General features: G+C 41.1%; 9 protein-coding genes across 16 annotated transcripts in view; 6 read left to right on the top strand and 3 right to left on the bottom strand.

The window, feature by feature from the left end:
• The window catches only part of apln (apelin), a 22747-nt gene extending 7861 nt beyond the window's left edge, over positions 1–14886 (bottom strand). The window contains exon 1 of the mRNA XM_068592606.1: positions 14639–14886. Coding sequence (XP_068448707.1) covers positions 14639–14705 — 67 coding nt within the window. The 5' untranslated portion in view covers positions 14706–14886. The remainder of the gene's footprint in view (positions 1–14638) is intronic.
• A 46527-nt stretch (positions 14887–61413) lies between these two features.
• On the top strand, positions 61414–73133 carry xpnpep2 (X-prolyl aminopeptidase (aminopeptidase P) 2, membrane-bound). Its single transcript, XM_068591740.1, has 21 exons — positions 61414–61553; positions 62201–62262; positions 62565–62675; positions 62772–62835; positions 63537–63641; positions 64439–64525; positions 64693–64836; positions 65844–65945; positions 67004–67085; positions 67200–67401; positions 67932–68021; positions 68333–68442; positions 68601–68678; positions 69664–69735; positions 69817–69877; positions 70100–70169; positions 70365–70469; positions 71114–71173; positions 71321–71397; positions 71512–71601; positions 72771–73133. Exons 1-21 carry the CDS (start codon positions 61502–61504, stop codon positions 72969–72971), a joined length of 2025 nt encoding a protein of 674 aa, XP_068447841.1. The 5' UTR covers positions 61414–61501; the 3' UTR covers positions 72972–73133.
• Positions 73134–76013: 2880 nt separating this feature from the next.
• On the top strand, positions 76014–83630 carry sash3 (SAM and SH3 domain containing 3). Of its 2 annotated transcripts, XM_068591456.1 has the most exons (8): positions 76014–76150; positions 77712–77807; positions 79417–79551; positions 80129–80264; positions 80633–80790; positions 81226–81438; positions 81537–81681; positions 82561–83630. In XM_068591456.1, the coding sequence occupies exons 1-8, from the start codon at positions 76094–76096 to the stop codon at positions 82812–82814; spliced, it is 1194 nt and encodes a 397-aa protein (XP_068447557.1). In that variant the 5' UTR covers positions 76014–76093; the 3' UTR covers positions 82815–83630. The 2 variants fall into 2 exon arrangements, with proteins under 2 accessions (XP_068447557.1, XP_068447565.1); XM_068591464.1 differs by lacking the exons at positions 76014–76150; positions 77712–77807 and adding an exon at positions 79250–79270.
• zdhhc9 (zinc finger DHHC-type palmitoyltransferase 9) lies at positions 83184–107268 on the bottom strand. Of its 3 annotated transcripts, none has more exons than XM_068591477.1 (10): positions 106735–107268; positions 106448–106647; positions 98049–98209; positions 94743–94901; positions 92518–92655; positions 92116–92162; positions 91069–91173; positions 88310–88413; positions 88077–88179; positions 83184–87289 (listed from the first exon to the last, which is right to left on the bottom strand). In XM_068591477.1, the coding sequence occupies exons 2-10, from the start codon at positions 106609–106611 to the stop codon at positions 87107–87109; spliced, it is 1164 nt and encodes a 387-aa protein (XP_068447578.1). In that variant the 5' UTR covers positions 106612–106647; positions 106735–107268; the 3' UTR covers positions 83184–87106. The 3 variants fall into 3 exon arrangements, with proteins under 3 accessions (XP_068447578.1, XP_068447586.1, XP_068447594.1); XM_068591485.1 differs by having other exon boundaries at positions 106448–106644; XM_068591493.1 differs by having other exon boundaries at positions 106448–106690; positions 106978–107268.
• A 1495-nt stretch (positions 107269–108763) lies between these two features.
• Positions 108764–113067, top strand: trmt12 (tRNA methyltransferase 12 homolog). Its single transcript, XM_068591505.1, is given in 8 exon segments — positions 108764–108837; positions 111095–111245; positions 111360–111415; positions 111418–111456; positions 111726–111766; positions 111768–111810; positions 111813–111886; positions 112582–113067. Coding segments are annotated over 8 exon segments (909 nt in total). The 5' UTR covers positions 108764–108818.
• Positions 113068–114525: 1458 nt separating this feature from the next.
• sytl4 (synaptotagmin-like 4) lies at positions 114526–125301 on the top strand. 4 transcript variants are annotated; one of them, XM_068595352.1, is made up of 18 exons: positions 114527–114717; positions 114802–114863; positions 116420–116605; positions 117970–118185; positions 118422–118531; positions 118731–118836; positions 118930–119097; positions 119590–119704; positions 119792–119882; positions 119989–120077; positions 120695–120787; positions 121290–121468; positions 121858–121960; positions 122463–122624; positions 123331–123436; positions 123512–123617; positions 123699–123907; positions 124591–125301. In XM_068595352.1, the coding sequence occupies exons 3-18, from the start codon at positions 116487–116489 to the stop codon at positions 124731–124733; spliced, it is 2115 nt and encodes a 704-aa protein (XP_068451453.1). In that variant the 5' UTR covers positions 114527–114717; positions 114802–114863; positions 116420–116486; the 3' UTR covers positions 124734–125301. The 4 variants fall into 4 exon arrangements, with proteins under 4 accessions (XP_068451451.1, XP_068451452.1, XP_068451453.1 ...); XM_068595350.1 differs by having other exon boundaries at positions 114526–114717; positions 123331–123617; XM_068595351.1 differs by having other exon boundaries at positions 114526–114717; positions 114786–114863; positions 123331–123617.
• On the bottom strand, positions 124598–131804 carry srpx2 (sushi-repeat containing protein X-linked 2). The gene is made up of 10 exons (XM_068595355.1): positions 131574–131804; positions 129287–129364; positions 128930–129121; positions 128402–128578; positions 127975–128098; positions 127765–127886; positions 127488–127667; positions 127249–127382; positions 127036–127157; positions 124598–125901 (listed from the first exon to the last, which is right to left on the bottom strand). Exons 1-10 carry the CDS (start codon positions 131617–131619, stop codon positions 125721–125723), a joined length of 1356 nt encoding a protein of 451 aa, XP_068451456.1. The 5' UTR covers positions 131620–131804; the 3' UTR covers positions 124598–125720.
• A 1290-nt stretch (positions 131805–133094) lies between these two features.
• On the top strand, positions 133095–139016 carry tspan6 (tetraspanin 6). Of its 2 annotated transcripts, XM_068595441.1 has the most exons (9): positions 133095–133345; positions 135821–136009; positions 136097–136171; positions 136258–136362; positions 136661–136816; positions 136946–137029; positions 138020–138103; positions 138319–138350; positions 138844–139016. In XM_068595441.1, the coding sequence occupies exons 1-7, from the start codon at positions 133259–133261 to the stop codon at positions 138086–138088; spliced, it is 765 nt and encodes a 254-aa protein (XP_068451542.1). In that variant the 5' UTR covers positions 133095–133258; the 3' UTR covers positions 138089–138103; positions 138319–138350; positions 138844–139016. The 2 variants fall into 2 exon arrangements, with proteins under 2 accessions (XP_068451542.1, XP_068451541.1); XM_068595440.1 differs by having other exon boundaries at positions 133097–133345; positions 138319–139016.
• A 1532-nt stretch (positions 139017–140548) lies between these two features.
• mid1ip1l (MID1 interacting protein 1, like) lies at positions 140549–142387 on the top strand. Its single transcript, XM_068595511.1, has 2 exons — positions 140549–140678; positions 141101–142387. The coding sequence occupies exon 2, from the start codon at positions 141188–141190 to the stop codon at positions 141689–141691; it is 504 nt and encodes a 167-aa protein (XP_068451612.1). The 5' UTR covers positions 140549–140678; positions 141101–141187; the 3' UTR covers positions 141692–142387.
• The last annotated feature ends 1314 nt before the right edge of the window (positions 142388–143701 follow it).

Genomic DNA, 143701 nt, shown 5'->3' with positions numbered 1-143701 from the left:
ATTACAAATACTGCGCAGCACCAGATCTCATGGAGGTGCTTCCTGTCGCAGTGTTTGATCCGAGATTAGAGATGAGTTTATTAGCGCCGTGTTTGTGTGATAATGTGTGTGAATGTCCTGGGTGTGTGTGACTACATGTGTGTTTGAGAGCAATCCCAGATGTTCTCAGTCACCTCTCAATAAGTGTGGCCTGATCCCCTTAAGCCCCTCTTTTCCAAATGGTTTGGTCCACTTTAAGAGTCTCTATGACCTTTTAACCTATTACAAACTGAAAGACCTCGTCTTGGAGATTCAGAGATTTTTCAGAATGTTTTGCAGTAATATATTTATTTGTAATGGGATATTTAACGTGGGTGATCTTTCACACTTCTGCCAGTTATTAGATCCAATAAAATGTGAGTAAAAGCAGAGCAGGAGTTTTTATTTGGACATGTTAAAATGTTTAAATATCTTAGCGGCATAGTATGCAGTACTTATACAGTGATGCATTTTTGTGAACAATTAAATATACATACACCATTGTTTAAGTTAATTGAGCCTGACAGATTAGTGATTTAGCAGTTGATTTCTTTTGGAGGACTCAACAGAAGCTGAGAGATCCTGATCTGATCCTGATCCACTTCTTCCAAATGCTGGAGTTTGTAATGTAGACTTTCTGTGAAACATATTAAGACCAACCGGGATATCCCTGATGACATTATCAGGGTTCTTTTTTCATGTAGCTTAACAGGTAAAATCGTTGGTGAACCCCGGTGCACCCTTAAAATTAATGTTACGTCCCATAAAGCCTTTTACATGAGTTCTTCAGAACTACACAAACACTACACAAACACTTTCTCAAAAGAAACTCAAAATCCCCATTGGGTATTTCCGGTCAAAAAGCTGATTGACATCACTCACATAGGGTCATGACATTCCTGTCACTTCTCCTCAGAGACACTGGTCCCAATTTTAGAATTCCCAAGAGAATGACCTTCCTCTGGTTCACGAGGGCTCGGGTGAGGACACAGCTTGAGATAAGTCAGCCAGTCGACTGCAGGGGTTTTAGAAAAGCAGAAAGTATACTGAGGACAGCAGTTGAGCAGCTTACAAAAACCATGATGATGTGAGCTTCCCCGGCTCCTTAAGATTGTTTTTCGTCAGTCAGTGTCTAAGTTGTGACAGAGTGGCAATACTTCAGACTGTTATATGAACAGGGCAAAGAGTTCAAAACTGTCTTAAAAACCTGTCGTCTGCCTTAAAAACACTCAGACTTCTCTAGTAGCCAAGATCAACTTGTTTGAATGGAAGACAGCTTTCTTCAAGAGCAGATTTCAAAGCACCGTGAGGAGGAAGGCCGAGTGTCTCTGCCGCATCTCTTAATTAGTGACCCTTCAGCTGTGGCATATTGAAGACCTTTTTAAAAGAACAACTCTCCACAGAAAAAAAAGGGAAAGTGTTTCGAGCCTTCGGTCTTAAATAGTGGAGACCTCACGTCTGAGCTCGACAGCTTGCTGAATGTTTTCAAAGTATATCCCTGAAAGGCCAGACATCTCAAGTTCCACATCCATGTTAATCTTCTTCCACAAGCACGTTACACACTATATTTGTCGGTGAACAGTGGGATAATTCATTTGCAGCGGGGAAAGTCTCTGTTGCATATTTCCTCATCTAAAGCCCATCTTTGCCCCCTGGAGCACTAATCTGCGCATTATCCTTTTGTTATTGTTCCAGATACACTGTGAATGAGGGACGTTGACACATTCTGAAGGCTTTCAGCTCATTTCTTTTAAATCCAGGGGGTTGAATGTGAATACACTCGGTGCTTGAGTATTCTGGGGGGCCTGGCTTCTTTTCGCCCCTTGAAACACTGTCAGCATTTAGACACAGAACACACAGAAACACGGTCTTTGCTATTTGAGGTGTCAATATGCTATATGACTAGTATGTACATTGTTTCATAGGAACACGTCTGAAGTTATTTCAGCTTTAATATGGTCACATCTTAATAAAGTGGAATAAAAAATCTGATATTGATCAAATCGAGGTAACTGACAATTAGGTTGTTGCACTCAGTTGTACCCATGAGAAAGTGCCTAAAGTAGTTTGTGAGAGAAATTAAAATTCCAACTTCTGCATGAGGTGAGCTCGATTATCAAATTGGTGGCTATGGTAAGTTGCATAAGCTGTCAGATGCAAACCCTGAAAAGGTGTGTGGGTTTCAGACAGTTTGACCGTTTAACAAGCACTTTGGTTAGAGCATAGTGACATCTTCAATGTCTCACAGCGATACCTGAAGTAAATACATTGCTATGCCCAACTGCAGCTGGTGTTTGAGCAATGGCTCATTTAAGAGGTGCAGCAAACACATGCATGGAGTCACACTCAGTTGCTATGCACACAACAAACACACACACACACCCTGCAACACACGCACACACATACACACACAAACACACACACACACACAAACACACACACTGCAATGCAAAATGGTAAAGTAATTATACCTCGGCTCACACAACTCATCCGCTGTTTCTCTCACAGGGTGGCTCAGCCTGTCATAACCCGGGTCCGTAATGAGACAATGTAGATGTCTCCTGCCATACCAAGCTGTCAGCCACTGCTCGACACTGTGGTTTGAAGGGAGAACATCTTGTGATTCTCCTGACAAATCTCAACCCATGCAATCTGGCTACAGGATAGAAAAGTGTAATGAAAGCTGCTAAAAATAAGCCGGGCCCCAGTGATAACACTGGCAGTATAGATTAACTCTTGCAGCCTGTAGGGAAAGCGTCTCTGTGTGACAGATATGACATACAGCAAGAGCTAGCTTTGTATCTCCACCCATCTGTAGAGGAACTCTTATAGATTGAATGTGGCAGCATCTATTGCTTCTGGGTAAGAGCTTTTGATTGTTTTCATGGCAGGTTTATCATTGGTTAATGCACACTTCATATGTACAAACAAAGATATCTCTGCTATCTTATTGCTCTGAAATTGGTTCAAGTCTCTCTAGTATCCCATTTGATCTTTTCTCATCAGAGATTCACATGTTTATGTTCAGCTGGTAAAACAGTAAAATGGCTGGATAACATATGTCTTAGAAAAATAAAGTGTCTTATCTCTGCTCCTTGTGACCTTGGAGCCCTGCTTTTGCCATCTGTCCAACAAATCTCAACACTTCTCCCCCCACTTGGTAATTCCCCAATTAAAGTTTAATAAAAAGGGAATTTCAAGAATGCCTGGTTATTGCTACTTGTGCTACCGCATCCACAAAAAGAAGAGGGTAGAAGAGAAGAGATAGAAAGAAGTGGTCAGGCAGAGAAGAGAATAGTTGACAGTGTCACAAACTGGCCAGTCTCCAGACTAATGATGAATAGCTTGTTGGCTGCCCCCTGATTCCCCGCCCTAGTTTCACCACCACCACCGGAGATCTGTTACGTTGTGTTTTTCAAATGGCCGACAGCTTATCCCTATTGATGATGCAAAGAGTCCATCAGTGGAGCCTGGAGAGATGTACATCTTCCAGCACTTGTCCATCCAGTCAAAGAAGAGAAATGACTGTCCTCTGGTTTAGTGCCAAGTTCATTAACTGCCCTCATGGCTGGCAAGAGCAAACTGTACATCACAGCGCCGTTTGTCAATGCAGAAATCCAGACAGCATGGCAAATGGGCTAGAGCTGCTTATTAATAGTTGTAAAGATGATTTGTGTATATCGACTGCCAAAACAACCACATCATAAATGTCTGCACTTGTGAATGCAGCCACAGCATAATGTTTTTCCTGCAATTATGACACGAGAGATTAAACTACAACAGCCAGTGAATCTTAACTGGAGCAACAAGTGTTTATGGCTTAGGAACTGTTGCATCAAATGTAAACATGCACAGTCAACCATGGCCACCAAAATGTAGTCTTTGTGTCACGGCAAATTGTTTTTGCTGTCCTCTTGAATCTTGTCTCTGTGTTTACTCGTCTTGCTCATCACTCAGAGTCACGCTCATTATGAATCAGTTGCGTGCAATCTCATTGATCCGTTTACTCGGTTGACTGAACGACTGCCTTAAAAACATTTAATCTCTCCTCTGTATGAATCTTGCTCACTGTAGTTTGTACAGATGTATCTTGATGTGTAACATATGGGAGAATGGGAACAGGACGGTAATCAAATGAAGTGAGAGGGGTTAACCCAAAGTGCCCACAGTGTGATTTAACTTCATATTTTGGCATCACAAAACTTCATAAAGCTGGATGAGAAGTTTCTTTCACAGGTGACTGGGATGTGTTTAGTCGTGCTAGCAGCATTGTTCGACAGTTCAGCACTTTGGTGGAGACTGAAATATATATATTTGTTTTATAAAAGACTCTATGGATTTACATAAGATTTTCTTCCGACATTCATGTTCCCCAAAGGATTTACTGACCTTGATTACGACCTGACCTTTCCTGTAGCACCACTGTTTACTTTTAGCATGACTAAACTGTTGTATTTATTACCGTGACATTTAGCACAGATCGACATGCTCTGCTAATGATACCACTTCACCCTCAGCTGTACGTTGTGTTCAGTGCCAATTTGCAAACGTTAGCATGTAGGGATGCCGATTTAAAATCTTCTGTCAGACCAACGACTTTAACCAAACGTTAACCGTTCCCCTCCATCCAGTGGGGTGTGGTTGAAGTGCTAACAAGCCGCCCAGCTGCAACGTACTTGTTTGAGAGTTAGCAGCCACAATGTTGCGTGCATTGTGCTTGACGCATGCAGCTACTTTCCCAGTAAGTCTCCAACCCGTCAATTTGTTTAGTTGCAAGGGGGTCAGCTGTGTGTCTGCCTGGCAGACTCTGTCAGGGTTTCCTTCAGTGTATTACAAGCCCCGTCTAACTGTTAGTGTGTGGTCAAGAAACAAAACTGTGTTTGTTACAGTTGGAAGTTAACAGTAAAGTTATATCTGTAAACTCAGCAGTGCAGTGTTTGGACAGGTTATTTGAATATATGCTACGATCCCTTAAGACCCAAACCAGGTTCATGTGTTCAACTGTTTAACTGATCCTATTATTCAGTTTGTAATGTAGGTTGAAGGTAATTATTAACATTCCTATTTGCATGCCTTACGAAGATGGTGAATGTGAAGAATTTTACACCTGTTAAACATCCGCATGTTGGCATTCTCATCGTGAGCTTGTTAGCATGCTGATGTTAGCGTTTATCTCAAAGAATGGCGGTAGACTTCTCTATCTAAACTTCCTTTTAGCACGATGAATGGACTGAATCTGAGATCCAATTAAAGCTTGCCCTCTTTTCATGGTTACATGTCATATTGCCATACCACACATTAATAATACTACAGCCTACTCTGACAAAATTTCCATTGTAATTGGGTTTCTATTGCAAAAATCGAACAAAGGACTTGCACAGTGTGATAAAGACAACAGCATTATTTTTGTCAATATCGGAAGTAGTTGTAGCTCATTATGTGTGTGTGTAATCCTTATGGGTAACAGAGCAATATTTGTTTTAGTGGGAGAGAAGAAGAATAAATACCCTGGTGTGTGTAGCCATGGTTATTACCATGACGTTGGAGGAGCAGGCCCGCTCTCTCCATCGCGTGTCTCCCTCCTTCATTCACTAAAAGTAGCTTTACCTAATGAATCCCTCTATAGCATGCCATTGCCACAGACATTCAAACCCACACAGCCAGACACAGACCTGTCATGGGAAGAAACGCTTCCCACTGCATAAGCACATTAGGGGATCAGGATTATTTAGCCATGGATGAGATGTGTTAATTGTGCCACATTCAAGCCAAACATTCCCTTAACCTCGAATAAGCCCCAGCGTTGCTCCTGCATCAGACTAGGGATTTGCTCGTTGCCTGATAGCCTCCCCACACATTCATCCCGCACATATGGAATGGTGCCTAACCAAGGAGGCAGTCCCTTGTTGTTCTGCTTTCACAATCCAACATTTAGTGTCGGAAATGCTGCTTATCGCATGCCTAACAGTAAGTCTGGTCCTTGGCAGAAACTGGTACCAATTGCTTGCCGACTTTCAGACCACGTTACCATGGCAGCCACCATGAAAGGCGCTCAGTTTGGAGCAAAAAGAATGACATTGTCAGCTGAAATCGACCAGCTTCTCAATTTACAGATTTCACTGCACACAGTCTGAATCCCTGATTAGCCCTCTGACTGTGACTGTGATGTTTTTAACCTCCTCTGTGGCCCAGCGCACTCGGCCTCTGAGTGTTCTCCTCAGGGGGTGAGGGGGGGCGGGGGGGTTTGTTTTGGTCGTGAGCACTTTCTTTTATTTCTGTCGGGGCCTGTTTGATATGCAGCATTGTTGTATTGTGATAATGCTTGGCTTGTGGCTGAGTTGAAGGCTGGCTTTGTCTATACAAACTCCAGTGAGGAAACCAAAGTGCATGAAAAGTTGCTCCCATTACTGCAGCTTTTAAACTTAACCCCTCGTCCACCCTGCTTTGAAAACAACCCCCACTCTCTCTGCAGGGACAAATTAAAAACAAACTGTGCAGCCCTCTTGCTTCTGGCTTCCTGCAGATGGGCCTTTCAGTCAGTTATATATACTCCTGAATTAGAGTGTATGAAATGATGAGGTGTGAGACTGCGTGCTCTGCTATGATCAGAGCGCTGTGAGTTCAAAGGGCCGACAGCAGCATAGGGCCAGCTAATAAAGCCACTGACTCCCCTTACCACTTGACTGCCTGATGTTTTATTCACAATCCCACTTCAGTAGAAGGGGTGAATTTGTGGCTACCAGGTTATTGCAGGTTGGAGCAGACTGAACATGAGCAATCAGAGAAGCAAATATAAAATAACTCCAAGGGGACATTTCTCATCACAACTTTCCTCGAAGAGTGGAAAAACTGAGGACAAGAGAAGGAGAGATGCTGGTGTAGCTGTTTCCGTTCACAGGGTGAATCCTTTGCGCATGGCAGGTACAGTAGGTAGGTAAGGATACCAACCGTTTCCGTAATCTCTAGAGATTGCATGTCAAGGGCAAAGGGATCCTCCAACCATCCGTTTCCATGGGCACGCTAATCAGATGTGAAACACAGCCCCCTTCCTCTCTCGTGTCATCACTCCCCCCATGCTGTGAACCTGCGTGCCATCTCCCATTTTTAATGTGGGAGAAAGAGAGAAACAGAAATAGGGAGAGAAACGTCACTGTGCTGGGTTCACTGCAGCTCTTAAAGCCTGAGGGGGCCACCGGTGCTCCCCATAGCATATACGGTGCTATTAAAGGGAAATAGCGGCAACATTGCATCAGACTGCGTTACCTCTCAACTAAAGTAAAAAATAAAAATAAATGGCTCTGACACTTAAACCTTCACAGGATAGATAACCTCAACAAAAGATATCTTGATTTGACATACTAATATATTTTTCGATTGGTAAAAAAAAAAAAAAAAAATTACATGTCAGAGCACAATTGAAGGTTTGTGCTCTAAGATGTATTCCACTGTTATGCATCTCCTCACCAGGAACTTATTTTCTCAGTAGATACCGAATTTACTGAAAATTATTAATTTTGACAGCAGAAGTTTTGAAAAATAATACCACATCTACAAAATACCACATCAACATAAGACCTCTAAATGTAGTGCTTTAGTTCAACTATAGAATAAATGAATGATACAATAAGTAGTAAGATCAAATTAAACTTTTTTGTAGCACAAACAACACTCGCATTAAGATAAATAAACATGTCCATAATAATAATTTAATTTGAAAATACTCATTCATTCTTGCTGTTTGGATGGTAAGCTTATTTTACTTTAACGTACAGCATGTTCAGATGGATGAAAGTTGTCAGCTAAAACAAAATTGTATTATTAACTGTGCACATGGTGTGTAGGAAAGAAGCACCTTTGCCTAAAAGGTTGTGCAATAAAAGATAGTTGCAAAGTCTGTCACACATATTAAGTGATTAAGTGAGGAAATAAAATTTATGAGGATTTTCACTGGCGGACAGGTTCAGCTGATCTGTGCTGCAGAAGAACTTAAGTGTTTATTGGCCCTCTGTGGTTACAAGGTTTTCATCAACTGCTAGGATGATGCGGTTGCATATTTATGAATTCTTTATATTGTTTTGCTCTTCAGTTTTTACAAACATCTGTTCATGTTCAAGGGGCCCTGAGAGAACGACAGCCTTCCCTGAACAGTGTTTGAGACAGAGGGACACAGCGAGGGGCCCTGTTCGTCTGTGGGGAGATCCACACTATCAGTCAGTGGCAGATCATTGAATTGACCAATAATTATACATGGACCTGTATGTAAAATAATCTCACAGGAAAAGTAACATTTGTGATCAAAGACAGAGCGATTGTGATGGATGAATAATGCATGATTTCATAAATGAATGATTTCTGTGTTGTCACAGAAGGGCCCCAGTTCAATGGAAGATGGAAGAGATCTTACATTTGCAAGCATTTAATTTGGAGGCAAGAACATGAGGTGCATGACAGTTTGAAACCACATGAGGTGCCCCACAACATCCTATAATTCTCTAAGAATAAAGTGACACGCACATTCTGTTGCCTAAGGCTTGGCGTTTACACAGATCCCAGTGGGGGCTTCACTAAATGAACTCACAATCTACTAAGTCCCTCTACACCATCCATTGCCCCAATCTGCTCAGCCATCTTCACAGCAATGGGATCTCTTGTCTGACTTATAGATCTGCCTAACAACAGCCAGCTGGGCAGCACCTTTAGCCGTATGAAATCTTTCTGATCCATGATGGCGCCTGTAGAGGTCTGACGTTAATGGTGTCAATACCCATAACCATATTTATTTAATTCTCCAAAGTAATTCCTTCTACTCGTAGCTGCAGGAAGTATGACTTCTTACCAATAATGACATATCTAAAGCAATACACAGAAGTCATATTTTTCCCTTCTGGGTTCCTACAAATTGAGCATGAAAGTAATTAAAGCACCTGCATTCCTAAACACCGCAACATTTATTCTGCGGCCTGGCAGCCCGTTAATAAAAATGTCCACTCGGTTCTTGATCAGGAATCTGATCTGCCGGGACTACGGCTATAAATGTAACACTTAATGTTCAAAAAGAGAGTCATAAATCACTTTAATATTGGTCACTGGTGGAAAACAGAGCAGATTTTGGAAATATCTGGCTCTAATTAAGTTGTAAGGAGTGCCTCGGGCCTGAGGATAAGGTCTGGTGATCACATGAGGCCTGGTTAACACAGGACCCCCATCCACACCCCCCCAACCCCAAACCTCCAGGTTGTGCCCTCCAAACTCGAAGGGGGGTCTGGACTGCAACAAACGTGGACATAAGGAATCAGAATGGAGTCAGAATTTAATTTTAAAGTAAATTAGCATATTTAGCTAAACAGACATTTTATTCACAGCCAAAAACAGGACTTAATAATAAGGATTGCCGTGGGCAAGTAAAAATCAGGTTGCACGTGTAAATCTAGCAACTCTCTTGACTCAAACACATGTTTTTTTCTGGAGCTGATGATGGAAGTAGCCAAGGAGTGAGCCTTCTCACTTCCTTCTCATCTCTGTTGACAGTTGCACATGCACAGTACAGATCGAGCAGATACAGGCGGGTAAAGACAAAGTTCATGAGCTGAAGAGCATGCAGACGTTTAAATGATCCTGGAAACAGGGGTTTAGTTCGGTGGCGTTAGAGGATGTGGGTCAAATGATCTAAATCTATACTAAACATGACAATAAACTTTGTTCTTTGTTGTTATTTGATAACTGCTAATAAGTAGAACAATTTGAATAGGGGCAAGTAAAAATTGACTTTGGATCAATAGATAAAAAATATTTATATAATAATGTTGGATCCGGCAATAAGTGTCATTATTCTACATATGAATTGGAAAGATTGACTCGATCACCAGCTGTGAGTTTTTAGATGTAGCCATGACTTCCTGCACCATGGAAGCTGACATAACCTCTCAGTTCCCAGATAGCCTCTCTTCCTGTCTGCCCTTTTATTTTTCTGTCCCTTGGCCTGTCTTTTAACTCCCTTTTTTTGCTTTTTTTCCCCCTTCACTGCCTTTGCTCTCAAGGGAAGATCTAAGTGAGTAGATTTATTCATTCAAAGGGTTCTGAATTACATTACAGCAGCCCAGCAGTCACATATGCCAAAGTCTTCAACAGCTAAACTCTCCAGGGAGTGTTAGCCCAAAGGTTAGCCTTATATCCCTACCAAATGAGTTATGATTTTTCGCTAAATCTCTTCCTTAACTCCCACTCGCTTCAGAGCAATTGTGAGTGTCATTCACTAAGCGCATGTTGGTGATATTATACAGATGTATAGCGGTTTATCACAGAGACGCTTTAAAAAAGAAATCTTGTCATTGAAACGTACAAACGGCTTCACTGAGTTGCATTTTATGAGCCCTATAGGGGTGTGCACTATGGATACAGTCTTTTATCTCTGTTCGTATATCATAAAATCAAAATGTTTTCTTGAAAAATTGTTAATAGATAGAATTACCCCACCATCCAACGTTTTGGGCTAATCAGACTAAATACCTGATAAATCAAAGTACGTCATCACAAAAGGTCCAACAGTGATAGCCGTGGTTTAATGCCAGCAGAATGGAAAGCACTAGAAAACCTTGTCGAGCGTTGATACATTATCCCTGGACAGCTTCCCCCACTGCTAACCTTTTGTTGTGTTACACATGTGTTCGTCAACAAGTGAATCAAAATACAAACATAGTAGAATTTGTACTCCTTTTCAATTAGCAAAATAGATCGTATTAGTGTTGATATTGAAAATGATTTAAATGTAGTAATTTCTGTAGATCTTTTCACCAACTGGGATATTCCCGATATAATTCCTCCCTGGCAAAACAATATGATCTGAAAATGGCATATATCCAAAAATATAAAAGGGTTAGCTACCACGGCATAGCAAGCTGAGACATTTTGATCATCTCACATTATATATTTTAAATGCCCACCGTTAAATCCAAGCAACATGGATATTACTGTGTGCATACTGTGTCATAACAATACTCTGTAATGCTACTACTTGGAACAGCGTACAGTATGAACGTGCATTGTGTTTGGCGTCCTGAATGGTGAAGGGAGAATTAAGAGGCCAAACAAGAGACAAAGTAACAAAAAGATAACAAATCCCTCTTTACTCACATCCGAATATGACTCATGGAATGTTTACAGCCTGTGTCCGCATCTGTGTGTGTGAAAGTGTGTGTGTGTGTGAGAGAGTGTGTGTGTGTGTGTGTGTGTGTGTGTGTGTGTGTGTCTGTGTGTGTGTGCGCACGCGCTGTCTGCAGCAAATAAGGCTCTATTTCCACATAATACTGCATGAAGAGGAAATCCAGGTTCCTTATGTAGTGGATTTCATCTAACACTGTGTGTGTGTGTGTGTGTGTGTGTGTGTGTGTGTGTGTGTGTGTGTGTGTGTGTGTGTGTGTGTGTGTGTGTGTGTGTGTGTGTGTGTGCGCGCGTGTGTCTCTGTGTGTCTGTGGAACATAAACCCAGCTGGTGCTTACAAGCTCCTGTGCCTCTACAAAGAAAAAGAAAAGGCTCGGTGATTCTCCATAATCCCATAATAACCTTTCTACCGTTCCCCTATTGACACAAATGTTTGCCCACTGTTATTATGTTATTCCTGGACATCTGGAAAGGTTTAGCTGCTTGTGCTCTCTCCACGACCACCATAATCACGTCCACAGGCACAAACACCTTCTTTACATTAGATGACCTGGGATTATGATTTAAAACTTCCTGGTTTCAGTTGGTTAAAATCTATGTTTGTTGTCAACTAAATGGTCACGTTTGGTGGTGTTTTACTCTCTCAATGAGTGGCTGCATGCAAAAACACTGCTCTTTGGGCTGTACTTTGACCCGTAGCACTTGGTTGAGCATGTGAGTGAAGGCGGGCTACAGTACAGTATGCATGCCACAGAGCAGCCAGCCCCAACAATACATCAAAGTTTAATATGGAATAATAGCACTGTTGACAGCTCTCATAAAATTGCCCCCACTCCCCCAAGCAACCGATTTCTCTGCCAGATAATGGCTCTGATCTAGGCCTAGTGCCCTGCTCACACTCACAACTGGTTTACCTGTTCAAACCAGGTTTCACAATTACCTTTATCTGTGTGTGTGTGTGTGTGTGTGTGTGTGTGTGTGTGTGTGTGTGTGTGTGTGTGTGTGTGTGTGTGTGTGTATGTGTATGTGTGCAAGTGCGTATGCATGTGCGTGTGCATGTGTGTGTCTGAGCCAGCTGCTATTGTTTTTATCCTGTGCATCCCTAGGTGAATATTGGCAGGGTGTTTCCATGGCAGAGAAAACTTAAGCTTTGATATCTTTTAAGAGGCTGTGACAGACACAAGAATGTTTTGCGACTGTTTATAAACCAGTTTTAAGAGTTACACAGGGAGGTAGAGTGATCGACCTCAGGATGAATTATGGATACCACATTTCTAAAGCTGGAGCCCACTCTTGAGCCAGAGTGCTTTTCAAGGATGGGTAATTGAAGTGCGCCGCTAAAGGATGCTAATATTACATAGAGAAGGCCACAGCAGCTCTTTTAGTGTACTGAATGAATATTGTAAGTAGCATTAGATTGTTGAGTTGAATTGCCTGTTGCACTAGGACTTCTTGCTAATATGCAAATACCCCATAAATACAATCATGCACACTTCCCCAACGTGTAGCAGTCAGATTCTCTTCTATATTCATTGTTTCCTGCACACACATGCTGTCTCTGTCTCACTTTCTGTGCATCCCTCTCCTCTTTCTCAGACACACATGTCCACACACAGATGCCTGAGAGAGAGAGAGAGAGAGAGAGAGAGAGAGAGAGAGAGAGAGAGAGAGAGAGAGAGAGAGAGAGAGAGGGAGAGAAAGAGAAAGCCCACTGAACTGGAAAAGCGTTTGTCTCAAGATGAAAGGCTTCACACCCACAGCCTACATGCAGAGCCTCTTCCGACACCTTCCCGCGACAGCGCATACTGTAGCAGAGGCTTGTGCTACGCAGACACACTCCAGCTAGCATCCCTCCCCACACCCATCAACGCCGCAACACACTTGCATCCCCTCCTCTCCTTCAGTCCCTTTCTCTCTCTTCCTCTATGTCAATGGAGCTCTGATACTACAGTAGCAGCCAGGGAACAGAGAGGCACATAAGCGGCATAGTTGAACAACGTTGAGATGGATAAGCTCCCATGAAAGCCACAGGCACAGCAGCATTGTTTTCCCCGTCGCTGGTGTAGCACGGTGGGCTCTCAGGCGTGGAACATGCTTAGCCACATGCAGGGCGTGAAAAACGACACTGACCATGATGCTAGATAATTGCTTCCCATTTACTCATGTGCTGAGAGCTTCAGACAAAAATAGCATGTCGCTGTAACAAATGTGCTGGGAAGCATGGGAACCGTGAGTGCTGTGGCCATGGATCGATACACAAAGTGGACAGCATCTAACAAGCATGAAGTCTACAAAGCATCTTTCTACTGGTGTATACGGCACCTAGCAACATAGAGCCGATACAGCATTGTACAGTACTATTCTGACGCCAATATCTTCTCAAGATGTAGTGTATACAGCATTTTATAATTGTAACCTATGCTACATCTTCTCTTTATTGCATTCAGCATCTTCCACAGAGATTACATATAAACAGTGTATCTGGTTGTCTCCTAAGCCACTGTAGTTGGTAGGTAGGTGATAACCCGAAGAATTGTCTAGACATTTACACAGGCCTAACTGTTGTTTTTTCACACCACAATGTTACCTGCATCACATCTGCAGGCTCTCCATCGGTCACCAAACTAAAACCTCCCGGACACATTTCTTAGAACTCATTTGGACCCCATGAACAATCAGAGATGCATATGCTCTGCCAGTCTATAACTGTCTCAAGTCAGTGTTTTTGTTCCAAATATTAGACATTTTAGATCCATAGTGGAATTGATATTTAGTCCAACAATGGCTCCAGAGACACAGCAGCACTTTATGGAAATTTACTGTGACAAGGCATCAAGACTGAGCTCCTCAGGAGACGATCCATGCATCTGGGATCTGTGTTGCCCTCATCGATGCATACAACAATTACAGTCCTCATTATCATCACCATAGGAGGCAAACATGCATATATAGGTGCTGTGTTGCCCTGCTGCACAATCACAGTCATGTAATAATTATCTAGCAGTAGAGTCAGATGGAATACATTAAGCCATCAAGTAATCTGATTCACTCCACCTTACAGAACATGTGCCATGCATATCTTACATTTCATAACAGCCATAACAGTCACCCATACATCCAGCATTGTCTATCGCTCAGGCATAGCTCCACACATCGATGTCCATGAACAAAAACCTCCTAATATTTCATCTCCAAGTCTTAGAAGCTTACATCAAGGTGAGGCAGGGAGGAAAAGGATCAATCTAAAAGCCAAGGCAGTACAATAGCAGACAGTATAACCACTGCAGTGCAGTACTGTATACAGCCAGGTGCTGATATTCCTGCCTTTTAGAGCCCACACAAGGCTAACCATGCCGGGTAACTGATCAACTACATATGTCTGCACGAGCACAAGGCAAACAGAAAGAGAAATAGAAAGCAGAGTGAGACGACCGGCGACGAGGCTGGCCGCTCCTGTACTCACCAGCACTGGCAGAACACAGCAGAGACACCAAGAGCACAATCACCAGCGTCAGGATCTTCACATTCATTTCTGCACTCCCCTCTGGCTCTCCGCTAGTCACTCGCTGATATACTGTAGTGGTGTGTGTGTGTGTGTGTGTGTGTGTGTGTGTGTGTGTGTGTGTGTGTGTGTGTGTGTGTGTGTGTGTGTGTGTGTGTGTGTGTGTGTGTGTGTGTGCGTGTGTGTGTGTGTGCGTGTGTGTGTGTATGTATGTGTGTTTTGGTGTGTGTGTGTGTGTGTGTATGTGTGTGTGGATGAGAGGGAGAGGGGGAGAGAGAGCAGCTGAGCGAGCAAGAAAGAGAGAGAGAGAAAAAGAGAGAGAGAGAGAGAGAGACTGTTTGCTCTCCTGTGTGTGTGCGTGTGTGTGCGTGTGTGTGTGTGTAAGAAGTGACTGTGTCAATTCGTGGGAATATGTGTGTGTGTGTGTGTGTCTGTGTGTGGTGGCTCCCTGTCTGTGCCTGTGTATTTGTCTAAATGCGTATTTGTATATCAATGTGTGACAGCACCACTCCAAGAATGAAGGCACGTCTTTATCTGAGCTCTCCCAAGGAGGTGTGTCTGTTTCTTCTTTTCCTCTGTCAGAAAAACGGCAGCATGAAACAAGTTCAGTGGAGCTGTGAATGTGCTGGAAGTCAGCTTGCAGGTCTGTCTGTTGGCGTGTGTCCCTCCGTGTGTGTGTATGAGTGGAGTTGGTCATGTGGCTTATGTATCATTGACTCTGTGGGTCAAGGAAAAGCCCCCCTAACTCCACCATCATCCACCCTCTCCACCCCTTTTCCACAAACATGAGAGTGCACGCGGCTGAGGAAAGAGGAGGAGAGCGGTAGCAAAGGGAGGGATTGAAGAGGGGGGAGGTGAATGGTGGGGGTGCATGCAGGTTTATGATAATACCCAAACAGATGCTCTTGTTGAAAACTCTTTGAATTGCGACCAGGGCAGATTGCCAAGAATCCAGGAATCAAAATACCAGCTTATTAGGGGAAGTAGATGAAAGAAGGGAAGGTGTGAGATGAGGTTCATGCTTTCCTGCTTTTGTATCTATGCCAGCTGTATGGACCTTTCTTCTGCACACTATTCTTTACCGTTGGTGCTGAAGGTATGGCTCAAATAATTTGCACTGTTTGAAGTTAGTGTCCATGACACTGGGAGTAACCGCAGGAAAAAACTTATCAGACTCGGCTGGATCCCATTGCTCGCACTATTTGTTCCCGTGCCCCTGAAGTCATTTGTTTTATTTTGTTACACTGATTATATTCTTTACACAAACAATGGCTGAATAATTCAATCCTTTTTTTTCTATTTGTTTATCATACAATCAACAGGAAAGGTTATATTTCTTGCAGTGAATTGTGAGAACTTTAAGCAAGCTCTAGAAGTAAAATAAGTTTTCTTATCGTGTTTAGCCACAGAGCGACATCAATGCGAGACATTTCTACATCCCTTATTGAGAAGAGAATTGTTCGGGAAGGACTATCATTTTTGTATGTTTTGAACTATGTGTACAGAATATGTAAAAGAAACATTGAATGTAATTTTATATTCTGCCTTGATACAATAAGTCCGCAGATCTGGTCCAACAACCCTGAGGAAACTAGTCACTGGTAAAATACTAGAAACATGCTTACTTATCAATTTAATAAACTTGCAACACGTTTCTTTTTATTTCCATGAAGTACTCTTGGTGGGACTTCAGTTCACTTTGGGCTCATAGATCTGGGTCCCCTAAAGGCTGAAGTGACACATGATGGATGGACCGCCTTTGGTCACAACCTCCAGACCAAACCCCCCACCATAGTCTTCCACACAACCCCCTTTTTTATGTGTTGTCACTAAACAGTCACTTTAGTGGTGTAGACCTGAGAAGAGGGGCCCTGTGACCCTCAACTCTGCAGCCCCGGCTTCACATAGCCTGTCCATTGTCTCTCTGAGGCTCCAGGTCCCAGAGGGCAACATGTCTGTGCCACCCACTTGAGATCCAACAGCAAGAGCGCCGTCCGTTTTTACATGCAGCACTTGAAGCCTTCACTCCATGTGAAGAAATCCTCTCACCTCAGCGGTGGCCAGGCCCCCGGGGGCTAAAGATGCTTATCCAAGCGTGTCCTTTTTTTAGCTAAAAGATAATTCGCCCAAGTGCCTTTTAAAGGAATCTGTTCACAACATTTTCTCAAAGGTGCTCCCTGATCACTGACAGCAAGCATGACCAATTCTTTCCAATTGTACATAATGAGAGACAATGGGGATTAGAGCCCCCATTACCGGCCCATTTAGTAGGCAGTAGTAGTTAGAAGTAATTCAGAATTCAATCTAATTCAACATTCAAAGACAATTTCAAAGCTATGTGGGATAACTGCCTTCAGAGTTATTTCAAATTAACGGTTTATGTGGGCATCAGAACTGAAACTGAGGCAAATATCCAGAATGTGTTCAATCCAGGTGCTAACCATGATAATTTATGACTGTGAATTTACCAGTCATTAAAACGTCATTTGGATATGGATAAGAATATGTGAGACATTGTAAAGTTGGCTGTACGGACTCAAACATTTGCAATCAATTAGCTTTAATTGTCTTAGCTTGAAGCAAAGCCTTCAATGAAAATGTAACAGATGGTGTTTCCTCAGAGTGTATCCGTAGACTTTGTGGCGTGACGTGGGTGTAAGCCAGTGGAGGATTGCCTCTCAGCATCCAGGGATGTGCAGCGAGACCTGGCAACATGACAGTCAGAGGGGCAGCAACACAGCCACATGTGCCTCAACGCAGGAAGCACTTGGTTGTTTACAGGAAGTGTTTCATGAAGGAATGCGGTGCATGTCTGTGTATTTGGGAACAGATGACGACTTTTCCTGATTCCTGAGTTTTTAATACCAGGCAGACATTCCACAGATAAGTGTAACCCAGATGATGGAAATGGTGTCTTTGTGTTTCCTCTAAATTTTCTTTTTACATATTAGTCAGACTGTCCTGCAGGATCTGTCACAGGTGGCCTCCCAGCTGTAGATAAATTAGTCCCCGGATCTCAGAAAAGATATGCTGCATTATTTACTGTATTCACAATTAATATGTTTCCTGTTTATCATCCGCTTCTATATAAAGGCCCTGATTTCTTAATGCTAATGAATTGTCCGGATGTTTGTTTGTATTGTTGTTTTTTATGATTGAATGAACAGTGGCAGACCATTTGTGTTGTTGTTATTGTTGTGCAGAAGTGACCTCCATGCTTCCATGTCCGCTTTAATTTCCAGGGCTTCCATCAGATACAGCTCACTTTTATTAAAATGGAAAACAAATCAAACCTTCATCAAGATAAGAGTCACAGTCGGCAGCTGGAGTGAATGCACAATGGCAATGTGAGATCAGGAGAGTGGTTGCTAATTAGCTTCTGGCTCAGCAATGAGAGAAGAGAGTGGGACATCTTCATTAGGACGTTTCAAAGTCTGTATTTTTTTCTTTTTTTTAAGATATGAGAGAATCTGAGCTATGTTTTGCGCGTCTGAAGCTTTAAACAAATGTGGTTCTCCCCTCAGGCGGCCTGTGCTTCGTATCATGAAATGTCAAGAATCAGAGGCTTGGTGGATTAACTTATCTGCCTTTAATCGTAACATTATCAGCAAATTCAGCTGGGAAATGTTCAGGGCTAGCCAAAGCCCTCTGGAAGTCAGGGCAGCAATTTTCTGCCAGTTTCTGGTTCTCATTCTGTCGTATTCACAGACACGCATTTTCTGTAAATCCGTACTTCTATGCATAGAGTTCCTCGTACAGAAATCATTAAAATACTTTCACTGTTGTGGCCCTGAAATGCAGCAGTTAACAATTATCTTAAACAGTTTGTGCAAAGCACGTTTTTTTTTTCATGCAGATAACACAGTGAATTATTAAGTTGGTATTTTTGCAAAGAAATTATGACATGCTTGAACACCAGCTGGGGTTTATCTCCTCTAATGTTGAACAGGTTGTGAACTCAGTCATGAACTGAGAATAATCACAAACCCTTGACAACAGAGGGCTGCAAGTCCAAAGAGGAAAGCAATTTACACCACACTAATCATAAAAATACAGATTAACTTATCATCTTCCTCACTTCTTCTTTCTACTTTGACAGATTCATCCTCAGTAGTTTAAATCCAAATCCAGAATAACCAAATAGAAATTCATGAATTATTCATCATGAGCTTCCAAATCGTTTTCATTGCTGCTCTTTTCCGAACTGGACCAGGCAAATTATCCTCTGGGATTGTGTGCCGTGGTGTTGCGTGACTGTCTGACATCTCTAACATCAGTCAAGTCTGGCGCATCAGTCTTTGGTAACATCTTGGCCCGCAGATCGGAGAAAGATGTGTTGTCAGATGATTGTTCACCGTAACCGCCGAGATAAAGCGGCAACTTTTTATTTCCAGGAAGCTTATTTTTTCAGCAGTTTTATTCATCATAATATCCCTGTCAGGTGACTTCCATCTTAGCGGATTTGCAGGTGCAGAGCTGCAGTTAGTTATCCTGTGACGTTGCACCTGCAGAACGTGTGTTTTTAAATAATCTATTCACATCTCAGAGTAGGTCTACAAATCATGAAACGTCTTGTATTTTCATACATTTGTCACTCTAGTTTGCAGCAGGGGCAGGATCAGACTCAGAGAACATGTACAAAACACGCTTTGTACCCTCATAAGCCTGTCAAATCCAGATTCTCCACAGATATTGTGAAACAACAAATAAGGGAAGTCTTTTGAATTTGTCTTTTCTCCAAGGTCTAATCTGTAATGAAAATCTACTGAGGGTTTTTCTCCAGGTGGCAGGTGATAGCAACCTTGCTTCTGACATCCCCCTTCGAGCTCTATGTCCCACTGATAGTGTTGATTGTCTCTTCAATACTCAGAAACGTTCTAAAGTGTGACTCCCTACCTTTATCTCTGCCGCACTCGTTGATTTGTAAGGTATGTGCTGCAAAGAGAAGGGAATTGGTGGCGGCATGCCAGCTTTTCACATGCTCCCATGCACTTAAAAATACCAATCTTTGAGTCCCTGAGTGCACTATTCTTCAGGAGTGGGTTTTTTCTCAGTATGCAGAAGAGATGATGATCATCCATTTTTCCTTCATTGTAGAAGAGGATGAAACGGAGTCAAAACAAGTTGAATGGAGGAGGTGTTGTATCCAAAGTGGTAACTGCTCTTTTCTCCTGTAATATTGTTGCCGTTATCTGGAGTTTAATCTGTCTGAACGGTGGCACGTAGTTTGTAAATGGCTGATTTGTTTCTCATAGATGGTGTTCTTTTTCTTCTTCTTTTTAAGAGCTAGGGGCTGAGCATGCCACAGCTTGATCTCGCTGACATACAGTGAGACAGAGAAATGTGACTGGACAGATGAGAGATAAGGGCATGTTTTCTGGGGGAGAAGACAGACTTTGAAAACAGACATGAGGTGTGTTTGAAAGCTCACAAAGCCTGAGTCTGTGCCGCGAAGTGAAAGAGCTGGAGACCAACGTTTGTTGGAGACCAGCTCATTGAACCTTCACTGAATTTGCTCATTTCTTCTGCCTTGAAACAAGGTGTGGGATGTTTTAAGAAGCAAGAGAAGTAGGTTAACCTAAAACAGGTTAATTATAAACATGTATATGTAACAGAAGAACAATAACTCTTATTAAACCCCTTTTGCCATATAAGAATGTTTTTATTTGTGTACCTCACTGTTTAATTGTTTTGATTATTCTATGTGCGTATAGCGACACGTGACTCGAACACAGTAACTCCAAAACAAATCTCATCACAGCTTCCACCTATAGAGAACATGATCTGATGACATTTTGAAACACAATGTTGCAAAGCTTTCCATATTTATGGAGAGGATCCAATCTTCTTGGTAAAGTGGGGTCAAGTATATATTATATATATTATATTATATTATATATTATTGCCAACAAATCTTGTGAAAAGACCAAAACCAGCAGATTGCAACACGAGTCTCTCGGCCCCCAGGAATATTAGAGGTTTCACTCCTGAAAACATAAATCTTTACTTTACCTCATGTGACTTTTAGCTCAGTTAATTCATAAAACATCTGGGCACTGTCGTTGTTTTTGCAAACTTTACTCTAATATGAGTAAATAATGCGTTTGTTGGAGACTATTTTCAGTGGAAATACTCTTTATGGCAGATACATTCATTGTTGGTTTAAGTCTTTTCATGAGATAATATAGACTCTTTCACCACATCTGATCACACCAGCATTTAAAACAGAAACATTTTGCCCAAAAATCCATAATGATATCAAGCACTATCAGTCGAGTGGCTCGCAGCGTGAATTCAATATTTGCAAATTTTTCACATTGTGAACTTTGTTTAATTGAATTTTGACTTGCAAATGGACCCATAGAGAGACGTTTGGCAGTATTGACCTTTGAGTGAACGGAGACACAGATTTAAAATTAATCTTAATATCACAGATATTCTTAGAGAAAATAACTGCGGCATGTTTTTGAGGGACTATCTAATTAATGCATGAAACAAGCTAAATTATTGGTATCATTAGTTTAGTAGTTTAATATATTATGGTGATTATGGTGGAACATTAAGCAGCTCAAATATCTCTTGTTCCGACAGTGATTGATTTTTTTCATACTTAAAGATGGAGTAATGGTGCACTGCTTCTTAAGGCTGGAATACTTTGAAATGTCACTGCAAATAAATGGAGGAAAAATAACTCTTTTTTTTTTTTTACAGCTCACACTTCCAGTTGAACCTGAAGAAAAGTGAGGGTTACTTTGAGAAAAAAGTGGGGAACTCAGTGTTTTGAAGTCACTGTTCATTTGTGTCTTATCTATCTATAAAATGTCTCTTTGATGTCTTGTCACCTTCCCCCATTCTGAATTCTCTTTGCTCTTTCCGGGAAGAAAAGCTCTGCAATCCCTTATTTTAAAATTACCTTTTTATTTTTCCGATATGTGCAATCAAAGTGAATTATTCATGCTTGCACAGACTATAAAGTTTAAGCAGATCTGGTGACTCTTTCCCCAGCTGCTATTGTTATGAACAAAAAGAGGAAAAGGGCAAGTAAAGGCAACTTCATTAATGGCACATTATGTTTTATGGTAGACTTGGAACTTGAAGTATCCTGAGCATAATTTGTTCCTGTTTTATGTGAGCCACCCCGGTCCCACCTGCCCCGGTTGGGGTAGATGAAGGGCAGTTCTCGACATGAGCTTTGAGACCTATTACGCAGGCTTTTATACGTACCTCAATGAAATGCAGATGGAGAGAGCACCTTACAGCTGAATGAAAGCTCATATTCCTTAAATTATTTTCACCACATTGTGGTTTGGTCACTTGACAAATAGTAGGACGTGATATTTATGGGTGGCATCAAAAACTAGATTGGAAAAGTTAAAGAGTTACTGTTGCTTCTCCGCCAACAAAGTCGACTTGCCATTCAGAAAAAGAAATATGCTCGTGCCTTTGTGCTGTGGCCATTTTAAAGAAGTTAAATACGACTGTGGAGCATCTGAAAGAAGAAAAGAGACAAACAAAAAGGGAAAGGGATTCAGCGAAGGATATGCTGTCCTTTGTACTTTTGGCATGTTGGCAGCGCTTGATGAATGGACGTCTCCTCACAGGGAACGCCTGACCTCTCTCTGTTCCTAGCAACTAGAAGTTTGGTGTTGGGAATTATATTTCACATAATTTTTATCTACGAATGCACACAGCCATAAATCTAAAACAGACGTGTGTTCCATTAAAGAAGAAGGATAACGTTTTCCTAACTCCTTCTCTCTTAACTCTTGGGCTTATGTTTGGGGTCAATTGAACAGTTCCTGCTATTTGGTTACACTAACTGCCAGACATTGTTTTTCTGGCATTAGATCTGACAGAGTCCAACTAATGGTGAATGCTTCAGTATAAACTCTTCCCACCAACTCCCAAAACATGTGTACACACACATCCACTCCTGCATATTAACACTGTGCGGCTGGAGTCTTTCACACCGGAGCCAAGCCTTTTCAGTGCTGTCGACACTTAGCGAGATACAATTAACACATTTTCACTGCAAATTAGTTTGAGACAAACATACAGTATGCCTTTGGAGAAGTTGCAAAATTTGATACATTTGCCTCAAGGGACCTTCAAGAGTAATTGTAAGAACATGTTTTGCGATTGTTCACAGATTCGACCAGCTTCAGTCTCCCCGTGTTCAGTTATCTCGGAGTGGAGTAATCAAGCTCTCCACTCCAAACAGCTCTAAGTTCAACATTTTTGAGGAAGAATTTGATAAAACTTTTTATTTTCAAAGGCACCTTAAGGCCACATTATTTGGTGATTAGAAAGCAGTGCATTTACTATGAAAGCAAACTTCAAAAGTCTACTTCAAAGTTTAACATGAACCTCTTTGATCTTCTGAACTTATGAGTGTGACACTGATGACCAGGCTGGTATTTGTACTTCTCTGAAGCGTGTCATAGATCTCGCTGTCCTCTATGTTGGCGTCTGTTTCTCGAGCTTCAAGTTTCAGCTGTTGGAATACATCAGACCATTACAACATACTACAAGCTCCACAGATGAACCCCTAGACACCTACCTCACCACCCTGCTCACAGGCATTTGGGTCAGCAGCAGTTTGATGAACGCAACAGTCCAGTACACATAGAAATTGTGTCCTTGTTGGATTTTTTAGCACCACACAATTTATTTCCAATGTCAACGTTCAGTGCTGAAGTGGTGTGTGAAAAATATATTCTCAAATTGATTTGGAGATAATTAAAATTTTGTCAAAGTAAGTTGGTTTCTTCCAAAGTTAGACAGTGTAAATGTTTATTGTACATTATCCATTGTAGCTCAATTACAGTTTGGGGAAACAAAGAGTGAATGTTTTACAAAAAACTAAAACTGAAACTTTGGAGGATTCCCACTTGATTTATCTAAATCAAATCATTAAACCTAATGAGCTTCAGGTTAACTGTGGCATTGATTTTTACAACCGGTCAAGGACTGTGGATTGCATCACTTCCTTTGGACACATTAAGAAAGGAGCTCTTAATGGCCATTAAGAAAGCGAGAAGTGATTACAGCGAGGGTGAAATAAAAAACAGTAGAACAGTAGAATTTACCAGTTATAGCTGTGAATTAAACCCAGCTCAATGGGGTTGAGGCGAGTTAACACACTGCAGTACAGTACATCAAATTACCATGTGTTTCAAATCAAAGTACACATAACCTGTTTCTATTTAAATGTTGTGCTCACTCCAGAAGAAAGTGCTACACTGCAACACTAGATCTTGCTTCTGAAATGTGTAGCACATTAAGTAAACACTCTGTCAACATACATTTTTTAAAAGACAAACAAACCAGCAAACGATCCTAAAATGGTTTGAATAATTGCGATGCGATTCTCTCCGTGTTCGCCCTCACTCTGTAACACACTTCTTTTGGAGTTCTTTTTGTGGCTGAGTTGTATCTGCATGTCTGGATTGCAGCTCCAGCACCAATGCTTTCTGACAGCTCTGCCTGAACCATCGGGCCTCAGGTGGCAAGGTGCCGGAGTTTCCCTGGGAAAACAGCACATGATGCTCAGTGTGCCGAGTTCTCCGACAGGGCAGCACATTCCCCTGTCTGATCGCCACTCCAGCTGGTTAAAATGAGAGCAGGCGGCTTAAGGGTTTTGCCCTGCTTGTCCTGATGTGCTTGTGATCAAATGAGTGGCCAGGCCCCTGGGTGCTCGCTCATTATCTGGACACTGAGCCTGCTCTGCGCCGTGGGAGGCTCTTGAGCTCAGATAAGACTTCTACGTATAAGTATGCCTCATGTTTGGTGTCACTTTAAAGCATATACAGTGCATAGAAAGTGATGCTGCTGTTGTTTGAAAACAATATTTCTCAACCTTTTGGTGACATTTGTGCATGTGCATAAATGTGAGTTATTTCTACTCAGTTAAGACTAATATTGGAGAAAAAACTCTTTGTGAGCAAAATACTAAAATGCATAATCTCCCTGTCTGATAGCATTCAAGCTTGATTTGAAATAAGCTCAATTTTCTGGTTTTGTGACGTGTTTTTAAACCATGTAAAGTCATTTTCACACTCTGTCTCCCCTGGCAGCAGTTGCAGTGTGCCATTGTGGGTTGCTGAAATGGTTTGTTTGTTGCACATGAAAGAAATAGGTCTGAGCTGTTCTGCAGATGTTTATTCACCGTGGCACTGCCTCAGAAAAAAGTCCATGAGAGACCGCTTTCTCTCTGTGGTTGGCAGCTTGTAAATTAATGGATTTATTTGGCTAGGGAAGATTGCACACATCACATATTTGGAGCAATCAAATCAGCAATTATGTGGTTTCAAATTTCATGTTTGCACCCAGCTGTGACAAGCTCAACTGTCCTCTGAGAAGCCTGGCTGGATTTAATGTCTGTTCAAAAAGGCTGATTGCCTGGCATCATGACTAAAGATAATGCAAAGCAATCATTTGTCGACAAAACAGAAACACATGCTGTCGATATTAAAATATATTATAATCTTTTACGTATTTCATGAGCTCACATATTCGTCAGTTAATTTAATCCTTAATAGAGTCAGTAGTGGTCCAAGGGATCATAAAACTTATGATCTGAATCAGCACAAACGATGAAAAGGAACAAAAACATTCTTTTAGAGATTCCTGATCAACTTTTTTTGCCACTCATACTAATGGCCAATCATTGAGGATCCATATTGGCAGATACAGATCCCTTTGTTGTTTTGATTATAGCAGCTGGTTTACAAGGCTCCTGACTTCATTTTTGAACAATTTTAAATATTATCCCTTTACTTTGTTATAGTATCTTTTAAAGTTCACTAAGAGTTATTCATTACTGTAAATCTTTGGAAAATGTCTGATACTGCTCTCAACCCTTCTCTCAGCAGCCATCTTGTCATAGCAGGTTGAACACAGGTGATGATGTTATGGTGCAATTCTATGAGTCACAGTCTTTCCAGGAGGCTTGCATTCTTGATACCAGCACACTGTCCAACCTAACAAAGCTGTCTTTATTGTAATTTATTTATTTCATGTAACATTTCAAAATGGATTTGGTAAAATGGGCCTACTGGGGTCGAGAATGTACACTTTTTGAAAAATATCTAGGCACCAGTGGGAAGCAAATTAACCAAATAGCAGGAGATGTAATATATTCTGTATTAGATTACACATGTAAGATATGCACTGTATATTTTCTTTACTGTGCAACATGTCCATTATTTTCTTAAAAGCAGTCAGTCAAATGAAAGCTCGCTGAGAAGAAAAATGATGAATCGAATGTCTTTTCTGTTTTCTGTCAACTATATTTTATCAGTGGAAAGACTGGGAGTTTTATGAATGTAAAAAATTGACCTGTGAGATTTTTGACTGATGCCATAGAGCTTTTTTCCCCCTTCTTCTTGATAATCAGGTGCCCATTCTGTATTTCCTGTTACACTTAGCGAATGTGAGAGGATGCGTTATTAGTCACACGCAGATGATGCAATCAACTTTCTTGCTGACTGCAGAGGGTAGTAATGCAAATGTGTAATGCATTAAAGATATTGAAAAATCAAAAGAAAACAGGACGGTAAAACAAATATCAAGAATCTTACTATGTGTTCCAATACTCAATCTACCATCCAACAAATGTTAGTATGCCAGAAATGGATTCAGATGTCCCAATATTTAATATGTCAAAAGCATATAAAATGCAGTATTACAAAAATACTAGAATGTCTTTCTGCATTTGGTCATATAATGCAAGCCAGCATGTTTTTCTGGCTATTCTGACCTACAATTGTCTGTGTAGCGGATATATACGAACAAGAGGGTCAAAGTTCAAGGTGCAATTTTGTGAGGAAGTAGTCTTTCCCAATTGAACGCATACTGTATGTACTTTGTAAAGGCAGCAGCAGTATGTGCTGCTAAAAATAATTTCCTTCCAGACCACCATGACAGAAGAGACATCTGTTGACACACAGTCGACTCTTAGTCTTTGTATCATGATTTTTATTGTTATCCCATTCCTATCCAAACCGTTTATTATATTTGGCGTAGATGGAGTGACGAAGATCCCAGCTGACATTGGGCGAAGGCAGGGTTCGCCAGTTTATCTCACGGCACATATAGAGACAGACAACCATTCACACTCACATTTACACCTACAGGCAATTTAGAGGCCAGTTAACTTAAGCTGCATGTTATTGGACTGTGGGAGGAAGCCGGAGGGAACCCATGCCGCCAGCAGAAGAACACGCAAACTCCACACAGAAGGACCGCAAGGGATCTGGGATCGAACCTCTCTGCATTGTGCGTGACATGTAATAGCATGCTGGTGGAGAAAACCTTTTGGGCCCATTTGCGGGGTGAGTAGTTGTTATTGTAAAGAATGGGTTCCATATTGGAGACCTTGAGATCCGTTAACATGATCCGGTGGCACGTAATCTAATGTTTTTAGAATATCTTACATTTAAACTTGGAAACATACAGTAGAGATCAGGTCTCAAGGTATTTCAAGGATTGACAGATTGTTGAGTTAATGTGCTAGGAAACGTACCAGTGAGCCAGCAAAAGAAGGAAAAATAAGAAGCCGCCAATGGAAAAATGTATGTTAGCGTTGCCAGTTTCAAAATATAGGAGAACAAAAGTTTGTTAGGTCTTTAGAATACATGTTGAGAAATACCTGCATACAGTAGGAACACAACTGCGATTGTTTACAACACAACACATATGATCAATATTTTAAGTTTTAGTTTCACCTGTTTACTTGTAAATGTGCAACTCAAAGGTAACCTGTTTAGCTTTATCGACTATTACTGTGGAGCAATTTCCAATGAGCAGGTCTGTGTCTTTTTTTAGTACATACATGCATGACTGACTGCAGCATGACACACTTCTCTGACAACAGTGTCATCTATTCTACCGACTGACAGTTGCCAAGAAAAGTAGAAGTGTATCAGAAGGGCAGGAAGACAAAATACTGGGAGAAAACCCACAAAATGTTAACAATCACAATATAATATAATGTTTTTACAAGGAAGAAAGCTCTGATCTATTAGTAAGTGGATGTTTATGTCGTCTAATTCAAAATCGTCTGCTCCTTTAATGCTCAAGCAGGTACGGCGTCGCATGCAACAGCCCAAGGGCAATCAAACATGGGGGTGGGTGGACAAAACTTTGGTGAGGGCCATCTGTCTGCTATTTAGTCCAGTCCCAGAAGTCATGGCTGCTTAATTCAAAAACTGTCAGGGAGCGTCATTAGGTGCAGCCATTTAAAAGCTTCAGATTTCATTAGCCACAGGAAGGGCCACATTACCCATAGGATTAATGTCAGGTTTTGCGGTTCAATGCTGCAACAGTGGACGGCATTAATGTGACTGGGTTGACCCTCTAGTTTAAATACACCCCAACTCATTAAGCATTATGTGGACCAGGAGCAGCACCCTTAAATAGCTTGTGAATTATGGACATTTTGTACAAGCAGCATTCCTTTTATACCTCAAAAATCGCCCACTACTTCCTGCTCAGTCTAATTCAATCACATTCAATCACATAGCACACAATCTTCAGCTGAAGGGAGTCATCTGCCATTTCCACAGCCAAATGTTTTATTTGTACTCTTTAAAGCCGCATTGCTCTCAGTGTTGTATCATCATTTCTGTTTTATAACAAGTTGTACTCCTCAGTGTCTTGATGATGTGGGATGGGCGGTGTGTGTTGTAGAGGTGACACCATGCTAAACATGCCAGGAACCGGCCCGTCAGGAAACCGGAGCTCACTATCTGGAGGATGACATAGAGAGCTGAGTCACACGTAGTTAGAAGCCCAGAAAGCGATAACTCACTGAGGATGAGCCGAGTCATCACTCTTCCTGTTTTAATTAGGCAACCTGGGGCCCTTCAGCAGCCAATCATCAGCTTCCTTCCTTCTCTACAATGACTACGGACGGGGAGTTGTGTTAGTTAGATGGTGAAAGCTTCTTGAATTTCAGCAGCTCACTTCTTTCTTTAGTGCAGGAGGTTTTATAACATATTTGACTTCTCTTGCTTAATAACGAACATGAAACTGTCAGCACTGGTGACGAGAACAAGACTTAATCGAGCAATGTGCAGTGCTCTCTGCAGTTTTGCTACATCATGTTGACATCTATCCAAGGCCAGAGGCTGTGAATGTAATACGTTCTGTCCTCCTGAGGGGCCGCGGGACTGTTTTTTAAGAGGGGGGGGGGTCACAGAGCCTCTGTGTTTCATCACTTACACATTCATTACAATGTCGCACAAGCGCCTGCGTGTCAGGACTCTCAGCGTACTTTACCAGGTGTGAGAGTGGTCTGAATTTTTGGACTCTTAATCAGGAAATGATCGCAACCAGCCGTGATTCATGGTGTGGTCTGGTTGTCACACTATATATATATGTTGCGCTCCAGAAGTAGCATCTTAAAGTTGAAATTTATAGTCCCACTCCTGAGAGTTATACCTGCACCGATGGGATCTGTTTCCTCTGCAGAGTGGAGGTCTGAGTTCACTTTCTAGAGTTTTGACAGACCTCAAGAGGCTGAACAATATAAATGTTCGAAAGGCAGTTTGGACTCAATTCCCTTTCATCTTTTTTCCTTCACACAAAATCTGCAGACTGTTTTCCGCGTCAGCCGGAGGGGTTAGACCTTTGTGGAGTAGCAGCAGTTCAGCCGTACCGCTGACTTGGCAGAGAATCAATTTTTTGCAATTAACACTTTGTTTATGCGCTCACTTTGGTGCACAGTATGCTCTGAAGTAAGCACATAATCTTTAAAGTGGGTCGGGGCATCACCGTTTAATGCCTTTTATTACTCGAGTGCAGCACAGTCAATATCTCTGTCGCAGCAGAGTATGTCAGACAAATATGCAGTCAACGTGTTCACGTTCAGCCTTTAATACCTTCCAGAATTAATATCAACCATAAAGTCTTACCACTGAAACCAACAGGATATTTAGCTCATTTCTTCTGTCAAATTTGATGTAGGTTTAGTTCATAATCTAGAGTTTTATTTGCATTTTAACATCCTCATATAAAACCAAAGATGTTAGGCTTTGTGGCTGAAAATCACATTAAGGTGGTTGTTTCATGGTTAATTTGGTTCGCGTATAGTGGTATTTTCAATTTAGCTGTATTGGTGCATTTATTAGGAACCAGATGAATCTGCACACTCACCTTTTCTTTACCTTGGCAGAAGTGTCTGGTCCCCCGCCCCTTTAGAAAGACTTCCATTAACTTCTAACGGGTCAATCACAACCGTTCAGCTACTATGGAGCGTCTTTGAGACCGTGACTGTACAGAGGAGCCCCGTTGAGGCATTTTGGAAATAACCAAGATGGCTGCAGCAGTTGCGGGACGTTCTGTTGAAGCCTCTGGTCCGTCAGCATTGAACAGACTGGATGCTATATTTTTGCTGAAAGAAGAACAATCAGATCGACTCTTTTTTGATAGGAAAGACGTGTTAGCCATCTGACTGGATTTTGCAAATTGTGCACAAACATTGGTGCTCGACTGTCCTGTTGCTTAGCAATTGCATCCAGGGGCCTTTTGCTCCTAGGGTACCTCATTCGTACAGAATTGATGCTCGTTTTGGTATGTATCACAGTATAAATTATTATTAAGTTCACAAATTGTTTTCCACTTGTTCTCTAGCCTATTCCCTTGTACCTACCTGACCAACCTCTCAAAGGATCCTACAGTTTTTAGAATTAAACTCCATCTTATGTCGACATAAATATAATCAATACAAATTTGCCATCCTATGAGGCAAGTTAATTTTAATCACAACTCCCTTGTGGTCGAAAGAAAAGACAAAGTTGAATTACAATTGAACAGCAGGAATATGTTTTGTATTGTCAATGATTTTGCTCCATGCTTTGTACTGTGGATGTCTGTAACTGCTGATAGACTGGGAAAAGACAATGTTGTGAATGGAAAGGACCTTGGCCCAGTTTAAACAACAAAGCTGTGCCATGGGAAATGAATGAAGGATAATTTAAAATAGAGGTGAGATGAAAGAAATACACCCAAAAGCGAACAATGGTTGTACTTTCTTACAGCTGCCTATTATTCAAAAGCCTAGCCAACAAGTAGTGTACTGTTCACTACAGTGGAAAATCCTAATGATGACTACACTTAAGTGTGAAGAGCTTATTGAGTTTTCCCTCGGAAACCTCCCCGGTGCATCGTTTGGAGCTGTGCTGTAGGCAGTCACTGCAGAGACTCCAATTACTGACCAAGTCCCACTTGGCTGCCTTCTAACTGTGACCAGCAAATTAGAAAGAGAGCAAGGGAGATAAAGGGAGAAAAGGGGGCAGGAAAAGCATTTAAAAGGCAAGACGAAAGTTTTTGGTTGCAGTGCGATACTGGCCTCCAGGAAGCCGAAACAGACGTCAAGCAGAATTTAACAAGTGCGTTGCTTGAGCAAGAGGGCGAGATAGGCAGCTCTTTGTTCATGAGTTGGACGCGCTCCAAACGCCTGCTTCATAGCATGTTCTTCAATAATTCAGCAACGAGCAGCTGATTTATGACCAGCATTAGTGTTCGAACTGAACTTCCTGAACAAAATCTTTTACCATAACCAATAATACCGGAGAGGGAGAAAATAACATCACACCAAAAAAAAGATTTCTTTCTGATAAACACAGACAATTTTCCCTTCAAAATGTCTATATTTGATTGTTAAAATATCTGTGTAGGAAGGCCCCAAACATAATTGTAGTTGATATTAGTTTTTACAATTTTACAAATGTTCTTACACTCCTTAACCCTTCAGGGTCTTAGGCCTTTTCCTCGATTTTACATAATCTCTTAAATTCAACTTTTAAGGCACTTGCATATGAGATAGATACCCATGTGTCACATCAAAAGAACACTCTCAGCTTTCTCTATAATGAGGAACCATTTTTCTAAGGCACCAAGTGTAAAGAAATAATAAGGCCCTAAAGCTGAAAAATTGAAGCTTGATTTTTTTATATTCTTCATATCTCTTGTGAATACATACCATTACTAATGTGGACAAACTGTTTTTGTGCTTTAAATTGGTTCACAAAAGCAGTGCATAATATGAATACGATGGTAGATAATTCTAAATAAATGTCTAAAACCAAATGTCACTACTTTCATCAAAACGAGAGAGGAACCGAGATAAAATGGGACTGAGAAATGACTTCATACTACAGATCAAGCTTCATGCGGGGGTTCAAATTAAAAATGAACAACACAACAGTTACTATATGTTTGAGTCAAAATATGTACTAAAAAGGAAAACAAACAATTTACTATGTTTACGTAATGTGCATGTTTCAGTTTTCAGAACAAGAACAACATATGTACGCTAATGGGTTAGCTGTAGGTCTGTTGTCTCTGACTGAAAGCTTTTTGCAGTGTAGGTGGGTAGGTCTTTAGGGATTTCCTGAGTGTTCATTGGGTAGTTTCACACAAAATATCGACAGACACCTGACTTGACAAATCACGGTGAAAGGTGAAGCTCGACACAAACTGCACAGGCTGAAAGCTCCTGTGAGAGTCATGTAGGAGCTTACAGAGCAGAAGGCGTGATGGTCAACAGTCTGGTGCGTCCAACAAAAACAGCTGAATGCTATTTATTTTGCGTCGCAAGACACGGAAGGGTAAAAAAAGCCTTGTTTTAGTTAACTAACAGCTCAAAATAAAAAATATCATTTAGTTCAATATCACCGAAGAACAAGGTAAAGGTAACTTAGTAACGTTTGCCATTTTTGTTTTAATTATTACATTTATGAATAATTTGTTGTGAATATTTGACAACCTTTCTGTTGCCAAATGAATTACCTAAGCCTGTTTCAATAATTCAAGAAAACAATATTGCAATATATATAAAAAAAAATTAAAAAAAAACTTTTAAATTACCTTTGGCTCTGTGTTTTGTCAATTTCTTTGTAAAATAATTACACTCAAAATATTAGTGTAGGGAGGTAAAGAGTCTGTAACTGTAAATGTACAAATTAGTTCCCAAACCTTTGCCAAGGAGTTGTTATTGTAGCCAGACGATAAAGGTCTCCTAATCTTAACCAAATAGTTATTCTCAAACAAACCGCGATCGCGTACGACTACCCACAATGTTTTTTGTGACTGAACTTTAACTATAGTTTTCAGATTAAAAAAACAGCAATGGTGTCTTGACAATAGTGGCGTCAGATAAAACATGGATGTGTCATTTTGACCCAAAATGTATTTCTGTGTGAAATCCCATCTTGTATCAGTATTCACTGAAGTTGTCTCCGAGCACCTGCAGCACGCAGATGTCCGTCAACCACTGCTGTGGAAAACACTCAGCAAGCGGCATGAGGCTGAGATGCTGTTTTTATAAAAAGGTCCAAAAACAATTAATCTTCTTTACAATATCTGCAGGTTGATTATATTTTTTATCTTCTTACACTAACAGTGAGCATAATTCTCGTTGACTGTCTGCTGTAGTAATAACAGAGGAGGTCAGGTTAAGATGTCTCTCATAGAGTACGTGCAGATAAGTGCATAGTGTGGTGCCGGGCCAAAAGTGAGTGTTGGTGAGGTAATCGTTCCGTCTTTAAAACACTTCATATGTTTACAACAGTAGGAGTCACATTGACATTAACCCACAGTTGTGAAAAATTTTATGAAAAAAATGATTCAGTGCCTGCAAACAAAACCAATTATCTCAGGATTCACGGGTCATAAGTAGCTGCCTGTTGTAAAAGACAGCCGAGGAGCGCCTCTTTTTTCTATTGTCACTGAGCACTTTCAAGAGATCCCAGACACTTTCAGTCCATAACTTATTTCTGTTCCTCTACTGTTTTGACGTGATATCGTGTTTCCCAAGACAGGAGCTTGTACACTCGGGAGGGGAGATGGATAAGAGTGGATGTGCCATGTTTGACATTTAAGCAAGATTACTCTGTTCCCTCCAAGCAGACACACATTAAACAAGTAGGAGATCAGAGAAGCAGAAAGGCAGATGAGAGCTGTGCGTGTGTGCTCTTCCACATGGGGCTTAAGAAGCAGAGGACAGCTGGTTCACTCATCACTACTTTGCCTTGTCTTGGGCTTTCAAACCCCCCAGGGACAGACTGTTTCTGCTGGAGCGCTGATGTGAACTGTTCAGTAACTAGTTAAAAGAACAGGAATGTCTTATGTAGCTGAATGTGTTTTACTTTTGTACCATAATGGTGTAATTAACAACAAGGTTAGCCTTAGAAATAACATGTTAACAGTTACTTTGCTGAGCTAAGCTCAGGATGGCCTTGCTGTTGTTGTAGGTGGGTTATTTCTTTATCTAATAAATATGGTGAAACACACAAAATAAGATTTTGTTGCTATTGTTCAATAATTGAGCGTTCACTAAGCCCTGTCAGACATTTCGTACATTGATAGCGGTGGTAGATTTACCGTTTGGAATATCTTCAGGTCATAGGTTTCATATAATTGCATCTAAGTTTTTTTATTACTTGTAGCCATCTAGCTAGCCAATCAAGCTACTGCGAGGCCCATTAGTTGGTTGAAAGAGCTTTTTACAGGTTGATTTTTTAATGTTTATAACAAAGGAGAATCTTGTCTTAAATATATGCAAATACTAAAGTTGCAGGCATTAGGTAGAAAGTAAGGATCTGCGTCAGTTGATAATCCACGCAAAAGAAATGGAAATAAAGAAATAGAATTGTATTTTTAGTGGACAGCCAGTCCTCGCATTTTAACACTCTTTGGTTGCAGCACAACCTGACAAGTTTTCCCTTTTAAAATGTTTTTTAGATGAGGACTAATTAATGTAGTTGGATGCTGATGTGTACACAAAAACAGAACAGAGCACTTTGACTGCATCCAGGACCAGCTTCCACACAATGGATGTGCAGTCGTAACCTTTAACTCCTAAAAAATAATGTAGCTCAAGTAGGCACATTGGCCTGGAGGCAAAGCTGGGTTGGTTACCACTCTAAGCTAGTTAGCCATAATATGTGTGGCTTATTAAAGCAGAGCAGATGACCACTGTTTGTTTAGTTTTGGAGAGGCCAAAACCAAACAAACTACAGCCCCATGCCCACAGCTTCAACATGTGGAAAAGTTTGACAGGCCTGCTGTGCTAGTTTGGTTGCTAAACTCTGATTGGACGATCTCTGTTCGAGGGAGGAATTTAACTAACTGTCAATTCGATGAATGTTACATTTCTTTTGTGTGCTACTTATTGTAAATAAGCAGATACTATAATAACAAGCACATATAGACCAAGCTGTACTTCTTACTGTCTTTGGCCTTTATGTCTGATCAATCAGCACGTAATATTTCAGGTATGCATCTAAAAAAAAAAAGAAAAGCAGCCAATCTGAGCTACTTGTGGGAAGGATGACATACTTTCTCCTGTTCGGACTAGATCTTTATCTTTGCTTAGTCCACATCTGCACTTTGGTCTATACCAGAGCTGTAGTTCTTCACTCCCTCTGACTTGGTGACATTTTGATGAATCTTTTGTCTTCTGGTGGTATATGTTTCACTCTTCTTAAAAGGTTCAAATTGTTGTTTACTTTTTCTGTTTTTCAGATGTCTACAATTCCCTTTTTTTCCCCGTGGGAAGGTCGGAAGAGCATTTTATGAGGCAAAAGGAGGAAAGTAAATTGAGATGTCTGCAACTTGGAGGACAAAGTTCTTGCTGCATGAGAAAATATACTGCAGACGTTTAAAAAAAACACACACAAAAAAACTCTCCAGGGGAATATTCGATGCTTGATTTGAGGAGACACTGCAGGTATAGCAGATGAGTTTGACTGACCTGCTGAGGTTACCACTCTGTCTGTTGTCAGTGCACCTCTCCTGGTGATAAAAACATCCTATTGGCTCCTCACGCATGGCTAACTCCGACCCATCACAACAAATCTGTCTCTCTGGGCCTGCCAGACATTGTGTGTGTCTGTGTGTGTGTATATGTGTGTGTTTGTGTGCGTGTGAGACGGTGTTGCAGACGAGGAAGTGATGGACTAGAAGTGACATACGACCCCTGAAGCAGCCAAGGATTAATGGCCCCAATAGGCGAGCTCCTCTAGAAGGATGTGGACGTGTAATAAGGACTTCCACCAGCCACAGTGCATCCATCCATCTGCCCTTCCGGATACTCGCTCTCATGCAGCTGGAGCTTCCAGATGTGGAGCCACCTGTGGAGAAAGGGACACTGATTTCCTTCTTCTGACGCAGAGAAGATTCCTTCAAAAAAACTCTTAACTTAATACTCGCCTGATGTGTTGTGTTCAGGGACCAACATCTTTGAGTCAAGAGCTACCTTTGGTGGTCTGAGCAGTGGTTTTCAGGTAGGGATGGCGTCACTGGTGGCGTGACAGTTTACATGGAAACTGTGGAGGTGAGAGATATGAGACTCTACAGGGACTCCAGTCAAGGTCCAGAGGAATGAATATGAAAGATTGAAAATGTCACTGGGGTATTCTGACATTTTGCACTTTGAGTGAGTCTGAAAAGGTTCAAACACCAACTGAGAAGTGGAAGCGGCAGCTGTGATTATGAGTCACCTGCATGAGAAAAAAAAAGTACTTTTAACCCCTCCTAGTTCAGCGGTGGTAACACATGCATGGACACTAAGAGGCATGTGCATTTTTACAACTTTTAGAGTCCTTTTAACTCAATAGGTGTGGCTACATGTTTGAACAAATAAACACATGTCTCAATTAGGGAACATTTGTTACCATACCACGAACAGGTAAGTTAAAGGAACAATCCTGTTGTTTCAACTGGGGTTTTATATGTGTCAGTAATCTGTAATAATACAATTGTGAGATAATTACTTGGAATGCTGAACATATTGCTTAGAAGAAGTCAGGGGGAGCTCCAGTTTTGACTTTGACCTCCTCCTGTTGTTGTTTGTGCACAGTTTTCTTCTCTTTACCAACATTTAATTTGTGCTCACTTTCAGTTTTACCGCCAATTAAAGTGTTTTGGGTAGTTTGGCTTCTTCATAACCTGTATGATCTTCAGCGTATTTCTTGTCCCATCAGACATCGATGTGGTGATGTATCCATGTTTCCAAATCTCAGGAATTAATGTAAAATGATGGCCTGAATTACTAAAGTATAAATGTCCCCAGTTGTGATAAACTGGAATGATCCCTTAATGAACCTGTTTGATATAGCTTAAAGCTTTCCTGCCAAAAAAAACCTGGCTTCCAGGACAATACCCGGTCACTTTCTTCTTCAAAATACTGTTTGCCTGTTGCCTCTGTGGCCTCAGACAGAAATGATGAGATGAGAGTGCTGCCATTGGACATCAAGAAGGCCAGGAGGCAAAGCACCTGCTGTCACCAGCTCCCACTCTCGAAACCAGCATGAACACACAAGGTCAAATAGACGGGGCGGCACTTCATGTCCCCCATCCATTAGATTTTCGGAGGCTTCGCTTTCCACCAAGATCAAATCACTTCCTGCCAACCAGATTAGGTGTGCTGGTGGGGGGCGACGAGAAGGCTAGCGGGCTGATATTAAAAAGAACCCATGCTGCTGACATGTCTTTGAACAGGAACGAGCTCCACTTTCAGGAGAGATTGTTTCCCGAAACATTCTCTGAAGCAAATCTGACAGAGAAATTCTCCTTGTGCCTCTGGTTAAAGTCTGTGTTGCTTCTCCTTCTCCTTTGATTTGAGTGCAGATTTGCTGGCGTGACGAGGGTCATTTTAAGACTCTGTGGTCCTCAACTCAATGTCAAAGTTTGTAGTCATTAGAGAAAGTTGCATTACTGCCTTGCAGTCGATAACTACCGAGCTTTGGTATTTAACTTTTAAAGAAGGGCTTTCATTTTATGATAGTTTGTCACTATTGAATTTGTCATTTTTCTTTATAAAATAAAGAAAAATTTCTCCAAGCATGTTTGTCATTAGCACAATATTTTTTTTAGAGAGAGCTGGTTTGTCTTGCTTGTGTTTTTCTTATGAATGATTTTATATTATACTGAATGCAACTGAAGAAAAATCGTAATTTGTGTTTGTAGTTTAATCTTAGAAATACAGACTTTCCAGATCCATTTAAAATCTTTTCATTTCGGGAACTTGTGTTTCCCCCCAAACATGAAAATGTAACATCTTGATTCATTTCATATTCTATATTCACAATATCCTTTTCTTTTATCTTGCACTTATGAACTTGAAGCTACTCGGTGGCTGTAAACACAACTCTAACATATTTGAACTTTAGTTGTGGTTGTGTTTGGTGCTGGCAGGTTGTATAAACTGTCAGTATGAACATTATGCTGATTAGAGCTAATCAAACAAACACAAAAGTTGTTGATCGCAGAACCAAAACATTGAGTTGGAAGACACTAAAATGCTCAGTAGAGCTTCGAGACATATGTAGGTTTCATCACTATCTCATACACCTTATAAAATAATGATTTGATCCATTAATAGAACATTTACAAAAAAGATTGACTTTGTGTTGAGCAGTTATCAGCTGCTAACATTGTACACTTGTACATTTACATGTAGCTTCATTATCAAATGTCAGCTTTGCTTTGCTTTAAGGAGGTTTCTATCCTTTTGAATCAGTATTAGAACATTATGTTTCTTTTGTAATCTTTCTCTAATCTAAGTATTCCAGCATTTCTAATTAGTCTTAATCCCAGGACCATTTAATACCTCTTAACTAGTCAATTGTCTAATTGTTTAAGTCCGGACACGGTATAAGGAGACCTGTTTTCCTATTCCAGCTCTTCAGGAGCTCACATGGGGGCTGACTGACTGGTCATCTGTCCCGCTGTCCTAGACCCAAAACTACGTCCAACCACCAGACCCTCCTCTGGGCACTTCAACAACCTCAAGCAAACAGACTCATTGTAAAATGGAAGCGTATGTTTGGCTAATGAGGCTCAGCTGTCCAGTCAGTTTCACTCATGTACATCTCCTAATCTGGTGGTGGCTCTCTGAGGATAAAGGGGGGGATTTCAGAGGCGATAAAAACAGACAGATAGCAAAGTGCGTGGCCGAGCCTGGCCCGCGATGTCAGTGTTCAGGGTGGGTGACAGTGTTATTCCTTGCCATCTGTTTCTCAGGCGGCGGTCCAGCACTGCTATGTTGAATGCACAGGCATGAGGAGTTTGGAGCGGTCCACCAAGCCACACTATTGGCACTGCCGCATTTCATATTAACAGAGCAGTGTGTGCCGGCCTCCCATGCCTGTTTGGAGGGACGAAATGTGTTCGGTTCAAGCTACGCACAGATATATAAAACAAGCTCTATTATGCTCAGACTGCCCATCTGTCTATCGTCTGTCTGTTTTTCATGTTCGTGGCACTCTCTCAACTCAAAGGAAAAAAACTGGCACTATCACACGATTTGCTCCACATTGCTGAGCTATAAAGTTACAGAAAATGGGCATTATTGAATAAGTGCAAGCTCAACTATTTGTTTTTATCCTGCATTTCAGCTTAAGGCTGTTAGTCTGTGTGAATTTCCCGTGAGAAGCCACTCTCTTTTTAAGAAGACGACCAGGACGGTAAACGTCGTCTGTGTTTGGTGACACGGCAAATGTCGTAAATGGCATATCATTTTCTGTTTGGGTATGTTACCCAAACAACAAAGGAATGTTATGAGAGCAGTGGGGTCTCATCGCTCAACCTATTTATGAGAAGGACTCACAAAGGCCCGAATCACTCTTCCTCTCTGTCTCCGCTGTCACCCTCAGGAAAAGTGAGCACGCCGTAAATCACCTTGGCAGCTCTGTGTTTTGAAGCGGCAGACTGCCCGTAGCCAGTGTCATTTTATAGGTTGTTATTTCACTGAATGTTGTAGAAAGAAATAACGTGGCTTTAAATGCTGATGTGTTTCCTTGAAGTGTTGAATCAAAGTTGGGATGAATGGAGGGACATTTACAGAAAGACACAGAAGTTCACAGGGGAACTTCAATCTAACCTTTGTCCATAATCTGAACCTCAAGGAATTCAGCTAATTCCTTTAGTATGGAAAGTGGAGGCTTTATTGCATTCTTTGAGTATGTGAAGCTGAACATTTAAGTGTTAACTTGCATTTACATGTGCGCTCTATATACAATGATTTACTCTGTGTCGAAGCTCGTAGGAGAGGTTTAGAGAGGGTTTTGGTTTGGACCGTTCCTGCAGAGTACTGTGCTGGGTGTGAAAGCGAACTGATAAAGAAACTGAAAATAATTACCACACTTTGAGTATAATGCAATTTTAAACCTCTATATTGATTTCTGCGTTTACTTTCACATGTACACATTAAGTTTATCTTGAGGATTTTTTCCAAAAAATATTTAGACACCTCATAAGTATATACATGGTTGCATGCATCAGTCTGTATAAATCTCAAAACAGGCTGTACATAAACTCTAAAGAGAAAGAGCGGGATTATATCTCCCTGATGTCCTTTGTTTGAAGAAAAAGGTGTTGACTGACAGCTGAGCTCCTGGACCCTACTCAGCCAGGGTTCATTGCGGATGCCTGGCTAATGAGGTCGACTGAAGGGATTATAATCAGTGAGGGAATATTAGTGTTCTCATGTGTCAGTCAAGACGGGAAAACCTCCCAGTGCTACAATGTCAAAGCAAGCTTTTCAGCTTCCGATTGGTTCATATTTACCATACAACAACACAGAGCCGTGTCACAGTGTCCCCAGTGTGGCTTTATGACGTCTCAAGTCCGTGACAGTTAATGGGAGAAGGAGTTATGGTGGGAAATCTCACCATGGGTCTCGTTCCAAGGCCCCTGTGGACACTGAGGGCACTCCAAAACCCTTACAAATGATCTCCTGTCTGCTTTTCGGTAGTAAAATGTGTTAATTTTAACCTCATAGTCATTAACCTCATAATGATCATTCAGTAGAAGGTGGTCTTCAAGTTGGGTCTGAATCCTCTCTTTTTGCGGTGAAATTAATGGGCATCACGGTTGACCCTCTTCCACCTCAACAGCACTCACCTCTCCCTTCCTGCTCAGGTCGGCTTGAAGAGCCAAACTGAAAGAGAGATGAGAGATGAAAGATGGAAAGGAAAACATTAAAAAAAAAACACAGACTCACAAGAGCGATGTGACATATGGAAATCATCACAGGCCTGGACTCCCATCTGTGTCGGCAGTCGTGGCCTGCCGGCACCCACTATTCACTGCGCAGGATGGGAATAATCCAGGGCGGAGGAATTGTGATATGAGGAGTCTTGAATCTCTTAAGGGCCATATTTCAGTATTGGGGGAGGGCAGGGACGTTGTGAGGGGCAAAATCTGGCTGCTGTTGGCAGAAAACAGGTGCTGGGCAGTTCAGTGGGTTTTAGCTGGGTTCAGTAGGGCTCAGTTTCTCATGTTTCTCCCTTCAACATATAGCATAAACACGACTGAAACTGTAACACTTACACTTCCTTGCTCTACAACAGCCTGTAAAAAAAAAACTGTGGATGTTAGCGACACATTCCTCTGCCATGGAATTTAAACAGTTTGTAGTCCGCAGCAGATGTGCGTTTCCTGTTCTGCAGTCGGCGAGATACATTTTGATTTATTTGTGTTTGATTTGTGTTTGGATTGCAGCTGCAGTTTTTTGGCAAACTGGAATAAAACTAAACGAACGGCATAATTGGAAAAGGAAGTCGGCTTCTCATCTTAATTTACATGTTTGCATTGTTAAATTTGCCTGAAGGAATGAATTTAAAGTGTGTTATTGTAAGACTCGCAGTTGAACGGCGAGGTAATTGAGGAGTCTCTTGACCACATTCATTCAGCTTCATATCCTGGTTCACTGCAGATCTAATCAACAAGTTGAATGGTATTTGTTCCCTCCAGTCATCTTCTATTTTGTTCTCGCTCTAAAAAGGGCAACATATGCAAACATTAGGAGTTTCTTAATCAATCGCGGTAAGATACATTTTATGCCTGACTGGAACAATTTAGGGAGCAGAAAAAATTTAATTATGCATCAACAAAACTTGAAGAATTGCTTTGAGGTTTTATAAATCATCTTGACCCAAACGTCTTTCCCCCTGCTCGACCTGACGAACCGGCACAGCACAAGTTTTTTGTCAGTGAAAAATTTATAATAAAGCATTCAATTTTTTATCACCCCTTTTCAGAGGACCCGTGATGGTGGGCTGTGGAGCCGTATCCATCTGAGAGTGAATGCCCCTCAGCCATTTCACAGGCATCTCACACAAACACACTCGTGATCTGAACATTCACAAATCACAAGAACTACAAAGACCACTGAAATTTATCTTTTGGAAAAACAAATGAGCTCCATACTCAGGATAAATGCAACATCTGATCTCGTGTGACAGCGCGGTCTGGTCTCCTGGGTCCTCCACCCTGTACAGCTCAGTGCTGCCAGAGGCCACAGAGGGCAGGACCCTTCAGATTCAACACCTCCCAGACGTGAACACATGGGATTTATTAGTGATCAAGCCGGTGTGGCTGCATGCGGACCAAAACGTCCTGGCTTTTGTCTCGAACAGAGAAGAAAAGTTGTAACTTTCAGTCCTTCTCCTTTCTTCTTTACCTGCATTTCATCTGCCTCCCTGCTGCTCGTCCATCTTCAGTGGTCTTGCGGGGAGCAGGGGGAGTCTTTTCAAGCTTGACTAATGTGGTTCAGATAGCGTGCAGGATGACGATGGGGGAGCACCTTGATCTGGGCCATGCCTTGTTTGTTGTGGCGGCTTTACCTTAACCGAGATTCTCCTCTCCTTTTTTCACTTCTCACTGCCGCTCTGCTTCATTAATTCAGTCAAAAGAAAAAGCAGCTGCCTGACCTCTTTTCAGGCTGGTTTCTGTGGTCTGGATCCTCAGCATCGCGTCTCGGCCGTCTCCAACAGGATGTAGGCTTTGTCGTCACTGCGGTTGACAACACTTGCCTCATCTCCTGGCCGCTCGCTGTAATCAAGCGCTTTTCTTATCATAAGGAAGTATTTCTGCAGGAGATATTATTTTCTTTGTTTTGTTGTTTTTAAACATATTAATTTCCGCCAGTGCAAACAATAAGACGACATCCTCGGATGGGGAAGGGGGCATGCCAGTGCCGCGTGCACCTGGAGGTGACACAGCATGCTGTGCTACAGTAATGGAGTCATCCATCAACAGGCCCCATTAAAACACCTTGACAAGCCAGCTGAGGCCACTCCAGTGGCCATGGTGACCAGTCTAAAGGCTGATGTTTGTTCTCACACAGGGGCTGCAGAAAAACTCACACAGCTGAAATGGATCTGTTCATTTGTTTGCAGTGTTTATTATTATGTCTTGTATCAGCAAGTTAATTCATAAAGCAAGCATAATGTAAATTATCGAGTATGTGGAGATCTTGCAGATAATTTCATGTAGTTTGTTTACATCCAAAGTTACTTACTCTGTTGCCAATATGAAGCTAATAATGTATTACTTCTTATGCTATCGTTTCCATCCAAAGTCATTTTTTAGAACAGACACACTGGTAGAAGATATTGGACCTTGTGATTGTTTCATTTATCTCATCAGACAGTTTTCTGATCTGCTTGTGAAATATCTGGTTAGTTGGTGGAGATCATAGTCAAGGTTTATGTTAAGAAATATTGATATAACTGTGAGAAGAGACCAATGTTGACAAAAACTGTAGTCTCTGATACTGAAGTCACACACTTTGTGATCCCATCCATTGATCCCAGCCTCATCTCTCATGCCTTCAGCCGTAAAACATCAAACTACTTTTACTTTTACTCGTCATAATTTACACTGAACACTAATGTGCTCCCACTGTATCATTGACTCTGATATTGTTCCTAATCAAGCATTGTTTATTGATATTGCTGGGCCGGCAGTGTGCAGTATAATAATCAGCTTGTAGTAACTTGTGTCTTCCTTCAATTTGATATCAACCTTGTTATGCTTTGAGGATCCCTTATTTAACAGTGCAGTCCACCGAAATATGTATTGAGAACCAGTCTTCATATTTGTTCAGTACTTGACAAAGTCTTTCGTTTTATTAATTTGCCATGGCGTTAGAATCTTATGAAAAAAGAACAACAACAGGTCAGCAGGTCAACAATCTTATGTGTGTCTTATGAAAAGAAATTAAAACATAAATCAAATGATTATATTTTAAGAACTTACTTTTTTCTGTCCTTCTCCTGTTTAAGAGCTTTGTTGTTGGTTCCCTGCACTTCAAACCCTCTGAACATTCACTCAAGCTAAGATAGAGCAATTATGTGCAATTTCAGCTCTCAGGCCCATCTCCAGCAATCACCATGGAGATATTTAAAATGTGGTTAGAGACGGCAGATGCAAAAAGTGGTAATATGTCCCCTTTTCTGCTGACCGCTCTTTGTTCTCTTGAAGTTTAACCAGTTTATAAACATACATCCTTCCTTAGATCCCTTCAACAGATCTTTTAGTTTTTCAACACAAATTGAGACAGTTACGAACGGATGGCTTTAAAATGATGTATTGTCTGTTTGGGACAAACATTGAATCCCTAAAGCCCTGTGGATGGGTGTTATTCCTGCATTTTTCCATTTTTTATTTGTATTAGAGCCCCCAGAGTGTAAACTATCTTTGACCAGTGATCAGGATCCTATTCAGACTACCGTATCTCCTCCATCTGCGGCGTGTCGACAGGCATCCTCCTGCATTCCAGTCCTTTTGTTTGCAGAGGTAGGGGAAGGACATTAATGATTCTCCCATTGACTTAACATCCTTGGAAAGTCCGCCTTGGCCTCACACCTGCAGCCTATAAGCTTCTGGAATCTCTGCTCCATCACTGTTGAGGATGTGCTGCTTGGAAAATATGCGGGCTCCTCAAGGCGCTCAAGTTAGCGCAGCATGCGTCGAGGAAACGGTGAAGAATGTCAACGTGGACATCGCCTCCACATCCACAAGGACAGCCAAGAATGCAGCCATTGTTTAATGAAAACAGGCTCTTCATCACTGATATTGAGCACCTGTAGACTTAATATACTTTGAAGCTCTGTGGTATTGTTGCTGTCCTTGTTTTAACTGGACTGTGGAGGCAAAGGTCAAGAGTGATGGCTGGTGCGGTTGCCAATTAACATTAAAACATTATGTGTCTGTAAAGTTTGCCAACACAAACAATAAATCTACCAGTGTGACAGGTTGTACTGTTAAAGTTTCATGTAGGCATGATGGCTTAAAAACACACATGACTCCTAATGCTGTTTGAATGGCAGCTGATAAACAATCAAATGTAAACTTTTTTGTAAACTGTTTGTGTAAGAGGTCTCACTGGTGCCTCAAACACAGCTGTACAGCTCTCTATTTTGACCCCCGCAGTATGAGTTTTAGCATCTGTGACGAAGAAAGCCAGACGATACACAACTGTATTTGACTGTTATATTTGACGGTACCTTTTGAAAGTATGTAATCCTTTGGCCATAAAAGCTACTGTACATCTGACATCACTGTTACTGATCTACTTTGTCCCGGTTGAATGAGCTCAGAAAACAAAGTCAGACACTAAAAAAACTCTATTGAACTAATGCTAGGACTTAAAAAATAAGGAGTTATTTAATATGATTAGATGTTTAGAGCCCCACACGAGTGTATAAAAATAATGACACCTGAGCGTCTGAAAGCGGTTCATGCTTTAAATCTTAATAGGCACGTAAGTATCTCTTTAACAGCTCTGCAAAGCTCAAGACAAGGCTATTACCTGAAAAGAGTACCAGACAGAAGTATGTCTTTTTACCATATGTACAAGACAGACATAGTTGACTTTTTATGGGGATGGGTTATTCCAAATGAATTGTGAATCGCTCTGGATGATAATTTATCTTTCCTTCACTTTGAACTGCACTGTCTGTAACACTGCAAACATACACTCCGGGGGGAAAGGCATGTTACGCTCTGCAGGTTGTCGCCACAATCGCTGAAAGGTTAGCCATACAATCAGGAAATTCTTCATGATGGGTTGCAACAGATCAGCAGGAGTCCAGAGTCCCCGCTGCTCCAGTGTGTTATGCCTTTCCCTTTCCTCTATGACCCCCAGACCCAGTTGGGTACCGCAGTGCTGTGCTGCATCGATGGCCTGGAGGATCTCAGAGGGGCCTCTGGTAGATTTATGAGCACCGTGCTTATGTTTAGCCAAGGCGTCCTGCTTATTTTTGTTTCACTGTTAGAGACTACAGGTTGAGATAATGAATCAACAGACAGGACTGAGGTTATGCATCCACATAGAGCTGCTCCTCACCGGCCACCTGGTTTGACCATTTTGAAAAGTTACAGTTGTTGTTGTTCTCTTTTTGTTTTAATTTAGAAATATTCACTGCTTAATACAACTCAAAACAAAAACTGTAACCAGCAAAGGTTCACATAAATTGAAGTGTCTTGACATTTTGATCTGCCATTACCATGAAACTTGGATCAGACATTTAAATCCTTAGGATAATTTGTAGTAACCCAGGTGATCCTTTACTCCATCTGTCTTGTGCCATCATCGGTTCAACATTTTACTTTGCCAAACACTTAGTTAAATGACAAAATTCCTGCAATACTAATGACATTCACACCTTTTACAGATGTTCTTTGTGTTCTTACTAGCAAATGTAAACATGCTAACATCAGGGGTCTTCATTGTTTTATAATGGCCTCTTGGGGATGAGTTCTTACGACACTAAGCATGATTGTTCTGCGTACAATAAAGACAATGAGTTTGTGTTACCTTATCTGACAGAAATCTATGCCTTTTTTTGTTATTTTAGACCATTTGATGAACACAGTTATGCTTAGTTAAATTAAATACCAATGAACAAAACTAGTTTAAAACAGCTGTTTGAGCACTGGTGATTTTCTTTAGCTGCTGCTAAAACCTCTTTTGAGGCACAAAAAGTCCTCTTTGCAAGAAAATGACATTCTAAACAAAGATAGTAGACATGATACCTTAAACATACACATGTTAGCTTTGTCATTTTGAGCATGTTTGCATGCTGGTGTTTGCATATAGCCTGAAGCTTCAGAGCGTAGAGCCTTGAAGTCTTGGTGTTGATTCCATGGTCAGAAGCAAGCTGCCAAATGTCAAAGCTTCAGACGTAAGATAGCATATTGCAACACAAGCGTTAATACACACATGTGCTGTATATACTGTGGGGGATTTGTTCAATTTCCATGCAAAGTCAGTTTAATCAAAAGCATATTGACTCTGTTACAGCCTGTACAACAATGGCTCAATGCACCCCTATATCTGACTTTCTTTTCACCTCAAACGCTGAAATGGTGCAGCATCAATGACATGTTTCATGACCACAATGGGTTCCCTGTTCATTCTTTTTCAATGGTGTATTCAATGATGTGCTTGGTTTGTCAGACTGTCAGGGGTTGGCAGTTTTTGAAGGCTAAAATAACATTTGTTCACTGTTGTAAAGCCTGCAGATGGGGGCTAGTTTAATCACTTTAAATTGTAGATAAGGGTATAGTGAAAGGTATAGCTTGTTAAAAGCACAGCTAAAATGTACTATAAATAGCATTTGTCACCAGAGCTGGGAGAAGAATGTGTTTGAGCTAACAGACAGACTGGATAATATGTCGACTTAGGTCAGCGCGTGCGTGCCGACTGAAGCAGCTCCATTTTTCCGTTGGTCACTGCTGACACCCATAAAAGTTCTGCACATGACAGGGTGGCAGCTGAGTCTCGTCGTTTTTTTTTAATTCTCCTTGAAGAGAGTTTTTAATATCAGAACCTCAAGCTGGATTTCACATAAATTGTATTGTTCTCTCAGACTGAAGTGTCAAGTTTAGCCAGCTAACGTTTTCTTTTTCATTGTAGTTTTTAATAATGTGCAGTATATGTCATTCAGTATCAGATGTTTGGGTGGTGCAATTATTTATTACATTCACATCACCGGTAATATTAAACGTTCAACACGTTCATATTTTTGTTCTTTTCTGTCTCCATTTGATTCAGAAATAGATAACAGACGTCTTTTCTTTCTGTATAAAACTATGACTCATCACTGATTTTATGATTTCATCCTCGCTCGGAGCTATGCTGGCTTAATCACAAAGTACCCAGCAGTTTCCGTGAACGATAATGGTGATATTTTATATTATTTTTTAACTAATTTAAAGATTTACTGTGTTTTTCCTCTTCAAGTCTTCCTCCGCTTTGCCGTATCTGCATCAAAATAGCAGCTTGTGGGCTTAAAGCTCCCTGTGACAGCAGCCTCAGCTCTGTTTCAGCTTAACCCCCAACCAGTGCATATAATGGGCCAACTTGACTGGCCAAGTTTGACATGCAGTCCTCCCTTTGTAATGGGGGTCAGAGCCTGCAATGGTGCAGCAGTTTACAAGTGTCAATGGGGAAGAGGAATTTGTAACAAGGCAAAAAGCCCCTGCAACTGAGAGGTGGCTGCCTTTTTTTCTTCAGTTGCTGTCTGTTCGCAGAAGGACAGGCGCATTATTCTGGAGGGTCGTGAGGTCAAGTTAGGCACCACGCTAATCCCTTCACAAGCCTATTATGAGCTCCTGAATGTTCGGCCACGAGCAGTACTTTAAGTCGTAAGTCGACCCAAAGCTCTCGATATATTCTCAGTGTTTCTGCAGCCATATGTGAAACTTGAAGATCCCTGGTTTTCAGTGTAGCTAAGCCAAGTTCTTTGTATTTAATGGTCCACATTAACTTTCACAGATATATCAAATAGAACCGACAATAACTGTTTTTGTTCATAGCATGCTCGCTGAGTGGATTTGTAGACAATTGTAGACAATCAAATCTGGCAAACGCGGCCACTCATGCTCCCCCAAACACAAATTTAAATATTTTCCCTCTAACGCGCCACCAGCAGGTACAAGTTTTCTGTGAAATATTTCAAAATATAGATAATGATCGTCATTACATTCAGTACAGACATTCACAGACATTGGCCTCTAGTGCCACAATGAGGGTTACATTTTAGTTTTTTAACAAAATAACTATTAAATGGTTGCCATGAGGTTAATACAGACTCACAGTGCTGCTAGCATAGCTGTAGACTAGCTGTGGTCTTGTTGGTCTTTCTCCTGAGGAAAATATCTAACTCTATAGCTGCTAAATGCTGCGCTATGTCCAACAGGTCGTCACTAACTTTGTCTGTGGTGTGGAAGTACAGTGGGTTTATTTTTTATTTTTTATGGCTGAAAAATCTGCCTGCTTGGGCCAAATTGATGTTGATTAGAGCGATAAGAGAGAACCAAAACCTCAGAGCCACAGGCCACAACATCAAAACACTGAACTGAAAGACAGTGAGAGGAGCTGCAGATGTGGCCGCTAACTCACAGTTGGTCCATCACTACGAATGATGCTTTTAACATTTCACACAGTCATTTCCACTGTCATTAAACAAATATTGATCACATTGCCACTTCATGCAGAATTGTGGCTCATTAACTTCGCAGGCAGCAAATGTTTCCAATGATTTCTCATTAGATTTTTCCTCATTTGCGTCCAACCTGCTGTCCCTAATTTACTTAAAACTTATCCATGATTAGGGATTTGTGGAAAAGAAGAATATCCACTTCTAATCAAGCAGCAGGAATTTAGCCATAATGTCTGTGAGGGCTCTGAAAGCTCACGTGTTTTTGTCTGATCACTTGGTCATCCACATAGATTAGCGAGGACAATGGCTTTCCTCCACATGCAGAAACATCCTACGTAATTAAAATGGAGCAAATTCCAAAGTGCAATTAATGATACTAATTATAGATATCTTTGAAAAAACAAGCTGTCACAATGACAGATTTACTGACACACACACACACACCACGCACACAGGATATCCGACAGTAAGGAAACACTGTGTGTCAATAGGAAACAACACAGCGTGAGCCGGAGTGTGTCCCGGGTCCCTGGAGACACTGTGCACTTGGACCAGGTGCCTTCCTCTGTGTATTTTCCTGTTTACTGAATTGCCTCCCTTCTTGTTTGGATATTTTCTTTTGGTCCCAGAAGTCAATATCTTCCTGTGGGCAGTGTAGCTCTCGCCTGACTTCACTGCTCTTTTCTAGCCACCGGACGTCATTTAAAAGACTCAGAATATCAGCAAGGGGAAGTCTGAAGGAGTCCAGTGTGCGGTGCATTGTTTTGAAATCATGTTGGTTTGGGCTTTAGCTATTTCTGGAGCTATAAAGCTGCCTTCTGCACATCAACTGCAACGTAGTTATTGTCCTCCTACTCCTTCATTGCCAAATAAAACAATGCCCTTTCCAAGGACTTCCTTCAAGTATATATTTATTTCCTCTCTCCGGAGTGACAACTTTATCAGTGATTCACACACTGGAATGTTTTTCAAACTGCTGTGTGAAATAGTTCAATAGATTGTAGATTTAAGCAACATAGTTATTGATGCATTTCATGTTTTATTTGGACAAATACATTTATTATCAGTGAGAAGGTGGCCATTTCTCGAAATGTTTAGCAAGCGCCAACCTTCACTGTGAAAAATGAAGCCAACGCCTGAGTGATAAATATGACATGGAAGTTTCCTGACTTTTCCTCTGGCTTCACTATGAAGTTAACATTTTAGTTTTTTTTGTGAAACATCTCAACAACTATTCAATAGATTGCTATGAAATGTGATACACACATTCATAAACCCACAGGATGAATAATATCATGTTTGATGATCACCATCATCACCATCATGAGTTAGACATTTTGTTCAATACTTCCAAACTAAAGTAAATCGGTCAATACTATTATATGACAATAAACTGATGACATTCCCATCAGCCTCAGCTGTACTAGGGTCGTTGACATTCTTGGTAGATATATTTGTAGCTACAATGTTGTATTTCAATAATTAGCCTGCAGATATATAGAATAACTGTAGCCATGATAACTTGTAAAATCCTTTCTCAGAGTATTATAAACCAAGGGGTGTTTCAGCATCTGAGAAGCCTTAAAGCTTACTTGAGTTACTTCAATGCAACGCACATTCAGATTTTTGACCTCAGGTTGTGATATTGCTCAGATTTGGTTCCCTCTCACTATTAGTGGCTGGTTACTGATTCGACCTTCGCAGTGTGACCTTTGTTTTAACGTGTTATCTCACCGTTGAACCAAGAATGCACGAATCAAATGCTCACACCAATACACATAACTCTGTCTGAGTTTGCTTACACTGCCCAAACCTTTGCTGCTTTCATCCTGACCAAAGACAAACACTGATAACGAAGGCTTAGTCGGCTGACTCTTAACGTATCATTTGCACGCACTCCGGCCTCTATCAGGCCTTTATCATTTGAAACCTGCTTCTCTCACACTCATCTACTGTACTCTCCACCGATGTGTAGCCTACCTCGCCTGCAACAAGTCGGGTTATTCCCTCAGCGGTTTGGAATTTGACACTCTGAGAGACAAATGGAGGAGAATCAAGTCTCCCTGGGGAGAGTCCTAAGCCCCCGAGTTTTGGAACAAGACTCTGTCACCTCACACCAAGCACACACTGTTATCGTCCCGCACTCTGCCAAACATGCCACCACCTCACCAGCTGCACTTGTATCAGCCAGCATGTTTTTGCCTCCCAGAACGACAGCAACCTCTGCCCTTGAGAGAAGAACTAAATGAGCCACCGGCGTGTTAAAAAAAGTGAATTTGAGTACAGAAAAACTATTTAAGTCAAACTTTAGGCAATAAGCAGCTCAAACGTTGCCAGTACTTCTTGAGTGTGGTAATTGTACACTGAAATCAGTTTCCAGCAAACCAGAGTCTCATTTCCCAAAACCAAGCTTTAAATGTGGGCATGGTTTTCCCCAAGCAACCCTAAAACATTGTGTTTTCAACCTCATCTCAACATGAAATTCACCATGGAACAAGCCTTGAGCTGAAATGGTGTCTTTGGTCAGCATACATTTCATCACTTAAGCTGTTAGTGGGCAGCAATGCCGGGGTTATTACAGGTTTGTTTTAGTTATTCAAGGTTGTCTCGATTTTACCACATGAAACACTTTTCAGTTTACTTTTTTCACTTAGGGGTTCATGAATTCTTTCACCAAGTACCGTTTGAAATATTACATCACCATTCTTCTTCTCAAGAGTACAGTATTTACACAGTAGGTACTCATGAGGGTCTACGGTCTGTGGAAAGTAGCAGATTGCATGTGATGGTCTTGTTAAGGAACATAACTCAACCGTGTCACAAAGTTCTGCAAATTGCCTTAACCATGCTATCTCATAACCTAAAAGTCGATTACATTATTGAAGACAGACTTGAGAAATTGCAGACTCCAGCCATTTGTTCCCTGGAGCCCCACACGCTGCTTTACTGTAAAATGTGATACCTCTTCATTAATCCTGCTGATTGGAGCGCAGCCCAGTAGGATGTAGCAGTTTGAGAGCTGACTGCATGGCTTAAGTTTGTGTGTGTGTGTGTGTGTGTGTGTGTGTGTGTGTGTGTGTGTGTGTGTGTGTGTGTGTGCGCACACTTGCATGCACACATCTGTTTTATTCTGTGCATGTGCTTTTACATCTAAATCTCTGTGTCTGTGCATCATGAGTGATACATTGGGTCCTCGGGACTCAAACCCCTCCACCTCCGAGTGTGAGTGATTTGAGCGCCAAAGGAGAAGTCTTGCATCCATCTCATTTGACAGCACCCGACCTTTTAGTAATCCCAGTATTTCTCACTATCTCACTCCCCATTACCTCACACAACATACGTACACATAGGCAGGGACAGCAGGCATGTGACCTGCCGCAGCATCAAAGCCTGCTATCTCATTCATCTTCAGCTGAATCGACACGTAATCACACTCATGGCTCCATCATCAGCTACTGGCCAAAATCACTTGTTCTGCTATCTGCATTCTTGCTTTAATGTTCAAAGTCCTCCAGTCCATATCATCTCGGCAGCCTGATATGTTGGAGGATTTGATTTGTCTTCAGTCACTGGGTTTTCATTTTGTCGTGTGAAATTTCCTTCTAGCATTGTAGCGCTTAGTCTGCTGGTTCCAGACTGAATGTTTCAACAAAATTATAAGGATTATCCAGAACCTCATGATTTTTTTGTGATCCCTGACTTCAGAATGACTGACGTTTTCACTTTTTTAGTGAAATAGCTCAACATCCACAACTTGGAATGTCATTAGATTTAGTACAGATTTTTGTGGTTCCCAGATAATCTACTCTCATTACTTTGGTTATCATATATGTTTGGATTTTTGCAGCACCATGCGTTTGGACTTTTGGATGAATTCCTGTGAAATTTGTTACAGAAATTCATGTTTTCAGGGCGAACTGTAATAATCATCCCGTAACTTCTTCTCTCGTGCTACGATAGAACGCACCTAACAAACACCTAGAAAACAAACATTCTGGTTAAACTTTTCGTTACATATGTTTTAAATAATAAATTGAATCTTCACATAATGCTCATAAATGCTAAATATCATAGGCATTCTCGTCTATCTCATCTGTACGTCATGTTTAGTTCTAATTAGAAAATGGTCGTATGCTAACAAGTCAAACTGAAGTATGCTATATATATGCTATATTGTCATTGTGAGCATGTTAGCATGCTGACGTTAGCATTTAGCTTTGCTCTGCTGTTTCTACGTACAGCCTCACAGAGCTGATCGTGGCAGGACACTCTTTGTCTTGTTCATCTGCTGTGATTGTCGCCATCACTGCAGCTCAAATTCACAAACTTACCCTGAACGTGCAATATGGCCGTGCAATGAAAACGTCAGCGTGACATTATACAGAGCAGATTTTTACAGAAGCTATAACTCTCCTGGTTGTTGCTACTGCAGGAAGGTGTTACTCCTGTTCTCTTTGTGTATTTCTGGCTGCAAACCTTTGTCTCCCAACAGCGTTTGATTCAACGCCCGTTATCTTCTGCTTCCTCTATCTCTCTAAACAATCTGGTTTCACTTGGGCTCCCAGCTTCATTTAAGAGCAGTTTGTCAACGCAATAAGAGGAGGAGATATTCCTCCCCACCAAAGTGCCCCAAATTATGTATCGCGTTGTAAGGAGAAGACCTATTTTACATGGCTGGTGCTGAAATCTCCTAAGTTCTTCAAGATGTTGGGATTTTTTTATGGCACAGATGAAAAGACGTTATATTCTTCCAATATCAGCATGTTTTTGTGATCACTCAAAAGAAGATACGAAACTTGATATGTTACGATGACAGTGGTAAATATTAGTCATAATGTATTGACATGGTTAAAAATAGTCTTTAGTAATTTGTGTTAAGATATGTTTAATACAATCAATGAGTTCAACAGAGTTCAAGTTAACTTTATATTTAAAGATCTGGAGTAATGATGTTTATGATAATCCAGAGTAATAACTGAGCTTTTTAAGCTTTTTTTTTAGTTCTTTTATGTAACTTTAGGTGTGCTAATTGCTGGTGTGCTGGATGTGTAAAACTGTCAGAAACTGTTTGATTCAAATTTGCAACATCAACTTTATAAAGTGCTCAGATATCAACGTTGCACGAAGAGCGTTTTACACTTGTCAAGGAATGATGAATTAAAACAATTTATCGCAGGATTAAATAATACAATATGATTAATCTGACTACTGTTTATCGAATTTAGCACTTTGTAACACTTTTCTACTTTATTGTACTGTATTTGATGATTACTGTTCACCAAGCTAACCTGTCCTCTTTGTTTCAGTTTTTTTCTTTCTTTCTTGTTTCCATGTGTATACACTTTGTACTTGCTTACCATGAAAAAGCTTTCTGAGCAAATATAACGAAGAAAATCTGCATTGAGCCGTGCGGAAAATAATCAAGTGTTATGTAGCTATAATCTTGGGAAGTGGTAAGATTTGTAATCAGCTTCCCCTGCCTCTGCGGCAGCACTGCAAACAAAGGCAGCTCGAGGATTGGAAGTGAGTGACCCCAACATGGCTAGTTGTTGTTTACTTTATACAGAGACTGACGGCTGCATACAGGACTGCACTGTGTATACGTGACTGAGGTCACAAAACCCTTGATGCGACTGCATAACAGGACGGGACTGCTACTAATTAACTCCTTTTTTCTTCTGCATATTTACAGCCTTTCTCCTTCTCAAGCTGTCTCAAAGTTTCCTCATTAGCTTTCACTGTATACAACCTTTTGTCCCTCTGTAGACCACATTAGAAGGACTAGTCAGGCTCTGGAGGCTGGCTTCCATTGTCTGCAGCAGTTTAACTGATTTATACCCAGTTAACAACCATTATGGTCACTTTAGAAATATCATCCACTCCTCAGAGATACAGGAGAATGTGCATCACAGCCACAATACACCCCGGCATTCCCAGAGCAGCGGAGGGAACACCCATGATGCATCTCCTTGACTGTTTACTGCACTCCAATCCTTCACGTCAACATTCAAACACTGCACCACAAGTCATTAAATGTAATCGCTTTAGTTTTGCAGCGTTGTGCATTTGATATGTGTTGACTTAAACTACACAAAACAAACACAGCTCTGAATCCCTCAGTGCCAAAACCCGGCGAAAATGTTTCCTCTGCTGAAAGAGATGCAATTATTTCAAGTTGATTTGATCATAATTCAGCCCATCCTCTAAACTCTTGTACCGCACAGATGTGACACTGAAGGTGGTTTTCAGAGAGCATCCATGTTCGGCCACGGTGCCCTGCCTTCCCCTCTGAGCTCTCTGACTCACACTGAACACTGTTGCCAGGGCTACCATTTATTAATATTGGTCCATAACTTTGAGTCTCATCACCAGGCTACAGCTTGGCCGATGGATGACACTGACACACACACACACACACACACACACACACACACACACACACACACACACACGGCTTTGTGTCCACTTTATGTTGCTTGAGAATGAGAGCACCTAGACTGAGGAAAGGTTTTTAAAGACAGGGTGTTCACTCAGACTGAGGAGAGGTTTGGAGGTGCCATATCTTGGACACTAGTGACCCCTTGTGGTCATGTGTGTGTAAGTGGCAGCCCACAGGGTACTTTGTGTAGCCTGTGTTTTAAGTCCGCACTGCATGCTCGTTGTCATCAGGTTGTGAGTCTGCGGTGCTTTCTGGAAAAGTGACAAAAGTAAAGACGTCACAATAAAGTCCACAAAACCCTGAGTAGTTCCCAGTGGTGGATTATTGTTCCTTTTACTCCACTAAATGATAACTTGTTCTGATTATCAATATAGAATACACATGAAATACTGTAAAATAAATTAAACAAATACATTATGATGTATTATCATAGGTGAAGATAAGACTTTATTGACTACCCGGTATATAAAGTCATTAGAATAAGCCAACTTTACCAGCTGCAACATTACAGTGATGAACACATCATCAGTAATTACTATCCAATAATATAATGTATATTATTCTGAATTAGACCATTCACGGCTTATCGTGCTGGCAGAGCTAACAGTGTGTATCTGAGGGGGAACGGACGCGACAACGCAGTCGGTTGGTGTTGCATCACCAGCTGAGAGCACCATGTGAGAGCGGTGCAGAGCGGCGGCCGTGAGCTAACCAATGGGACGTGCTCACACGCACTAACATGCACTAAATGCAGGCGCAGCCGACCCGTCTACGTCAACGAAGCAAGAGGCAGCTCGGATAAGAACACACACAGAGGAAAAGCAGCTTCATTCTCCTCTGAGGGCCGTCGCTCGAGCATACTTCATTGTGGACAGTCTGCTGGTAAACATCTTATTGGATCTTTTATAGGTCAGATGCAATAAGTTAGTATGTAATACTCTGTCTTCTTTGATGTGGTGTTTTTTCTACTTGTGTTTTGAACTCTGATGAATAATAATAATACAATTAATTATACGTTTTATTTGTATAGCACTTTAATACTCTATTGTTGTCTGTATGAGTTTTTGGTGGCAAATGAGTTTCCCCACTGAGGTTTAATAAAGTGTTCTAATCTAATAGCCACTTTACATGGTACAAATAGAAACAATAAAAACAATAACTAAATAAGAGAGAAGACATTATGGCATTAAGAAACAAATACAAACCATACATAACTGACATCTCAGGTTAAAAGCATTTAAATCGATGAGTTTTAAGTGCGAGTCACTGCGTGAGTGCTGGCAGCAATAGAGAAGGTCCTCATAATATAAGTCTCATCACGTTTAGTTTATCAGTGATAACACTTTACGACTTCTATTTTTGTTCAATTTTAAGTTATATTTTTCTTCAAAGTTCGGCTACTTGATCAGCTGTTACACAAATTGGCTTCACCTTTCTAAACAATATGAATTTTCGTGAATTATTATGGAGTACTTACACCCCCAACTGGTCACTTTGTATCACTCAATGCGGAGGCAAAAACATTTTAGTGACATTTTTTAGTAAAGCAATGAAGAATCACATTTATGTGCTCTTTAAAGACCTTTTTTATCAAAGTAAGATTTACGATTGAATATTTATGGAACTTAATCAGATCGTTAGTGTGATTTTTAGTTTACAATTGAACTTCAGTTACCAGTTAAGAAGAAGAAGAAGAAGAAGAAGAAGAAGAAGAAGAAGAAGAAGAAGAAGAAGAAGAAGGGAGTGAAATATCTCAGCAAAACACTTAAAAACCTAAATTTATCAACTCCAATAGAATTGATTACTGATTGGTAACAGAGAGAAACTGATATACAGTATAACATTTTCTTCAGGAAGAATCTAAGTGCAAAGCCTTCAGTTGGATGTTGGGTCCGCGGTGGGGTTGATGAAATGTTTGTGATCAGCAGAAGCGGTCGTGACAGCAGCAGGTGTTTGCAGAAGTGTTACAACAGAGTTGCATGTGAATATTGCAGCAGCAGCGTACTGAATTAAAGGCTTAAATTGACTGCATTATTGATGTGGGGCCACTGATACTGTATAGCTGCCTGAAGACGCTCACTGACTTCCCTCCAGTGAATGACTAGAGCCTTCCATTTTAGTTGTATAAAACATGTGACTCACGACTATTCCCAACAGTTCCCAACCTTGGAGTCAAAGTTTTAACTGTTTATTGCCTTTATTGTCCATCTACTCGTATTTGTTCACTATGCTATCAAGGAATTATGCAAACTAAACAAGCTTTATGATCAACAGTGGGTTTTATTGACCCCATATCCAGTTCCCATGTCAATGCGCAATAACAGATGGCCGAACATTGAGAGCTGTGTATCGTAGTTGAAGTGTGTAATAAGAATGGGACGCAAGCCGTGCAAATGGATACCATACATCATTAAATATTGGCAGAGACCTTCATTTACCCTGACTGCAGAGGCTTTTATTCAAACAGGCCTTTGTCAGGCCTTTGTTTTGAGCTAAGCCATGTTTTATAAATATATCTGACCATATTTTTAGTGAGAGGTCTCTCTGTTTTCTGATCTTAATTTGCTTAATTTCCACTGCACTAATTTCATTAGTACAACATTTTAGAGCACGGCGTCACTTTGTAGCTTGTGACCTTATGAAAGAAACCTATTAAGGGACCATGAATGTCTGTACCAAATTTTGCATGGACAGAGAGTCCACTAATATGGGAAAAAGTACAATAGGAGGCGATGTAGTTGTTAAAATAAAGTAAATCTAAAGCAAATGTGCCATCCACCTTCTCAGACTCGTCTGCCCCCAAATCCAGTCTCAAGTCCTTAAGGGCCCTTCAAAATCTCTCTCAGATCACTGTCAGTTAAGACTTTTATGCGTCTTTGCCTTTGGTTAGTTTGTTAGTTACCCTTTATTTATTCAGGACATCTCATCACGATCTCTTTTGCAAGTGAGACTTTAGAACAAGTTACATGAGATAACAGCAAGTCACATAAAACTGCTGGGACTTGGCTGTAGTTTGATGATCTGATATTCACTGTCACATCACAAGGTTACTACTGGGTTATCATCAGATGTTAATCTCCTGTCTCTTTCCTTGGACAGTACACTCACCATTTACATACATTGTGAATGGGTAAAAAAAAAAAAAAACATGTATTATCTACAGTATTGCTTATAATAGAATAAAAACGCAATAAGATTAAATCCTCTTTTTCATGTAAGCAGCTCGGTCTGTAAAACCCTCGGGCTGCTCTTTTATAAAATTATTCATAATGCTACAAACAGGTGTTTGCAAATGTGTCATGGATGAAGGAAGCTTGACAATGCACTTCTTTAGGTCCTCAGCAATACAGAAGTGGACGTAGTCTTTGTGACGTCACCTCATGGTTTGCAACCAATGAACGAAAGTAGTAGTGCAGCGACTAGACAATCCCAAGAAGGTCCTGCCCTAAAGCATATTCCGCTTTATGGTTTATTTGTCTCTAAATCTGACCATAATTTACAAAACAGACATCATGCTGTGTTGAAGAAATGTTGAAACTAGAGATCCAGACCATGCCATCATGGTTACAATGATTAAATAAAGTGAGAAATAAGGTAATTTTATCTTTTCCAAACAATCAGATTTTTTTGGCAACCAGAGTAGTCGCCCCCTGCTGGCCAGTGGAGAGGATACAAGTTTAAGACAATTCATTGTTGGCTTCACTCTTCAGAACCGGAGGTTGCCGCCTGGTCCCACGCCCTGACACGGCTACTCACAAATAAACTCTGAGGGACAGGAAAAACACACACAAGGCGAACACTGGTGAAATACACATAGAGGATGTATTAATAAGCATAGTCTCTTGCTGTGATTACACAATTTTAGTGGTGTTGTCTAATCGCTCGTGCTCGTTGACTCCAGGAATGTAAAGAAGGGGCCGGTCAGTATATCCTGCATCCAGCTGCGAATAAAATATTGGCCTGCATGCCAAAATTGCATTTGTTTTTAAAAGCTTTACAGTTTTATAATATGTCGCTTTCACACTCTCCAGACGGTTTGCATTGTTGGTATCAATCCGTTTACTGATTGTCATCATAAAATGTCCAACACCGTATCTGGGTCACTTCATCTAAAAGTAGTGTTGTGAGAAGTAACAGAGGGTGAAACATGATTTTAATTTAGGGTTTTCTGTTGTTGTTAAGCACAAATGAGGAAGTCTTGTTATATATGCAGCATTATCTCATAATAAAAAACACACCCTCATATAACCAGTAGGACATTAGGATCATTTAGTTATTCATAAAACACAGGGATCCATTACATCTCTTGTTTTAATCAAAGAGGTCAGTCGAGGTCCTACAGGGGTCAAAGGGGCGATTTTAATTTGAAGGGACTTTAGCATTTTGCTTCCTATTAATATATTTTAAGGCCTATAGACACCTTTACAACTCACTAAGATACATTTCAATCAACCCCTAATGCTAAAAAGAGGTAAACTAAGAGGCACAGCTCTCTGATCTTACTCGTGTCTTATTTCAGCGCTACAGCACTGTAGTCAGAAGATCTGCTGGTTTTGAAGTCATGATCAAAGCCGGTGGATCCCAGTGCACAGACAAGAGGTGTTACCTAACAGAACATATTCTGATCAGGTAGTTGCAATCTCAATAAATCACAAGCTATATGTGCATAAATCTGCTTTTCCAGAATAATAACCCAGGCTGCTATGAGGCTACACAGAGGTTTTATCATTCCTACTTGGCTCAGAGTCCTGTCTGTTTATATAACGGGCTTTAGAGGTAGAGTACTTCAAGTCAACCAGGCTAGGATAGCTGTTTTCCCTGTTTCCAGTCTTTAGTCACATGAGGCTGTTTTCCCAAAATGAGCAAAAATAAAATTACATAAAACTAATTACCCAACGATAAAAGAAGACATCCTCCTCCTCCTTTTCCTCCCCCCTTCTTCTTTTAGCTCAATGGCAGCATACATTTGGCTTGAATAGAAGGATTTAAAAATATGTTTTTTCCTATGGAAATCTATGCAGGATTACAGGGATGTGCCTCATGCATGCATACACGCATTCATGAGCAAAAGATGAAAAGTCACAAACATGAAAAGAATACACATCCATGTGACTCTTCAGTCACTTATGTGCTGCATATAAACCAGCCTTGTCCATGTTTTTGAATGCACTCTCATGTTGTTTTTGTGACTTAGGGGAATGAAAGGAATAAAAGGAAACCGACAACGCCACCTGGGGAAATATAAGTTTAAGTTTAAGGACACACAGATTCAGTACTGATATTGGCCAGAGACGTGTTTCATAAAATTAACCAGAGGTTTATTACAAACATTTTATATTACCAACACTAAAAGCCAAAACATGCAGAATAAAATCACAACAAAAACATGCAAAACAAAACAGGCAAAATGGGCACAGTGAAACAGGTAAAAACAAAACAGACTAAAGCAAAAGGCTAAACCGGTTAAAATGATAAAGTCAAAGAAACAGGCGAAAGCAAACCAGCAGCAGGTGAACCGCGAGCCACCACAGGGTCCGAAAGGGGACGAGACCATGCAAACAGGTGCCTTTTATATCGGTACTGATTTGGGGCTGCGTTAAAAAACCTTCTCTGGGGAGCGTTCCCCACTTCATATTGGTGCCAATAATCATGATAGAAACAACACAAGCCTCTGTTTATTTGATCAAAAACAACGGAGCATCATAGTGGGGATCCCCAACCCACATCCGCTGAGTTGCATCATGACACAACAAAGAACATTGAGCAACACGATGAGATGCAGCGGGAACACAAATCAGGTGGACGGTCATTATGATTGGACACGTTACATGTCAGGGCAGAAAGCGATGTTTCTGAGCACCAAGATCCACCCCCAAAGCCACTGCACATGATTCCTATCTAAGGGCCGCAGGGAAAAGAGATAGTGGCAGAGGAGGAGGAGAGATAGAGAGAGAGAGATAGAGAGAGAGAGAGAGAGTGAGAGAGAGGACACTCATGCACTTACAAGCAGGAACCCACACACAATTTCTCATCAGACCCCCACACACACTTTCTCACATACGCTGCATACACATCGGAGCACCTGCTTTGTAGCTACTCTGTCTTTGGATCTGCTCGTGACGGGCTCGTAGTGCCAAGATGCCTTCCTGTGGCTGGTTGTTGTTGGCTCTGTCTCTTGCAGCACTAACAGGTAAAAAGTTAATCTTTCTCCTCAATGATCTAAGTGTGAGTGTCAAGTCTCTGCTCTCTGTGTGAAGACTTTGCTGCTCTTTCTATTTTTTATGATGATAGCAGATGCTGTAAAGTGGTGTGAGTTGTAAAAACGGAAAATATGCAGGCAGAATTGATTGCATATGTTAAAAATAGCTTCCAAAAAGGGCATAAGAAATTGCAATCTGTGATCTCTTTTGGTGCCTGTTGGTTTACTCATCAGGATTTCTTTGCATAAAATGTCCTCTAAAAAGGATTCAACAGCTCTATCTCATACTCAGACAAATCATCGTTAATATGGAAATGATTAAAAAACAGTCTCTTGATTGATTGCTTTACTCTCACTGGACAAGTTGTGGTTATTGTGATTGATATCATTATTGTTTTGCACCACTGCCATGTTTGATCTTATCTCGTGTCCTTTACTTTGACTGAGAAGGGTTTTTGTGTGCTTATAAATCCAGAGCAGCATTGATTCCACTCTGACAATCAGTGTCTGAAAAGATTCAACACGATAAATGACCGAAAAAGAGCAGCACTTTAGGGTTATCTAAAAATGTGCTTTGACGCACAACTTAATGTCACTTTCCAACATCTTTTTTTGTCACTTTGCACTTTTCATTTCAGGAAACACTGTTGGTGCTGTTGCATATGAACGAACTGAGAGGAACTGCTCACTGGTGCCACCGGTAAGTGAATGGGAAGAAGCGCTGTGAAAATTGTAGAAATTATGTCATAAAATTGAAGTCAGCATTTTCCCATTATAAAACATGTTACACAAGTTTTATATAGTTACGGTTTATGATTACTGCACATGCACAACAGTTAATGATTACAGCGGGAGATTCAGAACGGGATGAATCAGCAGTTCTCCAGGTTTCAATCACATCTCAAGACTTTTTACACTCTTTGTCTTTGTCTTTCTCTGCCCTTGTGTGTGTGTGTGTGTGTGTGTGTGTGTGTGTGTGTGTGTGTGTGTGTGTGTGTGTAGTACCTCCCCACTACAGCAGTAAATACCACACTCCGGCTGCAGGACCTACGAGAGCAGATGCTTCCTCTGAAAATCTCTGCCTACATTATCCCTGGCACAGACGCACACCTGGTACATCTGCTGTCTGTCATAATTATTTAATCTGGGTTCAAACCGTGTGTTTGTGTGTGTGTGAGCGAGAGAAGCTAACCTCTGTTTCTCTGTCAGAGTGAGTATATTGCACCACGTGATGCCAGGATGGCCTTCATGACCGGCTTTACAGGCTCTGCAGGTACAATCCCTGCCTCTTGTTTCTGTAGCCGCCTTCTCCTCTTCCTCGTCGTCGTCATTGTCATCCTCCTTCCCCTATTCCTCAATACCCCACGTCTGAATGTCGCGGTCATGCAGCTCCTTTTTTCTTTCCTCACCATACAGCCATCTCATCGTTCATTTAGTTTCATCGCTTTCCCTCGCTGCATCGTTGCGTCTTTTCATTCATCGGCGTTCTCCTTCGCAGAGTAACTTCACCATTAGATCATGAGATATATTTTCCTGCAGTAATGGAGAACAAAATTAATGATCTTGGATATTTCTGTACTCAGCTGTTCCATGCATGAAAGGAGAAGAGGACAGATGACATTTTAGTTAAGAGCTGTTTTCACCGGGCCAAACCGCGGCCCAAAGTCAATGCTCTGAGCCTCCATTAAGAATCTGACAAAATTTAGATTCAGCAGTTGTTTCTATCTGATGTGAAGGAACAACAGTGGAATAGTAATGTAAGCCCTAATTATACTGTATGTCCACCCCTCATCGGCAGGCGGCCATCTCCTTTGTGTTTCTTCATAACCTTCTCGTTTCCCTACAATCGCATGCGTGCATGTTTCAAGATTAGCTGGCCAGTGTTCCAAGTCAACTGTGACATTTACTGTCGTTTGTAATTTACTGTCGATGCTGCCCTCTACCCAACGCAGCTGCTGTCCTGTCTCTCCTCAGGCACTGCCGTAGTTACTCAGACCAAGGCCGCTCTGTGGACAGACAGCCGCTACTGGGTTCAAGCGAAGAGGCAGATGGATTGCAACTGGGAGCTGGAAAAAGATGGTGAGGGATGATCATTTTGTGATTCCTTGTTTTGACAACGCAGGATACATGGATACCGATCAAGCATCTTTGGTTTTGATGATCAGACTAAAAATATCCTGACAAATGTTGCACCCGCTATTACAGGATTTACATGGTAAAAATAACCCATCAACAAACTACAACTACTGCGCAACTACAAGTCACTGCATGTTTTATCTTGCACCTTTTGCGCACCGTTCCCTGTATATAGGGAGAGCTTCTCAAAGTTTACGTTAGTCTGATCAGACTTCTTTAGGCAACGGTCACTAAAAATTCATAGAATAAAATTGTGACGTGATGATATTTTGCACAGACATGACTTCAAACTGTAACTTGACTAGTTAGCGGAGGCATACATTCAGGAGGCAAGAATTTTAGTTTCTATTGAACTCCTGAAACAAAGAATGAAGACCAGACAGTGACCTTTAAATGCATGTAAACTAAATCATTCTTTCTATGCACGTTATTGCCCCAAGACAGTAAAACAAGGTTCTAATTGCACCCTGAAACTTCACATTTTAGTCAGTTTATTCTTAATGTATTTAGTATAGGATGGTATAGTTTAGATAGTATTCATGTTGTCTGAAACATATTTAAATTGACACATTACGCTACAAAGCAATTTGTGCTGATTTCAGTAAATTCACATCTAAAGAAAAAAAAACTAAAACATTTTTAATTATTGTATGATGTACCACAATATTCATTATAGGTAAGTCAAATGGATCCACTAAAGTAAATGATAACTTGATTCTGTCATGTGTGATGTCCCCCAGTGTCCATCGGCAGTATAGCAGAGTGGCTGATGTCTGAGGTCCCACCAGGCGGCGAGATCGGCTTTGATTCCTTCCTTTTCTCCCTCAGTAAGTCTCTCCTCTCTTTCCTTCTTGTCGGTCCAGGCTAACAGCAATAAAGTGCTCGCCCCACATAGATGGAAAATTATTAATGGGGCCTCCAGACGCCACACAGACTGTTTACTTGAGATTGATTGGGCTCTTTGTGTGTAATCTTCTGCAATTTCCTCCATTAGAAACGCAGGAGGACTACAGCTTCAATCTGGACTCGAGCAATCGGAGCCTCAAGTCCGTTCCTGACAACCTGGTTGACCGAGTGTGGAAGGAAAGACCGCCCGTCCCTCCTGACAACCTCACCCGCCTGCCAGACAGAGTCATACGTGGGTTTCCTTATATGTCTGTGCTGTACACACACTCTGCAGACTGCTGGTGCCCTTTATCTCTGTGCTGATAAATACCTGTAAACTGGACAGAAGGCCATAAGCGGCTCCAAGGGCACACCCATAAACAGCCTGTTCATGTCTTTATGGCTGTGTGAAGGATCAAATACTAACTTTGACAGAATGGAAAATGCTCTGAAAAGGAAGTTGTCTGGACGCTCATCAGCCTTTTAGTCCCTTTATGGTATTATAATCGACAAATGGAACAAATGGAGAGCATCATAAACATAATGGTGTGTGTGTGTGTGTGTGTGTGTGTGTGTGTGTGTGTGTGTGTGTGTGTGTGTGTGTGTGTGTGTGTGTGTGTGTGCGTGTGTGTGTGCGTGTGCATGTCTTTTAAAAATAAAAGGCAGTAGAGTTAAGAGAATGAGCAAAGGAATGTCAAAGAAAAGTTACTGGAAAATGAAGGATATGTGTCTGCACATTGTAGGAAGCATCACGTTATCAGAAGGCAATACTATTCCCACCCTTAGAGCTGCATTAATTAATATATTTTATTGGAACAATGGGTCAGATAATGTGTTATGTAAAAGGTGTTACTCTCTGCAGTTAACCTTTGTGGGCATTTTGGCATATACTTATTTCCAGCCGCGGCAGCCCGCTCTATGCTACCATGCCCACCAAATGGCAAACAGCCCAGTTAGTGGCTAGCTGTTGAACATAGTGCAACATTTAGTAGCTCAGCGCTCCCATATGTCCCTCTAAAGTTTGTGAAGACCAAAACGGAGCTGAGAAGAGAGACAATATTGGACATAAATGTGAGTCCAAATGAAGGATAACGTTGCTTTGTGTGTAAATTAGCGCTGCAGTGGCCAAACAAATGTTAACATAGGTTTAATAAGAATTATGCTGAACATACAGACTATAACTCAATGTCCGACACAAGTGAGCATCAGCTATACATTGTCACATGGATGCAAATAAAAACAAAATGTGTGTGTTTGCAGAAAGGTCCTGGCAGATTAAAGTGGAGCACATACGGAATCAGATAAGAGATAATCCATACCAACCAACAGCTCTTCTGCTGTCAGCTCTCGATGAAACAGCCTGTAAGTAACTCTAACTTTCTCCATTAAGCTTTTCATGAATCATGTTGCACTTTTAGAAAAAAATGACCGAACCACAGCTGAATACACTGAAAAACAACATTGGTGAATGTATTGCAATTCATAAAAGCATATAGTTAAACACACAGTAGCTCTTCACCACTAAACTTGAGTTCTCACTCAAGATAATTTCATTTGACTTTTAATTGACTTAAATGTGCAGAACTACATCCCAATAATAAAACATTTCAAAAAGAAAATAATATCTGATGATTTTAAACAAAAATGTTTACAATACATCCTTAAGAGAATGTGCAAACACAAAAACATTTCATAATAAAACAAACAGAAAACATTTAAATAATTTTCAGGAATGAAACCTGAACCATGTAACTAAATAAGATAATAAGATGGGTAATATTAAAACAGGATACAGTTTACAGTTAAGGACACACATGGCGGCAGGCCATAAATAAATGCTTAGTTTGCTCGTCTCAGGGTACAGGGACAGTTTACATTGAAAAATAAAATGACAGGAGACGAGCACAACTACAACCACAGCTTTAAGGATTAAACTCTAGCCTGAGTAGTTGCAGTCTGATGTGAAAGATTATGATAAAAAGTCAGACTGACAGGAACACAAATTATATAAATATAGGAACAGATGTTTTTTTTTAATGGACAATACTCTTATCCTCTTAACAAGACATTCAAAAACACATAAATAAGCATTACTTTCTATAATCTTGACATTTATTATCGTCAGTAATCATATTATTAAACTGATTGGATTTGCTGTTTGCATTGTGTCGTTGTGTTCAGTTTGAAAAAGAACAGTGAGTTCTTCAAAAGCATCTTTCTTACAACGCACACAGGAGCACTGCCGGGTCTCAGACCTTCCCTGACGACCGATGACAGGAACACAGAAGAAATCTCGTCGATCACACACAAACATTAGATACAAACAGCATGTCTCCAATCAAGTGGATGTGGCAGATGATGTAAATGAATATGCAAGCTGCTTCTGACAGTCAGAGTCGGTGTATATTTTTGATTTCTAGGGCTGTTCAATCTGCGCGGCAACGACATCCCATACAATCCCTTCTTCTACTCCTACACACTTCTCACAATGAATGAGATCTGGTAAGTCCATTTTCCAGGGATTACATGTCCCATCACATATGCAAGGTACATAAGGACCTGGAGCATTTTCCTTATATAAACCTTTCTTCACTGCTGCATATGCACATCTCCCAGGCTCTTTCTCCATCTGGACCGAGTGACAGAGGAACTGAGGGTGTACCTGAACGCCTCCTGCGACGGGTCACTTTGTGTGCAGCTGAAAAGCTACGACACGGTCCGAGAGAACCTGAAGAAGTATGTTGCCCGGCCTGGGGTTAAAGTGTGGATCGGCACAGAATACACAAACTACGCACTTTATGAGATCATTACACCAGAGGTACACATATTGAAGTTCATTATAGTTACTGTGCTGCATACATTTGTTCTTTTTTAAGCGTTATATTATTATTTACGTTGAATGAAATGCTCCGTTAGCAAACTGTAAAATGATCTGTTTGCACTGCTGCACAGTTTTAGCTGTACTGAGTCACCAGTGGCTGGGCTAGGATATTTTTGGTGTGTGTTGTGCATGAAATCCAAGTTTTCAAAGCTGCACTAATGAATAGTTTTATATATACAAGGAATGAAGTGATTATGTTTAATTTGAAAAGGGTCGCTCGGGATGTAAAACCCACATACCTGAGATTCATCATTCGGTCCCCTCCACTCTCCAGAGCGTTTCAGTATCTTCAAAGACTTGTGCTAATCTTCCTGTCATAATCGCTTCATAAAGTGATCTGGTGCACGCAGTGGAGCGTCAAACAGCTAAAGTGACAGATATTTCCCTCACAAGACCAAAATAGAGCTAAAAGGACAGTGGTTATATATATGTTGTATTCATTGTGATTTCTTTCTTGCATCATTTAGGAGAAACTGATGACAAGCTCCTACTCGCCTGTGTTGACTACCAAAGCAGTGAAAGATGAGACTGAGCAGCGAATCTTGAGGGATGCTCACGTATGTGGTCTGCACACAGACACACTCAGGTTACACACCACCCCACCTCCACACATGAGCACATGTATAGGCCCCGTCTTTACTTGTGTATATATATGGGACTTCACTGTCAGATGTGGGACATTTATGTATCGTTTTCATCGAGCGCTTGAACACTTCAGTGAACACACTCTCTGATACATTCATTATCCTGTCCAGAGATGTCTGAGCAGCATAGCAACATGCCACACGACGAGTCAGTCTGTATGATTCGTGGTGTGTGATTGATGCCAAGACTCTCCCGGCCATTGTGTCGTTGTGCTTCTGTGCAGGTGAGGGATGCAGTTGCGGTCATCCAACTGCTGATGTGGCTGGAGAAGGCCGTGCCAGAGGGGAAAGAGACCGAGCTGACTGCTGCACAATACGTCAATAAGTGTCGCGGGTGAGAGCCCACGAGATGGAGGAGAGCTGAGACACCGCAGTGCTTTGCTACACATGCAAAATTCAGTCAGAGTACACAACATATTTTATAATTAGAATAGCTATGATTACACTCACCTCATAGTTGCCTTTTCACGACTAATAGAAACATCATTACAGCAAACAGAAAGACAGCAGAGGCCCCAGCTTTGAGACCATCTCTGCAAGTGGACCCAATGCTGCGCTTGCACATTACAGGTAAGATGTATTTATGTTCTTTCTTTTCTTATGGACCGCTTCTTTTTAAATTGTTGGGGTAGTTTCAGAGCAACGCTCCTTTTGTTAGTGATGAAACTTTTTCAAAGCTCACATTAAGCTATAAACTGATTTTGAGAAGCCAAAAAGTATTTTCTGGTAAACCTTGGAAGGAGTACTCAAATTCTTTTCTTCGGTCAAAGTAGAAATATCTTAATTTAAAAATACTTCATTGCGAGTAAAAGTCCTGAATTAAAAATCATACTCAAGTAAAAGTACTATCAGGAAAATACACTAGTATTTTACTATTAAGTAAATTATTCTGTTTTTCTGTTTATATGTTTTTTAGGCTACTGGGTTAATCCTGTTGCATTCCACTACAGTGTCATAGTGTTGTTTTATTAACTACTTTGACTCCTACGTACATATATTTATATGTTTAAAGTATAACATACTTTAAACAAATGTTCATAAGTAGTCACGTCTGTCTTTGTTCAGGTTTTTTGTCCGTACACTATGTCTATTTCTGTGTATGGACATCAAGAGCTGAAAATATAAGTCTTATTCCTTGTAAGTGTAAGCTGAATCTGATTAGTAGAATATCACTGCATCATATCACATAAAGATATCTTGTGTTTTTCTATAGAAAAAACTAGCTAAAATCATAGCAGAGTAAAAACAACAATATTTCCGTCTGAAATGTAGTGGAGTAGAAGTATAAAGTAGCATAGAAAGGAAATATTATATCAGGTACAAGTATGTCAAAAATGTACTGAAGTAGGAGTATCAGCACCTGAATCAGTAAAACGTACTCTCTGCACTGTCCTCTGTGGACCGTTGATCATCATCACCTTCACGCTCTCACTGCTCATTTTTTTGTGAGCTCTCTTCTATCAATAGACACCAGTAATGTAAAACTTTCAAAACACTGTCATGGTCCTTTATGTGCACGACAACAATCTATTTCCTGTTGTTCTGTCTTTTGCAGCCCGACAGAAGAAATGAGCAGGAGGTTGACAGTTGATGAGATGTATCTGGTGGACTCCGGCGGCCAGTATCTGTGAGTAAAAACTAAACTCTCCAGTTTCACATCACATCACTTGCATTTGAAATGAGTCATTGTGTCTCTCACTACTGTCAGAGACGGGACCACTGACATCACTCGGACAGTTCACTGGGGAGCCCCGACGGCAATGCAGAAGGTAATACATTGGATAGCGTAGTGAAAGTGGGAATGTTTGAAAGGATATTCATATTAGATGACAATCAAATACACTGCAGCTGATCAGTCCAGTTATTTCTGTATCTCTTTGTGTATATTTTTCCTTATTGACATTCTGATATAACCCAGAAGGTCTTTCAAAAACCATAATCCAAAATATTTCTTTTACATACTGTTGTTAACCAGCTTTCTGGCTTCACAGGAGGCCTTCACTCGAGTGCTCATGGGAAACATTGAGATATCTCGAACCATCTTTCCCTCAGGGACACGAGGTGGGAATGAAACGCATTCATACATCTTTAAAATTAGATTTACAAGGATTCTAACCTAAACCCTTTTCTAGTTTTGCCACTAGGGAGCCCTGTTTCTCCACCTTTTTCAGTTTTAAGTGGATGAATTATATAAATAATATATCTGCAGCAGGATGCTTGATTCGAGCTCTCAGTGTGGCTTTTGTTTATCAACAGGAGTGAACATGGAGATGCTGGGTCGCCGGGCATTGTGGGAAGTGGGCCTGAACTATGGCCACGGCACAGGTCACGGTGTTGGAAACTACTTTGGAGTTCACGAGTGTATGCTCTCTTTTTGTTTTCTATACACTTTCAAAGTTTACAACCCCAGTATGACGTTAATACACGTATCCAGTTTAGTGACACCTTCATCTTGCTCAATATAAAACATAAATTCATCAGAGAGAAATCAATAATCTGTGATGTCTAAAAGCATCGTGATTATGATGTGTATGCTGTTTTGCATGAAATTGTATTTCATCACACTCTGCTGCTAATACGATAAGTGGGAGGGATACATTTAAAACTGGCTAGCATTTGCATGACGGAGCACATATTTTATTTATGCAATGCACCACATCTAGACCAACGTTTTATGATCAGCAGATCATTTTCTTTTGAATAACTGATTAATTATCTGGTCTCTGAAATATCAAAAATATTGAATAATGTAAATTACAGTTATTGATTTGTCTGATCCACAGTCCAAAGTTGTGTATATAATCTATAGAAGAGAGAAAACTTAGTTAGTTTTAGTTCATTAGTTTCATCTTAAAAAAAAAAGAAAACATGACTTTAGTAGAGTGAAAACCCAGTTTGTTACTTGAGCAGCTGACAATGGAAGTGTAAAAATGAATACATACAAATTTAATGTTTTTAAGATTCAATTTTACGTTTCTGCACTGTAATCTGTAATATTTTTCCAGGGCCAGTTGGATTTCAGAGCAACAACATTCCCTTCAGAACTGGCATGTTCACGTCTATTGGTGAGATTTTATTCCTTCTCAAAATGAATCCATGTCCACTACCGATAACACAACATTATGGTCCTCTGAAAGGAAATCGACTTTGCATTTGACGTGGCTCAAAAGTTTCAAATAAAGAAAAGCGGATCATGATTTTCTTTCCGTAAGAGCCTGGATATTACAAGGAGAATGACTTTGGGATCCGGATTGAAGATGTGGTCATGGTCGTACCTGTACATACAAAGGTAGCTGGAAAACATATATTCATTAATACTCTGTAATAATATCAATGATTTCCTGCTTTGATTGAATCATATGAAGTCAATGTAACTTCTTTGTGACTGTGTTTGTTCACCCAGTATGGTGGTCAGTACCTGACCTTTGACACCGTGTCGCTGGTTCCATATGACAGGAAGCTGATTGACACCACGCTCCTCAGCTCAGAGCAGGTTTGTAACTGTCTTCAACTGTAAAATGTTCAGAATTTACAAAAATGTCACCATTATTTAGTTATTTTGAAAGGATCACTAAAACCATTTCACCCATTAAATAAAGGCCTAGTAACAAACTTTAATGTGAGTTTACTTCCCCAAAGATATGATTAGTTTCCTGACTTAATTTGTAAACACGTTTTCCTGTGAGAGAGTGTGGCACCAACTGAGTCTTTCGTTTTCCTGCTTTATGAGTGACGGTTTCCTCTTAAAACCCCCTTTACACTTCAGGTCCAAGTTTCTCTGCAGCTCAAAGATCAAAATATTCTTTGTGAAAACAAAACCACGCGTGAACCACAACTTCTATGTTTGTTTTTTCTCTCTTGCAAGACAACGCATGAGATTTTTTTGGAGCATTATTGTACAGAAACAAACACATCACAAAATAATAATGTTTCAAACAAGCAAAAAGAAAAACAGTTCTGTTTTTGGCTGCACATATTGAGTTCCTCTTTTCTCTTCAACTTTGGTTCATTTATAGTGAACATCACCTGGAGACAAAAGTAAATTACTTTCAATTACTGTAGATAAGTAAACTCTGAGGTACTTGACTTGAGTATTTCCATTTTATGCTACGTTATACTTCTACTTCACTATATTTTACAGGAATATATTCTATTTGTCAGTTCACTACATTTACTCGACAGCTTGAGTTGCTAAATACTTTTAAGATGATTAGTTTACATTTTAACAGTGGGATATATAATAAAAAAAACAATGTTATGGATGAAACTATAGAACAAGTTGTTATGATTTGGTTACATCTCGACTAAATGCTTCAACAAAAAGAAGTCACAGTATCAACAATTTAATAACGTCATATGTAATTATATATGAGTCACAGGAGACAGTATCAGTCCTTTCACTTTTGCTATGAGCACATCTTTCGCGGCAGTTAACAGAGCAACAGGTTTATTTGTATTATGGTTTCAAACCAAGTGGCAGAACAGAACAGTGGTCCAATAATCGATCCCTGTAGAAAACCATTTTTAGCCTTTTTAGGGAGATATTTATACAGAATGTATATGTATTTGATGTGTTATCCGCTGTTTACTTCTTTACTTGATACCTGGTTTTCACATGCCAGCAGTGTACATTGTATTGAGATTGGTCTGCTCTCACTCCAGCTTCAGTGGCTGAATAAATACTATGAGACAATCCGGAGGCTGATGGGTCCTGAACTGGACAAACAGGGACTCCAAGAGGAGAAGAACTGGATGCTCAAGCACACAGAGTCCCTGGTGGAGTCTGGATCTTCTGCGTCTGTCTGTTCCTCCTCGCTGACCCTCATTGCTCTCGTTGTCACTCTCCTCCTCAACATCATCTGAGCATCTTTGTCTTTTTTTGCACATTCACAGCAGACTTGCACACCAATGTTACTCCAATGCGGTCTCTTTTGCGCAGCTTCACCAGGTTGAGAAATGCACTGCAATTCAGCGTTTTTCAATGAAACGATATATTTGCTTGATAATTTAAGTAGGTGGGTAAATATAGATATTATGGTGTTGGTATAAGATAAAATGAACTTTTGTGTAATTCTTATGTATTTTTTTGTTTGTTTATAATCTTGTATAACCAGCTGATATAATTAGTATTTTTATTAAAGTAACAGTCTTTAAAACAAAGGTGTGGACACGAGTCATGAAACTGATGACTTTTTGAATTGACGAAATCAGCAAGACTTGACTTTGATTAACTTAAACATGAGTGAGTGACATTTCACTTGGACTTCAGACAGACAGACAGACAGACCGACTTTATTAATCTCAAAAGAGTGTCAATGCAGCACGGCACAGAAAAAAAATTACACTTTCAGCAGTAAAAATAAAATGCAAAATCAGGCACAAGACAAGAAGGCGACAATAAATATCTGAAAAAAAACACCACACTACACTTAAACACAACTTTGAGTACTTACTCCGGTACCTTTTCTATTAAACTAGACTGCTACACTTCTCCATGTACTCAATTGCATTTCTCCTCCAGCTTCAGTTAACAGTTAGTGCTGTTGTTCCTTCTCGGTCTGGGGGATGCAGTTGCACGATCACTACCAAAGTGCACACCGAGAAACTTGCTCCAAACAGGATCTGTTGGTGAGGAGAGGAAGTCAATTCCCCTCGCTTTGGTCTTATGGACATTGAGACATTGAGACAGCCGCTCCAGCTCGCCGCTGAATGCTGTCTCCTACTGCTCTCGACCGATCACATTTTAGACAACTAACACCCGTATGATTTTCTCAACTAATCAGGATCTGATCGGTCACAGAAGACAGCGTCACACTGCATGTGTCAAGTCAAGGCTGAACTGAATCAGCACATCAAAAACATATCAGTAGCGTCACGTCAAAGCCTTACGCTACCAAAAGCAAGCTTAACATATTAGAGGACGTGTTTCATCATAGCTCTGTAAAGACTACATTAGACATGAAATCATAAATGAAACTTGGCATATAAAACAGCTGTAAGCAGCTCTTGCGGTTTTATTTCTACCACATGTTAAGAGTTCAAGGCCGGTTGCCTGGCAATTATGTCAGTGCGACTTGAAGGTGTGAATGTGCCATCACGCCTCACCCAGTGTCTGCGTGCGCTTGTCAAACATTACGAAAATCACATGAAGAAATATTGGATACAGAAAGTCAAACAGCATTAAGAAAGGGCATATTCATCCGTATCCGCTCTGCGGGGGTTCGTGGTAGAGAGGCTCACAGAAAGAGGAACAAGTTTGAGATCGTTGTTCTCTGGGAACAAAAGTCTCTTCTGATGTGTTTTTGTTGGTATTTTAAATTATACATGGTTGACATCTGTGTTTGCTAGCTGGTAAGCTGTCTTTGTTGTCAAAGCATTGCTCCATAACTAGTGGCCAATCACTGAACAGGGTACTTCTGAGTACTACACTTTATACTGCTTCATACTGGCAATTTAATATACAACATTTCATTATATTTTATAAACTAATCATATGTTTTAAACGTAATATATTTATCTTTAATGTAACTAGTGAATACAGGACTAGTTTTAACTAGTAAACACTTTATATTTTTGTAAAAAATACAATATTTTCTAAAAGATGTAGTGGATTAGTCCACATTGGCAAACTACAACACCAGACAACTTACACATTAACATTTTGACAGATGCTATTCTGTATGAATACTTTTACTTTTGAAGAGTTTAAATATATATTTCTTAGGTTTTTTGCTTGTATGTAATATTTCTAGGTTTTTAAAGTGTAGTATTACTAGTTTACTATCATAAGGATGTAAATACTTCTTCTACCACCTCTGCGGTTTCAGGTCACCTCAGGTGGAATCAAAATATGCTGCCAATTGTTGTTATTCCTTCAAGATCTGCAGACAGATCAGTTTGTTGCCTTCAGTCAAGTGACGGAAACTTAAATAGGGCATGCTTTCATCATGTGGTTGGCTACCCACCAAAATAACATGCTAAACTTGACTAACTTTTTACTTCCCTCTCTGCTTCTTCTACTTTGTCCTGAATGTACACTCAAACACACGCACATTTCTGTGACTCACCCAAGTTGTTTTTAATTGGACGACAGCGTTTGTCCCCCACAGTTTAGATAAAAGTCCTGTGTTGGACGAGCTGGGTTGTCTGATCACTGGTGTGTGTTTTTGTTGCCGGCTCCTCTGGTGCAGCTGTAAGGCCGTTACTGAGTTTCTAAATATGTCCTCCTTGTATTTCACTTCCACACTTCAGATGCAATGGCAAATATGTACTCTTTGAGAGGCTGAACAGCAAGCTGTAAAATAGAAAAAAAAACTTAATTGGACACATAGTTGGCCACTCAAGAGCTGCAGTGTTGCGTGATACAGATCTTTCCTGACTTAACTTTAACTTCAGCATTTAGCTGATTTGAAAACTGATGACCATGAGAGTTGAAGTGTTGTATAAAAGTGACAATGCAGCAAGAGATGACTTGAGGTTTTAAAAACATCTGCTCCTTCTTGATAATCCTGAGCTTTTATATGACTAAAAATACAAGTATGAATATTATATAAGTAACCAGAGGTCGAGTGATCACAACATGACAAAGTAACCTGTATTGAGCAAAGAATAATTTATTTTTTATACTTTATCAGTCAAAACTGAGTTGTAATGACATTTTCATGAACTGTTTTGTGTGACAGTCCTGCTTGCCACAGAGAGTTTGTGGCACGCAGGAATGAGAAATACATGTAACAAACCTGCTCGCCTTTGTGAACACCAGAGGACTAAAACGAGGTTGGCCTCTTCAGTTTCTCTGTGGCCACGTAACTTCCTCTCAGCTTTTGCACTTCATGCGGCTGCAGCAGAGTGCAACTTTTTTTTTATTATCAGACAACCTTGGCAGCGGCAGCACAGTGACAGAAACGCTCACTGCTTCAAGACCGTTGTATCGCTCTCACTGCTTTTTATCCAAAGACATCTCTGAAGGACCACTGAAGAAGAAGATGCTGAGGCGAAAGCCCTCCAACGCCTCGGAGAAGGAGCAAGTGCAGAAGAAGAAGGTGAGTTTTTATGTCAGTTTGGAAGGTTTCAAGTGAACGTACTCAAATTGTGCCTCTATAAATATAAATATCATAGACAGTGAATTGTGAAGCGGTCTTTCTCACACAGTGTTAAAATCTTGATGTTTGCATTTCAACATCTCGTACAGCTGTCTCTGTGTGCACATCGTTTCAACACAGGATGTCTGCTCAGGTTCGTGCACGTTTTGTGGTGAAGCTGAACAAACACACAGACACACACGCACTAAAAGGTTCAATGCGATCTTCATGTTTCAACATATTTTACGTGTCTAAATACTCTCCGTCCTCAACATATTATTTTAGAAAAGCAAAGTTCCTCTATTCTGGCGGGGTGAATCATTGCTGCAGATGTAGTTTGAGTCACAGCAGGCTTTGTGGCTGCTGGCGCCTTCGTCCCCAGCAGCCAACACCAGAGCGAGCCTCCTGCGCTCGACACCAGCGCCCTTATTTCCCATTAACATCCCCACTTCCTGTTGTCTAAGTCACTCCTTGTCACACAAGTCATTGTTTGTGTTCTCGGCAATCACCTCCTCACATCTAATGCCGCCGATAATCGAGGCTGGAGAGCATCATTGTTCCATGACACGAGTCACTCTGCGATGATCAGCGGTGATATAAACGTCTTATCTTAAAGCTCTGTGGCTTTTTAAGGAGCACAACTGTGGCAGGGGAAACAGACATTTACCAGCAACATTGGTAATAGCCAATTCTTATGATGATGAAGGTCAATTTGTTCCCTCGACTGCACTGGTGGTTAAATTATCGGGTTAGACACAGACAGAGACCATGAGCCGCCAGCTCTGACTGTATATCTGCCAGCAGTCACTCGAGCTTTGCCCGTTTCCTGTGGTTTCGACTAAGATTCAAAAAGGATGAGCTGCGAAGAAATTGTACACAGCGACATGTGGTTGTATGGAAAATTAGACGAAAAGTTTCCACTGGAGGAAACTCTAAGATGTGAATATTATGCAAAAGAGTAAAAGCTTCATTTTGAACGTATATGTAAATGACATGCAGGCTTGAGACGAAAAGGTCTTCTCATTGACAGATAATTGATCAGCAGCTAAGTTATTTTTTTCAAGCATAAAAGCCAAAAACCTCCCAGTTTCTCCTCAGTTATGAAGATTAACTTTTGTAACTTTTGTAAAGTGAATTAGTTGGAGGTTTTTCTCCAGTGGTGTTGATTTTTCTGTTCCTTTGATGAGTTTAAAAGGAGGTCCTAGTCACAAATCTCCAACACTGACTGCAGCATTACCCAGATTCATGAGTTCATCGCTGATAACTTGGGGGAGAGACATGGACAGTTGCTCCTTCTGAGAAATCCCTCTGCAGATGCTTTTTCTCACCCACATTTTAAGAGACGAAGAGATAACAGCATATGTGCTCAACTGTGACATGAGCGTCATCAGTGTTGCACTACAGTAAAACACCACAACACAACGGACTGATGTGTTTTTCTGCTTTTGGAACTGTATTACTGCCCCTTTGCTGTCCTTTCTCATAATGCTGTTGACATGAATGCAATTATTTTTGTTTCGAGCTCACTCTGCAGAGGTCCAGCAGCTTCAAGGACTTCATAAAGCACAAACCTACTTCTCCTGTGGTGTCGGAGAAGGAGTTTACCTTGGAGGAGAATGTAAGTGGGACTCCTCTCAAACAAATGAAAGCAAACAAACACATCATCAAACATACAATGCATATCTGTTTTGAAAAGTAGAAGTAGATATCTCTCAAAGTCTTTGTGTTTACTTCCCAAATGGAAGACATTGGATCACATTCTTCCTCATTCATCACCCTGAACATAAACGGCGCTACACCCAGAAGAGAGCAAAGAAGTTCTCAAAGTTGTTATCAGTAACGGCTGTTACAGAAGTGCACAGTTTGTGCTTCCGTAATCAACACACTATTAACACACAAATGTTTTAACACTAAAATGTTCACAGAACTTCCTAGTAACACTCGGTGTACCCTGAGTAGAAGTTGGAGGACAAACAAGCGTAGAAGACAAGAGGAAGTAAGAAGGAGAAGCATTGTGCAGAGCCCAGATGAGAGCAGCCTGCAGACAGGATGTCCGCTCGCCTCTCAAGCAGAAAGCCTCCGTGTCAGACGGAGAGTTGCAGAAGCAGAAAGCATTTAACCAGAAGGTCCTTCCCCAGAGAATTTAGGCTTTTTTAAAAATTCAATATTAGGTATTTTTCTTTATCTGTTGGATTGTTACATCCCTCTCTGTCTCTTTGGCTGAGCAGGTAACTCTCTGCACTTTGGGGCTTAAAACACAATTTAGTTGAGTGAAAGAAGTCACGAATGCAGCTCACAAGGGCAAGAAAACTTTGAATAAGTTAAGTTTGACTTGACAATCTGAGTGCTGAGTACTGGATCAGAATTGCACAAAAAAACAGCTATAATACACTCTCTTATAGTTTATTATTACATTCACCATCATTAATGAAATCCTTAGCTGCCAGGTTGTGAAAGCAACATAATGAAGTCTTCTTAATGCTGATTATCTATTAATATAACAGCGCTCGCCTCGACTTCTCTTTGAAAATTACAGAAGACTTGACCTTTGTGTGTAAGAACTGAGTGCTTCCATAAAAATACTGAACACATCAGTAGCTTTCATAACTGAGCCAACAGAGTTATGTCTGATAACTCTCACAGAAACTAAGCTTTCAGCATCTACCCACAATACAGTACGGTGTGTGTCTGTGTGTGGGAGAGTGTGTGCATGTGACTTTGTGGCTATCAGCGGTGTGTGTGTGTGTGTGTGTGTGTGTGTGCGTGTGTGTGTGTGTGTGTGTGTGTGTGTGTGTGTGTGTGTGTGATTTTGTGGGTATCAGCAGTGTGTGTGTGCGCACGCGTGCGTGTGTGTGTGTGTGTCTTTGTGTGTATCAGCAGTGTGTGTGTGCTGGTGTGTGTGTGTGTGTGTGCGTACGTGTGTGTGTGTGTGTGTGTGACTTTGTGGGTGTCAGCAGTGTGTGCGCGTGTGTGTGTGTTTGTGTGTGTGTGCACGTTTAGTGTGCGCATGCAAACCCCATCACCTCAAAATCTGTTTTCGTTTTAACTGACTACTCGCCAGTGATGCCACCAGGAAGCACCGTGAGACTTAATCCACGTCAAAGTCATCATTTTGGCACATTTTAAAATCACTTTATTTAATTTTAATAAGGTTTCACCACACATCCTGTCATCTCCCAACACCTGTCGATAAATATTTAATGATTTTTTTTTTTTTACTCTCTCAGTTGGCAGAGGGCGTAACGGCAGAGGAAGCTGTGAAAAGTGGCAGCAAACTGGGAAAGAAATGGCGCAACGTCATCTCACGTACCATGACCCGAAAAACATCCAAGATGGTGCAGAAGGCTCTAGCTGAAGAGGGGGTAAGATCCAGTTTACAGTTACACTTTAAATACTCTGACATGAGCACAGTAGTTAAACCATAACCGTGTATTATACAACTATAAACAGTATATATAGTTATAGTAATTATACTATAAAGGATTTCTGATGCAACACCGGGACATCTTTACATCGCGGTTGTTGTTTAAAGATGTTTTGTCTCCATCTAGTGGACAAATGTGTGTACTTGTTTATCAAAAGGAAAGCAGGAAGTCTGTTTTTTAGTGGCGGAAGTAACTAAGTACATTTAATAAAGTACTGCACTTAAGTAAATGTACTTAAGTAAATATTAAAAAAAATACAATTGAAGTATTTCCTTAATGCTTAACTCCTCATTTTAATCTTCTATTTATCTTTCCAAAGCTTATTTTATTTTGTAATGTTTTTCCTGGGTAACATTATTTACATTCTTGACTTGTCTGATAACATTTTACGACAGTTTGTGAGTTTCAGGGCTTCATATTAAAGATTATTTTCCTGTTGCTTTCATTAATTTATTTAAAAGGAAAGCTGAATTATTGTGTGACCTTAACTTCTGGCATGTTGCGCTGTCTCCAGGCTGAGAGCGGTGAGGAGCTGTCTCCGGTCTCTTCTGACTGGCTTCCTGATCTGAGGGCGGGACAGAGGACGTCTGTGTGCTCCACCGGGTCCGAGGACACGGCGCCCAGCCCCATCACCCGCCAGTTCTCAGGCAGTAAGTGTACATCACATACATCACACACACACACACACACACACACACACACACACACACACACACACACACACACACACACACACATCACATACATCACACACACACACACACACACACACGCACACACACACACACACACACACATCACATACATCACACACACACACACACACACACACACACACACACACAGACATTTAATGAATGTCCGTAAATCTGCTTCCAAATCATCGGGGAACAAAATATTCTCCAAATCCAGAACCCTTTTTTTTAAAAGTTTTCTTCAGTATGAAAGTAATCCAGTGGTCGTTGTTTGCGTGTCATTAAGTGCGACTCTGACTCTGCTTCTTGTCTGTTGCCCTCAGGTAGCGACAGGCAGAGCCTGGACAGTGGGTACTGCCAGAGGGACAGCATGAGGCTGGAGGAGAACGGCAGCTCTTACACCGGGCCCTTCTGCGGCCGCGCTCTGGTCCACACTGACTTCACTCCCAGCCCCTACGACGTGGAGTCACTCAAACTCAGCGTGAGTCTCGGGGGAGAGGGCTTCCTTCCCGATTTTGCCCTCGTTCTGTTCCGTCATCTCGACGAGCCGTCCTCCCGGGAGCTTGTTATCCCAGTGAAACAAGACGGGTCGTTTTGATTAAGAATCCTCAAAGCAGAATTTGAACTACACGACAAAATAAGATAATTTCATGACTAATTGTGTCACTGCATTGCAAATTACACAAGAGTTCACGAATATAAATGTGTTCAGTCGTTTAGCTTTTCAAATTCTTTGCTATGCTTCTATACAAGTGATAATAATCTCAGCCCAGTAATGACATAAATAGTTATCTGCATAGTGATTCAATGAAAAAACCAAGAGCTTCTGGCTCTCAAGGTCTGTCTTTGGTTCACACTTTCCTCTTCGATAACTCCGTCATGACTGAGCCTGGCGCTCGCCTGTCATCTCTTTCAGAAAGGAGACATCATCCACATCATTGAGAAGCCTCCTGTAGGGACCTGGACGGGGAAGCTCAACAACAAAATGGGCTCCTTTAAGTTCATCTACGTCAACCTGCTGCCCGATGAGAGCCCTCCAGCCAGAAGGAGACGCTGCAACAGCAAGAGCTGCCGATCCAAATCCAAACCCAAAAGCCTGGAGGAGGTCCTGGACAGCATCGGCCTCATTGTGAGACTCGCGACGTTTGTGACACTGCAGAAGTGTTCCTGTCCGTCATAATGGTGGTTATCAATCTAAATGTGTGCGTTTATGATCTTCTGTTTCAGGAGCTGAGTTCTTTGCTGTCCATGCATGGTTTTCAGAGCCTGGAGGATTTTGCCGGCCTGAAGCAGTCTCACCTCAACGAGCTGAACATCACAGACCCAGACGAGCGCTCCAAGATCCTGAACGCCTCTGAACTGCTGAGGGACTGTAGGTGCACCCGTCTGTCATAATGATGCTGCAATGAATAAATAAACATCTTGAATCCAGCATCTCCATCACATCTGAGAGAAATGTCACAGTATTGCTAATTTCAGAGTTACTTTGTGCGACTCAGACTTAAAATGTCTTTGGGGAATACTTTATGCTTCCATCATTTTTCTTTTGCCTCAACTGCATAGATGCTTTGTAAAACTCAGTTGCACAGCATTATACTCAGTTTCTCATTAAATGTCAGCTACATGAAAACACTTTAAGAGTAAATATGTATTACCCATCTACTTCTATTATCTGTTCATTTACTTATGTTGTTATGCTCAGTGATGATGCCATTCCAGTAATTCCTGACCCAGCGAGAATGACATTTTACAATTTAATATCCATTTCTTTTTTTTGTTATTGTTTTTACTAATTTAAAACAAAAATACTGCAGTGTATTCTCCAAAGATTTTCTATTTATTCGGAAATATTCAATAATAGAAGTACTTCACGCTCTATCGCTGCCCTAATGAATTTTTTATGCGAACTATATTTCTTTTCTTTCAGTTGAGTGGGTTTTTAAGTAAAGTCAGGCATCCAAAAATATGCACAAAGAGTGCAGTTAGCAGCCTCTGTTCTGCAGTAAAAAGCCCTGATTAATACGCCTTTTTTATTATGAAGATCTCAGAAAGATGGAATTGTATTTTAATTAATGAAAAACACAGAAAATAGTATTCGTAGTTTCCCCTGTACAGGACATTTAAAATGGCTCACACACTCTGAGTTTGTAATGTCAGTGAAGTTTGTCTCTGAAGCTGAACAAGCACCTCTCAGCGTCCAGGATGGATTGTAGGTCGGTGTTAAAATGTGATGTCTTTTTGCCCTGCGCAGCCGAAGACGAGTCGGAGCCAGAAGAGGAGGACAGATCCGGGGAGGGTGACAAGCATCCGAGGGATTCGGGCTGTTTCGAGAGCTCCGAGAACCTGGAGAGCCGGCGTGAGGAGCGACTCCAAGATGGAGCGTCGGAGGAGCAGACCAACCCGGAGGAGGCGAAGACACACAAGCAGCAGGAGGAGAAGCAAACTGAGCAGCTGGACGCTCTGCAGGAGCAACTGCAAGAGCTGATGGTGGACGAGGGATCCTGAGTAAGAGAAAAAAACGTATTCTCAGGGACTCTGGACGGCGGTGCACTGCCATTAAGATGCCTCTTCATCACCAGAGAATTGACTGGTGTTTGGAGCACAATGTTCAAATACTGTATGAAGATGATGGTCTTCGTTGAGCAGGCAGCAGAGTTCCTCTTTGTCTGCCGCAGCTCAGTGCGCTGCTTCCATGAACGTGTTGTTTGTAGTTGTTTTCCTCCTGAGGTCATTACATGACGTGTGTGTTTATGGCGGTACCAACAAAGCATTTAAAAACGTTCCTTCTCTTCTTCATGAAGATTCTCAAAAGGTTAAATGTCCTTCACTCTTATACATAATTATGAATGTAGAATATCTTTCATGTAACTTTGAATGAATTGTAACTTTCCTGTAGTTTGCTTTTGAGTGTGAAATGAGGTATTTTCACTGATTTGTTACATTATGAGCAGGTTGTGGACAGTTGCTGTAAATAGAATTTAAATAAAAACTAAATTCACAGATGTTGTTGATAGTGTAACTTATGATTACTGTCCCAGTTTCTTAAGAAAGGTCACAGAAAATAGCAACTTATTGAATCAAGTTTGATATTACATCTCAAAGATTCTTAAATAGTTAATAGTAAATATTTTGATTCACTAATCTGAACTCACTCTCTATCCTGTTACCAGAGCTTTCAACCACATCTCACAGAAGCACTTACCTAATTGATAACTGATCAACAAATTAAGAAAAAAAGATTATAAAAGTCATGTCAGCAAAATCTTCGGGTAGTTTAATTGGCTTGTTACATAGTAGCTATACATGATATTTCATCACATACTATCCTCTGAGTTTTTATGAAATAAGATGTTTTTCTTTCAACATACTTCTTTAAACTGTTTTTTTTTTAATCATAGTATATCAAGAGTCCCAGTATAATATACTATTAATACATTTGCAAAGAAATTTACTAAAATAATAAATAAAACTTCTTTTGAAAGTCAAATAATAAGACAATATTGTTTATTTACCAGACATTGATCATGTAAAAAGTGAAGTAAATTGAATGAAATACAGATAATCACAGTGCTGATACTTAACAATGTGATCATAAATTAAGAGTCCATCCATGGTAGAGTACTGTATCTGTATACATAATGATGTAATAGGTTGATCAGAGCATTCAGATCTGACCACGGCATTTTAACACAGGAATCAGAAGTACAAGCGATCAGCTCGGATCTTAAGTCTGCAAAACCTTTAGAGCTCAAACGTATACCGTCCCTTTTAAAATCTCCCATCCCTTCTTTCATTGAATACCATTCACATACATTCTTGCTTCTCGGTGACAGCTATCAAACACACTGTCTTCAAAGACTTTCTACAAAGAAAGTTCAGCCACTAAGTTCAGCTTTAACAACTGGTCTTGGTTTAGTACTTCTTACTGTTAAATTTTCCAAACAAATAGTCAGCAATTATGCTTTTTTTTTTTTTACTTCATAGAAACAAAACTGCCACACACAGAGATGTCAGTTATCTCTCCTGTTTTCATACGACTGCAGAGATAAATCTGGCGCTGAAACTATTCGTCAATTGGTCGACCAACAACAAATTAATTGCGAGCAATTTCTTTTAAGCAAAACTGCCGAAAAAGATATAGTTCCAACTTTTTGAAGAAACATTTTCTGATAATTATATAATATTTGGGGGTTTTGGACTAAAATTACTAACTGATATAAAATTTGATATGTTAAATGTTCAATATTTTCTGACATCATAGAGATCACACAATCAAGACAATCATCCACGGATGAACCAATAATGAATTAAACTGGCCTAGATTCATCTTTCAAAGTGTTGAATCTCTTTAAGGTTCAAACTGCTCCAATATTTTGGTACAAGGAGAATCATCAAGCAGCTACCAACAATCTCAGGATCCTCAATTACATTTCCTGCTCTTTGTCTTCAACCCCAGAGGAGAAAATGCATCTCGACTTTAATTGTTTCTTCAAAATGAATCATCTCAGATTCAGAGTCTGATACGAAGCTGTTGACGCGCTAGGACTTCTACACACGTATATTTCACAAACACCGTCTCGCATACAACACAATCACTATTACAAACCCTCACTATCAGCTAACATCATTTAAATACTAAGAATTAGCTTCACTTTCTCTCCCTCTTTCCTTTCTGTGGATGCTGCCCCCTCGAGCGATCTTTGACCAAAACTAAATAAAGTCTCCAGCCACATGAGATGCTGAAATGCACAGATGGGTGAAAAGAAAAGATCTCTCTGGCTTGGCTTTATTCTTGCAGATAACGAGCCTGCCGCAAACTTCAGAGATGCAAGAAATAGGAGAAGAGTAAAATATGCTTCTTATCAAGGGAGGAGGCAGAAGATGGCAGGAAGAGGGAGGACTGAGAGGAAGATCAGCTCTGGTGTGATTCACAGGAGGAAGTGCTCAAGCTCACAGGCAGCATAATGAACACCAGCCCCACTGCAACACTGTTTTCACGACATCTTCCCCTTCTAAAACTATGTACAATTCAACAATGGCTTTGCTTGGTTTTTGCTTCACAAGGTTTAATTCAGTGGTTCCCAACCTTTCACACCTGTGAGCCCCTTGAAACCAAGCTATTTCATACTGTGACTAGTTCAACCAGAGTCATTTTTATTGTATTGATTGTAGTTTCTTTTCTTTAAAAGGAGAAACATTCACAGTATTTCATAAGAGAAAACACACAATTTGTTAGTATTTTGTGTATTTGTATTATGACTATCCTGGTAAAAGGAATGCTTGATTTCTTGGACTTAGATGAGTAGTTTGATACATTTCGCACTCTCTGCACGCTAAATATGAGGCTACAGCAAGCGGCTGGTTAGCTTAGCTTAGCATAACGACTGGAAATAGGGGGGAAAGCTGGCTTGGATCGGTCTAAAAGTTAAAACATACATCCACCAGCAAAGCTCTAAAGCTCACTAAATATTTGGCTCAATCCGTACAAAAAAGTCAAGACAATCAAATTTGATTAAGCATATTAATTAGTGGGCTTTAGAGGAGCTGTTTCCAGTCTTTATCCTAAGCTAAGCTCACTTCTCCTAGCTGTAGCTTCATATTTACTGTACAGACATGAAAGAGGTATCGATCTTCTTATCCAATTCTCCCAAAATGTCGAAGTATTCCTTAAATCTTCTTGTGGCCCCTAAGATTCATCTCGCTAACCCCGGGTTGGGAAACACTGGACTACTTGGTGTATAAACATTGGCATTTCTCATTTAAGACTGTACCAGTGATTAAAACAGATCTCGAGGGCTTCTCTGATGGCCGACCTCAGTTGCCTTTGATGGTGCAACTGTTGTGATAAGGCACTGTCACTACCAGTGTCTACTACCATGAGAAGTCAGGCCTTTTCTCTCACTCACTGGATCTCTGGCTGAGCGTCTCCTGGATACAAGGCTTCAACTGCACGTCAAGCAATTTCATCTATTTCAGAGCACCGACGTCATGATACAGCCTTGTTATATAAAAATGGAAGGACAGGCGTTGGTTTGGATCACTTTAAAAATAGATGCACGTAAGTAACAACAGTACTGAATGCAGCAATATCGGAATACAAGGTAGTTTTTGACTTGCCTGGAAGGAGCCTTTAGGATACCTCAGCTAAGGATTTGCATGTTGTCTCCCTGCATGGACGTCATGTGAACTCAAAGACTGATGTTATCCCTTCTGTCCACACATCAAAAAGCTGCTTGTCCAGCCTCCTTATGGTTTGCATAGGGCATGTAATGTGCACACAACAGAAAAGTAACTGTATGTATGAAGTTTTATACATGTCCAGAAGTAATATTGTCTTTGCCAGACGCTTGCAAGGAATATATTTGAACTGGCCTCTTACAATAAATGTCATTATGCAATTTTAAATCAGTTTTGTCAGAGCGACGCACGGCTGACCTGTGGGGATGTCATACACTTGGAGAGTTTCTTTTCTCTGCAATTCTTCCAGCAGCTTCTCCCCCTGCGCGTCTTTTCCATGCAGTGTTCAGGAGACAGAGAAGATGCTGACTTTCCATTAAATCACTCCTCTGCCTGCAGGAGTAGGTGTCAATCAAACAGCTCTGCAGCAACTGGTGAGGAGAGGAAGGAATGGGAGGAGCTGCCGCAGAAGCTCTGCTCTTCTGGTTGAATGTAAAGTGGGTGTCAGAGAATAACTGAGTCACCTGCACAGTAATCACACACTGATTATTAATGTTTTAGTTCCTGACCAGGCAGCATACTTGGGGAGTGGCTACGGCGAAAGCCACCCTCTCATGTAGCTACTGGGCCTTGTCCTTGGTGAGGGATGCTTCTGCATCAGTCTCGGGTGAAGCCAGGGGCGGGACATTTGGAGCAGGAGGGACTTCCTCTTTGGGGGAGCCGCTCCTCTCTGCCGAAGCAGCGATGCTCGGCTTGGCGTCATCAGGTGTGTGCTCGTTTGGGATGAGTGGAGCTGTGGTCTTCTGTAGGCGGAGGAGAGACAGACACTGACAAACTGAGCTGCAACCAAGCATCACAGGAATGAATACACGCAAACAACAGGCAGGACATTAAATTAGTGGAACATCAGAATGAAAAATAGCCAGTGGATGTTGCTAAAATGATCGTGGTGCCAGTAAAACAACCAGTGGCTCAATCAAATACCTGTCACAGTTTCATGGGGACTTCCAAATTCAGGTTTAGACAGTTATGTTATTTTGCATATTTACAGAATAAGTAGGCTAACACTTAGGTGAGCTAACGTTAGCTCACTACATGATATATTCTGTTGGGACTTGAGACAAATTCCTCTCTGCACAGACGACTGCTTTCGGCTGTTGTCAACTCTGCCCTCTGAATTACTTCAAACTATTTCTGACGTCTGTTTGACAGTGGGCTGGAACTTGGGACCAAATATGGTGACAGTAAGCTATCAGCTGTAAGTCATCAATAGCTTTTATATTGTCTATGAAAAAGAAGCACAAACAAATGCTAATAATCAATGAGCAGAAAATGTAACTAATATAAAAATTCTAAAAAGGATTCCAACAAAAATGATGTAAAAAGCCAGAAAATGGCTCCATGTCCGTGCATCTCAAGATGGATTATCAGTCACTTCGATACGCAATGTGCTTTCCACTTCCTCTCACACACACCTCATTTCTTCTCTCCAACGATTTGCAGCTTCGATCCACTTTACAGGCAGAGGGTACAGAGTGTGTGTGTGTGTGTGTGTGTGTATGCGTGCGTGCCTGATGTGTGTTCTCTCACCGTGGTTTGTGACACTGGGTTGCTGCTGCTGGAAGAGGAGGGTTCAGCAGACGTAGAAGAAGCAGGCAAATCCTCCTGCATCAGTCCTCTTCTGTCCAAGACGCTGGAGAGACAAAGCGCTCAGTCACTAACTGCAACCTGCTCGTTATTTGCCAGGACGAAGTGTAGGATAGGAGACAAATCCAAAAGTTTATTCTATCGGAGGCACTGCTAAAAGGTTCAGACGGCGCTACCTGGGGAACGTTGGCCCACAGAGCACCTCGCAGCAGTTCTTGATGATGTTCTTGTGGCTGTACGGGTTCTGGACTCTGTTCTTTCCCGACCAGGATCCTTTAATCTGGGCAAAAACAAAATGTGCACAACCCTCATCACATGAGCAGCAAACCTTCCCAAAACACATGCCCGCTTGTCCCTGTGCTTATACCTTATTCAAAAGCATAGTTCCTTTTTTAGATGTTATTCCCACAGGCTTAGCTTTGACCTACTAAAAAATATCTTGCCATGGATCTAATGATTCCTGTTGAATGGGAACTCCTTGCACCAATGGGTGCTAGCGAGCACAGAAAGTAGACCATAACTTGAAGAATTAATTTTAAATAATCTGAGAATTCATACAGAGGATTCCCCGAGCAATATGTTGTTGTTTTTTTTAATCATTTTAATATATTAACATTAAACATAAACAAAGGTTTGTAAAAGTAGATAGATTTACATTTATACTGACTGACCCTCTGCCAAGTCAGAGAAAACAGCGTATTAAAAAAAAATAGAAACAGTTGACAGATCATCTTATTTATAGGCGACCAGAGCAGCTCCAACACTCTAGGTTCCTTCTTTTTGTTGGCCCTTTTTCCACCATTTCCATCTTCCCCCCTTCTTGTTTTCTCCGCTCTCACACACTCCTCCGCCCTCCACCACCTTTCTGCCAAAGCAGCATCTCTGGGAGCATGCCCAGCCCCTGCAGGTATTGATGCATCTATTATTAGGCCAATCACAGATATCGAAGCGGCCGGGCTGTCAGCCATTGTTTCATCTCCTGGAGCACCATTACACTGTACTGTAGGTGCACATTGCAGAGCTTCATCACGGCTTAAAATGAGAAAAAATGAGGCCAGCTTTCCCACAGGAAAGAAAAAAGGGAATTATAAATTAATCATTACAACAAAGTACGAGCGCACTCTCTTGCTTTCAGCCGTCTAGAACCTCCAACCAACACATAACTGCTGCGCTCTGCTTCCCATCAGAGTCTCTGCAGTCAGATTGGAGCTAACAAAGCCTGCAAAAGTACACAAACTGCTAACGCAAGTATACACAGACAACATAAATTACTCCCTCTGTGGAGTCATCCACCTGCACTACCGCCACTCATGTTCTGCTTGAGTGTGTGTGTGTGTGTGTGTGTGTATGTGTGTGTGTGTGTGTGTGTGTGTGTGTGTGTGGACTCAATAATGACTCAACGTTAACGGGATCAAGCAATCAATACTTCTTTTCCTCATTTAGCCTCACAACCGTCTTCTAAATGTAGCTCGAGTCAGAAAGCAGCCGGTCTGTTTGGTTCTTATTTCAGCTCAGTTCTGTCATTATTTTATCAAGCTCTTCTTTTATTGCAGCTTTTTCATGCATATTTTTAGATCATTAGACGACATCGGCGGGTTGAGCAGAGGAGTCCAAGCAGAAACCAGATTGTCATTTGATTCAGACTCTGAGCAGAAGAAAAGTGGTGCTGTTGTATTGAACACATGTAGTCTCAAAAAATAGGACATGCTACATTTTGAACAGCGTTGGTCAGTCCCTCCATGTGATCCTTTCTGCAAAGTCTTGATAAAAAATAAAAAAAGGACCAACAAACGTGACGTGCCGTGTGTTTCTGTTTTAACTGCAGTTAAAGAGTTTTCGTTGGGAGCTTGTTTTTCCACAATCTGTTTTATTTTAACACGTATTTGCTTTACTTTAGTTTACAATGTAATAGCTTTTGTTTAACCAGCCCAACGCCCTTCGATGCTGAAAGAGGCCGAGCCGTTGTCAAGGAAACAGCTCTGTAGTCTTAGACATTGTAGTGTTTATACCTCGGAGATGTGTGTTTGTCTTTCCAGTCACATGACGCCAGGCTGCCTGAGCGCAACATTTACACACACACACACACGTTAAAATAATAAACTGTACTTCAGCTTCATTATGACTATTACGTCAATGATTATAATAATCAACATCCAATTTTAAAATAAACTCTTTGTGGAGACGAGAGATCTATCTGCCCTTTTTTATCTGACATGATGTTTCTCGTAGCAAAATTGTCTGACTATTTGGGTTTCAGTTCTCCCTTCAGCCTTTTTCAGAAGATGTTAAACAAATGCGAACAAGAAGCATTTCAGTGCTTCCAGCCAGATGTTGAAAGGTGCAAAGCGTCCCTCTTTACATGTATAGTTGTTAGCTACCAAGCAAAACTGTGTGCACTTAATTAGTTTACCACACACATTTTTCTTCTTCTGGTCTTTTTTTTTGTGTTGGTGCAGATGCAATACGCAATCAGCTCAGTGGTGGCCTGGTCCAGAGGGTTGCATGTATACGAAATGACAAAAACATCTGGATTTCTTCCAACACTTGAAAATAAGAGTTCAGTGGTGGTGGGAACTTAACGTTAAACTAACTCAGCATATTAAGTTCACTGTAAGTCTTAACCAATATTCAAGTGTTTTTCATTGGGAAGACCAAGACAAAGCCTCTGAGAGTGCATGAGTCTGAAATATCATGCAACTGAAATACAGTACTTTGATAATCATCATCATTACAAAGAAAACTAAAAGGAACCAAAGAACAAGTTATGAGTTATCGTGTTGGTCTTCGGGTTTGCAAGTCACGGCTATTTGCATAAAGACAGCGTGATACCTAAGCAAACGAGATGCAAAGTGCAGCACTGCGCCTCACAGGAAGATGCAAATCTAAAACCAACAGAAGCTGTGACAGCAAAAGTCATGCAGAAGGATGCACTTACGTCCTCATTGGTGGTCTGGTTGAGGGAGATCAGGTAGGTGTGGAAGCCGGTCAGTCCCACTACTGACCACAGGGTGAAGAAACACACCAAGACCTCCAGCACAGTGCACTCCAGTTAAGAAAAGAGCAGCGGATGTTTTTTGCCTGACACGCAATTCACTGATTGAACAGTGGACAGCAAGTGACGGCAGAACTGCAGACAATTATGCAACATGATTAAAGCCAGTGATGGTCAGTGAAAGGAACCAAAGCCTAAGGGACAAAAGCTGGATGTTTTTTACCCTTTTCACTGAGCAAAAAGAAAAGGCCAGCTGGAATTTACTTCAGTTCAACAACACAATGTCAAATTACTTTCAACTGATCACAAGGCCTTAGTTACTTTGGATACAGCGCTTGATCCACAGTCATTGTGGCATTACCAACAAAATCAGCTTTTCATGTTGAGCCGCCGACTGACGATTATGCTGTTGCTAGCAAGCTAACTAAGCTAGCTAGGTAGCTCGATGAGTTGGTTGACAAAGCCGATTCCGGTTGTCTTTATAATGAGTCCAGCAATACAAAAATCTTGTGAAAAAAAAGGGACGCTACAAACATGTTCTTGAGCTAAATAATTGAGGCTTAAACGACATGTAGCAGACACAGAGCCAGCATCCTCACCAGTCCGTAATCTGAGTGGAAGACAATAAAGAAGCAGCATACATTATAAGTATGATGACAAATTATGAAGAAGTGATCTACTCCATGGCTTCAAAAATGACACTGATTGCTAGTGCAACTATTTCCTATTAGCTGGACATGCTAGTGGTGATGTGCTCGCTGTGCCGGATTACAGATGCTGAGCTATTATTTGAGAATCACTGTGCGGGGGCAGGTGCCGTGAACGGTTATAGTCGGGGTGTGACACTAGAAAAGTATGTTTTTCAGTTTCCATTTTCGGAACTCGAACAAACATTGCACACACACACACACACACACACACACACACACACACACACACACAAGCTGTTTTCTGTGCAGTATACTGTAGGCAGAGCTTTAAAGGATATGTTCCAGGGGTTTCCTTCAAAGTGTTCAAAAAGCCATTATCCACTGAACCTGTGAACAGAGCAACACAGAGAGAAGTTAGAGAAAAGATTTCCTCAAAATCTCACTATCCCTTTTCTTTTTATACTGAAAACACAATTACTCCAGTACTAAGATAACAAGCCCAGAGATAATTATCCTGACTAGAAAGCCACTGTTTCCTTGTCTCTCTGTAGAACAAGGAAGCAGGAGGATAAAGGTGAAAGAGGAATCATGTCAAGCCGTCAGTTGCTGTTGTGTGTCATGTCACGCTACAGGAAAAGCCGGGTCTGAATTAGGCAATAGCTACAAGCTGCTGGTGCACTTGTGTCACAGGTCCTTCTTCTGTTTTTTTCACGTTCTTTTATCTGATCATGTAGATACTCACGCATCACCACGTGGACAATGTCAAAGGTGAAGATATAAATGGTGAGCAGGGAGAGCGACAGGGTGAACATGTAGAAGTATCGGTAGTTCCTCTTGCCCACACAGTTCCCCACCCACGGACAGTGGTGATCAAAACGGTCTGTGAAAATTAGAAAAAGGTCAGCACATAAGTATGGCACCTGTACCACACAAGTTTCAAAGAAAACAGACACTTTTGGAATTCAGACAAATGTTAAAAATACACCAGTATTTTAGTCGAAGACAGCTTTGTGCGTCTACTTCTAAAACATGCAGTCTAAATATAGTGATCACTTCCTCTTTGCCTCTCCTTTTCTATAATTTGGAGGCGAGCCAGATGAAAGCAGGGCAGGGTCAAACTGACAGAAGGGAATGCAGTGTGCAGAGTCTGATCCCCCGATGTAGTAGACTTTGAGGCAGAAATGCAAGACATGAAGCAGCTCGTAGATATAGGGTCAAAATAAATGGATTGTTTTTTTATATCCAGTAGAGAAGATTCAGTGCCGACTCTGGCTGTAAACATAAATACTTGGTAAAAAGCATTGGAATCACTTAAGGAACCTTTTTATATTTGTTGTCCTAAGATTGTTTTAGCTGCGCAGGAACATAGATCGATAGGAAGGGCAGCATCTGTCAGTGGGTTGGTCGACTACTTTTATTCACACTGAAATATCTAAACTAATCAATGCATTGCCCTGTAATTTTGTACAGACAGTTATTGTCTCCAGAAGATGAATCGTACAAACTTTCCACTTAGTGCCACCATCAGACAACATTTCGATGAATCCAGAACTATCCTTCATGAACTTTAACATTTGAATTTTAACATGCTAAACAAATACGGTGAACATTATTCCTGCTAAACATCAGCATCGTATTGGGAGCATGTTAGCATTACGATGTTAGCATTTAGCTCAAAACACCACCAAGTGTGGCCTCACAAAGCTGCTGCCGTCGCTAAAGACTCGTTTGGCGTCTCTCATTTAGCTTCCTTCTGCACTTATACTTATTATTTTGAGTGCATGCAGTGCACTATGAGGACTAAGGAGTCTAAATTCACTCACTACCCAAGTAAGTACATATGGTACAGCATGGAAGTGTACCAACAGAAGTATCCCAATTGAGACCTAGCATTTGTAACCAGAAATAGTCGCTCCACCCTGTTTTTAGCGTAATATATAGATGGACGTAGAGTGCAGCAGGACAAGAATCCTCTACGCTATTCACTCAATATGGACGTCGAAACCCTCAAATTAAAGCTGAAAGCACTTTACTAGCTTTATGAAGAAGCTAAATTAAATTTTTGTCCATTTGAAAAAATATAATCTGATGTGTGCAGTAATTTAGAGGTCTGGAGCCAGTTGAGCACTTTACTCCATGTTATAGTTTTATTTTAACTCCAGTGTGCTGCATACAAAGCTTAAAACAAGTGTCCAAATACTTAAAGGCCATATGGTACGTCAGACATCTGATAATATTTTAACCAGAGAAGGCTCCCAGTATAAACAAATATAATTTGTGAAGCAGTTTGGCTGTTTGTTATTATGCTGGAGATCCTGTGTGAGACTTTAACCGCCATAAACAACGTCAGGTTGAGGAGGAAAAGATATGACTGTATTGCTGTAAAAGAGGGATTGAGGCATGCTGCTGCGATGCCTGGACTGTGTGTGTGTGTGTGTGTGTGTGTGTGTGTGTGTGTTTCTACAGCAGGTGGACACAGATGAACCAGTGTTCACAATGACTGAGCGCTTATTCCCTCACTGAGCCTCCACTGTCTCCTCTCCTATCGCCTATGCGTCTCAACTCCCTTCAGACGCATTCCTCAATCATCAGAAGCCAAATCTCTGCTTTTCTGCAGGGCTGAGAGATGACACAGCGACACACACACACACACACACACACACACACACAAATAGTTCAAACCACCTTCAAAATTCAAAGCATAATACATAAAAAAACATTCCCTGTGAGGTTTTTGGCTCGTCTGATTCTGTTTTCTAAAACTTTTGCACCTTGTCTGCTTAGTCCATCATTTATTTATAACAAATGTTTTTCTAAATGTTTTCATCATTGTGACAAATTAATGCAGAGATAATTAAGGTCGATGCTTCAGTAATAATCATTGCGTCGGCACGTTATTTTCCCCACAAATCATCATCTATTTATGAAAAACTGACAGACCGTCTTGGCACTTGGGACATTTCTTACCGACGCAGTTGTCACAGATGCTGCAGTGAGATGCTCGAGGGGGTCGGAAGATCTTGCAGGTGTAGCAGTACTTGAGCTTGACGATCTGGTTGTTGATCTGAACATTGCGGATTCGAGGTGGGGGTCGCTGCCCCGCGGGGACGTTCCCATTGGCTGCCTCTGTGGAAACACAAAAACCTTCATGAGCAGATGTTGTCAATCTTGATCACACCACGATTCATTGTAAAAGGTGTTATTGAATCGCGATCTAATACAACAACAGCCCCACACGCTATGTCGTCAATCACAAGTAGTGAACATAATACGCTGAGAATGTCTTTATCAGGCAGTGAGACACGTGAGATTCAGTGACAAGGACAAGAACAAAAATAGGACGTAAATCTTGTCAACTGAACCTCGAGGGGGTGAGTGAATGACAACATTGGCTCGATACAGTATTGATGACATTGGATTTATGTGTAATCACTGTTGAGCGGTTCATAGTATGTATTTGCAACAGAATATCCTGCTCTTTGGGGATTCAAATAACCTTCCTAACGTTGAAGTTTATTTTAGGTGTGATGGTTTTGTTCCTGCAGCAAATTCAATTTTCACAGATTCACTTTTCTTCGAATTTCCGATCTTTCTGATTGTGTAGCACTACAGGAGCCGGTGGTGGAGAGGCAGGCTGACGCCTAGCGGGCTGCTGCCGGGAATCTCCCAAGAGAATAACGGTTGAGGAGAAACCTACCATTAACATGCCGCATTAGGAAGCCGTGGAGCTAATAGAAAGTAGCAACCACGCTCATTTGACTTTCTGGATAGACATTAATATAAGAAATGTAGTATTTGTAGAAATGTAATGATGTGAATGCACATTCATTACGTAAAACAAAATAGTTCCTGCATCGATAAATGAGTGAAACAACCACGCTTACAAGCTTGAATCAAAAGCGCCCATAATACAACTACAGACGTAAAGATTGTAAAATGTACTTTATCTGACAGCATAAACTACTCTGCATTATGAATCTACTGGATGTGGGATTAGTGGCTTTAAGGATAAACCAGCAGAGAATAAACTAATGAGTCATCACTCACGGGGAATGATGCCACTCCCTTGGGTAGCAAAGCTCTGTCTGCTTACGGCATTAGATATTCCAAGAGGATGCCTCTCCTCCTATTAGCACTCCCCCTCGGGAATCGTGGCTAACAGGCTGAGGGGACAGAGCATCGAGGCAGCGGCGGCTTCATCAACATGCCGGCCTCAGCCTCAGAATGAGATCCACACCTGCTCTCTCATCTCACTGTTATCTGTGAACTCGCCCACGCCCAAAACAGCCAACAGCTACCCAAACACATTACAGAACATACTGTATGTTGAGAGCTGCAGGAGTGGGAGGGAAGTTGGAAAAGCAAAGGTTTAATTTAGGCTGCTTCAGTGCATATTCTTTACATGGTAATTACCCATTTTAGCATTTAAGTGATGATTTCCTTGCCATTTTGGGAGATGCGTTTTGTGGAATGTAAAACATTTTCACAAAAAGGAAGCTGTCATTAGGTGACTGTACTTAAACAGATTAAGCATATTAATTTACTCTCACTTCTCTGCATCGCGGCACTATCTTTGGGTCGGCTGGTTCTCTTGGAACTTGAGACGATGATAATCAAAAGATTTAATGATCGGTAGAAAAAAACATATCAATATTTATCAATAAGGAAAAGAGTCGTCAGTTGCAGCTCTATTTACATACACAATTTCAAAAGATAATTCCTCATATAAACTACATGCAGGAGCTGCACAGGTCATCACAGCCAGTAAGAGCAGAGGGCCACTGTCATCCTGAGCTGCATGAGTCACACAGTGATGAGAGAAGCGCCGGCTGGCAGCGAACACACTCTCAGAGGACCGCCTGCCTCAGCCTTGCTTTTACAGCCCTCCTCTGTCAGGAGACCAGTCTTCGCCCGAGCCTCTCGACTGGAGTGAGAGAGCACGAGTGATGGCTGAAGGACACTGTGAATCTTTAACAGAGGCTAAGAGTGAACATTGAACAGCCAGACAGGCAGACGGGGAGGGAGGGTAACTATGCAGGGAGGAGGCAGACAGGGCTGTTGCAGGATTATTGCAGAATAAAAGCAGATATAAAAAAAAAATACATCTGGACAGCCCCACAGAGTGGACATAAATTCACCTAAAACAACAAGGCTGCTTTATTTTGTGTTTTCCAAAGGCGTTGTTGTCGTTACGATACAGCCTATAGTTTGTTTTGAGTAATGAGACAACAGGATCCCTTGTAATGAATGTGTGTTAGACTGAGCTCTACGTTCACGGGTGAGCACACCCAACCTTCAGCAACATAAAGAATAACAAACATAAATAAACCAACAGGACTGAGGCGGCCTGCTCAATGCTTAAGTAGTTTATATACTGAAGTATTTATGCCTCCAAAATACTTTGACTTCAGCTACTTCCACCTAACTATGAAGTCATTTCATACAAAAAGAACAACAGGAGGACGGTGCCGTAACAGCACACAAACTGTAATAATCGTTTGTCGTGCTGTTGACGGGGCATTTAAATGGAGCTAGATAAGGGCTTGGTGCCTTGTGGCATTATACGTACTGATTGTGCACAATGCGCACTTCAAGGTGAGGAGCTGGACTGCAATCACACAAGATTTGAGACGACCACACGCTACTCCAAACCTGGCAACAATCTGTGGTGCATCCGAGTGAGCGTTATTACTGAAGCATGAATAAGGACGCTACTGGGCTTTTCTTCTATTAACAGGAGCAAATTGGTAAACAAAAACAGTGAAGTTGCAATCTAACAGCTAAACAATGAGCTCAAACTCATTGGAGATGCAGATCATTATTTCACCGATTTTTCCATGGTCATTTGATACATTGTAATTAGAATACTATTGAATATCACAGCTTTAAGATACGGCTTCCTCAAAGCACCGACACCACACAGAATGTGATGGTGACTGAGGGTGACGTGAAGGGGATCCTTAAAGGCCACAAACGAGTATTTTGTAAATGTTCTTCTTGCTACAAGTGAGACTCTACATGCACACACCGTTTTCTGACAAAGTTCGACTAGTTATTGTTATTTTACATTCGTATTTATTTTTTTTCCTGTGCACGTCGGACTAATTTGAAATGGGCAGGAAAAAGGTCATGTGATGCATATACTGTGATGTTTTTACTAATTTTGATTAGACTTGTTAGGTTGAGAATATTTAATATCACTGAGAAAGCTTGGGACAGGAGCGCCTAGGTGCTCCAGAAATGTAATGCCAATCGGTGCGCTGACCAACTTACCAATTTCCATCTCGATGAACGTGGCTTCCTCTGAAAGAGCCCGTGGCAGCACCCCGGGGTCACTGAAGCTGGTCCTCAACAACATGGCGACGACAAAGAGGAAGAGCAGGGCAGCAAAGAATGGGATGGCAGGAGACAGATGGACCGCCAGGTACGGACATCTGTAGGAAAGTCAGATCAAAAGAAGATAAAGATCCAGTCTAAAAGCAGGTCAACGTCCTCATAAAGGGTGTTTTCCCCATCAAGTGATAAGCTGCTGAACCACAGTGTGTGCGTGTCTGGGTTTATTATAGTATAACACGCGTGTGTCTTGCTTGGTCATTGCTTCCATAACTGATCAATATTGTTTTGTCTGTTTCCAGCTTCTTCTTCGAGCGTTTGCTGCTTAGTTTTATTTCATTGTTGCCAAAATATGAAATGTTGGACTTTTGGTTGAACATATTGAAATATTTTAAAATGTTGCAACATTTTATGACATTTATCGACTGAATGATTCATAATTGCAAAAATAAATTGAAGCCCTGATTGTCAGCCTTAAGAGCTCCTACCAACAAAACAAAACAAAAAATAAAATCTTGGATACAACTGCAGCCCGCTGGCAGAAGAGCCCTCTCACACCGAGCATGTGCAGAGAGGGCACGACACGACACGGCACATACTCTGAAGAGTTGTTCTGAGCAGGAGGTCATGAACTGCATGAGCTGCCCTTTCTCTAGACCGTGCAGAAGTCACGACCGGGAATAAACAACGCAATGGCACACGCCTCACCTTCTGGAGAAGGGGGGGGAGAAACATTAACACAACTCCGTTTGGCACGGCCAGCGAGATCAGAGGCAGCAGGGCTCCAGCGAGGAGGCCTGCTGCTCAGAGCGCTAACAGATGTGAGCTGCAGTGCAAAGTGCTGCGACAGAGCAGAGCAGCAAAGGCTCCTGCATGAAGTTATTAATAGTTAAACTCTGCGGCCTCATCTCCCTCCCAAGTGGCCGGGATCATATATTCATAATGCAACACTAATGTTGCAGAATAGCAAGGTATTGTGCCATATTCTGTACAAGACTAACTTCTGTACCGCATGACACATGCAACACACACACACACACCTTTTTGTTTAAGTATATTATTTATATACTGTACAAGTAGAGCCAAAACAAATCTTCAAATAATCAATTAGTGGATCGACCAAAACCTAAATCTGCAGCTAATTTCAGCTAAAGTTATTTTTCAAAGAAAAATCCCATACATAGAAGATGAGGCTCCAGCACCTCAAATGTCAGAAATGTCCTTTGTCTTAATTGATAACAAGTTGAACATCAAGAAAATAAATCAGCAAAATATGAAAAAATAATAATTAGGAAAGTAGAAAGGTTTTTAAAGGACTTTTATACACAACATGTCTACACAAAGTGCAGTTGCGTGGAACAGAATATCCCATGTGGACAGCAGCCATTTATCTGTATCACATATCAGCCAAAACATTACAGATACAGTTACATACGAGTATGACCTATAAATTATTCTAAACTAAAACTACCTGAAAGCAGCACAAGTGCATGAGCATGTGTTTGTTACTGTCTGATTATTTGTGGTTCAGTTAGGATTTGTTTTAATCGGACTTTACTCATTTTGTAAATGTTAAATTCCAATCTGCTGAAGCACAGCGCCGACACAAAGAGTATCTGTCCTAATACTTAAATACTCAATTACTGCACATCTTACATAATAGGAGCTGCTGATTCAACTCGATGACAAGTTGTTTCCACTTCCTTAAAACAGAGGAGTTGTTATTTTCCTCCATTTTAAATGTTTTCAAAATAGTTTTTTCTTTGAGCTTTGGACCCTGACAATCATCTCCTTCATTAGTGCCACCCACGATATTCCTTCATCTTCTCTGGGTGGCATTTTATTAATCGTGACCAAACACAGGTCAAATAAAATGTGAAAGGGATGTTGCCAAATAAACAATTGTCCGTCATTACAACATGGCAAAGAACAAAGTTCATCCTATTAGTCACACCTGTTCCTATAGCGAGACACACCCTTTCAGGTATGTCAGCATACCTGTGGACTCACACACACGCAAGCGCACACACTTTTTTTTTCCACATTAACGGAAACTAGGAGCAGAAATCAAATCAATAGACATTTCCACTGGACCAGGCCTGTGAAGTACGTTTGGCCCATTTGTTCGAGCAGGGAGCGGCCAGAGGATCCAGAGGAGAGGAAGTCTGCCGATGAAGTGTAATTCCCATAATGATGACTGCTGGGTTCGGAGGCACACTCCATCATCGCTTCCCATTAAGCCCTCTACGTCCTTCCTGGACGTGACCAATTTCTCTGCTGTTTGAGGAGCAGGTTGGTGCCGGCGTCGTGACGCGGTTCGTTCATCAGTCACCACGGAGGCAGCAGAAGAAAAAAAAAACTGGATTTAATCAATCAGGTTCTGTGTCCATGTGGGGAAAATGTTTTCATCAGTGAGGCAATCAATCAGACTTGCATTGCAACTTAGACATTCCCTCTCTTCCTGCCGCTTCGAGGCTCACAATACAGTAGTTCATGTGGTATAAAGTAACTAAGTACATCTACCGGTGCACCAGCTACAGCATTAAAATGCTACTTGATGTTCAAGGGGAATCCATCAAAGTCTGTCTGCGGGCGTTGGGGAGAACATGTGCCATATGTGAGGATGAAGAAATTGTGGGGGAGTTGTGCAAAATCTGATAATTTGCCTCAAGTGTTGTCACCTGAGTCAGCATCAGTTGGAGCTGAAGACAGAGACAGTGTTCAGCTACCTAAACTTCCAAAGTACCTTACCATGCCAGAAAAAGGTAGAATACGTCGCATTTCAAATGCAGTGTCCCAAAAAGACCAGGGCGTCCTACTGCATAACATTACAGAGTGTGAAAGCTAGTATGCTTTACTGGTTATTCTGACCCACAATCCTTAGCGCAGGAGAAGATAAGTCGCCTCGACTCAGCCTCTGAAAGAGCACAAACAAATAGTATTTCCTAATCTATGAATACATTATGTGCTTTGTAAAGACTACTACAGTCTGTAGAAAGAGTATTTGATTTGGAACGCAGCTCATAAAGAAGAAAGCTCACCCGACCTCTGAACCCCAAAGAAACATTAGCTGCTACTAGCACAACACAAGCAAACCGTCGACCAATTTGTCTTCAGTCAAAATGCATGGTGGGTAATGCAAGGCCAGATTCTGGAAGAATGTGTGTGAAATAAAAAAGGCATTTTGTCAGATGTGTTTACTGTCTTTTTTTATAGATTCCAAACTACCAGTCTACCAGATATCAAGTAAACCTTTTTTTTTTTTACTTAATGGGCCCCAAACACAAGTGTCAAATAACTGGCGAATGGCCATCAGGCACTGATGTTTAAGGACAGTAAAAATATTCTTTATAGTTTCATAATGGGACTAAAAAACCTCAGCTGGTCAGAAATTATAATAATCACATTAATATAGAAATATCACACATTGTTACATCATAAATAGAGACCAGGGCATACAGTACTGTGGATCCTGCATAAGGTTAAAGTTCACTTTCATGTGTGTGTGTGTGTACGTGCGTGTGCATGTATGAGATGCATTAGGGTGCGTCTACTGAAGACTTTACACCCAAGGATTTCTCCTCTTAACTCAGTACGACACAAGACCAAAGATGAGAGGAGGTAAAGATATCACTGAATTAAAACCACTTCAACTTCTTAGCAATAAAACCACTGAAGTCAGGATTAATACGTCAGTCAGGGACTCATGGCATTTTACCTTTGTTGAACATTTCAAGCCCTTCCTTTATTAATACTTAACAGTTGTAAGCTGTAGCAGACCTGAATGAATCATAGTAGTATACTTATGCACTTGCTGGAGCAGGCAGATGCCCAGTGGGCCTCAGTAACAGCCCTCTGTCACATAAACATCTGTCGACTGACTCGGCCTGTTTCTAGGTCACAAAGGTTTGCCTCCCTCCCTTTCCTCAAAACAGTAAGTAAACCACTCTATAACCCACCTTAAATATTCTGAGTAGAGGGGGATTGCATTTTCAAGTCCCTCTGCTTGAGAATTTTGACAACCTTTGCTCTTTTTCCACAAATGTAATCTGTGTTTGTCCCTCGAACATTACATTTGAGTTGCAGAGCCGAGCATTCTTCTTCAGAAGAATACATGTGGTGAGGTCCTTTAACAACCTTTACCCTTGTTCTGAAAGTATTCCCAGCATCCTCACAGTCTTTTCGATTCACTGTACTGTAATTTGTATTCACTGACTAACCTCTGTACTTGTATTGTTCTGTATTTCCAAACCAGGAAGCCAAAACTGACAAATATCACATTGAGCGCTAAGAGATGTCATTACTGGCTAACATCATTCCTGGCCCTGGCCGGACGCCGCTTTGCTCCTGGCTACAACAAAATGACATCGTCCTTCTCATAGACCTTTTGAAAAGCTCCATCTCCTGACTTCCTCAAACACCTCGTCAGATGGGCTCTGAACCCTGCGGCGAGCACAACGCAAATTGGGTTGCGCCTGAGAGGGCCTTCACATTTATCTTCTGGCCTTTTGGCGGGGGCTGATCCCTTGGTTGGAAACCATTGGGCTGAACTATCAAACTGTAGATAAAGTACTTTGAAAAAGCTTCACCTCAACCTGGTACTTTAATTAAAAAATCTATTTTAGTGTGCAAAAGATACATCCAGTTGGTTTAAAGAGCAGTTGAGGAATGAATCAAGAAATATATTTTCAGGTATTTTTTTCTTTTCAGAGAATGTAACGTTTAGTTCTGTGGCAAAACACAAGGAGGCTCTCGTTGTACCACAAATATTTGATGAGGAATGTGGCCTTTAAAACTCTTTAAAATGCTCATACAACATCAGGAAATAAAAAAAAAGAGGCTACACTAAAGCTTGAGGGTGAACTCTATTGTCCAGTTTAAATCAGTCTTCCTTCTTATGCAACACAAAATATAGCATATGAGGGAGATGACTATGAGAGCCAGGATCAAGGTCCTTTTACCAGGATTAAAGCCAGGATTACAAATATTGCGTCATAGAATATTCACCAAGTGAAATGAAGAAGAATAATAAATCTGATGATTTCATTTTAGCCACATGAAAAACAATACGGGTGATTTAACAGCGTGATTAAAAGATGCAGCAATCTCTGTACTTTGCCTCTCGGAGAGCATCTATTTCAAGCCAAATAGATGAAAACAAAGTAAGGAAACGTGTATTTATTGCACAGGATGTGACCAAAACTATCGCTTCACCCTCCACAGAAAAGCTGCCCTTTCATCCTGCCAGAGCCTCCAGCAAAAGCCTGTAGATCCCTGTTACTGTAAATGGTGCATGTACTCTGAACAGGGCGTAAATCATGTTATTGCTCATTTAGCAAGGGCCGGCAACTGTTTGATGATTGGCTAACAGGGAGACAGGGTGGGGTTAGATGCTGAGGGAGTCTCAGGGGTCGGTTACAAGATCTCCTCTGACTGCAGCCGCTCGCTCTGCACTTCTCCTCAATGCATCCTAACGTTTTATGAGGCAGCCGATAGCTCACGGGCGGTCAGCCGGACACACTGAGCGTAACATATGTAAGGATGTAGATGGAGTGCAAACACATAGGCAAGGAGAAAGACCGTCTCATTACATGCACATATGCTTCCCTGGCAACATAGCTCAGCGTCCTGGGGTGGACAGACAGATGACACACGGTCCTTGTGTTCCAGTTTCTTGTTCCTTCAGCCAAGCTCCATAGGTGGTGGTCAACATGCACATACGCACGCATATGTACCACGTTCACATTTACACAAACATACAAACCAGTGAGGAAGTCTTTTGCTTATTATACAGCATAGACAAAATGGAAATATGTGAAATCCCATTTTAAAAAGAGCTCAGTGGATATTAAATAGGCAGAAAGCCAACAGAGTAAGGACACTTCCTATAATGAATTCTGACTTAAAAAGGGAAAACAGGCCAAGCCCACATCTTGTTTAAACCATTTGTTTAGTTGTTCCTAATGGGCCTTTGCGTTTGTGTATTTGGCGACTCGTTTCCGCAATTTAGCACAAATTAAAGCACAGAGAGGTCTCCCTGCACGGGGTGCCGACGGCCGCTGATAAAAGTGAGATGTCTGCTCGGCTGGTGTTGGACATGAGCCAAACCCACGGCAGGACACTGCCCTCTCTATTCCCCCATCAATGCCCCGCTGCAGCTCACAGGGCAACTTTAAAGCCAGCGTGTGAGGGGCGAATCCTCCAAAACAAGGAAACCACGCCACAAAGAGAGGACGTGACGTCTACAGTTAAATGCACCAGAATTAACCCAGACAAAAAGCTTTGTTTCGCTAAATTAGCCGAGAACAATGCAGAGCCCTGCATGCAGGACACTCATACCGATTGAAATCAATGCTAAGCCTTTTTACAAATTGATTGTTGTTTTTTGAAATCAATTATGTCGTCTGCAGTGTTTTGGAATAGTAACGATATCATAACTCATCCTAGCTGGAGCTGTTATTAGTCCATTTAATACAGATTGTTTCACTCGTCTTTTGGACAATACAAGTCAAACATCGAAGTACAAAGTAACAATTTTGACCTGATGGTGGCGCTATATGAAAGGTTCAGCAAAGTGATTATAATTCATTCTGAACTGGGGAACGAAGGTCTGTTCTCAAGTTCATGGCAATCCATTTAATAAAATGCCAAACAATTCACTGCTTTATTTGTCATATTCGTATGATGAATATCTTTGGGTTTTAGGCAGCTAAACCTCAGAGTCTTGTGCAGAGGGCTATTACTCTGTCAGAGGTTTAAAATCAGATATGCATCAACATGCTGTGTAATGGGGAGTTGGAAAATGAAACCTTGTTGTCTGAGCAGAATCTCTGCGTTAATATCCATCCCCCATGTGAGAGATAACGATGTTCAACTGTAATATGAACATATCATGCTAACAACCCTCCAGCCATTAGTCACCACAACGCCTCCTCTGGACTCTGGATGCTCATGTAAAAGTATAATTTCCCCCCCCCCCCTCTCTGTCTCTTTGCTCCGAGCCGGACAACAGCTCGGCTCGGACTCAAAAGGGAAGCAGTCGGCCAATAAAGTGCCGAGCAGACAGAGATGGGAAGGGCCGGCCTCGATGTGAGCAAAGCTGCTTCTATTCTCCGACATGCTGCAAATCCATTTGGCCTGTTGTGCATAGACAGTCAAGAAGGGTTACTGTGTTACAGAGCAGGATTTTATGCTCAATCATTGTTCCTGATTTATCAAATAATACCAATAGGATCGAGGAAACAAGGGGGACAAAGACATAAAATGTAATGTAATCTAAAAATCATCCTTTAAACTCATGTTCTGCACTTGAAAAACAGCCTCAGCTGACACGACTTGGGTTCACAAGCTGCATCCGAGCCAGTGTTTTTATGCGCTGCTAATGAGTCCACTGGGTTTGTGCAAGTGGCGGTTCGAGACAGAAATGCAGAGACAACAAAAAAGGAAGAAAAAAAGGCAGCTTTCCTTACTTAACCCGGAGAACCAGCTGAACAGCTAAGGGGGTATTAAATATTTAACACCTGAGTATGTGGTCGATCATAAACCTTCTCTTTCAGGGACGGGATTTTGAGCAAAATGGAGCCACCGTGTCTCTGGAGCTGATCGAGAGAGAAACTAGCTTGTTACAAAAGAAGGTATGGGGCGCCTGCTGGAACCAGTGCTCCAGGTACCAGATAGGCTAAGAGCGAGGCAGACTGCACATGAAGACACTGATCCAACAAGACACTTTGCATTTAAGGACATTTCAGAAGCTTACAAAAAACAATACTTATTTGAAGCTACTGCCTATAAAATATACAACAGAAATGATTGAGATGAGACTTTCATTATTTCTTTCATACACAAATACCAAATATTTGCTGGTTCAAACTCACCAAATGTATGACACTCCATGTGAAAGGAGATTACATTTAATTGAAAAAAGATTCATAAGTAAAATTAATTGACGAATCATAATAAAAATATGAGCCCAAGGTGACGTCCTGTTTTATTTGGTCCCAAATAACAAAAATCTGTATTTATTTTGTTTGTAAGACAAATAATACCAGAAAATATTCACATTTGAAAAGCTGTAATCAGAGAATTGTGATATTCTTTCTCAAAAACCTATTATCGTAATAGCTTTTAACAGATTTCCATCAATCAACTTATTGATTTATTGACTGCTGCAGCTTTAAAGTGGCATCAGGTTACTCACTACAGCATACTGCCATCTACTACAGCAATACTAAGAATGTGGTGATTGGGGAAAAAAGAGGCATACGAGCCTCACAGTAACATGTGGGCACTTTGTGGAGTAAATCATAATCCATAATGTTATTAGGAGGGGATGAACTTACTCGAAGGCGAAGAAGAGGGCGCAGGTCCCGACGATGAGGAACAGGGTCAGGTAGAAGACTCCCTTCTGCCGGGCCATCATCACCCGTCCGTCGCAGCAGAAAGTGTTTTTCCCCGGAAGCTTCTCCCATTTTCGCACCTTTCGCGTGATCATCACCGCCGACATGGTGCGTCCTCCTGTGGGTCGATGCCCGCTGTTCTGCTGGGAAGCGACTCCGACAATGAGAGGATGGGTCTCAAGAATACTGTTCAGTCAACGTGACACAAAAACAACACGTACGCGACTCACTCAGTGATTTTACAGCTTTCTGCACAAGACGTATTTCCTTCTCGGTTCAAGTGTCGCAGTCACATCGTTGTGCTTTCTAATCCATTATTATTATTCCCAGTTTCCCGTCTTCACTGCAGCATGTCATCCCCACGCTGCTCAAACACCGACAATCTCAATCCTCTTCACCGGGCAATAATACATTAAAAATAGGTATATGTTCATTACAAATTCATCCAAACGCTTGTGTCATATGTTTCCCACCTGAAGCTAGAAAATCCCGCCGTGGCTGTTGCATGGGGAGCACGGACCTTGACCGATTGACATTCATATCATCTCGGAAGAAGAAAAAAAAATCACAAATGATCGTGCAGGCGTTCACAGACACGAGACTGTGGCTGTGCTGCTGGCAGTGGGTCGTATGCCTTCATGGATGATTAAAAACAATTAAAATCCCTCAGAAAGAAGAAATAGCCGCCTGGTTGGACGCAAACATGTAAAGCTGGTTGATGCTTTTTTTTTCCCCACCCCGCAGGACGCAGCTCTCTCTCGGCAGTCAATGGCAGCAGGAAACACGCCTAGATTGAAATGTCTCATCTTAAAGGGGCAGGACAGGTAAAGCTACAAGGAACAAAGGACGCAGACCAAGGTCCTGTTTAGATCTCATTAATATGCTGAAGCGCTCGCCTGTGCTGTCACCCAAGGGAGATCACCGTGAAGGAGTGTATTCATGAAGGTGGTTAGTTAGAGACACCAGATGCATGAATCCCTCCAGTGTTGCTTCGTGGCTCCAGAAAGCAGAGGCAAACACCGCAGAGCTCCTCGGGGTATTTTACTTTTCACTTAAACCACTACAGAGATAAAAATGTGCTCACTTTGCATTTAATGCATCACATATATTATAGTGTTTTATATCCAGCATCCAACTTAATTGAATCTGCATTATTTGTTTTGAATTTTCAGTGTTGTGTTGTAAATGTTGCTGAGTGTCAGAATGAAATACAACTAAACCAATACTGTTTTTCAGAACACAAACAGAGTAGTGAATCCTTTTGCTCCTCATGTGTTTGTTCATCTGAGCAAATGTTCTTTTGGACATTTAGTTCCAAAAATGTTCCCCATATTCCTTGTAATAATGTTGAAACATGCAAGCTTAGTCTACTTTTAAACTATTGCTGGTACATGCTAAATTGTCATTTTGACTTGTTTAAGGCTAGTTTGTGAAACAAATGTCATTTACCGATGAAAGTATGATACATATTAAAAAGTAAAGAAAAAAAACACCATAGATTCCTATTCAGATCAGCAGAAGTGTTTTTAAACCAAATTGATGATTTTTTTAATAAGTAATTTGTTGTTTGAACAGATGCTGTGACAAAAATTTTTGACAAAAGATGTGCAACACTATATATATATATATGTATATATATATATATATATATATATATATATATATATATATATATATGTATATATATATATATATATATATATATATATATATATATATATATATATATATATATATATAATTTCAATGTTCTAAAATTCTTCAGAATTAAAAGTCCATTGCTATTTGAAAGAGTATACCTGCATTATTATGCTAATATATTATCATTGTATCAGTGGTCGAAAATGGTCTTAAAGTGACAATAATATTGTTTCTCACAATTACTTCTGTGACAATATATCATAAGGAAATTGGTTACAGTGGCCAGCCTACAGAGGGTGATCATTACATATTCCTAAACAGTCCCTTTTGTTTCGTTTCATTCAGAAGCCGCACTGTAGTCACCAAAGAATTAGTATCTATTTAAACCCTGGCCTCTTGGTTTTTGTAACTGTTAACGCTGCATGAGATTATTATTTAAATTATGTGTATAGTTATGTCTTCTTGGCTGATGTAAAAAGTTCTATTTACACTGAAGAGCAGTAAAATAGCTCCTTCTAAATTTCCAAGGGATATGATCATTGTTCAATATTTGCTCATATCAGATATACAACCAATATAGCCTCCTTGTATCTACACAGAGGCAGATGCACAGGGGAAGGCTGGACCATAAACGACCCAGAGAGCACTGAACATCCCTCCCTCTCCGTGTGTTATGAAGCTATGGACCACAGGTAAGAAAGCTTGTGCACGTCTCCATTAGTCAGAATATATGCTGCTTTTGATCTCCTCTAGAGGAGAACATTATTAATACAAGATCTGTCAGATGCTCCTCTGGCCAACCTGCCAACTCAGGTTCAACTCATGACTGAAGACTGCTAAAAGTCAGAATTTAAAATATGGTGCCACTTTTCATTTTGTAAGTTGAGATCAAAGAAGGATGGGGTAGACCGAGTTAAATCTTACAAGCAGGGAAGCTGAAGTGTAGCGTTATTGAACTAATGTGCAGCAGATATAAACTGTACGATGAGAGAAGATATAACTTTATATATCCCATGGAAAATGGTTTTGCTGCAGTTGCAGTACAAAGACTGCAAATATAACACACCAATTAACATATAATATAAATAAAGTTGCACATAATAAAGTTACCCTTTAAAATGAAAAGGGTCTACTCTATGAAATACTTCCTATAGCCCCTCTAGAATATTACTAATGAACAAAGACAAGGCATGACGTTTGTACAAAACAATTTTAAATATGACTTGAAATGTCATGAAATCACTCCAAAAGGAGCAAGTATTTGATTCTAATACATAAGTTTTGGACTCTGTTGAATCCATTTTGACTATTCTTTTTAAAACGTGTCTCTCTGAAGTCCACCCAACGGGATAGAAGTATAACAACCTTATTTAATCATGTGAGTGACCCTTTAAATAAATGTGTGGCACAAAAAAAATAAACTGCATGTTGTTTTTTTGGTTACGTTTGTGGTTTTGAGCTGTTTGTCTCCATCTATCGACATCGACGAGCAACTTTGTCCAAACTGCTAACACTGCTTTACTCTCTGAATTATCTTAATAAATTGCTCCACTTTGGCGTAAAAAAAAGAAGCTCCGAACTGTTTCTTCGACGTTTAACTTCAGACGTAAAGCCAATGTTTTCGACAAAGTTTTGTATTTTTAATCGTCCGTCCTGCAAAATAATCCGACTAGAAACACGCGTTGATTCTCATTACCAGGTGTTGTGTCGAAAACTGTTTCCCAGTCGATATGTGTTTCCTCTGGATCACCCTCACCCCGACCCGTACCCACCGAGGGGGCGTTTTTACAGAAGGAAAACACTATTAGATGAGGGAACACATTTTAACACAACACCTGTTGGGTATCGGTACATTTCGATAGAGACTAAATTAGCGATTTTTAGCAAATAAAAAACACTTGTCAGTGGTCGGCGTGCCGTTGCTTCGCGTGTCGTAGTGTCACGCACGTGCAGGTAATTAGCCAACAAACCGCTGACGCTAAGTCAGCTAGCGGTTTGCATGGGAACCAGATACACGTGATGGGGACCATCACCAATATGGACTGAACAAACACGTTTGATGGAAAAGTTGAATATGTTTATTTCTTTAGTCATCATTATAGTGTTTTTTTTTTTAAATTACTATTTCAAAGTTATGTCGTATGACGTTTACACCTATCAGGAGATGTGTCCGGTCCAACGGGGCTCTTGATCTGCGTTTGTCTTTTCTGAAAGACTCAGATGGATGGATGGATGGATGGGTGGGTGGGTGGGTAGGTACTTTATTGATCCCCAAAGGGAAATTTAAGGTCCAAGTAGCTTGACACATCACAGCACATAATATATACATACACACTATATAGAAAGATTGTCTAAAAGAAAAATTAAAAAACAAGGGGGAAAAAATTGGATGGAGGGAGGGGGTGTGTTGTGCAGGCTAACATAGCCAGTAGCCAGTAGGGGCGTGTAGTGCAGGGGGCTAACATAGCCAGTAGATAGTGAACCCCGTATATAAATTGTGTGGGTTGGGGGCTGTGCATGTTTGAGGGGGAGAAGACTATGCAGAGACGTCTAACTCAGTAGCTTTGATAGACTTTGACAGGTTGAACAGTTGTATGGCTCTGGGGATGAATGATTTACCCAGCCTATCGGTTTTGCATGACAGTGAGCGCAGTCTGCAGCTGATCACATGAGACTGTCCTTTTGCCCATTTCAACATCCTGTGTGCCACAACTGGATCCGCTCTCTCTCACAACCATAGTGGACTCAGATGACACTTGTAAAATAGTTTGGAGTCAGGTAATAAAGCCGAGCTTCACTGGAATAAAAAAATTTGGGGATAACTGCTTCTCCCTGCCACTATGCCAGGAAGATGGGTACTGTTACCAAACTTCATCCACACTTTTATTTAGTAATATCTTTACAATAACTTGTCTTGATCATTGTCTTTTACTTTTCTTTTTTTTTTAGATCCACAGATATGGAGTACACTGGCCAAAGGACTGGGGGCAAAACAACTGGCAAAGATGAGTCGAATATCCAGTGATGGATTTAGGTCTCCTGTGGTGACGGTGCTGCTAGGAGAGCACAGCTGGGTCCAACATGTGGACAACAGGATTAGGTAAGTCTCTGTCCTTATCATTCATTTTATGTGCATTTGCAACTTGAAAGGATCTTGGGCACATGAATGAAAAAAGGGACAATGTCTAAATCATGTCTTACCTTTTCCTTTCAGTTATGAGTTTAATGTCCCCTGATGTGTGTTCTCAGCTGGGAACATGACAGAGAAGCTGGATTTGACTGCAGAGGGTAAACTGTGGTGGATCTGTATGCAGATGGAATAACTGACAATGTGTGAAAGGTTTTGACGTTAATGAATCATCAGCAAAGGAGACATTTATTTTTTTTTAAATGCATGTTCAATATGATACAATGGGGACAATCAGATTTTTTCAATGGATTTAGTCTTTAGCCCAGACTAAATCTGGTTTAGGTGTATTTCCTCCCCCATCATGTGACTTTAATTGTGTCCAACCCTTGTACTCTTTAGTGGTAATTAAACATAATCTGAATTATTAACGATCACAGCTGTATCTTATGTCAGGTATTGGATACTTCACCCTCCCATATCGGGTCCACGCGAGGGGCCAGTCGCGTTCACGGCTGTGAGTGTAACCCTGACGCAGTTAAAGCTTACAAAAAAACCTCGAGGCAAACGGCGTGATGGACCGCTGCACCGTTCACCGAGGAGACAACCGACAAGTAATGTGTTTCATCTGCATCCCATCCTGCTGATTTGAGGCCTATTGTGTACCCACAGTAGTAGGCCTACTTTAACACAGGGTGTACTTGTACCCTCTCGTGCTGTACTACTACTTCACATCTCTGTGTTGTTTTCAACTCCACAAAAGAGAACCAAATGAGGTTTACGCAGATGTTAGTAGTATTTTTAAGGTATTTGCACAAAAATATAATAAGGGATCATTTCAGGGGGAGAAAGTCAACTATTACAGTGTTGTGATATTTTAAGACAAAATTCTGTAATTTGTATTGATAACAAGCTGATTGTATTTCAAAACATCCACACATATTATACACAACATGTAGAAACACAAATACAATAGTTTTGTTTCTTCTCCGTGATTTGTTGGATCTGATTCAAGTCAAACTGTAACTGTAATGCATCACAGCGGTGGACATTTTACATTTCTTCAGAGTTCAAGACATCTCAATATTAATAGAATGATATATAATTTTGCACAGTACAAGAATCTTGGTTTTAAAATCCCACTGGGCGTTTAATCTGCAACTTCTCCTGAAGAGGTCCAGTTTAGCTGGCGTCACAAAGTCAACCTGCTCTATGTCACAAGCAGACGCACAACAATACCAAAATAATGACAGATTGGTGAAATCATTTAGTTAACAATAATAACAAGCTTGTTGTTGTATTTGTAAAGCTCCAGCTGTGGGACGTAGTCGACCGAGTGAACCTGGGCCTCATACCGAGGACGAAGGACGGCTGGCCGGTTGCCTGCCGTCTGCTGAACAGAACAACTGGAGGCATTTTGCACATCCACCACAACGTCACGTCATCGTCTCCGGACATAGCGGTGATCAGTGACGACAGCCAGAGGACTTCTGGGAAGATAGCTGACAGAGAGGCGTGACAGGTTTGGGCTGATGACGCAACAGACCGCGTCGCCTTTCTTTTAAAGGACATCACCGGTGCCTGGTGGAGAACAAACAACCAGCGCGTAGAACATGTGAAGTCGTACATGCCTCATGTTCACCATGTTGTGCTGGATTTAGAGTGCAGACCAAGCAGGCAGGAGATGAACACAAATGAAATGCTGAGTGCGGTCATACAGTTAATGTCTGGAGGAGAAGCAGGCGACACGTTTCCAAAGACACCAACCTCTACAACAACTGGTTCCAGGTTGTGAATTGAAGCTGCTGCTGTGTTTTTATGAACCTTTATGTGTTCAGGGCAGGTTCGCTGAGCACAAATACGCCCTGCTTCCCAAACATGCAAATCTAATCACATCTGGAAGCTGACAAGCTGGACCACAACCTCAGCCTTATCTGCTGGATAACAGCGGCGGGTTGAGGCGATTTGAGGGCGCCTCGTCGTTGTGTTGTACGATCGGTGGACCGCTTGAAATGAAAAGCTTCAGACTGAGACTCGGTTGCTCCCCTGACTGTCACATCAGTGTGCTGGCAATTACAGGACAACCCAAACCTATAAAACTCCCCCAAGACAGGAAAATATGTGCAGTACAGTATTTTCTGCGTTGTCAGCTTAACTTTGCAACCTCAGAAGGCAGCACTCAATTTAATCCATAACTACACGACAGTTTACTTCTGAGCTGTAGGCAGGTGACAAATTGAAGAAACAGAACGAGTGGAGAGATGGAGAGCCTTTTGTGCATGTGCCACAAGCATGGGAATGATGTGAATCATATGATGTGCCATTCGCAGTCAGCAGGTCTGACTCTAATTGAACAGCGATGGGAGATCTTAGACCCAAATAAGGGATCGTCTTCTGGATGACTGGTGCTCATCGCGCCAGTAGAAAGCACTGAAGCTGCTCTGGTGTGGTGGACCGACATGTTAATGTTGTTTTTATTTTCCTTTTATCACACATCTGTATATATATATATATATATATATATATATATATATATATATATATATATATATATATATATAAAACTTACATTTATTGTGGGGGTAAACGTATACATGTGTCTTTGCACAAGTTGCCAAAAGAGCCATATTCAACAAACACAGTTGAAATTTATTCGTGAGCGATGGCACAAATGAGTTAACCAATGAAATAACAAGTCAGCATAAATATCCATCCAGTCATCTCAATCCCTTCTCTCTGCCTATAAACACACGGAGGCACACACATGCAATTAAAAGCAGTGTGTTTCAGATGTGAACATTCATATTTAAATCAACACAGACTCTCCTGCTTATATAAGATTGTGTTTATGACAGAGACAAGAGATGAGACTATTCATTGATAACTTTTGAGAGTATTAATCTCACATTTTCCTCTTAGATTGTTTTAGGTCTGTGTGAGACTTTAAATCGGTTTGTACAAGCCGGATACACAAAGTGCTCCAATGTGGTCACTTTGAATCTGCCTTGACAACAAACACTGTCACCATGTTTACTCGTCTTTATAGTCTGGTGCATTCTTTTAGCTCACTCTTTGTTCGTTTATTTATTGCAGTTGTCACTCAACTGTATTTTACCCTCTTTTTTAAAGTAAAAGCCTGCACTTTCAAAAACGGTTCCCATTTGGGAGGTTAACGGGAGCAGAGCAGATTAATGGACTGATTCAGTGGGACTCGTTTTCCACGCGCAGTCCTCCTGCAGAGGAAAAGCACCTGTCATGGAAAATGTGGAGAGAGGCGCTCCTGCTTTTCGGCTGCAAACTTTCCTTATCTTCCGGTACTCGGGACTCCTCCGGCGCACAAAGTCAACAGGTTGTGCAGACAAGAGGCGAGAAGAAGAAGAAGAAGAAGAGGAGAAGAAAGGGAGAAAAGTAAAAGGCAGCGCTTTGGTCATAGCCAACGAAGAAAGTTAGTAAATCAGTTTATGGACACACGGAAATGTCGTATTCCTAAATGCAACTTTTTACCGTTTTTAGTTTTTTTTTTCTTCAGGAAGACCTCGCGGTCGCCGCGGCAGTGACGCAGGCAGCGGAGAGCTGGGCTGAAGTTAACAGGTGTGTCCTTTTATTTATATTACTTTGACCTATTTGTCTTTTAAATTGACAGCCGATTTCAGACATGTTGTAAATTAAAAAAAATGTGTCCCGAAAATCGCCATCCTTCACAATCGGATGAACGTACACGGTTGAACAGAGACACGGCGAGGGGACGTGAAGTAACGTTGCTTTAGTTTAGTCGCTTTGCGGCTGAATTCTGACACTTTATCGCACTTTTGTTGCGCTGCAGAAACGAGACGCGCGTTATTTGCTGTGGTGGAGTTTCGCGTTTGTTAAATCCATTACTGAAGCTTACAGTTGACAAAACATGTCTCAATGTTTGTTTTTAAAACAAATTATTTCTCCATTGTCTTCCGTTTCGTGTTTGTAGAGGATGTTTCCAGTTTGTGCACTATCCCTGTCATCCGGGCCAGACGCATGCGCCATTTCCTTGAAGGTTAAGTTTCACCTTATCAAGCTGCCTTGTAGGTATTCTGCTGGAGTTAGTTGGCTCCAGGCATTCAAACAATGAGGAAAAGGTTTTCATTGAGGTTTTGAATGGCAGCTTTCCCACTTGTAAGGTACTTAATTTCTACCTCTTTAATTTCTTTTAATCCAAGTGAAATTGACCGTAAAGCATGGGCAGATTATGAGACAATAGACCCCAACACCTCTCCTACAGAAGACAAAGACATACAGACCTTTGAGTGCTTTTTGTGTCTCTTTATGGTTGTTTCCCTCTTTCATAGTCTCTGCAGTTGTTTTGCATATGTTTGTAGTTTAGTGTTTTGTGTGACCTTAAATTGGTTTCATGTTGCTTTGTAGTCATTTAAAATATCTTCCTGGGTGATTTGTGTCTCTTTGGGTAACGTTTTTTTAGGTGAATGTCAGGTGGGTCTTTGACCTTTTTGGGCCCCTGAACCTGTGCCAGGTTGTCCTTTTCAGTAATGTGTCCATGATGACAAGTGACACATTGGGATTAGACAAATAGTGAAGTTATTGAACTCCACCCAGTGCTCTGTATCCTTAGAGGGTGGGAACCCTTCATAGTAGCCAAGTTCATGTTGTTTTGCCCGTTGCACTCAAAACAATCTTTCACCCGGGCAGAATAAATAAATATATCCTCAGGCATCCTGGTTCCTTTGAGTCATTTATCACTAGATTAGGCCAGTAGTTTGCTCCAAAGCTCTGGACTAATTCCTGTCCTTGTATAAAATGGAAAACATGCCTTAGAGTCTCTGTTGGCTTACTGGTTATCTAGCTTCATGGGCAGTCCTTTTTGAAAAGGAGGAGGAGGCTACTACTCTTGTACTCCAAAACCATCCATCACAAAGTTGCTGTGGTGTCACTGTATGGAGGCCGCCAGGGAGAGAGAACTGTCGCTCACGCATTAGTCATTTGATGAGGACCACACTGCTGTTTCTGCCTGTCTGTGTCCTCCCTGCCGCGGGGCATCGCGTCGACAAGTTCCTCTTTTCACTGCAGAGCTCGGCTTTGGTATCCTCGCATCCGAACATTAAAACAGCCTCTCTAGTAGTGAAGAGTTTATTCCTGATGAGTTGTTTTGTCCACAGGAGGTCTTCTCAATGCCACTGAGCTGAGCCAGTGGACCTACACGGAGGGTTGACGGTTGACGGCGCGATGCCCGAGGTCGCTGATATGATCAACCTGGGCTTCCTGTCAGACTCTGAGCGGGAGCTGATCCTGGAGGTGCTGCAACGGGACGAGGAGCTTCGGCAGGTGGAGGAGCAGCGAGTGCGGTGAGAAAAGAGCACTTTCTGTTAGTGGTACTAAATGGTTAACTTGCATGCTGTAGTTTTCCCCCATGAATCATTAATGAAAGTACTAAAAGACATAAGCTAATCACGAATCAATTCAATTTAAGGTAATACTAATTCAAACCTCGTCCTTTGGGTTCACCCTGTAATTTACAGATATTTAAAATGGTGTATTTTAAGTTGAAGTTTATTTTTTGAATGTATTATGTGTTCATCTAGGTAGATCTGTTATTTAACACAGTATGGTTTGTTGTTGGCAGAGTGTAGTTTTGAACCTTAGTACTTTTTGAATACTTTTGAAATAAGTCCATAGAATCAAGTATACTATTTGGGATTGGAAACTTAGTCCGCTTTATTTCTTTCATGTATCAAAATTATGATTGTATATTAATTATTTAAATGTTGTATTAAGCCAACGTTTTTGTACAACTGCTTGTACCAAGACAAGGTTGCATAAACACTGCACTGAGAAAAAGGAAAAACATGTTTCTATTTGTCAAACTATGTGAGTGAAAAGTAGGATTCTGGTGTCTGTACGTAGCCAGGTTTCTTATTGGCACCAGGATGAAACTAAAACCTTACCTCGCCCAGTAGAGAACACATTTACACTGCAGGCCATGCAGTGGGTTACACAGACACAGTTTGTCTCTATACCTTGATTTAGGCCTTGGAGCTAATTCAATATTGTCATTTATTAATGGAATATTGTGATGATATTATTCTGATTTTGTTTACAAAACTGACTTCTGTTTTTTTAAAGATTTGCTTTATATTTGTGAAGAAGTGGTAATGCATAACTGAAAACATTGCCACTTCAGACGACTTACTTATACATAGATATAACTCAATGTATTTTCAAAGAAGACACATTTTCAGATTTGGATAGAAATTGAAACCAGTGAATTCTTGGTATTTGTAGCCAAATGACAAAAGTAAATACAATACTTCTGTTAATTATCAACAAGTTGTATCAGCTATAAAACATACAAATTAATAATGTTGTTATTGTAATCGTGATCCCAACCATACCACTCTCCACGAGTCCTCGCTTAGGATCCATCGTACAACCAGAAATGCATCTTTTTGTATTTATTATAGCATATTAAGTACTTTGTATTTCTGAGCCTTTTTCCTATTGCTGGTTATTCTCTGACTCCTGTAGATGATTGGCCACTGCTTTCACGAGTACACTCGTATGTAAAACCTAAACATGAATGGGGTTTAAATCATTTATCAACATTTCTTAAAAAGGGAAATCTATGAATATACAAAAGCCTAAATATTGAAAATAACTTCTAGACAAAGGACGACTTCTCGACGTCTTTAATATTTGTGTTGTGTCTCAGGAGTTTGAAGGCGGAGTTGCTGGATGTGAAGAGGAGAGGGGCCAAACGTGGCAGCGGACGATACAGTGAGCGTAGTTGTGGCAGATGCCAGCAGCCTCTGAGTCGACTGGCGCTTTTCTCCAGCCAGTGTAAGATCTGCAACCACCATGTGTGCAGCAACTGCCGAACAGTCGTCTCCACAGGATCCTGGCTGTGCAACGTGTGTGCCAAACAGTCGTAAGGGATTGTTTATACTCCCCTTTAACTTGCCAGAAGAATTGTGTTTGAATAAAATCAGTTTGTCTTTCAGGTTTATAATATACTCACAATATATTGCAAACTATTCATGAGCTCACAGCATGACGGGTAACCAATACTATTTTACTGATTTGTTTTTTTAACTGATGAATGAGTCACATTCGGTTCAGTTTACACCTTTTTTTTTTAAAATAAGTATTTGTGTTGGATTGTAGGGATCTAAAGAGAAGGACGGGTGACTGGTTCTACGATCAAAGGGTGAACCGCTTCTCCATGACGCCTGGACACGACCTCGTGAGAGCCTCCCTGAAAAAGAGACCTCAGGGTGAGTGCAGGAAGAGGAAGTTGGTATCGACTGTTCAACCAGGAATGTAAACAGCTCTCAGTCAAATGAAATGCCCACAGTCACTGGGATGTGGTCCCAGTCCAACAGCAGGGGAAGAGAAATGTTCAAAAAAACAACTGCAGTGACATGGTGGCATTTTGTTTAACTGGTGTGCGATTTTAACGTTTGTGTTTTATAGGGAAGCGTGAGACAACGGGAGAAATACTGTTGAGAAGTACTGAAATACATGCAGATCTTCCCGTTCCTGTGCCACGGGTCAGGCAGAAACATCCGGATAACAAAGGGTGCGTCATCATTAGTCACATTAGTTTTGTTCGTTTAAGAAAACGTTGAAGGATTCTCGGATTGAGAACATTTCAACCTTGTCATGTGTTTAGTCATTCAAAGGACAATTCGGGATCCACGGCTTCAAGGGAATCATTTGAATCAAAGGAGGAAGTTTGGCCAAAGTCAACACGCAGTGACCTGGAGTCTGAAGAGAACAAGAGTATAAGTAGCATTAAGACACACTCTGATTCTGGCCATGTGACCCCCGAGCAACAAAGGTAAGCTCACCTTAAGGTCTTCTGAAACAACCAAACACGACACGTTGACTTCAAAGACGCTTCAAACAGAAGTGTTTGTCCCTCCTTCCCCAAAGCAGGTCAGTGTAGTGGAGTCCAGACGGAGGCTGGGACGGCCATGTCTGACTCGCATCATTTCAAAATACAAAATACATTGTATTTGTTCGAAAATCCTTTTAACAATCGGATAAATAAGTCAAATATAAAATTATTATCCATTTTGATTTGATGGCCTGTAGCATAGACTTAATAGTTTCCACTAAAAATGGACAAAAATGTGGTGACATAAAAATCTAATATCAGTTATTTTTATCGCAGTTTATGTAGTTTCAATAAAACTTGTAAAGGAAGATGTGTTGTCTTGTGCGCCTGACCTTTTTATAGTTTGCAAATTGCACAGTTAAAATTAATAATATTGTACTATTTGAATGTAAAATGTATTAAATGTTATTAATGTTTTGTGTCATCACACAGGAGAGAGACCCCTTTGGCTCCGCCCAGTCCAGCAGGGTCCTCTGCTTCCAGTCTGACCGCTGCAGTCAAAGAAGATATCGTTAGCGTCGACAGCGTCAACATGGAAGCTAACAACGTATGCTTCTTTCACGTAACAAGTTCATGTTTCTGTGTCAAACCCTGGAAAAAAAAAAAAAAAAAAATGTTCTGACTATCGCTACAGGTCCCAGAAGTAAAACCCGTGAGCCCGAGCCCAGAGATGGATGTTGATCGGCTCTTCAAGAAGAGCATCAAACGGGACCCAAGGCCTCCTGGTTAGCATCTGATGTCAACATGTGCTACAGTTGCTTTTTCTTCGTCCAGAACGAAATGAAAAACAGAGTGTGTATCGCAGCCTAATTGCTGGTGTGTTTCTAACAGAGCATGTATCCACACTGGACCTGCGTGAAGACGCCTCGGAGGCCTCGATGGGCGGCAGGAGCATGTCTGTACCGGGCCTCGACGTGCAGGTAAGAATCTAGCTTTCATACACTTAAACACTGTTACGTCATGAATCTGTTATTTGTTTAAATGTTTTGTCATATTAGTAAAACATTTGTCTCTTTTTTTCTTGTTTGCTTTACATCCTGCACCATAATGAAGAAACCTCAGTGTAGGAGCACTTCTTAGATATTGTATTTGTTCAGCATCCCCGCACTACGATATACTTCAGGAGGAGGTTTTCCTGGATATAGACATGCAGCAGCAACAGAGCAGAACGTCTCCAACAGAGAAAAAGTGACTGTAAAGCCTCTTAAAGTCAAGCCTCTATCAAAACCAAACATGTTTAGTCGCTGCATTACATTTTGGTCTTTTGAGGCTATTTGCATGCTATCTTTGCCTCTCCTGTGGTGGCTTATTTCCTGTGTTGTTTGTTGAACGTCACAGCCAAATGGAGGCCAGCCTCTGTTTGTAGAAAATAACACTAAATGTTTACAATAGTTTAACAGCTTTCTGCTATTTTCTTCTTCAATTTGATTGAACAGAAGTCGTTTGTTTATTGAATAACAAGCCTTGTTTTTTGCTTAACACGAATCCTACTGTGCGTCTTTGATCAGGATTCCAAATGTTTACTATGTTGCTACAGGAAGATGGAGAGGAGGACGAAGATATTGACAGCTTGGTTAGCTTTCATAAAAGGACAATAGCGTCGAGCTCCTACAGCCTGAACAGCTCAAAGGTAAAGTATTGACATTTCTCACAGCTCACTTTAGTCCTCTGAATGCTCTTTAGAGAGCGGCTCATTATGTCGCTCCGACCAGAACCAACGGATAATCTGAACGAGCATCTTTAACCTCAGGATATCCTGCTGCAAGTTAGGAAACGTAAAATTTTGATCTGTAGCGTCTACCAAAACGTTTTTAACAGTTACCAAAGACACATGGGAAAAGCAAAGCTGAGGCCGGCTGACTTGCATACGGTCAATCTATATACATCTGTCTGTCTGTCTGTCTGTCTCTATAGATAGATAGATAGAGATAGACAGATAGACAGACACACACACACAAAATGTATGATTTATTTGTTTACTTGTTTGTTTGTTTGTTTGTTTGTTTTTAACTGATCTGCAACATTAAACCTGCAGTGTCTATCCAGGCAGTATCTTAATGTCAATATTTTAAATGACTTGGAACCAACACAGGAGTTGTTGATGATATATTTGTGTCTGTATGTCTGTCCAGAGCACACTGGGCAGCATGATGAGCATTTACAGTGAAGCGGGAGACTTCGACAGTGTAGAGGTGAGCGGCGACGTCGTCTTCTCCCTGAGCTACGACGAACACACCCAGAGCCTCCACGTCTTCATCGAGGAGTGCCACGAGCTGGCCTATGGCGACGCCTCCAAGCAGCTTTCCCACCCGTAAATAATTAAATCTGTCTCTCCCTCCATTTGAAGCTGTAATGTGGAGCTCCACAAGGCGAAACGCATCATTTGAAGCACAGTTTGCTCAAACCTTTGCTTTGAGAGTGCAGATTGTGGTTCTGTAACAGACACATGGGTTTACTATGCACACACACACACACACACACACACACACACCCCTCAGTATTGTTAGCACATCTTTGATCAGTGCGGATCGGAAGTTACTGTGTTTACTAAAGCCTTGATACTCGCATCCCACATGGTGATTACTTGAGCTTCACAGGAAATTGAAAGTCAACAGAAGTTTTCATCACATTTGCTCAGGAAATACTGCGACCAGCAGCCGCGTCCGGAGTAACGCTGTTTGTTCTGTTTTTGGGTTTCAGATATGTCAAATGTTATCTGCTTCCTGACAAATCTCGCCAGAGCAAAAGGAAGACCAGCGTCAAGAGGAACACGATCAACCCTGTCTACAAAGAAACACTGAAGGTGATGGTTTATATCGTGCACTTCTCTAACTGTACTGCAACCGTTGACCTTCGGCTGTTGACTTAATGGCACTCCCTGATTAGTGACCTTGCGCCATACCTGCTGTAAATAATATCCACACCCACAGAGAGTATAAGATTGATATTGACATTAAAGATTAGAATAGGAGTTTCCAAATATTGATTTTGGTCCAATGTAGTCTACTTGAATGCAATGTCAAACAAAACCGCTGAAAGGGAAGCGGCTGAATGAAACACTTCGTGCTGAAGGACTGTAACTCTAGATTTGCTCCTTGACAGAGGAAGAAGGTAATTATTTAGATTTTTAAGAAGATTAATGCCACTTCCGATAAGATCAGAATTCATCTTCTGCTTTAATCTGTGATCTATGATTTATTTAAAACTCCCTCAGCACCAGAGCATTAAAGTTATATACGGTTTCAGTATGGAGATAGCCCTTTGATCAATCCTATCGCTTTCTCCTCCTCATCTCCCACTGACAGTACTCCATCAGCCGCACTCAGCTGTTCACGCGCTCCATCCTGATATCGGTGTGGCATTACGGTCGCTTCAGCCGCAACGCTTTCCTCGGAGAGGCAGAGATCGCCCTGGACACCCGGGACCTCGACTCTGCGTACATGGACCGCGTGGTTCTCATGGGGAAGGTAGACCAGAGCAACTGGATGTGGTTTTTATTAGCATACCATGATGGCCTCTTGGTGAAAGGTGACCTGGGAAGTTTAATGTTTACATTCAGTGATGCATGCCAAATTGCATCATGTGAATGGCTGCAGTCTAAAGAATGTGATGAATACATGTCCTTCATCACAAAAAACTCTGAGAGGACAAAAGACGCTTGAAGGACTTTTTGTTAGTAGACATGAATGTACCATCTTATGTCACCAACAAGCAGTCTAATGGAGGTGCTCCTCTTGTGAAGGAACAACGTGTAAAACACCTCGAGGAAAAAGACTTAAAGACGTTTGTTTATTCTTTTTAAACAAACATGTTGAATGGATCTCCTTTCTCATAAAATGTTTGCAAGGTTTTTTTATTTGCAATTTTTCTTGAAGGTTTACAGCCTGTGTTGTTTGCATACGCGTTAACTTCCCGGCAGTCTTCTTCGTCCTAGCTGCAGCATTGCTGTGCTGAAAGAGGACTTTAAGCGGACAGTTTGAAAACTGATAAAATACGAAGATCGTAGAGAAAGTGATTACTCTGTTTCTTAGAATCCTTTTGTAAATAGGGTTTGCTCTGTTAATAGTTTGCTGTGTTCCCTCCACGCACAAATATTGACATTTTCCAACTCAGCCATTGTCAGTCTGTGTTGCCTGTGTTTTATGCTAAATATGATGTACTCTTTTTAAACAGTCACCCTCTGCTGGGCCTGCTTCAGCTTTTGCTCAGTACAAAGGAGAGTTGGTGATCTCCTTGAAGTACGTCACGCCTAAAAAGCCCCAAAACGAGAAAATAAAAGGTAAGACGAAGAAGCTTTTGACTGCGTTTGACACACTTTGCCGTCATTTTCTAAGCGTTTCCATCTTCTCCTCAGGCAAAAAGGCGGTGACTGCGGGGGGAGAACTGCATGTCCTGATTAAAGAGGCAAGGAATCTGATCGCAATGAAACCAGGAGGCACCTCGGATAGCTTTGTGAAAGGGTCAGTGAGGAACTCTGCAGTCTTAAAATGAATGACTGCATTTCTCTTTGTTCAGGAGTTAACGTGTTTGTGGTTCTGCAGATACTTGTTCCCAACTAAGGCAAAGACCACAAAGAGGAAGACTCCAGTTGTGAAGAAGAACCTGGACCCCCACTACGACCACACGTTTGTGTACAAGGAGCTGGCTCTGGAGCAGCTGGGGGAGATGTGCCTGGAGCTGACGGTGTGGGACAGAGAGGCCATGTCGAGCAACGAGTTTCTGGGAGGACTTCGTCTGGGCTCCACAAGAGGTAAAAAGATAGAATTTTAAGAAATCTATATGAATTAGTACTTTATTCTTTTTCCACCTGGCTTTCAGGGCGAACATGTGAGAAGTGCTCCTGTGAGAATGAATCAGATATGTCATTTGTTTCTCCTTTTTGTGTTACCTGGACAATTGTTATTCTGTGTACTCCTGTTGGGTTAACTGAGTGCTCTGTTGTAAATCAGCTGCTGTAAATGTCAACACATTTGGAGAGGTGACCATTTAGTTTACGTCTTTTTGCTTGTCGAGTTCAAAATGTTTTTTTAAGGAAGTAGATTATGTAGTTTACTTTGTTGCCCTTGGTTCATCCTGATTTATACTGCTTCGAGCTATCAGTACACGTAATTGTTGGGTTGTTGTACATTTTTTGGTGTTTTGCACTCTCTGGGTTTGTAAAACTGGAGGGAAGGCGAAATGTTATTAGCCTTTATAATAAGATGAATGAATACCCATTCTCACCTTTTCTATTTTAAATGGTTGCATTGCCAAAGCGTCATCACCTTTTTCAGAAAGACACGCTTAATTTTTGAAAACTGTTTAAGCGCCTTCAAGGCTTCCATGTGTTTTCCCCAGTGTGTGAAAATTCAGCGAGTAAAATACATTTTCCGGCATTAATAGTAAAAAGACTCTGCACTTCATTTTCCATTCATGTAATCTTTACTCCTGCAGGCTGTGTAAAAACAGGAAAAGTAGAAGTGGAAATGGACTCCGTTGGAGAGGAAGTCAGTCTGTGGGAGAAGATGATGCAGTACCCGGACTCGTGGGCAGAGGGCACTCTTCCACTGCGCTCCACTATGGTGAAGGGCAAATGAGGACGGCACAATGGCCTGCACCCTCGAATAGAAACCAGAAACTGAAAAGGAGGGAAGCTGTGGGGGTTTGCGACAAATATGAGATTTTGGATTATTATATTTTACCATTTTTATCAGACCAGCAGCTGGTCCATCTGAGGTGAAACTCCACACTGGCCGGCTGAACATCTGCCTCGCTGTATGGGGTTTGTCTTTAGCGCCGCCCCTCCCACTGCGGACTGGTGTAACTGTTGAAAAGCTGCCAGAGCTTCCCAACACTAAAGTTTGGATTCATTTTAAGAGCACTTACACATTTATTGTATGTTTTTAGAAATTCAGGCTGTATATATTATTGCAACTTTTAAATGCATGCACACAACTAAGCACAAAGTGTTGTAATGATTTACCTTTTTCCTTATAAATGTACAGAATTACACAGGAGAACATGTTATTTTAAACCGACATACAAATTCTACTTGTTTTGATGGATAAAATGTGTCTATTTTTAACTTTTAACTATGTGTGAGAAGTCGTGTTTACCTCAACGTTGCCATGAATATTCTGTTCACCCAATAAAATATTAACTAAACCCAAAGACTGCTTGAGCCTCCATACCAGCTGGATTTGAAAACAATCTGTCCACTCGAGCTCCTCAGTAGTCTGTTGTTAGTGATTGTCCTCTTTAGTTCTCATTAAATATCAGATCACAACGAGGGCTCTTTGACAAAAAATACTCAGTATTCAACCTAATTCCATCCACGGTTAAACAATTTGTAATAGCGTGTTTTACTTTCTGCAGCTGTGAAGTCCATTTTCTGGATTGTTTGAGAGAGAAAACAGTGCTAGAACTTCAGTGTTAAGTGATCACATTTGAAGATTAGGAACGGCCTTTTGTCCTCTTTTTCCCTCCTAATGTCCCTCTGGACCTGTTGTTGGTCCTCTTTCCTCGTCTTGTGTTTAGTAAAGTTGATGAGTTTATCGCTGCGGCAACTGGAAAGGTTTATTGAATTAGTCACAGAAGTCCCTGTGGCGCTCCAGTCTCTCTCGCTGCTCTTCGTCCAGCAGGAAGTTATCGATGTAGGAGAACAGCTCGTCCGACGCCATCGGGGTGATGAAGCGCTCTCGGTCCAGACCGAGCTCGTCCAGCAGCAACATGCTGAAGTAGAATCTGGAGATTCTGAACACTTGTCTACACGAAGACACACATTGGAGTATTAAAGGAACACTCAACAGCTCAAACTTCGATATTATTAAAGCTGCTATATGTTTAAAACCAAGATTTAAGGGGGTATAAAGAGTGGCTGATCCAGTTTCCCTCAGCTCTATGGAGCTGTATAATGTCTTTCACCTCAATATTTGGGTTTTCTGTTTATCAGCTTAATTGTTTTAGTTCACTTTCACAGCTATCATGGTATTTTTGGCAGCAGAAGGCAGCTGTTTATTGCAAAAAAAAAGCTCTGATAAACCAACGTGTTACCTGCTCAGTAACAGCTGACAGACACAATTAGCACCCAGCTAGTGAACACAGTGGAGCGCTTTGCAGCCAAAGAAACGGATATTTCCCTCATGAGTTGGAGGCCATAACAAAGCTAAAAGAAGAGTGATACTTGTACTAAATTCACCAAGTGGCCAGAAACTGCATCTCTGAAATGCTCGTGTTTACATTTATCTCCTTTAGCCTTTTAGCCATTCCTTTACTTTTACTTTAGCGATGTCTAATTGTCTGCATTTACCAGAGTGCTTTACATTACAGTAAAGAAATTGACCTCAATGGGCCTCTATGAGATTTATGTCAGTGGAGAGACTGAAGAGATTTTCCAGTCTGGAAAAAGTGAGCAGTGCCCCTTACTCCAATTACAGCTGGTGGAAAAATCTATATCTCTTTCTTCTAATATAAACTAGTCCCTACAAGCTTCGTGTTTGTGCCAAATGTGGACTAAATAATCCCTCACTCCTTGATTCTCATGCGAACCAAAGCCAGGTGTTTACTGTTGATGCTCTATCTGTCTCGTCAAAATCCCATTACTGCTACCCTGAAATTATTATCTTACTATTTTTAACATTGTTCAATTGGATTGGATTGTTCAAGTGGATTTTTTTCCACAGAGGATTCCTTTTTATTAGGAGGCACCTAACATTTAAAGAGAGTGAGGAGAAACAACCCCTTACTGTTAATGAGACTGGGAGGTAAATAAAACACGCACCACACACACACACACACACACACACACACACACACACACACACACACACACACACACACACACACAGGATGAACCATAAAACTGCTGAATAACGAAGTGATGAGCTGTCTAACCGTTACCTCAAACCCTCGATGACTTCAGAGCTGAGCAGACTTTCTTTAATGCGACCCGTCTCTCGAGGCGGGGAGCCCAGGAGCTCGATGACGGTTACATGTCGCAGGTCTAATCCACAGTCTGATTTCTGGTTGAAACAAAAGAGAACAAAGAACAGATGTTCAGGTTCTTGTTTATTTTGAACTCTCTATCATTTTAGGGGAAAATAGTTTCCTCACTTGTATCATGATGTTCTGCAGCTGGTAGTCCGGGTCCGATATGTTGGGCGCAGACACGATCAGCAGCCTCCTCTTTTCATAGAACTGATCCAGGAGAGCGGAGACTGTCTTTACGTCTGATTTAATCTCCATTGCTACAAACGCACAAAGTCCCCATTGCATCCTACATTAACACCTATGCTATTGTGTTGATGTGGCAAGTTCATGAGCATCATGGGATTTTTTTTATGCAGACTCACAAACACACTCGGCAGCGGTTCCTTCCCAGCTGCGGTTAAACTGGCAGACCCGACTAGACACGCCCCTCCGTTCATATCCTCCATCACAGTGGTATTCACATGTTGCACCATAGTTACTGCCATCAGAGGAGCAGGTGAGGTAGCCGTGCAGAGGTGGAGGTAGTTCTGGACATCTTCTCACTGGGAGGAGGACAATGCATAGAAGAAATTTAGAGTGTGATCCAAGGTATAATGCCGTGTTCATGTGTATTCGAACAGATATCGGAGGTCAACTTACCCTCAACACGTACAATAAACTTGCAGGCCGCTTTGTTTCTGGCTTGATCGTAGACTTTGTATCGGATGATGTTTGCTCCCTCTTTAAAGTCGGTGCCTGGCTCCTGGCCCACCAATATCACGCTGCAGAGAAACAGTGCAGTGAAGGCTGACTGTTTAATTGCATTTTAAGGTGAGCAGGAAAGGGAGGCCAAGGAAAGGAGCCACATACTTGAGTGATTTATCAGCAGTATCTGTAGCAGCGGGGGGGTCCCAGGTCACCACAGCAGTGAGTTTACCAGGCTCGGCGACCTTGAGTCTGGATGGCGGGCACTTGATCTTTGGAGGATCAGTATCTGAAATAAACAGAGATTTTGCAGGGAGGAAATGCATCTTACGTTAGCAGTCACATTAAGCCAAATATGAAGACTGAGAGACAGCAGACCACATTTCTGGATGCTGTCCAAAACCCAGAGAAGCAGGAAATGCGCTTGTTATTGTGTGACTTTGAGACTGGTGAAAGAATAATGAAAAACTAGACGCAAGACAGATGACTTCAGGTTCATTTTAACCCTTCAGTTGACAGTTCAACAGAGACTTTTGAGTTTAAACCTCTGGTTAGCTTTCTGAAGCTGCAAAAAAAAGGCCTTGATTTGTACCTTCACAAACTGGCTGCACTCCGCTCCATGAGCTGCTGCGCTGACATGTGCGTGAGTGTTCCCCCTCGATGCGATAGCCGGGGTCGCAGGTGAAGTCGCACCTGGAGTCCACCATGAAGCCTTGTGTGCAGGTGTATCTGCCGTGTGGAATGAGGTGCAGCACATGGCAACGCATCTCTGAAGGAACATCATCACAAATACACACAGTATGTTGAGCAAAACGTGGAAACAAACATACAACCAACCAGTTTATCTTAAATGATGACGCTGCGATCATCTATTTGTATTTGTTTTGTTGATGAAAGACCGGAACCAACAATATGTTGGTTCGTCTCTTAAAATTAATTCCAACTGAAGGCTTGAAACTTTGAAAGTAGGCCATGAATTCAGAAAAAAAGCTGGGCACCGCAGGTCTTAGCAATCAAAGAACAAATGAGCCAGTGCAACGGTGTGTTTTAAATAAGGAAAAAGTAGAATATCATCCGACCCTTTCTCATATGTGTTTTTAAAGTCTCAACTTTCACATACTGCGGCAGTAAGCAGTGCCAGACCAGCGTCTGCTGGCGAGGCAGTGAATTGAGCTCTTCCCCAGCAGTCGGTATCCTCGGTCGCAGCGCATCTCACAGCGGGTGTCCAACGTGCTCCTGTAGGCCGCGCCTCGAGGAGAGTGGCAGGTCACCTCCCCATTGGTCAGACCCGGGGAATGACACCAGTGTGGGTCTGTGTTGAAAGAGTAAAACCCAGATCTGTCTGTAGCGGTAATGATACTGAAGTGTCTTATACTTCATGTTAAGGACAGAGTAGACAGCAGTACTGTCTACTACCTGGTGTTATATTGTCATACCACCCAACCCCCGATTAGGTGTTTGTTTTTTTCATACGCACTTTTGTAGTCTAGCTGAGGAGTGTAGTCTTCTTCTACAAAGTCATTGTAGCTGTCATACTCTGTGGCCCCAGAGCCAGCTGAAAAAAACAATCAGACATATTAACATTTCTTATGTGACCATGATTCTCCCCGCACAGCCTCTTTTCCATAACTTCTTTTCAGGTTTCCTTTAACACAAGCTCAACGACATTCCTGTCCATGACACCTGGATTTGTAATCAGTGATGCTTACAGAAACTCCTGAGGGTTTTAAACTTGTGAGTCGGCTCAGAAAACATGCAAATCCTTAAAAATGACATTTAATGTATGTTGCTTCTTTCAAAGGGACAGGAGTTAACTTTGATATGAGTGCAGCGAAGGCCTGTTAGACTATATATTTGAGTGTTTTCTGGTCTTTTAGATTGACAATAACATTCACCACAAAGTTGGACACAGAATGTTTTCATTAGTCACTTGGATCTTTTCCCTTTTACTCATCTCATTTCACGTAATAAGTAGAAGGCATGCATTGCCAAGGATACTGTGGCCTTTATTCAAAATTGTGTCTTTCTGCACAATAAATCCTTTTCACTCTTATATTCCTCTCTCAGCAGTTGTGGTTTCAGGCACATAATCCATTTGAAATCCACAAAAAATGACTCCATGTTTAGAGCTGAGTGCCAAACTTTCCAGGCTGTCAACCTCCTCCCCCATCTCCAAGCAGTTCCTGTGCTGCTTCCTTTGCTGCAGCTCAACCCTTCTGTTTTCTGGCCCTCAAACAAAACAAATTCACTTTTAACACAGATTCTAATAATAATAATGATGCATGCCTCTCTCTTCTCTGAAAGCTGCTTCAGATTGTTCCAGCAATGTGCAAATTAAACCCACCGTCAGCGTTTTTTCTCATAATGAGCGTGATGTTCCACTCAGTAACACTTCCCCAGACTAATGTTTCCCAAGCCCCCCTCACAGAGGATTAGTCACAGAGGAAATAAACAAGCGAAGCTCATCAGTCTGATGGTGAGCGCTGCAGGGCCCAAATAGAGAGAGACATTACTTCAGGTGACATGCACCAGCATGCATGGCAATTAGAAGTCATTTTAATTACATGCAGGTAAAACTGCAGCAGCGCTGAAAAGTCACCCAGTAACTGTTAATTGAGGTACTTGTAAATAAGTTGACCATTTGAATCTATTTTATACTTCTAAATATTGTACTTTTTACTCAACTACATTTAACTAATGGATCAAGTGCATTGGTAAAGATTAAACCAGTGTTTCCTGAGGATTTGACTCATGACTGCTCATGACAACACTACCAAACTGTTTATAAAGTACTTATATCGATGCATTAGTATTTATTTACATCTAATGCCTGATAATACATCAGTCACTGGGGCTATTTCTTTTTCTCCATTCTTCAAGTTGAAGGCCTACTTTTAAGTTATTTAAAAAATATTTTAATAACATTTCGCTGATAATACTTCTGTTTTTTTTAACTTAAGCATGATTTTTGAATGCAGGACTTTTACTTGTGATGCAGTGCCTCTACATTGTTGTATTGGTACTTTTACTAAAGTAAAGTGTCTGAATACTTCTACTATGAGTGTGCAATACCGAGACACTGATACTGCAGCCACACGCTGCATCTTGCACTTACAGAACTGATTTTACTCACAGACATGCCCGCTGCAAGCAGACTGAGTCCATGAGGCAGCAATGAGTCACTTCCTGCTTGATTGAGTTACAAAGAACTCATTTATCTCTAATGACAAAGGTGTCCAGCATTCTTTCAATCACTCTGTTTTATCATCTGAGCTGCTGGGTGGATCTCAGGTCACGCTATTATCTCTGCAGGATTAAACGGAGGCTTCTGCACACTTGGCCCACAGGGAGGACTCCTCAGTAATTAACTGGCAGTGATTGGAGCGGAGCTGTAATTAAAGTGCCTGGTCAGCAAAGCAGAGGGGCTCCTGAAGAGGCAGACAGCTCAACTAAAAGCTCAATTTAAGTTACATTTGACTGGATTCTGCTGCATCACTTCTTAATTCCTGAAGGGAGGATTGGGCTCCATTCATATTCAACCAGTGGCCACAAAAATGCAGTACATCTGCATCTAATACAGTTGTTATTGCTGTTGACCTCAAGGCATTTCCCAACTGCACGGATTGGAGAGGATTTCTATGTTAGAGTGACTTTAGTTAGCAATCGTAATAAGATTATTATTATTATTATTATTATTAGATGTATTTTTAAATTCAATGATAATATCACTAAAGAAAGTGTGTTTTCTTATTGTTTGGACTTACCTGTGAAGTATAAAATGAACACAACAACAAAGCGGTTGAAAATCATGACGACACTCCTGAGGAAAAAAAGTTTGTTTTGCGCAAGTTGGTTCAAATCCCAAAGTCCATCCGAAAAAAAAAGTACAAAGTTATACTCCAGAGAAAGATTACAATTGGTTTACCAAAGAACTTTCTAAAAAACTTTCCTTTTTATAATCATCCCCGCTGAGGACCAGAGGCGCTCCCGTCAGACCAGAGTCTCCGCTGTTTTTGAAAAGGATCCTTCTGGTTCATCGTCACAGTCAAACGCCGCCTGGTGGCGCTGTTGGATCTTCTGTGTCAGTGCGTTTCCTCTCAACGCTGCTTTGTAAACATGAGCCCCGCCCCTCCAACGTCACAGATAACCAGAAAGTGAAGGTTAAAGACCACACGTGTGTGTGTGTGTGTGTGTGTGTGTGTGTGTGTGTGTGTGTGTGTGTGTGTGTGTGTGTGTGTGTGTGTGTGTATGTATATATATATATATATATATATATATATATATATATATATATATATATATATATATATATATATATATATAATGTAGTACTTTAACAAGTTTCATTTAGTTTGAATTTGTCCAACAGGAAGCCTAAAATGTATATAAAGCTGGAATAGAAATGAAGGATTTATTCGTATTTATCTTATGAGCGCCGTGTTATGATAATTGTATTTACCTCGTGAGCTGATGTTATTAAACCCATTCAACTGTGGCACATCACCAGAGGAATAATGCATTTTATTATGAAGTCAGACAGCACCAGACCGGAAAGAACGCTACTGCCTTCACAATAAAAGCATTAATTTGAGCTCCGAATGCTGAGTGAAAATTATAAAATGGTAAATCAACTTATTGTTATTGGTTTTTACCTCTTCATTAAAAAACATAAGGCTTTTCATAATGTTGATAATGTATATCACACTTTTTACTTTATAATTTGGTGAACTATTATGATATGTTGCTTGTTCCAGCTTGGCAAATGTGAGGATTTGATGTTAAAATAGTAACAGAGAAAGTCCCATTATTTAAAATTATAAGCTTGTACTAGAGCTTTTTATTATTCACTATTTCATAATTTAACCACAATTAGCTAAATGTAATAATGAGTCAAAATATTTGACCCTTTCATCAAACTAAATTATGATATAGAATTTAAAGTAACATTTAGTCATAATTTCGATTTACCGTTTTTACTTTTAATCAGGATTAGCTTTACATGAACCTTCAATGGCGCAGTTTTGCAAATATATATATATATATATATATATATATATATATATATATATATATATATATATATATATATATATATATATATATATATATATATATTCATCCATACACCATGAACCTATTGCGTGTGTACAATAATGGAAGAGTTAGCCGTTGGTGTTTTCTGATTTTAAAGCAGTTTTATTGTGAAACGTGTACTCGATGAGGATATGTAACACACATGTCACCGCTGACTTGACTCTTCTGGCTTGTTTGGAGCTGTTTTCCATCAGGAAAGTGGCTCTGGTTTAGTGACGACACTTCCCCTCTCCGGGTTAATCCCTGAAGTTTTTTTTTTGTTGTCTCCCCCTCTCCCCTACAGGGCGCTGTGAAGTCAACTTCTCTCTCTCCTTTTCTTCTTCTTCTCCAGTTGAAAGAAAGTCAAAACGCAGCCATGTCGCCGCCGTCTCGACGGCTTCAGACGAAGCCGGTGATCACCTGCCTGAAGACCTTCCTCATCTCCTACAGCCTCATATTCTGGGTGAGCTGCGCGTCGCGAATGGGGCCCGCGAGCTAAAGGAGCAACAATGGGCTCAACGCGGCGACTGCGTTGCCAACACGGCGATCAACGTAACTCCAGCAATCACGGCGCGCGCGCGCACACGCACACACACACGGACACACACACACACACACACACACACACACACACACACGCACACACACACACACACACACACACACACACACACACACGGAGTTTAACGTGTGGAAAACAGGGATTGCTTTTCTGTTGACACAAAGAAGCCACTTGTTGAAAGTGTAGCGACGTTAGTGGCGGTCCGTCAGATTTGATCGACGTACAAACCAGAGTGTAACTCTGGTTTTAGTCGTGGTTGTTGTGAGTTGAAGGTTTGATTTAACACTTTTATTGTTCGATAGACTCGATTAAATGTCAATAAACTGTAATGAAAGTCCATTAATCGATTGACAGAATAAGTTATGGGAAGCTGATGTCATTTTATTTTCCAGCTGCATCATTTCCTGTAAAGTTAATGATAGGTTTGACAACAAACACTCACTCTGTAGTCCGTCTTTCTTTTCTTGATACATCATTTGGTTCATGTCAGAAACCTTGGAAGAACAGACGTGTATTTGGTACCAATTTTCCGGTAAACGTGAATTTCCTTTAGAGAATAGTGAAATTCAAACCATTTTTTCATGAATGTTTGTATTATGAAGTTTTTCGTATTGGAAACGTTATTCTTTCTACGTATTACGTATTACTTTCATGTAAGCAAAGATCAGACTTTCTTTAATGTTAACCGTTTCTGCTTTTATGTTCATGTGAGGTTGTTGAAGGGAGTTTTAATGTACAATTGATCTACAGTACAGGGCACTAACTTAAAAACTATGTTAGACAAGCAATAAAATGGAGTTAGTTAAATAGTTTGAGCATTAGCATCAACACTTTCTAATAGCCCAACAGTCTAGAACCCAAATATATATGGATTTATTGTCACATAAGGCAAAGAAAAGATGCAAATCTTCCTATCTGAGAAGCCAATACAAGAGATTTGGTGTTTTCTACCTGAAAAATGACTGAATATAGTTGCTGATGAATCTTCTGTTGATGGACTTTTCAGTTAAAGGACTAATTGTTTAATATTGTTTATTAACCAAATGATTAAATGAGACAATAATCGTTGGAATAATTGCTAAGGAAAATGACAGCTAGTTGCAGCCGTAAATACATGTAAGAAAAATCTGAAGGTAAGCTTGTGAAGAGAGCGAGCGGACACGTCGGCCCCCTCGTTCGTCTCTGTACTGAGCAAACAGCCGTCTCGGGCTGCTGCTGCGAACACAAAGTTCAGGTCAGTGCTTTTATCTGGCAAATTATTGCTCTTGGCTGGTTGAGCTGATGCCTCCCCTCCGGTTAATGACTTGTGTGGGCAGTCAAAAGATGCTGAGATGATAACACCTCCGGCTGAGGCTCGCGGGCTATTCCAGGTGTGTTTCTACTCAAATGTGGACCGGTAATTTGTAGAAGCATAATCTGCTGCATCTGCATCCTGTGGTTTATCAAACATATGATGATTGAGAACAATGTTAAAGGTTATATTTTACTCGATACACAATGTGAGTCAGAGCTCCAACATCCCCCTTCTGACGCATCTGCTTCTCTTCACCTGCATTTCCTCCACTGAGAACAGATTTTAAAAAGGCCAATGAGGGAAAGACTGCTTTTTCGCCCCATATGGTTCTTTTTTTGAAGTATTACTGATATTGGCCGGATTCAGTGCAGATCACTTGTATGTCTGAGTATCGTCAAAGCCTTTTGTATAGTTCAGCGTTTTCAACCAACGTGATGGAAAAGGTTAGGTGGTGTGAGGGTTGGGTTTCAATTTAGGCTGCAACTAATCGGATAAATATTTTCTGGATTGATTTGTATGATTATTTGGTCCGTAAAATGTAAAAATGGCCATCAGAAGTTCCCAGAACTCAAGATAACATGTTAAGATGAATTACTTATAACAGTCAAAAACCGAACAATATCACATTAATTCTCTTATATGACAAAGAAACAACGACAAATCATCAAATTTCATGTATGAAACCTGTAACTGTTTTGGTATTTTTTGCGTGACAAATAAGTGATTTGAATATCAAACAATTTTATTTTGTTCTTGTTTTACGTCAAATATTTTTTTTAAATCCCTTATCAGTTCCACAAAGGGAAATGTAGTATCTGTATTTTAACCCATCCTTAGTAATTAGGGAGCAGTTGGCAGCCATGAAGCTGGGGGTTCATGTCTTGCTCAAAGACACTTTGACATGCAGTAGTTTAAAATCTCAAAAATGTAGCTCCAAAACATCAAGTTATGTTTAATTTCTTTAAATCATTCATAGAAACAAACTAAAATACTATAGATTTGAGAATAAAACGCCCTAAAAACCTGCACGTTTCTCTCTGGCTCTTTGATGCCGGAGCTCACTCTCCGTCCGTCGCCTTCAGTTCACAGGCGTGATCCTGCTGGCCGTGGGCGTGTGGGGGAAGGTGAGCCTGGAGGACTATTTCTCTCTGGCCTCGGAGGAGAGCACCAATGCGCCGTATGTCCTCATCGGGACCGGAGCCATCATCGTTATTTTCGGACTGTTCGGATGCTTTGCTACATGCCGCGGCAGCCCATGGATGCTCAAGCTGGTCAGTGGAGGTGTAGCAAGTTCCCTGAAATGTTCCCTTTCCGACGTGACCTTGTGTAATTGTTTCACATGCATTGCTTTCCTTCAGTATGCCATGTTTCTGACCTTGGTGTTCCTGGCTGAGCTCGTGGCCGGTGTCTCGGGCTTTATCTTCAGACATGAGGTCAGCCATTTGTCCAAATAGTTTTGTTTTTCTAATGGAGCACCTCAGCTCTCTAAAAGATGTAATCTTTGTCTTGAATTCACCAGATCAAGGCCAAGTTAGGTGTTGCCTATGCAAACGCTGTGATGACCTACAATAGCACAGACAGCAGCAGCAGGAGCAGCATTGCAGTGGACGCCATCCAGAGCACTGTAAGTGGGCTGTTTTCATTACACTAGTGGTGTTTCTCTTATCTGACTTTACTTGTTACTCAGTGTATAAACCAAATAACTGTAGGTTATATAATAACATCTTAGAAGGGCAACTAAACACTGAACACACATGGCGCAGAGAAGTGGTTTCAACTTTTCTGCATGTTGCTCTCATCACTGCAGGTGTTTTCCCAAGTTAACTGCAATGGATGGATGGAAAAATAATGTTGACCCATTTGCTTAAAGAGATTCATCGCATCACTGTAATAATTTTGTTCCTGGCATTATTTCCAAATAGTTGTATTGCTGCGGGGTGAAGAATTTCACTGACTGGCGCGAAACAAGTTACTTTAAAGAGAACGGCATCCCTGCCAGCTGCTGTAAAGACAGCGCCAACTGCTCACGAGAGATCCTGAAAGACATCGACAAGGCCGAGACGGAGGTGTTCACGGTGGTGAGTTCACTGCCTCGCACCACGACGACACCGTAGGAACAATCGGGGTAATCGGTTGTCTCAAAAACTGTCCGACTGTGTTTGTAGAAAATGTTAAAAAACCTCTATAAATGTGTATTTCGGCTGCAGGGCTGCTTCGCACGGGTGACCGATGTGATGGAGTCTAACCTGGGAATCATCGCAGGGATCTCTTTTGGGATCGCATTCTTCCAGGTACATCACGTGGGACATATCATTTGTTTATTTCCAGCCCTTTTACCTTGTTTTTGTAGCTTTGTAGCTTTGGTTGTAGAAGTATTTAAATGCAGTGACACGTGGAGAAAAAGACTCCACAGAGCAACATCTGGGCAGATGATTCTGTAACATCTGTTAACCTTTTGGCTAATTTGGTTCAACTTTAAACCTTATTACGTTTGTAATATTGAATACTTGTTGCATACATGCATGAAATAAGTCTCATTGCAATAACAGTAATGTTTATTTACCATGCATCATCTCTGTTAAATCAACCAATAAGTAAATAAAATGAGCAGACGGGAAACCAGACACAAAATACATTCTGGTTTTAGGGGTGTCCTGGTGGCTGTTTAGACGCACTGTGACCATCGTTTCTGTCTGCTATACATGGCATACTGTCCAAAACGTGAACATGATCATAAATATGTACTAAAACACCTGCTGCACAGTGATGGAAGGAGTTTCATCAGGGTTTAAGGGATGAGTTGCCATTAAATAGTTGTGACTCCTAAAGTCTTTAATTTGTAATCGTTTCACTTGCGAATAAACAAAACTGGGACCCTCTCAGTCGCAGTACTACGGCGTTATTCCAAGTAGTGCACTGTATTGTTAAAATCACTTCTACTGCTCACTATCGAATCAAATGTCTATTATTTATTGTGGAGTGAATTACTTTTTCACAGCTGTGATTTTTATGACTTGGAAAGCAAACGTGGCAACATCAACACGTTGATGATACTTAATCATTGCGTTGTAAAACGAAGTACAGAAGGTCAAAGTTAAACCAGATAGTTGCTGTGCAGGATCCTATAAAGTTTACAACCTTCATTTTCACTTTTGAATCATGGTTTCTTCAGCACTCTGCAGTTAAGTTATACAGTAAACTGTATAAAACACAGTTTCCCATGACATTAATTTGTGTTTGTTTTTATTAATCTATATTTTGTATAATGTGTTTCCTCTCAGCTCATTGGGATCTTCCTGTCCTGCTGCTTGTCTCGATACATAACCAACAACCAGTATGAGATGGTCTAACGGGACCTTCCTCAGGTGAGATTTATTATCGGCAAAGTTATTCAATATTGAGGAAGTGAAATGTTCTGCATTGCTGTTCCTAGCTGAGAGACTAAATCATGTGAAGACTGTACTCGGCTCACTGTGTGAACAGTGACTTAAGGATCCAATGTTCAAATGCAAATACACATTAGCTGCCTGATGCCGGAAGCTAAAAAGCTGTGTGACATGTTTTGATTGTGTGTTCGCAGGTCTCTGATGGGCAGCTCCTGATCCAAACTGAGTTAAAGGAATCTCCTGTGATTTTAATATTGTGTTTGTGTTAGTTGATATTATGTTAGAAAGGGAAAAAACACTCACTGCTTCCTCTTTTATTCGCCAATGACAAATGAGCAGATGGGGAAAAAATGTGAAAAGAAACCCAAAGCGGGACCTTATCTGCAGTGTAGTCTGACCAAAAATTCAAAGGGACCTGGACATTTCGGATATTGTTTGTTAGTCCTGAGATTTAATTAGAGATTTCTATTAAGTGTAGACGTTATCTTATTTCCGTTAATTGACCAATTGTCAACATTTCCATTTATTGTGTCTTTGTATAATGCAGCTGCCTTATTTTGTAATTCTGCTTTAAAAAAAAAAAAAAAAAAAAAAGTCAGTAGACAAATGTTAAACGTCTCTGCAACACTAAGTGAATTTCTGTGCGTGCGAAACCAAAATAAGCCTTTGAGATCTACGAGGAGGTCGCCAACCTGAAATCAAGTTTGTGTGATTCACAGGACGGACTTGACGGTGAGCCTTTACTGACGACGCAGGCCAGTAGTGGATTCATGCGTCAGTTCCTTTCGCCAGTTAACTTCATATCACAGTCTTCAGTGTTAAATTGTTAATCTTCTGTGGATGCATGTAAAATACTTGACAAAAAAATAAAGATTAAATTTAGTATCTTCAACAGAGTGTGTGCAGATCTGCTTGTAGCTCAGGGTGTGTCTCTCCTACAGATGTCTGGAGGCTACATTCATTTGAAGAGATGCAACATTGTTTTGGCAGATGAACATGGCTCCAAACGAAAAGCAACAGGATTTTGTTTTCTCAATACGCAGGGCAACTTTTCAAGCAACTTCAGCACAATGTTTAAGGTTTAACGGAGATAGATAGTTAAGATGTCTCCATGCAGTTTTCAGTCTTTCATGATCTATATATGCTGTGTATACACACACACACATTCACATTCTCCAGATGCTATAGCTGGAGAGAGAGAGAGGACTGCAATGATGCACATTTCTGAGTATGAAGTAAGTTATGAAACAAAGGTTTTTCTGGGGCAATGCTATAATATTATTAATAATAATGATAATAATATTAGTCTTTGATTTTAAGTTTTCTGTTACAATCAGTTATTATAAACTAACATGGTATCTCTGTGTACTCTTATTGTATTTTCCTTTAATGCAAATAAAGATAACTCAGTACTCTGGTAATATGACAGTGTACATGTTAACAAAATACATCTTACAGTCAAGACTAACTGGTTGGGATGTAAAGGGTCGCACAAATAAATGTGGGGGTTGATTGACAAGATAAATATGATAGCTTAATAAGTCTATTTCTGCAAAAGATTACATTTTCTAGACCTTGTACTAATCTTTGCAGTTTTTCTGTAACTTAATGAATACATATTCTTTCCAGTTTGACTTTCCAGGCAGCAGGAGGATCACAGGTGTAACTAATAATCTCAATGATGCTCTGACACTGCCATGCCCCGCCATCGTAATCAACCTAATTAAATACACCTGTGCACTGCTGACAAACCTGCAGATAAACATGATGGTGTGACGCCTCAGTGTTGAGGATTTGTCACTGTTTCATGTTGACACAGTGGAGCATTTTCATGCTTCAACAATCAGGTAACGCCTTCCTTTGGAATAATTAGAGAATATGGTGGGAAATTAGTATTGCACATCGACTAGGGTTGACAGGTTAATATTGTATTTAACAAATAAATAAACTAAACAAGTATGATTAGTGTCGGTTCTGACATGTGGGGTGGAAGTTATTTAACAAAGTCCAACCACCAGGTGGAAGTGCTGCGTAAGAAAATGTAATGATCTAGCTGTCGAGGCACTGGAAACCTGAGGTAATGGCAAAAAAAATACTCAACGGGTATATATTTATTTCTCTTGCAAAGGGAAGTCCACCTGGCGGATACCGTCTTACCGCCCTGTGTGAATTTGACTCCGTATTGCCTTCAGGCTGCAAACGGTCTGCAAAGGAGAGGCTGCAGATGGGTTACAGGCAAACCTGGACATGCCTAATTGACTGGCAGCCGTAAACTGGCGTCTGATTGGTCCGATTTGGATCAGACGCTATTAAGGGGCCGTCTAAATCCAAGCCGCCCAATGGGCTCGGTAGAAAAACACAGGAAGGGCGGACTGTACTGCTTATCCTCCACCCACACCCGGCTTGTCTGGTATAAAATCTGAGTTCAGCCGGCAGACAGTTGAGGAAATTTATTATTTTCCTTCACGGCGGGTGGTGTGCAAACCCTGATGAGACGTGGTTTATTCAACCAGCACGCCCAAAACTGTTTTCCTCAGGTTACCTCGTGGTTCAGGTCAGTCTGCATCCTTTTAGATATTTAAGGCCTCTGACGCGAATAACATCCTTTTGTGTATGTACGGCTTCTGACGCGAATAATGCTCCACATGAATACACTTAACACCAGGAAGTCACGGTCATAATGTTATTTGGCTGTTAATGTGCGGAATAGATGGCGATTATTCATGTAACTTGTCGAAATGCGTGGAGGTGGGGGGATGTTACCGTAAGCCCTGCTGTGAGACAAACTGCCTCCGTTTCATCACATTTCCTGCCCTGCTGCACTAAAGTGTGTGGGGTTATGAATTGGGTTTCCTTGCGTCCATGTTGGATGTGTAAATCAGCCATATCTTTTTCTTTGCAGAAGGATCAGTTTAGCAAATGTAATGTTGTGTCCTTTTTGGCTGCATCCTCATGTTTCCCCGTTTCGTCTTGCAGATCAGCCACCTCTTAAAACGCCAAAGCAGCTTTGCCTTAAAAAATCACCACCTACGCCGTAACCAAGCCACCCTAAAAGCCTTCAAGATGATGCAGATCAGCCAGGACTCCGCCACCAACAAGCACTCCCTCATCAACGTCATGCACCGCTTCATAGCCGCCGCCAACAACATGGACGAGACCATCATGGTGCCGAGCCTGCTGCGCGACGTACCGCTGGAGGAGCGCGCGGCCAGCGAGCTGGAGCCCAACAACAACAAAAACCACGAGCCGCCGTGTCCCAACAAGCAGCGGGACATGTACGAGCACTACCTGCTCCTCAAGTCCATAAAGAACGACATGGAGTGGGGCCTGCTGAAGAGGGAGATGAGCAGCGGCGCCAGCTTCCTGGAGATGGCGGTGAAGCAGGAGGAGGAGCAGCAGCAGCAGGTCACCGGGGACATCCTCCCAGACGAGAACACGGACCTGGAGAACCAGTTTCACTATCACCTCAGGGGACTGTTTGGAGTACTGTCGAAGCTCACAATGCAAGCTGACCACCTCACCAACAGGTACAAGCGGGAGATTGGAGGCGGAAACTTCATGAGATAGAAGGCACAACATGTTCTTTTACTCCACATCCCCACTCGCCCCCCTGGACTACTTGACCTGCACAATGGGAAGTGTTGAGATACCCCCCCCACCCCTCTCCTCCTCCCTAAAATAAATCTCTTCTGATAGCTCTTAATGGTCAATGAACTGACCAGGGCGACTTCTCTCACTCCCGAGAAGCGACACCAACTTCCCTGACAAACTCACCTGAAGCCAGTGACGCCTGCACATGTCCGCCTCTGCCCGTCTCGGTGCAGAGGGACCTTTTGTGTGGTCGAGGTTTATTGAATCTGTTCCTGAGTCCACATGAAGCGCAGCACTAGTTTATGGATAATATTCCTCCCCTTTTGTTCATTTCAAGTTTGAACATTAATTGGTCACCAGATTGTGAATAAACGGTTTCTGACTGTAGGAGAAATTGAATGCTGGTTGTTCTGTCCCTCCTTTTTTTTTCTTTTCCAGTTTTAGCGCTGAGCTGAAGGTCTCATAAACCTGCCGAGGTTTTTAAATCGTTCCACTTGGTATTACTGTAACACGGTGTGCCTTGACTTCTTCTTTTTATCCCCTATTTGGTTACTCCCCACTGTCTGACTGCTTACATGGTTCATCAAGGTGATCATGATGAAATTATTAATGTGTCTGTCTTGAAAATTTCAAATTTTATATTGAAACTGAAATAAATAATTGGAAACTTTGTTTTGCTTTGTTGTCACTGTGAACAGGAAGGATGTTGAGTGTTGCGGCTAAGTTAGAGAACCCTTTCTTTCAGTGTTTGAGCTGCACAGGACTGTGTCGAGCTGCGTTTTGACCAGTAAGCTAGTTAACTTGCTCTTTTTTTGCAGGGCGCGTTTAGCAGCTTGTATCATGTTAAAGGCTTTTAAAGTGCTTTGCTGAGGATTTACTTAAGGGGGACTATTTGAAGATGTCCTAGCTCTAAAGCAGATTTTTTTAACTGAACACATTGTGTCATTGCTGTTTTTAATGCAATTGTGCTGAAAGGCAACTCTGCAAGAATATCTTGCAGCATGTTTGACCTTCAGGGTGCAGTAACACAAATATTTGTGTGTGGGGAGGGTTCCTGCAATTTAGCACAAATCTTTAACCTGTGCAACTATTTGGTTTTAATTTTGAAACTGGCCGTAAACTGATTTTTAAATTTAATATAACACTGGCTTTTATACGGGTTCCTTAAGACAAATGAAATTATGGCTGTTAGACACGTCTAGATGTAACAACCCCTCGGCACACATCCCGTTTTAGTTGTCAGTGTTAATATATTTGACATTTACAGTCCACTTATCATCTCAAATAGTGTGAACTGAGACTGTTATAAATGGATTACAGTGCATTGACCCATCAGAAGTGATAAGACTACGGCGAGGCAATAAACTCAAAATGGATGGCACAGACCATAATCTAAAAAAACCTGCACGGTTTTGTCTAGATTAAGAGGGTATTGATCACATATTACGCTTTGTCAGTGAGCATGATGGCAGAGGACCGTTAATGAAACATTACGTTGATATACATGTTGCTCAAACTGGCCCTCACCAGCTGCCACATCCATCCATCACTGAGTGAACCCCTCCCCTTAGCAACAGCTCCACCACAAGCAGCCAATCCGGTCGCAATGGCTTTTTTTTTTCTTCTTCTTTTTTTTCTCTCCAAGGCACAGTGGTGATGAGATTGTGGTGTGATGAAGGGCATCCAGGAAAAAAAAGTCGAGGGCAGACATTGTCAAACAAACTAGTGCTCCTCCGATCACGCCAGGGTTTAAGAGTTTGCATAAAGCGTGCTGCATGAGCCCTGTGGTGGGAGGCTGCAGTCTCTGTTTTCCACTCACAATGGGCCAAACAAATGGCTGCAAATCAAAATGGCTGTGCTGGTCAGTGTGCCTCAGCCCACTTAGATAAAATGTGTCAACCAAACTGGTGACAGCTGGCCAGACCGTGAATGTGACTTAAAAACAGGGCTTTCTATTCTCGCACCATTTTAAAAAACATGGCAATC

This window comes from Clinocottus analis, unplaced genomic scaffold (genome assembly GCF_023055335.1).
Source record: "Clinocottus analis isolate CAN_PGR_092001 unplaced genomic scaffold, fCliAna1.0.p SCAF_10, whole genome shotgun sequence".
NCBI classification, from domain to species: domain Eukaryota; kingdom Metazoa; phylum Chordata; class Actinopteri; order Perciformes; family Cottidae; genus Clinocottus; species Clinocottus analis.
The sequence above is the reverse complement of the archived record's forward strand: the minus strand, read 5'-3'. Positions and strand labels throughout refer to the sequence as shown.

Coding starts and splice junctions, on each gene's coding strand:
- xpnpep2 (XM_068591740.1), top strand. CDS start 61,502: ATGCCTTCCTGTGGCTGGTTGTTGTTGGCTCTGTCTCTTGCAGCACTA. Junction 69,736..69,816: donor GACTCCGGCGGCCAGTATCT/GTGAGTAAAAAC, acceptor CACTACTGTCAG/AGACGGGACCACTGACATCA. Junction 69,878..70,099: donor CCCCGACGGCAATGCAGAAG/GTAATACATTGG, acceptor CTGGCTTCACAG/GAGGCCTTCACTCGAGTGCT.
- sash3 (XM_068591456.1), top strand. CDS start 76,094: ATGCTGAGGCGAAAGCCCTCCAACGCCTCGGAGAAGGAGCAAGTGCAG. Junction 76,151..77,711: donor AGCAAGTGCAGAAGAAGAAG/GTGAGTTTTTAT, acceptor TTTTGTTTCGAG/CTCACTCTGCAGAGGTCCAG. Junction 81,682..82,560: donor CTCTGAACTGCTGAGGGACT/GTAGGTGCACCC, acceptor TGCCCTGCGCAG/CCGAAGACGAGTCGGAGCCA.
- zdhhc9 (XM_068591477.1), bottom strand. CDS start 106,611: ATGTCGGCGGTGATGATCACGCGAAAGGTGCGAAAATGGGAGAAGCTT. Junction 92,163..92,517: donor CATTGTCCACGTGGTGATGC/GTGAGTATCTAC, acceptor CTCTGTTCACAG/GTTCAGTGGATAATGGCTTT. Junction 88,414..91,068: donor ACCAGACCACCAATGAGGAC/GTAAGTGCATCC, acceptor GTTTTTGCCCAG/ATTAAAGGATCCTGGTCGGG.
- sytl4 (XM_068595350.1), top strand. CDS start 116,487: ATGCCCGAGGTCGCTGATATGATCAACCTGGGCTTCCTGTCAGACTCT. Junction 119,098..119,589: donor GTGACCCCCGAGCAACAAAG/GTAAGCTCACCT, acceptor GTCATCACACAG/GAGAGAGACCCCTTTGGCTC. Junction 121,961..122,462: donor TCTACAAAGAAACACTGAAG/GTGATGGTTTAT, acceptor TCCCACTGACAG/TACTCCATCAGCCGCACTCA.
- srpx2 (XM_068595355.1), bottom strand. CDS start 131,619: ATGATTTTCAACCGCTTTGTTGTTGTGTTCATTTTATACTTCACAG. Junction 129,122..129,286: donor TCCTCAGCTAGACTACAAAA/GTGCGTATGAAA, acceptor CTTTCAACACAG/ACCCACACTGGTGTCATTCC. Junction 127,158..127,248: donor TGCAGAACATCATGATACAA/GTGAGGAAACTA, acceptor TGTTTCAACCAG/AAATCAGACTGTGGATTAGA.
- tspan6 (XM_068595441.1), top strand. CDS start 133,259: ATGTCGCCGCCGTCTCGACGGCTTCAGACGAAGCCGGTGATCACCTGC. Junction 133,346..135,820: donor CCTACAGCCTCATATTCTGG/GTGAGCTGCGCG, acceptor CGTCGCCTTCAG/TTCACAGGCGTGATCCTGCT. Junction 136,010..136,096: donor GCCCATGGATGCTCAAGCTG/GTCAGTGGAGGT, acceptor GCTTTCCTTCAG/TATGCCATGTTTCTGACCTT.
- mid1ip1l (XM_068595511.1), top strand. CDS start 141,188: ATGATGCAGATCAGCCAGGACTCCGCCACCAACAAGCACTCCCTCATC.